This window comes from Pecten maximus, chromosome 1 (assembly GCF_902652985.1).
Source record: "Pecten maximus chromosome 1, xPecMax1.1, whole genome shotgun sequence".
Lineage (NCBI taxonomy): Eukaryota > Metazoa > Mollusca > Bivalvia > Pectinida > Pectinidae > Pecten > Pecten maximus.
Genome location: NC_047015.1, coordinates 14,278,895 through 14,418,625, shown reverse-complemented (window position 1 = coordinate 14,418,625; position 139,731 = coordinate 14,278,895). Strand labels below are relative to the sequence as shown.

The 139,731-nt window shown below is 36.4% G+C and overlaps 2 protein-coding genes across 3 annotated transcripts in view; one reads left to right on the top strand and one right to left on the bottom strand.

Moving 5' to 3' along the window:
- Positions 1-13,648, bottom strand: part of LOC117325689 (cytokine receptor-like factor 3) — a 14,479-nt gene extending 831 nt beyond the window's left edge. The window contains exons 1-8 of one of the 2 annotated variants that reach the window (XM_033882118.1): positions 13,537-13,648; positions 10,837-10,964; positions 10,152-10,359; positions 8,092-8,179; positions 5,921-6,098; positions 5,431-5,677; positions 4,381-4,623; positions 1-2,432 (exon numbers count right to left, since the gene is read on the bottom strand). The exon at positions 1-2,432 is cut by the window's left edge and continues 831 nt beyond it. In XM_033882118.1, coding sequence (XP_033738009.1) covers positions 2,149-2,432; positions 4,381-4,623; positions 5,431-5,677; positions 5,921-6,098; positions 8,092-8,179; positions 10,152-10,359; positions 10,837-10,944 — 1,356 coding nt within the window. In that variant the 5' untranslated portion in view covers positions 10,945-10,964; positions 13,537-13,648 and the 3' untranslated portion in view covers positions 1-2,148. Of the gene's footprint in view, positions 2,433-4,380; positions 4,624-5,430; positions 5,678-5,920; positions 6,099-8,091; positions 8,180-10,151; positions 10,360-10,836; positions 10,977-13,536 lie in introns of both variants that reach the window. The other variant, XM_033882110.1, reaches the window with a different exon arrangement.
- A 23,486-nt stretch (positions 13,649-37,134) lies between these two features.
- On the top strand, positions 37,135-123,665 carry LOC117325680 (fibrillin-1-like). The gene is given in 37 exon segments (XM_033882098.1): positions 37,135-37,285; positions 75,612-77,586; positions 81,106-81,405; positions 83,076-83,162; positions 83,626-83,733; positions 86,995-87,108; positions 88,461-88,568; positions 90,344-92,327; positions 92,329-96,938; positions 97,351-97,488; positions 98,506-98,624; positions 99,456-99,514; positions 101,315-101,463; positions 101,929-102,180; positions 102,573-102,785; positions 103,231-103,377; positions 104,042-104,143; positions 104,411-104,514; positions 104,855-105,049; positions 106,046-106,117; positions 109,603-109,714; positions 110,061-110,192; positions 110,449-110,533; positions 110,847-110,952; positions 111,227-111,273; positions 111,673-111,790; positions 112,330-112,436; positions 112,969-113,071; positions 114,613-114,763; positions 114,979-115,048; positions 115,343-115,409; positions 115,685-115,770; positions 117,562-117,688; positions 118,103-118,144; positions 118,750-118,854; positions 121,862-121,925; positions 122,288-123,665. Coding segments are annotated over 36 exon segments (12,633 nt in total). The 5' UTR covers positions 37,135-37,285; positions 75,612-75,719; the 3' UTR covers positions 122,671-123,665.
- The last annotated feature ends 16,066 nt before the right edge of the window (positions 123,666-139,731 follow it).

The window sequence follows — 139,731 nt, the reverse complement described above, 5'->3', positions numbered from 1 at the left end:
AGAGAAATTTGGTCTGCATGAAGGTTATATTGGGAAATAAACTAGTAATACAAGGAAATATGGAATAAGTTCCTTAGCTTGTCTCAAGTATATAATATTATTTCATAACACTGACTATATCAATCAAGATCCAAGGTACAAAATAATCATATACTATGTCATTTAAATAAGTTTTCTTTATACAGAAAAAGTATAACACAATATTGAATTTTACAAGTATTGCATTGCACATAGGTAAGTAATGCCATTGTGATTGGAAAAAACAAACATAGACATACAAGACATTCATCATGAATATCATAATTTATCATTAAAACTTACCTACATAACTTTTAAGATGAGCAGTAAGATAATTGGCCATGATTTAAATCCATTTCATTAACAATACCAAAAAATGTAAAAACAGAATACATTTTTTTTTTGTCCAGAACTTTTTAAGTAAAACTGTTTTGGTTGATGTTTTTAATGAATTAAACTGAAATATCACAGTTAATCACATACAGGCAATTATATTGATGTGTAAAAAATCATTTTTATAGCCACAAACTATTGGACAGCAAACCTATATATATTCAATCGTATGATTTATTATGGCAGGAGTGTGGTAACCATTCAGGGTATAAAATTACAATTTAACTTTTTAACAATATATAAGTAGCAATATTATAGAAACAACACTAAACTCTTTTGTATGATAACATAGATTCTGTCTATATATTTTTCATATATGCCAACAAGAGTATTTTATAACAGACTGGCTGGATTCTTCAGTATAGGGACATTTGTTATAATTTATATACCGCAACACAATTCAACAATTATGTAATCTACATGTTGTGTATAGTTGTTAGCTATAAACGAGTATGTAGAGATAAAAATTACAAAATACTTAGAATTAATGAATTTTTAAAAAGTATGTGATGTGAAGCCATTTAAAAACTAGTGTTTAAAGCACGTTAGAAAATCCTGATCACAAAATTACAATGTATTAATAATAATGATGCTTGACAGGATGAAATAAAAATGCCCTGCCATCCAGCTACAAGGCATCGATTGCACACACTATATTTAATTGGTGATAAGCCCATGCCAAGTGCAAAAACACATTCCCTTTGTCAAATACAGTTGATCTTTACAGGTTGTAAGAGTACATCTGCTGTGTCTATTGACCTTTTATCCCCCCTCTAAGTCTTTGTTCCCTGTTCCCTAAATTAAATCTTACAAGACTGAGTGTAAATTTTTCTCCTCGGTAAGCATTGCTTCAGTTATGGTAGTTATACATTTTCTTGAATACAGGGTAGGACCACAAATAAATCTCCAACCAAAACACTTAACAGTAGTTGACTTATTACATGAAAATGATAGTAGTTTGGGGCTTTTACTGATCTTACAGTAACGGGCCCTGCTGTGCTGTACCAGGCATGGACTTATTTCTGGAACTACAATGTGTATATGATCTTAGCTTTAATATTCAGGAACATTATAAGCAATGCTTTTATGACTTATGAAGCGAAGGCATGATAAGAGCAGGAATGTTCATAGTTCTCAGGTCTAAGACCCTGTCTTTATATCGATACAACAACACACACTTTCTATTCAATTGTAAGCCACACAATATTAATGTCAGTTATAAAATGAATATTGCTATTATTGTTGTTGACAAAATTAAGTGAAAAGCAGATCCCCTTAATAGTCAGTTTCCTTCCAATCTTTTTATGGACTTTATATTTAAATCATATTATCAATCTGTAAATAAGAAATTTGTCAATGCTACATGCCATGGGGACATAACTTTTACATCCTGCATGATTGTCAAGTGTATCTCATGATCCAGATCAAATGAATAATCTTTCATTTAATTATAAGTTCTTGTACTGTGGAAATATTTCTGATTTAAGAAAACAGAAATACATCATTGTTCCAAACTTCTGAATAAAAACCTTAAATTTCATTTTAATTGATATGACATATCTCTTTCAGGAAATAATAATGGCACAAATATATTTGGAAGTTGTGTTTGTATCAACTTTCCCAGTATCAATATGGAAAGATTAATTTTCCAAACTACTTTTAGAAAGTTTTCATATAAAAAAATAATTTGAGATTTACAGGCTTTCTATAAGGTTATTCAATACCTTATTTTCATTTCTATTCAACCAAAATTTTCCAAAGTTCATGACTTATTTTCATTCCAAAATAAAATTTGTGTCTACTTTCTGCTAGTATGCCTCCAAGTCCAAAGCCTCCTGAAAGTCCCATCATCCCTGGTGGTTGTGGAACTTTCCAATCAAATGTGACAACCTTCTCCTCTAATTCTACATTGACACGCACTTTACCATTGGGTAGTTCTTCTAGGTCAAAGGTCAGCAATGATCCCTTCTTCATCTCTGGCAGTTTGATCTTCATTTCCTGCCCATCAACGAAGACAGACCCTATTGATAAACACAGAAAAAAATTTTGTACAAAAAATATATACTAAAAAAGTTGAAATATTCATGGCATGTTGATTTTAGCTTATTTCCAGATCATTTAATTTGCGCGAAAATATCATACTAACAAGTGAAAATTATGACACACAAATATTTCTACTAAATAAACTAAATACAGCAAAATCCAAGAGGCAGGTTCCTGGTGGTAAACCATGTCAGCTTTAAATGTCATGTTGTCTGTGTTGTGTAATGTTGCCATGGTCAGTTAAGTTTTGAAAAGTGATCTGTAATGATATTCAGGACTATAGATCTAATGACTGCTATATATACACCAGCGATATGTACTCATCGGTACCACTCTTAACTTAACCATGGCGTCTGTTACAGACAACTTCATTGTAACATTTCAACAGATTATAAAGACACTATATACATGTATATAATGGAGTACTAGTATTATACACAATTTAATTGTTGTGTTTATAGACATACTTTTTTTTAAATGTATTTCATTCAAAACTCTTCAGTATTAAATACACAGTTATACTATAAACTGAAAAATAATTTTAGTAAAGTTAACAGAGACATCGCAGCGCAAAAATATATTTTCAGTGTGACTGACAGTGTAAAAATATCCACAAAGTGCACAGTTTGGAAGCTGACGAGGCGAAAATTTCAATGTGCGAAAATATTCACTTATACATACAACATACAGTCACTAGAGAATTTCAAGGACAGCTGTTCCAGGGAGGAAGGTGGTCCATCGACAGACCAACAGTGTGTTAAACATGTCCATTTATTGGTAGTTGACAGAGGAATCACTACGAGTTGCTGAATTTAAATGTCAACAATGTCATACAACACTTGAAATTAGAGATTCAATGGGCCTGCCTCACCAAGTATTCACATTTTTGATGATTCTGTGCCTTCATTTAGTTGAAAGAACTTCATTTTAGACTTGACAGGTAATCAGAGGAAGTTCTTCATATGTTTGAACAATTTGAAATCTGTGACCTTGAATCATGGCTCAAGGTTATTTCTTTTTCCAAAATTTGTGGCGCTCCATCATATAAACCTACCAGTAAAATATCATGATTCTTGGCTTTTTGGTTATCAATAAACCAGAAGTTATTTTAAGGAATTTGACACATGTGCTCTTGTATATGGGTCAATGTCATTCGTTTTCACAAACTTTATTGGCCCTGAATCAAGGAATCCTTCAGCCAAATATCATGACTCTGGAAGTCTTGGTTAGTGAGAAGTCATTAAAAAGGTTTTGAGGAAGTTGACCCTTGTAACCTTGAATATGGGGTCAAGGTTAATCATTTTCACCATTTTGTCAGGCCTCATCCAAGGAACCTATCATCAAAATATCATAAATCTAGGTCTCTTGTTTAGGGAGAAGAGATCAGTTAAAGTTTTTTTTTTTTACAGATTTGACCCTTGTGACTTGGAATATGGGTTGAGGTCTTTTTTTGAAAATTTGCCAAGCCTCATTCAAGGGATCTATTGGCTGAATACCAAAACACTTCATCTCTTGGTTAGTGAGAAGAAGTCATTGAAATGTTTAACTAAATTGACCCTGTGACCTTTAATATAGATAAAGTAATTTTCTTTTTGCGAACTTTGTTGGGCCTCATTCATTTGAATATTGGTCAAGGTCATATCTGTTCACATGACTCTGGTAGTCTTGGATAGTGATGAAGTCATTTAAAGGTTTTAAGGAATTATATCAAGGTCATTTAATTTCACAAACTTAGTTTGGCCTCATCCAAAGAACCTATCAGCTAAAGATCATGACTCTGGGAATCTTGGTTAGTGAGAAGAAGTCATTTAAAAAGAAAAGTTGATGCCAGTTGGACACTGCACCATGACATAAGCTTACTTGGCCCTTAGGACTAGCTGAGCTAATAATTAAATTTTAATACCATATGAAGTATACATCAAATACCTGATTTAGTGACTAATATGGCATCGTCACGTTGTAGTGTCTCAGTGTTATTGTTGTCCAGACTGAGACCAACACTATCAAACGGCGAGGTCTCACCCATGGTGATGACCTTGAAGGTTATGGGATGACCTGGTACACATGAGCTGGTACTGGAGTACAGGACCATGGTGTCCCCACTCTTGTTCCTAGTGCCAATCTTGTTGTCATAACTCACTGTGTAGCTAGGACTATCAGTAGACCATTCTGAAGCACAGAAAACAGGAAAAATCAAAACAAGTCCTACAAAGTAAATATACCATATCAGATAAGTCTATAATTGGAATGTTTCCAAACTTAACATATACATATGTATATTAACACAGGAATATAGTATTTAATAATGATATTAATAGAAAATATTTCTTGATTGTAAATACAAAAGGCCTAATGGACCTGCATCGCTCATCAGCTTCTTATGCAACTTTGAAGTTGATCTAGCTATAGGTTATTCAAGAAGTGGATGCTTTTAAAGATGATTACCACTTTATTCCAATAAAAAGTAGCCTAGGTTTATACATTTAAATACATTTTGAAGCACTTCATCTCAGCATGCTACAGGTCCAAGATGAGTTTATTGAGCCTCTTAAGAAGTTATTTGAAAATATTAGCTCATTTGACTCCTGTGACCTTGAACAAAATCTGTAGCCCTTCATCCCAGCATGCTACCTGACCAATATCATGACCCTAAGCCTCTTGGATATCGAAAAGATGTTGTTTGAAGGAAAAAATTCATAAACAACAGACAACGCATCATTGATAAAGAATGTCAGTGTGATTATTGAAAACCAATAAAATTATGTATATATATATATACAGTTAAATATATTGCATGTGTTTTTGAGCTGATGTGTGGTACTTAATTTTACGTCTTTTCCTCATTCTCTTAAAATTCTGATTCCCTTGGACATCTTTGTAAATGATTGAAATGAAGGAATTGTGAAAGACACTAAATATTTCATTTTTCTATAAGCTATTTTTTGTTGAAGAGGGAGTGGTTGAGGGATGGCATACCATAGTGTGGCATTGTTGTTTGTGCAATACAAGGCACACTTGATACACTCCAAGGCAAACTGCTGTTGTTGTTGCTGCTGCGACAACTGACACGGAATGAGTAGGGGGTGTTGGTGCCAAGGCCTTTGACGGTGTAGGCAGTATTTGGACCGGTGTACGCTGTGTGGAATGTTGGACTGGATATAGTTTTGGCATTGCCACAGCAATACTGTAAACAAAACTCAGACACTTCCAGTTCATCATCGACCTGCAGCAGACAAGATAATTGTCAGAAGCCCATCATTCAACATATAAAATGATATAAAGAATTTTTCTAACAATATATTTTTACTTAATATTAATAATTGATGTACGATATACTGTGGAGCCTGTCTGATCCTCATTTTGTCATCTTCATTCATGCCATAATACCATTTCTTTTGAAAGTTACACAACACAACCCGCCCCCAAGGACAAGACTGCTCCAAGGACTTGAGTCCCTGATTCTAACCTCTATCCACTTGACGAGAATACCTCCGGGGCATTCTATTGTGTCGGTAATCTGTATGGGACTCCGTTCTAAGACTTTTCCCTCCTGGGCAATCAACTTGGACAGTCTATCCTGAAAACCATGATCTAGCTCCACACTGATGCAGGGTACATCACTCAAGTGGGGTACAGCTGGTACACTACAATTAGATTTCATCATTTCTAAAAGTTCTGTATGCATACAATGAATTGTTCTGGAGAAATATTTATAACACAATGAAAAAATTCCTGAAAGCCAACCTTATTTCTTTAAAGTACAAATTATTTTGGGATATTCAAATTTAAGCACAAGGTTAAAGGACTATGTATGGTTTGGGTACCTATGTACCCCCAATATTTCACTTAGAAAAGCAGTCTCAGAAAATCAAAAGAACACTAATTCAACAAGCATTCTGTGAGTATTGCTAAACCAATACATGTCTCCTACTGGTCCTACTTAGCCAAATTTGAGTAAAAAAGTTTCGCCACAACTATAACATGATCACTTTATGAAAATAAGTTCATTCCAAACAATGTGTAAATTCAACTCTATCTGAGGTGAATAAACAATGTTTCCTGCCCATAAAAGATATCCAGGTATTCTTTTGGTATGTCTACTGTACAGAGTAAAAGAATCTAAAGTGAATTTATAGTGAAATGTGTAATAACAGCCTTGGATTGAAATATAAACATAATTCTGCATAGCACAGCATAGTAATACACTGATTTAAACCAAAACTTTAACCTCAATACAGCAATAACAGTTAAGTTCATAATATGGCAAAAAATTAAAAAAAAAAAAAAAAAAACTTTTTTCCTTTTTAACTGTAGAAAAGTAATGCCACACACCAAAAGAACCTCTATGCAAAGAATCAGCATCCTTATACCATTATTAAGTGACTGGTGTGCCATTATAAAACTTTAACCAAAACTTTAACCTGAAGAATACAGAGAAAAAAGTTAAGTTCATAATATGGCAAAAATTTCAAAAAATGAAAATTATTTTTTCACTTTTAACCATACAAAAGTTATGCCACACATCCAAAGAACCTCTATGCAAAGAATCAGCATCTTTATACCATTGTTAGTGAATGGTGTGCCATTATAAAACTTTAACCAAAACTTTAACCGGACGGACTGACAGACGGACGCAGGCAAAACCTATCGTCCCCCCCAGCTTCACCAGTAGGGGACTAATCAACAAGGTGTTTCTGTTGTGAAAACCATTCTTGATATTAAAAAAAAAATTTTTTTTTTAATACAACCATTTTTAAATCGACAAAAACTACGAAAATTAGTATTTTCCCCATTTTTGTGGTACACTTTACTGAAGTTTACTATGAGTGCAAGCTTGAACAAGTTTACTTTTACTTTTAATACAACAAATTAAAATCTGGAATATTATCATTATTTTAAAAGGAAAAACTTGTTCAAGACTGCGCTCAAGTTAAAAAATGTTTTTTTGCATCGATTTTATCGGCATTTTGGTACGTCACGTTTAATGAATGGTTCGGGACACGGAAAACGGACTTTGCAGCTGTCGTGATTTAGTTCCGGTACTCGAGAAGCACTCCAAAAATGAAGATAAAACCAACATTTCCTTAAATTTCTAATGACAAAAAAGGTAAGAATTTTTGTTGTTAAATTGATGTCATCAAAATAATGAATAGATAAAATTATCGGCATTTCAAGAACTGCACATTTGGATTGCATCATTAGTTTACGTCTCTCGTTGACAGATGCCCCATAACAGACAGTAGACCTACTGGACTGTAAAATATCCAAAACATATGCAGGGTCATGAAATTCACTGTTTTGGTATAAAGTACCTTACACTTTCATCTATGAAGAGTATTTGTTTCTTCTGTATCTCGGACAAGATTTGATCAATTTCCCCCATCCCTTATGTCCTATGAAGTTGAGATCATATATTAAAAAATTCACAATTTTGGTTGACATCTGACCATGAAAAAATTCCGCAAAATTTCATTACAATTCGTTCGGGTGTTACTGAGAAGAAGTCAAAAATATCAATTGTTTACCAATTGATGACAACAGACAAAAGGCAACTGAAATAGATCACTTGAGACTTTGTCTCTGGTGACCAATTCATACGGTTGAACCGATATCATGTATGAAATATGTCGTCAGTACCTGTTGAGTGCTCTAGTGTCGGGATTGTCTTTTAACTGCACCATACGTTCAACCTTCTGTGCAGGGTCACCCGACAAAATGGAACCACCTATAAATAAGAAAAGAAAGGCTTACCTATCGTTTCAGTTCTTGAACGGTTTACTTTTAATCACAAAACACTCACATAATCCAGATAACTCCACACATTTACAGCATAATTTTAAGAAACAAGAGGCCCAATTGCAATGTGTCTGTATCCTCACTTGGCATTAATCTGACAAGTATGTTAAGGTCATTCATTTGAATATCACCCCAGGATATCACTGGTGAAATGTCATCATTCCAATTTTCAGAAGAACTTGTTTAACTGTTTTAAAACAAATTTGAACCAAGTGACCCTGGATAAAGGTTGAATTGATTCATTTACACAAATCAGGTAGCCCTTCATCCCAGCATGAAACAAGGCCAACATAAGGCATCTGGGCCTCATGGTTATTGTGAAGAACTTGTTTGAATATCTAATAACATTTGATCCCTGTGACCTTGAATGTAGATCGAAGTCATTCATTTGAACAAACTTGTTAGCCCTTCACCCAGGTCAAACTACAGTATGACCTTCGAGCAGGTGAGCTGAAAATTCAATGATTCTGTAGCTTATTACTTAGATGTTTGAGCGTAGATACTCAGGAGTTATGTCCCTTGATAAAAACCAATACATCAGTGTCACTTGTCAGGGCATCCATTAACCCGAGACCTCGGGTCAATGACGCAGCAAAATTTTAATTTGACGCACGACTTTTGCATGCCGTGCGTCAATCTGACGCTTCACATTTTGACCACCACTGTCATTAGTCTATGTGTTGTCCAATACCCAGGCTCAACAAAGGGTATATTTGCTATGGTCGGTGACATTAATTAGTAGAATACCCCTAGGAGTCAATTAAAAGAGCCACTCAACTGTGACTTATCCAACAGTCGCTGCCGATTGCCAAATTGGGGCACAGGTGAAGTATCCACTGTACCTACCTGTAGTGGCCGATCTGCACTTTGTTCTAAGCAATAACATTTAAATAATTGAAATCAGTAAGCTATAGAAGATTCCCATCCCAACAAATAAATGTAACATATGTTTTTGATAACTTTCAAGTATGTACACAACAAGAATGAGATCGCAAGCAGGCCTAGTTTGCAGCATGCCAACACAGGCGGCAGCCATTTTGTTGTTAACCTGAATAACCTTACATGACCTATATCTGCAGTGCATTTGACAAGGGTAGGAAGCGTAAATCATTCATGTTACATTTTGGCGGCAAATATGATAACAGGATTAGCCAGATTAAAAAAAAAGATAAAAAAAGATGGTTTTACAAATTATGCTTAACCAATGTAACACATTTGACATAATTTCAGCAAGAAAACTGTGATACAATTTTTTTGTTAAAAGGTTTATAAGAAATTTATTTCAGTTATTCAAATTAAATAAAAAAAATAATTATGTTTTAATTGTACTTAATTCAAACAAAAAATATACATTGTATAATTAAAAGAAAAGTGTAAATTTTAAAAATACTTTTATTTATTTAATAAAAACAAATATTAGATAATAAATTAAGATGAACTAAATTCTTTTGAATATTAATCAATTAATTATAATTTTTGAAAAAAAGACATTTTTATCAGTTTACATTTGGAAACGATTAACAGTCAAGTTTGAGAATTTCATATTTTGACTCTCAGGATTTTGATTTGACTCTCAGGATTTCAGAGCTAAGGGTCACTGACTCTTGAGATTTAAATCCTACTGGATGCCCTGCTTGTGTATATTGGTTTTTGAGGTGCAACAGAAAAATGTTTCTCTTACAACAAATTGCATGAGGAATGTCCCAACGGTTCCATCCTGAAGGCACTGGGACTTATCATAGAAATAAGCGATATTTTGATTCCCCCGTAATATTTTGAATTCCCAAAAGTTACATTAAAATTGGATGTGTATTGTTCATTGACTTAGCTAACACACCAATGAATGTAAAAAATGTGTCAACCATCCATAATCACATAACCAACATGTATAAGAAGCTGACCTTCATCCATCACTCGTGTAGCAGCTTCCATCCCTTGGTTGATCATATCCTTACACTGACCAAGAGGAATGGATGCTGTCTGCTCTATCTTGTCCACTTCCTTTATGAGAGTGGTCAGTCGGTTATCCAGTGCTTGGTCAATGGCTTCCTTCAATGTTTTGAAATGGGCCTCTAACTCTGACCTTGATTTGTCAGCACTCTGATGGACCTGAAGATCAATACCATATCTCATTATTATGGTTAGACAATATCCACCTATTAAACATTGGAACATTTCAAAACACATCACAATACTCTCTACTTAGATGTCTTTAAGCTCCATGTAATGAATGCAGTAAATGCTAGTACACCGATTTCTATTCATGGGTGATCAAATTCAGGTATAACAATGTAACATTTTGCATTCCAAGAATTTTTGTGTGCTTTGTTTTTTGTGTAATTTTTAAAAAGTGCTTTTGTTGATGCTAAATGCAAATACCCAACTACTAATTTAAATTTTAATGTAATGATTTTACTATTATATAGTGCCTGCCAAAATGGAGTTGACATTGAGGGAGAAAAAACATATTTTTGATGAATCGGGAAAATGGAAAGAGGATCTGAGGATTGGTGTGCGCATAAGTTCTACTGACTAAAGAACAATGCCTCATGATCAAATGATTTTAATTGTATACAGTGTACCCACCTGATCTGATGCCTCGTCCAGTGAGTGGAGCAGTTCTGACAACTGCATTTTCTGTGTGTGGGCACTCTCCATAATGTCCACAACATTCCTTATCAGTTCTTCAGCCATGTTCTTTTCAGATCAGGTAACTGAAACAAACACTATACAGGTGTTTAAAAAAAAATTAGAAATCAGGTCTAGTAGATCCTAATAGATCCTCAAACTATATGTATATCCTGTAGTAGATTTCGGCAACTGTGATCACAATGATACTTTATCATAATCATTTGAATTCTTGGGTGCATTCAGATGTTCCATACAGCTCAACATCATTTTTAATGTTGACCGGCATGCTATGATTTTCAAGCAAATTCTCTGTGAAATAATTAAAATAGTTAATTTACATTTACATACTAGTCAGGTAACAATGAAAAAAATATATATATATAACAAGAGGCCTAGAGGGTCTGCATTGCTCAACTGGATATTTTAGTAATTATGTCAAAATAGTTTTAGCGATTTAAAGGAAATGTTGAATTGACAGACCATGGACTAATGCACCATGGCATAATTAACTCACCAGACCTTTGGTCCAGGTGAGCTAAAAATTGGTGCATGTTTTCAAACAACACCCATTATCAATTTTAAACCCTAAATACTATTATCTTCCTGTTTCCACCAATTACAAACGTATTCCAGGTATCGTGCAATTTCTAAAATGTGTTGAGTAATGGCTTCTGTTGCTCGAATTAGACCCATGGATCACACCAATTCGGATAATCTGGAGTAATAATAAATTTAAGCTGTGACGATTTGTAATTTAAACAAACATGTACTATATCTATGTTATTCAACCCATAAAAGATATGAATGATGTGCTATCCTTAGTGATAACATATTCTGGTGCGATTTGGTGGAGATTCCTCCCACTGACTGATGATGAGTTCAGGTTATATAATTATATGCACACAGTTTTGTATAAATGATATTTATATTGTTAAAGATACAGTGACCAAGTAAGTTTAGGTATGTATTAGTATTAATGCTTACATCATATTTATTTATACAAATTATCAATCTTTTAAACTTATTTGTAGTTCTTGGTCTTACATTATCTTATATAATTATAAAGTAAATTTTTAAAGTTACGAAATCAAGGCTATAGACAACAAGTGGCAGATCTGGAGCAATCCTCATTGAAACAGCTTGCTCCATACAACATACATACACTCATTAACATTATGGTTGATACTCCAGCACCAGAAGACCAAATAACCTATGGTGCTTTTCATCAGGTTCAGAACATTATTGGATTTGTGAGGATATGTTGGAACTCCAATGCATTCTCTTGTTATATTACAGAGGAGAAAAATCCTCTGAACATATTGGCATACAGGTAAGTGATAAAGTGTTTTGAAACAACAAACTGACAAAATGGCATTTTTCTACCTTAATGCTTATATGCATAAACAAATTTTCAAACAAAAAGTTCAAAAAGAGATCGTCTAGATTTTACAGATTGATAAACCATACACTGCAATGTGATCCAATGGGCAAACACAGTAAAAGCATGCACATGTTAAATATAAGTGAATCTATTTTTGAAATGTGTTTTTGTTACAAATGTGTAAAAGAAATGTATGTGTTTCTATTTCAAATCATTCTGCATTTGAATAACTTAGTTATTACCCAAAGTGAGACTATTACTCAAATGCATGACTAAAATATTACCCATAATGATATGTGCCCAAACTGTTCATAGGGTATCATAAATCTCTAAGGGATGGTACCCCTTTTTGGTGCCCTCTTTGGACATTTTCTATCATAATTATACAGTAATCAGAAGTAGCTTAACAAAACAATAAAACACATGGTTATTCAAAATTTTGAAACCTGTATCTCGTTGAGAGAAGATTTTATGTCAAATGTCTCTGCGACGTTAGCTATTGACATTGTAACAATGTTGTAATAAGGTTTTAATGCAAACTTTGTGTATTAGTTATTTTTGATGGATCACAACAAGTGTACCAAAATCCCAAAGACATATATATTATACCAAACAGAAACATCAAATTTTACTATGAATTTAATTACCTAATTGTGCTTGAAATCATATCTATCAATAATGAATCTGTTTACGTTAATCAGTATAAAAGCCTCCAAAATCGCCCAATAATGTGTTTGAATGATATTAGATTAATCTTTGATCATTTTTCTAATCCAATTTTGTTGTTACACCTCCTTTTATACCAATAAGTGTGATTAAACTTGAATCTAAGACTAATTATATATAAGAGCCTAAGAGGCTACGATAACAAAAATGTAAATATCAGATAATAAACATAAAAAATCACTATATGAACCTTCGGAGTCTTGTATTATAGGACTACAGATGTTGTGTGCCTATTGGGTTAATTTACAGTCTTAGCAAAAAATAAGCCTACGGCTTCTCTTCATAACCCATCCCAACTTTAGCTCCTTTGCACAACAATTCATGTTCAGATGCTTTTTTCTTCTTATCATTATTGTTATGTCTGTTATCAAGTAAACATTGGAACTGGTTATAAAATCTTTCTAAGTTGGCCTACAGTGTGCATGTGGTGATATGGCAGTCAGTGATGCATGCAAAATCACATCAGCAGCCAAAAAGATTTCAATCGGCTCTAAACGGTATCGTGAAGATCTGCAATTGGTGATTATTGTGTTTAAATCAAAGCTTACAATTTGTTTCAATAGCGTTATAGCCTAGTCCTCTGAAAACATCAACAAACTCTTATCTGCATCTCTTCTATGTAACAAGACTTTCATGCAGGAAGCTGCCATTCGGTCTCGCCGAATCCCGTTTTTAAGTGGGGCACGCCTACTGTCAGGATTTATTTGATCATGGCGACGAATTAGTGGGGATGCTTTTATAAAACGACTACATCATCTTCATCTTAGTTCAAATTGCGTTCAGAAGCACCGATATCACGTATTTTGATATTTACTTACATTGATACAGATATAAGAACAAAATCAAATAAATCCACAAGTAGAATATGGCCCGGAAGGGTATGAAGCGGCCATCAATCAATCCACGAGAGCGTGCTAGACACAAAAAATAATATACTACAAATATAACACATATTATCTAATTGGAGATCACGATTAAATATCCAATAAAAAAATCACAAATACTGAATCACCAGATGGCGCCATTTTGAATGGACTGGTCAACGCATTTGAGGATGGTTTCGGGGTTTCAGTACTTGTGATTTTTTTAGGGAAAAGGAGAAAGATTTAAAGGTTTTCGTTTGATTTGATTTGTTATTTTGTGGTAGACAGGAGAGATAATGTGCCGTTTAACGCAGGTCCAGCGTTACCACTAGACCATCCCGCGATGGACTTGTAGTTCTCCCGCCTCAGTTATGCATTATTGCAAGTCGGCAAGAGGACACGTACATATGTTTCCTGGGTAGCTGGTTTAAGATGCGCAGGTCTTTTTAGCCCACCATCATCAGATGGTGGGCTATTCAAATCGCCCTGCGTCCGTGGTCCGTCGTCCGTCCGTCCGTCCCTCCGTCCGTAAACAATTCTTGTTATCGCTATTTCTCAGAAAGTACTGAAGGGATCTTTCTCAAATTTCATATGTAGGTTCCCCTTGGTGCCTTGTTATGCATATTGCATTTTGAGACCAATCAGAAAACAACATGGCCGACAGGCAGCCATCTTGGATTTTGACAATTGAAGTTTGTTATCGCTATTTCTGAGAAAGTACTGAAGGGACCTTTCTCAAATTTCATATGTAGGTTTCCCTTGGTGCCTAGTTATGCATATTGCGATTTGAGACCAATCGGAAAACAACATGGCCGACAGGCAGCCATCTTGGATTTTGACCATTGAAGTTTTTTATCGCTATTTCTGAGAAAGTACTGAAGGGATCTTTCTCAAATTTCATATGACGGTTCCCCTTGGTGCCTAGTTATGCATATTGCGTTTTGAGACCAATCGGATAACAACATGGCCGACAGGCAGCCATCTTGGATTTTGACAATTGAAGTTTGTTATCGCTATTTCTGAGAATGTACTGAAGGGATCTTTCTGAAATTTCATATGTAAGTTTCCCTTGGTGCCTAGTTATGCATATTGCGTTTTGAGACCGATCTGAAAACAACATGGCCGACAGACAGCCATCTTGGATTTTGACAATTGAAGTTTGTTATCACTATTTCTGAGAAAGTATTTAAGGGATCTTTCTCAAATTTCATATGTAAGTTTCCCTTGGTGCCTAGTTATGCATATTGCATTTTGAGACCAATCTGAAAATAACATGGCTGACAGGCAGCCATCTTTGATTTTGACAATTGAAGTTTGTTATAGCTATTTCTGAGAAAGTACTGAAGGGATCTTTCTCAAATTTCGTATGGAGGTTCCCCTTGGTTCCTCTTTATGCTTATTGCATTTTGAGATCAATTGGAAAACAATATGGCCGACAGACGCCATCTTGGATTTAGACAATTGTAGTTTGTTTTCTCTATTTCTCAAAGTACTGAATGGATCTTTCTCAAATTTCATAAGTAGGTTCCCCTTGGTCCCTTGTATTGCATTTTTGGACCAGTCTGTCCTGAAAACAACCTGGCAAACAAACAGCCATTACCGTTAAATCTCAGATTTCTTATATAGCTAGGATTCCCTTATTTGAAAAGTACTGGAGGGATGTCTCAATTTGCACAGATTAGTAAAATGAAGGGAAAAGTAGAGAAAAGATCAATCTGACATGGAACTTATGAAGATCATTCAATGGTGGGCGCCAAGATCCCTCTGGGATCTCTTGTTTTATAACGGAGAGTTTTTGTTGGAGCACAGGTTTGTTTGGGGCGATATATTTTTGTCAATTGTATTTATATACCGGGTATATTGCACGCCTAGATTTTTAGCCCACCATCATCAGATGGTGGGCTATTCAAATCGCCTTGCGTCCGTGGTCCGTCGTCCGTCCGTCCCTCCCTCCGTCCGTCCGTAAACAATTCTTGTTATCGCTATTTCTGAGAAAGTACTGAAGGGATCTTTCTCAAATTTTATATGTAGGTTCCCCTTGGTGCCTAGTTATGCATATTGCATTTTGGGACCGATCGGAAAACAACATGGCCGACAGGCAGCCATCTTGGATTTTGACCATTGAAGTTTGTTATCGCTATTTCTGAGAAAGTATTGAAGGGATCTTTCTCAAATTTCATATGTAGGTTCCCCTTAGTGCCTAGTTATGCATATTGCATTTAGGGACCGATCGGAAAACAATATGGGCGACAGGCAGCCATCTTGGATTTTGACAATTGAAGATTGTTATCGCTATTTCTAAGAAAGCACTCAAGGGATCTTTCTCAAATTTCATATGTAAGTTTCCCTTGGTGCCTAGTTATGCATATTGCGTTTTGAGACCGATCTGAAAACAACATGGCCGACAGACAGCCATCTTGGATTTTGACAATTGAAGTTTGTTATCACTATTTCTGAGAAAGTATTTAAGGGATCTTTCTCAAATTTCATATGTAAGTTTCCCTTGGTGCCTAGTTATGCATATTGCATTTTGAGACCAATCGGAAAACAACATGGCCGACAGGCAGCCATCTTGGATTTTGACCATTGAAGTTTTTTATCGCTATTTCTGAGAAAGTACTGAAGGGATCTTTCTCAAATTTCATATGACGGTTCCCCTTGGTGCCTAGTTATGCATATTGCGTTTTGAGACCAATCGGATAACAACATGGCCGACAGGCAGCCATCTTGGATTTTGACAATTGAAGTTTGTTATCGCTATTTCTGAGAATGTACTGAAGGGATCTTTCTGAAATTTCATATGTAAGTTTCCCTTGGTGCCTAGTTATGCATATTGCGTTTTGAGACCGATCTGAAAACAACATGGCCGACAGACAGCCATCTTGGATTTTGACAATTGAAGTTTGTTATCACTATTTCTGAGAAAGTATTTAAGGGATCTTTCTCAAATTTCATATGTAAGTTTCCCTTGGTGCCTAGTTATGCATATTGCATTTTGAGACCAATCTGAAAATAACATGGCTGACAGGCAGCCATCTTGGATTTTGACAATTGAAGTTTGTTATAGCTATTTCTGAGAAAGTACTGAAGGGATCTTTCTCAAATTTCATATGGAGGTTCCCCTTGGTTCCTCTTTATGCTTATTGCATTTTGAGATCAATTGGAAAACAATATGGCCGACAGACGCCATCTTGGATTTAGACAATTGTAGTTTGTTTTCTCTATTTCTCAAAGTACTGAATGGATCTTTCTCAAATTTCATAAGTAGGTTCCCCTTGGTCCCTTGTATTGCATTTTTGGACCAGTCTGTCCTGAAAACAACCTGGCAAACAAACAGCCATTACCGTTAAATCTCAGATTTCTTATATAGCTAGGATTCCCTTATTTGAAAAGTACTGGAGGGATGTCTCAATTTGCACAGATTAGTAAAATGAAGGGAAAAGTAGAGAAAAGATCAATCTGACATGGAACTTATGAAGATCATTCAATGGTGGGCGCCAAGATCCCTCTGGGATCTCTTGTTTTATAACGGAGAGTTTTTGTTGGAGCACAGGTTTGTTTGGGGCGATATATTTTTGTCAATTGTATTTATATACCGGGTATATTGCACGCCTAGATTTCTAGCCCACCATCATCAGATGGTGGGCTATTCAAATCGCCTTGCGTCCGTGGTCCGTCGTCCGTCCCTCCCTCCGTCCGTCCGTAAACAATTCTTGTTATCGCTATTTCTGAGAAAGTACTGAAGGGATCTTTCTCAAATTTTATATGTAGGTTTCCCTTGGTGCCTAGTTATGCATATTGCATTTTGGGACCGATCGGAAAACAACATGGCCGACAGGCAGCCATCTTGGATTTTGACCATTGAAGTTTGTTATCGCTATTTCTGAGAAAGTATTGAATGGATCTTTCTCAAATTTCATATGTAGGTTCCCCTTAGTGCCTAGTTATGCATATTGCATTTAGGGACCGATCGGAAAACAATATGGGCGACAGGCAGCCATCTTGGATTTTGACAATTGAAGATTGTTATCGCTATTTCTAAGAAAGCACTCAAGGGATCTTTCTCAAATTTCATATGTAAGTTTCCCTTGGTGCCTAGTTATGCATATTGCGTTTTGAGACCGATCTGAAAACAACATGGCCGACAGACAGCCATCTTGGATTTTGACAATTGAAGTTTGTTATCACTATTTCTGAGAAAGTATTTAAGGGATCTTTCTCAAATTTCATATGTAAGTTTCCCTTGGTGCCTAGTTATGCATATTGCATTTTGAGACCAATCTGAGAATAACATGGCTGACAGGCAGCCATCTTGGATTTTGACAATTGAAGTTTGTTATCGCTATTTCTGAGAAAGTACTGAAGGGATCTTTCTCAAATTTCATATGGAGGTTCCCCTTGGTTCCTCTTTATGCTTATTGCATTTTGAGATCAATTGGAAAACAATATGGCCGACAGACGCCATCTTGGATTTAGACAATTGTAGTTTGTTTTCTCTATTTCTCAAAGTACTGAATGGATCTTTCTCAAATTTCATAAGTAGGTTCCCCTTGGTCCCTTGTATTGCATTTTTGGACCAGTCTGTCCTGAAAACAACCTGGCAAACAAACAGCCATTACCGTTAAATCTCAGATTTCTTATATAGCTAGGATTCCCTTGTTTGAAAAGTACTGGAGGGATGTCTCAATTTGCACAGATTAGTAAAATGAAGGGAAAAGTAGAGAAAAGATCAATCTGACATGGAACTTATGAAGATCATTCAATGGTGGGCGCCAAGATCCCTCTGGGATCTCTTGTTTTATAACGGAGAGTTTTTGTTGGAGCACAGGTTTGTTTGGGGCGATATATTTTTGTCAATTGTATTTATATATCGGGTATATTGCACGCCTAGATTTTTAGCCCACCATCATCAGATGGTGGGCTATTCAAATCGCCTTGCGTCCGTGGTCCGTCGTCCGTCCGTCCCTCCCTCCGTCCGTCCGTAAACAATTCTTGTTATCGCTATTTCTGAGAAAGTACTGAAGGGATCTTTCTCAAATTTTATATGTAGGTTCCCCTTGGTGCCTAGTTATGCATATTGCATTTTGGGACCGATCAGAAAACAACATGGCCGACAGGCAGCCATCTTGGATTTTGACCATTGAAGTTTGTTATCGCTATTTCTGAGAAAGTATTGAAGGGATCTTATTCAAATTTCATATGTAGGTTTCCCTTAGTGCCTAGTTATGCATATTGCATTTAGGGACCGATCGGAAAACAACATGGCCGACAGGCAGCCATCTTGGATTTTGACAATTGAAGATTGTTATCGCTATTTCTGAGAAAGTACTCAAGGGATCTTCCTCAAATTTCATATGTAGGTTCCCCTTGGTGTCTAGTTATGCATATTGCATTTTGGGACCGATCTGAAAACAACATGGCCGACAGGCAGCCATCTTGGATTTTGATAATTGAAGTTTGTTATCGCTATTTCTAAGAAAGTACTGAAATGATCCTTCTCAAATTTCATATGTAGGTTCTCCTTGGTCTGTAGTTACGCACATTGCATTTAGGGACCGATCGGAAAACAACATGGCCGACAGGCAGCCATCTTGGATTTTGATAATTGAAGTTTGTTATCGCTATTTCTAAGAAAGTACTGAAATGATCCTTCTTAAATTTCATATGTAGGTTCTCCTTGGTCTGTAGTTACGCATATTGCATTTTGGGACCGATCGGAAAACAACATGGCCGACAGGCAGCCATCTTGGATTTTGGCAATTGAAGTTTGTTATCGCTATTTCTAAGAAAGTACTCAAGGGATCCTTCTCAAATTTCATATTTAGGTTGCCCTTGGTCCCTAGTTATGCATATTGCATTTTGGGACCGATCGGAAATCAACATGGCCGACAGGCAGCCATCTTGGATTTTGACCATTGAAGTTTGTTATCGCTATTTCTGAGAAAGTGAGGAAGAGATCTTTCTCAAATATCATATGTAGGTTCCCCTTGGTCCATTGTTATGTATATTGCATTCTGGGACCGATCGTAAACAACATGGCCGACAGGCAGCCATCTTGGATTTTGGCAATTGAAGTTTGTTATCGCTATTTCTGAGAAAGTACTCAAGGGATCTTCCTCAAATTTCATATGTAGGTTCCCCTTGGTGTCTAGTTATGCATATTGCATTTTGGGACCGATCTGAAAACAACATGGCCGACAGGCAGCCATCTTGGATTTTGACCATTGAAGTTTGTTATCGCTATTTCTGAGAAAGTATTGAAGAGATCTTTCTCAAATTTCATATGTAGGTTCTCCTTGGTCTGTAGTTACGCACATTGCATTTTGGGACCGATCGTAAACAACATGGCCGACAGGCAGCCATCTTGGATTTTGATAACTGAAGTTTGTTATCGATATTTCTCAGAAAGAACTCAAGGGATCTTTCTCAATTTTCATATGTACGTTCTCCTTGGTCCGTCGTATTGCTTTTTAGGACCAATCTGAAAACATTGTCGACAGACAACCATTATCGCTAAATCTCAAATTTCATATTTAAGTTTCCCTTGTTTAAAAAGCACTGGGGGGATGTTTCTCAATTTATACAGATTATTAAGAGGAAGGAAAAAAAAAGAGAAAAGATCAATCTGACACGGAACCTATGAAGATCATTCAATGGTGGGCGCCAATATCCCTCTGGGATGTCTTGTTTGTATGTGTCGTGTCTATTGATTTGTGAAATATTTAATGCCGACTGCTCTCGATCGGTGCCTAGGGCTAGACGGCAAATGGATATTTGTTGATGGTTTGTGAATGGAGAAAAGATCTACATTTTCTACCATCGCTTGGATTGGAAATAGCCCATCTCTACACAGAGTTGTCGCTCCTTAAACTAACATCTTGATCATTTGGCTATTTTTTTGCGATGCGTTGAATAAGGAGTGAAGTTAATGTCGCGTTGTCATACTACAGAAGCAGTTGTTGACATGATAGTATTAAAATTGACATCCGATCAGATGTATTATAATGCAATGATTATCTGTATTTGCCGGAATAAATAGATTTTTGTGCAAATTCTTTATCTATGAAAGTTTCCTCTGACATTGAATGTAATAAACTAATTACCGATCTTTAAAAATAAGGGTTAGAAAAAAAAAATAAAGTAACGATTTCGGGTTATGCTGACATAGAACTGCTTATCAACATTACTCTACAACATGTACATTGTATTAGTATTAACCTATTTTCGGACTATCGGACCTTCGGACTATTGGGTCTTCGGACTTAAAGGCATTCGGAATATAAGGGTGTCAAGATATATGTAGAAAGTTTACCAAGATCACTGATATTATTAACACTTTGGTACTGTACAAGTTTATACACGGGAAGTATGTCTCTCAGCCGACCAGGATAGTATTTTACACCACTTACCATTTTTATGGACCGTACTGGAGAGGCATACTCTATGTAAGGCCTTATTATAATGATATAGGAGCGTTGTGTTGCCCATACAGAACTGAATGTGCGCGCCTACTTGCACCTAGGATACAGCTTTTGGCTCATTGTTGATACGTGAACGAAATTACAGTTTGTAGTCGACAGTTACATGTACACATAGCACCACACCTGCTTTTGTGATGTCACTCGAAAATATGTTACCATCGCCACTTTCCGAGTTCTCACCGGTTTCACTGGGTTAACTGTTTAAGGCATTTCCAAAATGATTTGTTGTCTTGCTTGGTATTCCCCGCAAACTCCCTCTTAATACTTTTTTTTAACTTGATTGACTGAAAGACTGGCTGTTCTGTTAGTCTGATTATGGCAGTGTTAATTGTTATCATTTTCACAGCTCTGGTTGAAAATTGCAGGTTACTCCTGATAAATCGTGTTATAAATGTTTTGAAGGAGGGTGTAAGAATGGAAAAGAAAAGAAAAGATCCGTTTTTCATTTGAATGATATGGATCATTCAGTGGTGGGCGCCAAGATCCCTCTGTGATCTCGTGTTTCATATTTTGCGTTTATTCCAGATAACGCGTATAGCTTTACCGTCATCCACGGAATACCAAACCGCGTTGCTCTCTGGTACATTTTATCTAACTTGATAAGGGTGATATCTGAAAAGGTCATCCAGGAATCCGGCGTATTGGACTTAGAGAGGACCAGGAACCGGCGTGTTGGAATTAGAGAGGACCAGGAACCGGCGTGTTGGAATTAGAGAGGACCAGGAACCGGCGTGTTGGAATTAGAGAGGACCAGGGACCGGCGTGTTGGAATTAGAGAGGACCAGGGACCGGCGTGTTGGAATTAGAGAGGACCAGGAACCCGGCGTATTGGAATTAGAGAGGACCAGGAACCGGCGTGTTGGAATTAGAGAGGACCAGGAACCGGCGTGTTGGAATTAGAGAGGACCAGGGACCGGCGTGTTGGAATTAGAGAGGACCAGGGACCGGCGTGCTGGAATTAGAGAGGACCAGGAACCGGCGTGTTGAGAGGACCAGGAACCGGCGTGTTGGAATTAGAGAGGACCAGGAACCGGCGTGTTGGAATTAGAGAGGACCAGGAACCGGCGTGTTGAGAGGACCAGGAACCGGAGTGTTGGAATTAGAGAGGACCAGGAACCGGCGTGTTGGAATTAGAGAGGACCAGGAACCGGCGTGTTGGACTTAGAGAGGACCAGTAACCGGCGTGTTGGAATTAGAGAGGACCAGGAACCGGCGTGTTAGAATTAGAGAGGACCAGGGACCGGCGTGTTGGAATTAGAGAGGACCAGGAACCGGCGTGTTGGAATTAGAGAGGACCAGGGACCGGCGTGTTGGAATTAGAGAGGACCAGGAACCGGCGTGTTGGAATTAGAGAGGACCAGGAACCGGCGTGTTGGAATTAGAGAGGACCAGGAACCGGCGTGTTGGAATTAGAGAGGACCAGGAACCGGCGTGTTGGACTTAGAGAGGACCAGGGACCGGCGTGTTGGAATTAGAGAGGACCAGGGACCGGCGTGTTGGAATTAGAGAGGACCAGGAACCGGCGTGTTAGAATTAGAGAGGACCAGGGACCGGCGTGTTGGAATTAGAGAGGACCAGGAACCGCCGTGTTGGAATTAGAGAGGACCAGGGACCGGCGTGTTGGAATTAGAGAGGACCAGGGACCGGCGTGTTGGAATTAGAGAGGACCAGGAACCGGCGTGTTGGACTTAGAGAGGACCAGGGACCGGCGTGTTGGAATTAGAGAGGACCAGGGACCGGCGTGTTGGAATTAGAGAGGACCAGGAACCGGCGTGTTGGACTTAGAGAGGACCAGGGACCGGCGTGTTGGAATTAGAGAGGACCAGGGACCGGCGTGTTGGAATTAGAGAGGACCAGGGACCGGCGTGTTGGAATTAGAGAGGACCAGGAACCGGCGTGATGGAATGAGAGAGGACCAGGAACCGGCGTGTTGGAATTAGAGAGGACCAGGGACCGGCGTGTTGGAATTAGAGAGGACCAGGAACCGGCGTGTTGGAATTAGAGAGGACCAGGAACCGGCGTGTTGGAATTAGAGAGGACCAGGGACCGGCGTGTTGGAATTAGAGAGGACCAGGAACCGGCGTGATGGAATGAGAGAGGACCAGGAACCGGCGTGTTGGAATTAGAGAGGACCAGGGACCGGCGTGTTGGAATTAGAGAGGACCAGGGACCGGCGTGTTGGAATTAGAGAGGACCAGGGACCGGCGTGTTAGAATTAGAGAGGACCAGGAACCGGCATGATGGAATGAGAGAGGACCAGGAACCGGCGTGTTGGACTTAGAGAGGACCAGGAACCGGCGTGTTGGAATTAGAGAGGACCAGGGACCGGCGTGTTAGAATTAGAGAGGACCAGGAACCGGCGTGTTGAGAGGACCAGGGACTGGCGTGTTAGAATTAGAGAGGAACAGGAACCGGCGTGTTGGAATTAGAGAGGACCAGGAACCGGCGTGTTGGAATTAGAGAGGACCAGGGACCGGCGTGTTGGACTTAGAGAGGACCAGGGACCGGCGTGTTAGAATTAGAGAGGACCAGGGACCGGCGTGTTAGAATTAGAGAGGACCAGGGACCGGCGTGTTGGACTTAGAGAGGACCAGGAACCGGCGTGTTGGAATTAGAGAGGACCAGGGACCGGCGTGTTGGAATTAGAGAGGACCAGGGACCGGCGTGTTAGAATTAGAGAGGACCAGGGACCGGCGTGTTGGACTTAGAGAGGACCAGGGACCGGCGTGTTGGACTTAGAGAGGACCAGGAACCGGCGTGTTGGAATTAGAGAGGACCAGGGACCGGCGTGTTGGAATTAGAGAGGACCAGGGACCGGCGTGTTAGAATTAGAGAGGACCAGGGACCGGCGTGTTGGACTTAGAGAGGACCAGGAACCGGCGTGTTGGAATTAGAGAGGACCAGGGACCGGCGTGTTGGAATTAGAGAGGACCAGGGACCGGCGTGTTGGACTTAGAGAGGACCAGGAACCGGCGTGTTGGAATTAGAGAGGACCAGGAACCGGCGTGTTGGAATTAGAGAGGACCAGTAACCGGCGTGTTGGAATTAGAGAGGACCAGGAACCGGCGTGTTGGACTTAGAGAGGACGTGATTGTAACATCTGAGGCTTTCTCGTGTTTTATCAAAGTCTACCTTTCGAAATTACTTTGTCACTGTCCGAATATATTGATGGAGATTATCATCCTTGACAATCTTCAGAAATAGGTCAGCCTGATACAATTAATGGGTATTTAAAGTTTAAGAATCCAAGTCGATTTCTATGAAGCTGCAATCCCATCACGATTCTTGTTTTGTATGAATGATTCACGATGGGGAATCTACGTCACAAACGTTACTTAGAGAACAATAAGATTTCAAGTGTGCTTTCGACCATATCGATAAATGGCAAGTCGCGGGATATGAGTACATATCGAGAAACGTGAAATGCATCCGCCATCTTAGTTGTTCTCTTAGTAATGTTTGTGACATAGTTACCCCATCGTGTGATTGATATGCTTAGCATATTATTGAAAACAGCGATTATATTTTTCTAGCTCGTTGCAAAGCTATGCCAGTAGAAAAGTTCAGATTAGCGGGAATGTCTGCTCGAACAGAGATCGCCAGTTCCAGGCCGAGCTCTGTCAGGATTTTTTTTTTTATTTATTTATTTATCTTATTATTTGTAATTATCATTATTCCTCGATCTTATTACACTAGTATAAAACAAAGACTTCATTATAGGTTTATGTGGGCATTAACTGATATAAAACTTACATAAACGGCGGGGAAAGTTTACCTGTAGTGGTCGCCGTGGCGTGGTGAATTTTTGCTGTTGTACACAAAATGGCTCGAACTCGAACTTGCGTTCTTCGTCTCACTCGGTTTACATCCTACCATTACACTAGATAAATCGCCACCTGACGGCAGTTAATTGTGTTCATACGTTTACGAGTGGTACAGGTGAAATGAACATAGACCTTTTCCCAATATCAACATGAATTAAAAACAAAAAACAAAAACAAACAAAAACAAAACAAAAAAACAATCGGACTGTGCTGTATATTTCTAACCGGTATTTTACTATAGGATTTCACAAGCTACAGTTTACATTTGTGATATCACAATCTCTATTTCTACGGTAAGATTTCACAAGCTACTACAAGCTAATATATGCTGTCATTGTTTTGTATGGTACAATAAATGACGTCATCTCTCAATGATGTTTAAATTAATCTGGCGTCACATATGAAAATATCAAGTCATGATTATCTCATAACAATGGGCCAGAGCATGCCGGCCGGAAATGTATCGCCTTTACAATACATTTGTATGTTCTACTTTTATTTAACATCAATCTGCAGAGAAGAAATTGTGCGCCAAGCCAACAGGTCTGTTTGAAATTTTATTATATCATCTTTGAATACAAAGAATGCTTTTCTATAACATGTATTGATCACTTTGAAATGGGATTTTATGTAATGTACTAGAATGTAGCATGCAAATGCCGTTACTTTAGATACAATGGGAATAGTGGAGAGTTCCTCAGAACACACATACTGAAACAATATTCAAGAGCGAGGAAATGGAAAAGTTTTACAATGGTAGAAAGAAAAGGATTCTTGACATTGGTTTCTAAAATGGGGCTTTTGGAGAAAGGACATCATAGTTCTGAGAGATCATTATGTATTTAAGGAAGCCATTTCAATTGATTAAGATTTAGATTTTATATTTTGTGGACAAAAGCAAAGATCTACCACGCCATAGCAACAACCACAGTTACACTTTCCCCATTGTTTATACAGAGTTCTATCTCAGATAATACCCACATAAACCTATAATGAAGTCTATGGTTTATACAAGTCTGATAGGAAGGAATAATAATAATAAAAATCCCTGTCCGAGCTAGGGTCTCGAAGTGGCGACCTCTCTTCCAGCAGATATTCCCGCTAATCTATAGTAAGCTAGGCTAACCTATACTTCCAACTTCTACACTTTTCGTTGTAAACTTTATTTATTATACAACAATTGCAAAACAAATTTTATTGCATTTTTGCCAGTAAAACTTATAGAGGATATTGAATGGTTTCCCGTTTAATATAACATATATTTCACGAGTATGACAGAATATCGATATTTTCACGAGTGCGAAGCACGAGTGAAAAATATTGAAATATTCTGTTATACGAGTGAAATATATATTATATTTAACGGAAACCATTAATTTTTTGTATTGCATTTCATAAACTTAAATTAAAAACATCGAAAAATTAATAGCGTCAAAAAGTGCGGGAATAAGTAATGACGCCATCTCTTTGTGACGTTACACCACGTAAACTTGACGGCGCCATTTTGAAAGGACTGATCAACGCAATTTAAGCGTTTTCTGCTGTTATAGGAGAATCTGTGTACGAATAGCTAACGTCAAGTGAGTATTTTGTCAAAAACTAGTCTGAAAATTTCAGAAATTCAGAAAAATAACCAATTCATCTATCTCCACTGCGGTTGGAAAAATCGGCAAGTTTCAACGAGGTGAATACAAAGGTCCGCTCTGATTGGTCAAAAACGGAAAAGTTATATTTTCACTGCAAAATCTTATATTTCACAGCAGAATCTAATATTTTCACTGCAAAATCTTATATTTTCACTGCTCATCGCTGCAGTGAAAATATAAGTTTTATTAGTTTGATAAATTTCTATACATTTTGTATTTCACTGGCAAAAATGCAATAAAAAATTTATCAAACTAATAAAACTTATATTTTCACTGCAGCGATGAGCAGTGAAAATATAAGATTTTGCAGTGAAAATATAAGATTATATTTCTTTGGCAAAAATGCAATAAAGAAATTTATGAAACTTATAAGACTTGTATTTTTACTGCAGCGATCGGCAGTGAAAATATAAGATTTTCGCTTTAGACCAATAAGAGCGAACCTTTGAATTCACCTCATTGAAACTTGTCGATTATTCCTATCGAAGCGAAGATTCAGATTAGTTTTCACAAAATATCACTTGACGTTAGCTATTCATGCACAGATTCTCCGATAACAGCAGAATACGCTTAAAGTGCGCTGATCAGTCCATTCACAGTTAAAACGTCACAAAGAGACGACGTCATGCATTATGTTAGTGATGACAGAATATTTGCACTCGTGAAAATATCGATATTCTGTCATACTCTTAAAATATATGTTATTTTCAACGGGAAACCATTCAATATCCTCTATATATCAACTCTATAATCACGCTTGTTCGCCCGGATGGAAGTGTGCGAGGGGTCTTACTGTGAGAGGAAACCGGAATATCCGGGGAAAACCCACATGGTCAAGCAGGTAACCATACCTTTTCACGTCTGATCGGGGACTCAATCCCCGGCCGTTTAGGTGAAAGGCAAGTGTGTTACTATTAGGCGCACCGGACCACCCACTTTAGTACCAACATGGCTTTGCAGCCGAGATAGAAACATATAATTGCCAGTCAAAGATGTCGACATTGATAGAAAAAGTTAGCGCCAAAAGATATGTTGATGATTTTATTAACTCTGGATACACGCACACGCGCAGCACACGCACACGCGCACGCCTATACGTTTGTCGTGTGGGAGAAACATGTTCCCGGGACAAAATGGGATGGGATATTTTGACTGAAGTCTATCACGTTATAATCCATCTTCTGCTCTATTGACTTTGCAGATTTTCTGTTTGAGAAAGGACCATATTCAACAGGGACACTTCGAGCTATTCGAGTTACCAGCAAACTAACAATAAATTGGAAAATTTTCAATGGAAATCGTGATTTTGGGAACAAGCCCTTGAATACCGCATTAACTATGTTTAATTAACAATCTTCCGAAGCTTAACATGTCTGTGTAAAACGGTTCGGTTCGTTTAACACTTGGACAGGTTTGACCAGAGTTGTTCGTTTATGAAATAATGTGTTTGTTTTATCAAAGACTTAAGGTTTTCAAGGCCTGTATCGATATCATGATACAATGTATATGAGGTGTACTGTAGTCAGAAATGTCTTGACATGTTTAGCCTGTACTGTGTCACCAATTATTCCCTTAAGTCACAGTAAGGCAGTATTCAAAAGAACAACTCGCCCGTCTTATTTCAGAGGTATCGTTCTTCAATTTATACAAATGTGAAAATTCTTGCTGTGAGCTTCAGCCCGTCCACGTGTAACTAACAGTGAGGAGTCACTGTTGATAAAGGTGCTAATTAGATATGTACACTGGTTTGAATCAAAGCTGACATTGTCGATAGAACCTTAATATATCATTGTAACAACCCGGTATGTGTTGCGATTGTGTCGGTATACCCCGTGGTAAAGACGCTTTGTGGGCATTTTATAAAGTGTCAAAATCGTGACAGGTTTTAAGCATGGTGTGAAAAGTTAGAAATTGAGTTAGATAAGTTACCCTTTAAGATATCCGACTTAAAAATGTCATCGAGTTAACACAAGAAGGATAAGCTATATGGTGTCAACTGTAAAGTGGTAAATTAAATTGTATCTATGTTATTAAACTGGGCATTCACCGTGAAATGGTGTAAGACTATTTCAGGTTATTTCAAGTCTTGGAGCAATACATTAAAAATATGATACGTTATCTTATTTGAATATGTCTGTTTATTACATTACTAGATGTTCAAACTCCCGTATACGATTAGAATTATTGTTAAATTATTCTGATCGACCAAATATTTGCCTGGAACTGGTTATGGTTGATTAATTCTCTTTCGAATTGCGTACTTGATGTGTTCAGTGTGTTTTAAGGATTAAACAACTTGTATCCTGTAGTAGTATATCGTATATATCGATCGTTATTGGTGGTCAGGTAGCAGTGTACTATAAAAATACCCAATTCTTAAAAATAAGGCACATGTTTTATATATGTAAACATAGCCAGTTACCCTTCATATTACCTATAATAAAGTATATATATTTGTAATACATGTATATACAACATTTGCAATTCTAATACAGCTCTGAAGGATACGTAAACTTATTTTTGCTGTTTTTCAGACTTGTGAATACCGTGATAACAACTTTTTAAAAAAAAAACTTAAAAATTGCAAAATATCACGATATTTGACCCAAAATGACACACTTCTCTACAATTATTTTTCTGAAACCTATTTGAAATCATACATCTCTATCTCAATGACCCGAAGATAAATATTTCAATTTCCTGTCGTAGTTCAAGTACTCGATGAATATTTGTAATATGTGTACAATTCGCACCCATGTATGTGAATACATTGCGATCCAGGTAATGAATTTGTTTATTGACCTTCATATCATCGAATAGACGACTTCCACAATGATCATGTCAGGGTATCGGACCGACTATCACTGCGCTATTGCAGCGGTATAGGCTGCGGGTATTTCTGTCTAGGTGATTGGGTGCTGTAGGTCGTGAGTTCGAGGCCCGGTCAGGGCACGAGTCATTAAGTTGTCTTCCTTCGCCAATTGTGTTACTATGTTATATATCAAATATTCAGCACCATTTATCATATGCAATATGTTTTGGTGATCCGAAGATAAAGATTTGAATTCCCTGTCGTAGTTGTACTCGATGAATATTTGTAATATGTGTACATTTCGCATCCGTGTATGTAAATACATTGCGATCCAGGTATTCATATCATCTGATAGACGACTTCCACAATGATCATGTCAGAATGTCGGGCCGACTATCACTGCGCCATTGATGTGGCGCAGCGGTATACGCTGTGGGTATTTCTAACTAGGCGATTGGGTGACATAGATCGTGAGTTCGAGGCCCGGTCAGGGCACGAGTCATAAAGTTGTCTTCCTTCGTCAATTGTGTTGATGTGTTATACATATATAGAACGACCAATTTAGAAGAGGCTGTTAGACTTGTTAGTGACTCACTACCATGGCGTTCATAAGACAAATTATCAGTGAGAGTACATAGAGGGGACAACAATTAAATCGACAGTTCGATTTGGGTACACGAACTTTAAATGTCAATCGATAAACTGGCTTTTCGTTCTGTAAACTTTACTCATCGGCCGTTATGTTTTCCCCGAACAGTAGTCAAGTCAAGCCTAATGATGATATATAACATATCGTTTCTGTACCATAGTATTTTTTAATGAAACCTAAATCTAGAATTTGTATTCTTCACAGTTCATTAAACATTTCACAGTGTGTAGCAGTGTCTATATAGAAATTTAACTGTCGGTTTATTGTGATCATGGTGATAAATGTTCAGATATTGTATGTAGTGCGTTCGCTTAGGTTGTATAAGCTGGACAACACGCATTCGACCTCTCCTACAATGTACATATATCATACTGTGGGTAACCACTTTTACTTACTGACTCTATATGTTCATTATTTCACAATGATATAGTTACTGGTTACTTATATAAATCTCGATCTGGTTAAATAAAGATCTCTGATTACATCTGGTTAGATAAAGATTTCTGGTTAGATATAGATATCTGGTTAGATATAGATATCTGGCTAAATAAATATATCTGGCTATATATAAATATCTGGTTAGATAAAGATTTCTGGTTAGATATAGATATCTGGTTAGATATAAATATCTGGTTAAATAAAGATTTCTGGTTATATAGGGTTACATAGTTGTCTCTGGTTACATATACAATGTAGGTCAAATATAAGTCAATGGCTGGATATAATTTATGTCTGAATTGAGTGTAGGCCTAATCGGCAACAATTAATCTAGCCGTGCCTGGTCGAATCTGGGTCAGAATTTAGAAAAAAATGTGAGTATTTATCTTGGATAACATTTCTATAAATCAAAATATTATCGGTTACGCTCTGTGAAGCATAAGGAAAGGTTGAGCCTAACTGATTGGTATGGTTGTATTGTATAGTATAGTATTTAACGCCTAAATGATGAACGAGAGCGGTGTAGCCTATTGTAGTCTTTGAACAAGGTTCTTTGAGTCTACTCACAGAACAGTGACGAATACACCCCAGTTGTCACAATTTACAGACATATGATCTGATAAAATTCCGATATCATACGAATGTATATTGATGTTTGACGTTCGTGTTTATAGACCCATATCAGGAATTTCAATATTGTTTGGGACAAATTGATTAAAATGTATATATTTAGAACTTAACTCTCCCAAGGGAAAACAGTCAGGTTATATTAACGTGATCTTGTATTAAACTTTATGATTATCACACGACATTCGGTAACTACGACAATCTGTAAGGTCGGTTAAAAAGTACAATGTAGTCAACCTATCAGGTCAGCCAAGGAAACATTAACACCATATGGTAAGTCAACTAAACATTTACACCATATGGTAAGTCAACTAAACATTAACACCATATGATAAGTCAACTAAACATTAACACCATAGGGTAAGTCAGGTAAACATTAACACCATATGGCAAGTCAACTAAACATTTACACCATATGGTAAGTCAACTAAACATTAACACCATATGATAAGTCAATTAAACATTAACACCATAGGGTAAGTACAGCTAAACATTAACACCATATGGCAAGTCAACTAAACATTAACACCATATGGTAAGTCAACTAAACATTAACACCATATGATAAGTCAACTAAACATTAACACCATATGGTAAGTCAGGTAAACATTAACACCATATGGTAAGTCAGGTAAACATTAACACCATATGGTAAGTACAACTAAACATTTACACCATATGGTAAGTCAGGTAAACATTAACACCATATGGTAAGTCAACTAAACATTAACACCATATGGTAAGTCAACTAAACATTAACACCATCTGGTAAGTCAGCTAAACATTAACACCATATGGTAAGTCAGGTAAACATTAACACCATATGGTAAGTCAACTAAACATTAACACCATATGGTAAGTACAGCTAAACATTAACACCATATGGTAAGTCAGGTAAACATTAACACCATATGGTAAGTACAGCTAAACATTAACACCATATGGTAAGTCAACTAAACATTAACACCATATGGTAAGTCAACTAAACATTAACACCATCTGGTAAGTCAGCTAAACATTAACACCATATGGTAAGTCAGCTAAACATTAACACCATATGGTAAGTCAACTAAACATTAACACCATATGGTAAGTACAGCTAAACATTAACACCATATGGTAAGTCAACTAAACATTAACACCATATGGTAAGTACAACTAAACATTTACACCATATGGTAAGTCAGGTAAACATTAACACCATATGGTAAGTCAACTAAACATCAACACCATATGGTAAGTCAACTAAACATTAACACCATTTGGTAAGTCAACTAAACATTAACACCATATGGTAAGTCAACTAAACATTAACACCATATGGTAAGTCAGCTAAACATTAACACCATATGGTAAGTCAGCTAAACATAAACACCATATGGTAAGTACAGCTAAACATTAACACCATATGGTAAGTCAACTAAACATTAACACCATATGGTAAGTACAGCTAAACATTAACACCATATGGTAAGTCAGGTAAACATTAACACCATATGGTAAGTCAGGTAAACATTAACACCATATGGTAAGTACAGCTAAACATTAACACCATATGGTAAGTCAACTAAACATTAACACCATATGGTAAGTCAGGTAAACATTGACACCATATGGTAAGTCAACTAAACATTAACACCATATGGTAAGTCAACTAAACATTTACACCATATGGTAAGTCAGGTAAACATTAACACCATATGGTAAGTCAACTAAACATTAACACCATATGGTAAGTACAGCTAAACATTGACACCATATGGTAAGTCAGGTAAACATTAACACCATATGGTAAGTCAGGTAAACATTAACACCATATGGTAAGTCAACTAAACATTAACACCATATGGTAGGCCAGCTAAACATTAACACCATATGGTAAGTCAGGTAAACATTAACACCATATGGTAAGTCAGCTAAACATTACCACCATATGGTAAGTACAACTAAACATTAACACCATATGGTAAGTCAACTAAACATTAACACCATATGGTAAGTACAACTAAACATTGACACCATATGGTAAGTCAGGTAAACATTAACACCATATGGTAAGTCAGGTAAACATTAACACCATATGGTAAGTCAACTAAACATTAACACCATATGGTAGGCCAGCTAAACATTAACACCATATGGTAAGTCAGCTAAACATTAACACCATATGGTAAGTCAGCTAAACATTACCACCATATGGTAAGTCAACTAAACATTAACACCATATGGTAAGTCAACTAAACATTAACACCATATGGTAAGTACAATGTGACGTCACGGCTACATTTGTACATTTGAACAGGTAAGCGTCAAAATAAAGTAATTAAATCAGATTTGGTTATCTCCCTTTACACCCACGTCATAAATCTTGTCTGGCCGATTTCAATAGAACACGGACGGAGATCACAATCTCAAGTGGCCGCTTTTTATGTCGGAACACTGGAAAAACGAAGACAATTTTATTTTCGCTGCTGTATTTAATTATGTATCATCAAAGAGTGACTACTTTATAGAGTAGAACTGTGCAAAATAATTGTAAGTCTCTGTTGATAGCTATTAGAAGTCTGATGCTTGATGTGTTGTAATGGTTTTAACAATTAGTACTTGCGAAGACGCTAATCCACATACCAAAATATGTGTCAATATACAATGTATTAATATTTTTGCTAAAAGTTTGTAAATTATGTAGTTTTACTTAGTCGAATCTAACGGGGAGTTACATCAACTCTAAACTTTGAATCTGTTATTCTACTTATGACGTATGAGACATAAATATTTGTTTATATATGTGAGGTGAGTGACAGTATGATATGCTATCTTTGATGAGTAAACTACGTTGACACGGGTGAGGTAACTAAATGCCCCAAGTGACAGTTGTCACTGTGAATCTCTGTCAATTACATGTAGCTGGTCTCTGTGTCTAACCTGGAAACACGGGTACCACTCTGCTTCAACCCAATCACGTAACTCTGTATTGTATTGTATTGTTAAGAGAATCGCCAGAAGGCTTACAGAAAGCAATAGATGTCTGGTGATTACTGTAAAGAATGGAGATTAGAAGTTGATATAAATCAGTCTAAGATAGTTATCTTTTCGAAAATGAAATTCATAATAGTCGTAGATATACATTGTATATGCTGTAACTGACAAGAAATTTAAATTGTAAATTCGTATCCATACGTCGGATTAACATTCCACTATAATGGAAACTGGCAAGGCCGAAACGAAATTAGCGGACCAGGCTAAAAAACGTAATATACCCGTTGCTCTACAGTTTAAACTATTAGATACATTAATATCGCCTATATTGTTATACACATACTTTAACATCGCCTATATTGTTATACACATACATTAACATCGCCTATATTGTTATACACATACATTAATATCGCCTATATTGTTATACACATACATTAATATCGCCTATATTGTTATACACACACATTAACATCGCCTATATTGTTATACACATACATTAATATCGCCTATATTGTTATACACATACATTAACATCGCCTATATTGTTATACACATACATTAATATCGCCTATATTGTTATACACATATATTAATATCGCCTATATTGTTATACACATACATTAATATCGCCTATATTGTTATACACATACATTAATATCGCCTGTATTGTTACACACATACATTAATATCGCCTGTATTGTTATACACATACATTAATATCGCCTATATTGTTATACACATACATTAATATCGCCTGTATTGTTACACACATACATTAATATCGCCTGTATTGTTACACACATACATTAATATCGCCTATATTGTTACACACATACATTAACATCGCCTATATTGTTATACACACACATTAATATCGCCTGTATTGTTATACACATACATTAATATCGCCTATATTGTTACACACATACATTAATATCGCCTATATTGTTATACACATACATTAATATTGCCTATATTGTTATACACATACATTAATATCGCCTATATTGTTATACACATACATTAACATCGCCTATATTGTTATACACATGGGATTTGGAGATTCCAAAATATTACCTGTCTAGAGACAAAACATGTACGGTTTTAAAAAATAATCTTAATTTGATTAAAAGTACCCCTAATTATGTGGTATACGGTGAATAAGGACGCTTCCTATTAGGAAATATAATTAAAAGTAGAATTATTTTATTCTTGCACACATTAATTACAGGAGATGATATATTATCAAGTAAATTATATAACATTATATATGCAACTCATGAATGGATATATGTCATTCAAAGTGGTTACAATTTTTCAAAGTGGCTATTATTTGTCAAAAAAGTTCTAACTGTCGTCATATATATTTATCCGTCTTAAAGAACAATAAAAATTCATATACATATATCATTGATTTAATAAGTTGGACAAATCTTTCCTACGTTTATTTGCTAGTGATATATATTTTTCTAAATTGTTAAGCTCTTTTATATTTTCTACTTTGAGTAAATGAATAACTTTAAACATACTAGGAATTTAAAAATAACATGGTTTACGCATTTCTGCGTAACACTTACCCGGTACATTTAAATATAAAATGGTATTCTTCTTCTATATAATTTCCATCACATAAAATTTACTTTCTTTCTTGCCTCGGAATATCTCTTTTTATCTTCCACGTTCAATAGCTAGATCATGTGCAGATAAACAATTTTTTGAAAGAAGTTTTTATTTTATTATATATAATTAAGATTATTGGTTTATAAAAATAAGAACTGAAGTTTACTATTATCAGCCGGATTCTGGTATAAAATTACTTTAGACGATAAATTAACCTTCAGAACACTTTCTGGCTGGAAAATGTCAAAAAGACGTTGTTTAAATATATCACTATAAAATTGATCAGAACAGATCCGTTTTCTTCAAGGATATACCCAAGACCGTCAGTTGAATGTTCCTGTTTTAAATCAGGAGTCCAAGGGTCTTTATACCTATATAAATTGTAAAATGATTAACCAGTGTTGTGATATTTGACCACTATGCTACATAAAATTATGCTGACCTTTTGAGGGAGATGGATTGATATAAGCTTTAAGCTTGTTTCTTATCCTTAGTTTTAGCAAATTTTGAACTGATATTTTGTTTTTTTTATGCAATGTTTATGAATTAAATAAATTACTGTTTAAACTAAGGGTCTTTATTTTCCAACATGTCATCATAACACGCTTTAAGTGCACAATTATCTGAACGCTTTGACTTCGGCCAATATTTTAAAAATCTTACTTTTCTTAATATATACATGTACGAAGGAAATCTTCCAAGTTCAATGTACGAAAAAAACATTATTCGTTGATTTTCTGAGTCCAAATGATGACTTGAGAAATAAAAAAGATATAGTAAACAAAAGTTCAAAGATCAGTTTATTCAAAGTGGTTTGCGGATATCGAGAAAAATAGTTAACATGTACATAATGTAATGAAGACGAAGTAGGAGAAGAATATCATTATTTGTTTAAAGCAAAATTGCGATCGAACCATTGACAACTTCCCGAAACAAGACTAAAAAAAGAAAGGAAAATACAAAGAGTGCAGTTTTTACGTATACAGTATATATATATTCTGTGTATTTGTAAGTAGATGACAGTTTTTACCTATATTATATCTATAGTAAATGACCAACATTTCTCTGCACAGTGTATGCACGCCTCACAAGTTTTTTTTCGCCAATCAATGATATGTATACGCGAGGAGTCAGTCACGCGTGACCCATGAACGTACACAAGGAGAGTTCCTATTTTTGACTATAACCTATCGGCAATGGAGTAACAACTTCGGATGGGACCGATAGTCTTGTGGTGTATACAACCTTCTGTCGTGTCGTAACACTGGATATTTTAATGATTTAACCGACTGTTATGTCAGACCTACCTGTTGTGTGATGAACTGATGGATCGGTGAGAATAACGGGTACACAAGGTAAGTTATTGTTTATCCAAATTCACCTTTGTAACCTACTTACCTACCTGTCTGTTATCCCGAGACTTGTTATTTGTACCGATTTTCACCTGAAAGGTGTATTATTTACAATCCTTCATCACTAAAATATCTAATCTTACAAGTAATTAACGCCGATAATGATTACGCCATAACAACATCACTGTGATCTGTGTGAATATCTATTGATAGGATTTCTGAAATTGTCAATCACATCAACCCCCATATATTACACATATACCGGGGTATTGAGGTTTCTGTCAATGACAATGCGTATTAGGCGACCAAGTACAGAGAGTAAGTGACATTTGGTGAGTTCTACAAGGAGCTGCCTTGTATCCTGACTTGTCATTCTCCTTCGATTATTACCGAACGTATAATACCGTCCAACTCTACCGTGGCGGATATAAATGTGCTATGTATAAGACAATTTTGACGGGGATATGACTGCTGTATCAGATGTATCTATAAAACAGTCCGGCGAGTCAAGAAACTTAACGTCGTAATATGTTAGCCATTGCATGTAAAAACTGGGGTTTCGTATTCACAAAATAATAAACGAGTTGAAAGTTATTTCTGCACCCTAAGTTTGGATTTGAATCTGTATAATTGAATAATTTTAAAGGAAACACTCCGAGTGTTTGAAAATAAAACGGATGCTGTTACCCGGATCTCGATCTCATTGGCTACTGCTGGGTGTGTCCCTTCAGGAATCGAAGAGATAGTAACATTGACGTCTACCTCAAATACAAGACACAAATAGTACAGTGTGTGGACATCTCGTCCATTATTACGGTCTGGTACGAGTGGTATCGGTAGGCTATAACGACTTACACTATAATAGGGTAATATTCTACAGTTTATCATATTAAATAAGACAGATTATCGTACAACTTGTGGTTACCTACAATACAACGTAAAACAATGGCAGGCTTGACATACGAGGTAATAATGACGTAATATTTGCATAATGTTTTCTAAGATTTGTACACTGCACCTTAAAAATTACAATATTGTTTCCTATGGAGAATTTGTTAAAGTCGGTATACCTACACTTGATGGTAAATCATGACACCACTAAACCAACTTTAATACAATACAAGATATATGCTACTTTTAAACTACGTGTTGAAAGGGAACTGATGACTAACGGGGCTATTTCACGATGAAGAGTTTTTAATCAAGGGACTTCAAAGAGCGATCGTGATACGATTGTCAGTGATAGGTACAGGGTACCTCCAACACACGTCGGTACCCAACATTACTCCCCCCTTATCGACCGTAGATAGTGAGGAGGACCGTAACAAGACTACCGGTGGTTTACCGATGATCTTCCAAAGGAGCTTGCAAAGCTCTATGGGCACAAATTTGACATAATCTTTCCTGAATTTCCGAGACAAAAATAATTAAAAGCATACAGGTTATCTTTTAATCTTGAATAATTTCACTTAATGTTTCGGTCTACTTTTGTTGACCAATTGGGTTTAGTTCGGATGATTAGGATGCACCCGTTCGTCGTGACATGGTAATAAAACAATTATTCGGCGGATTTAATTTATTTAACTAGTAATTAATTCCACACCATATCCATGAAATGGAGCTTAGCGTAGAGTAACCCTTGGTTAGCGAAGATGCACCATATCATGCACGTTCTAGCTCAGAGCTATATTGTCATTAATACATTCACGGGTCTCTATAAGTCTGAATGGGTAACATAACTAAACCCCCTGTCTGTTGGTAACAATGGGTAACATAACTAAACCCTCTGTCTGTTGGTGACAATGGGTAACATAACTAAACCCTCTGTCTGTTGGTAACAATGGGTAACATAGCTAAATCCTCTGTCTGTTGGTGACAATGGGTAACATAACTAAACCCTCTGTCTGTTGGTAACAATGGGTAACATAGCTAAACCCTCTGTCTGTTGGTGACAATGGGTAACATAACTAAACCCTCTGTCTGTTGGTGACAATGGGTAACATAACTAAACCCTCTGTCTGTTAGGACAATGGGTAACATAGCTAAACCCTCTGTCTGTTGGTGACAATGGGTAACATAGCTAAACCCTCTGTCTGTTGGTGACAATGTTATGGGTAACATAACTAAACCCTCTGTCTGTTGGTGACAATGGGTAACATAACTAAACCCTCTGTCTGTTGGTGACAATGTTATGGGTAACATAACTAAACCCTCTGTCTGTTGGTGACAATGTTATGGGTAACATAACTAAACCCTCTGTCTGTTAGTGACAATGTTATGGGTAACATAGCTAAACCCTCTGTCTGTTCGTGACAATGGGTAACATAGCTAAACCCTCTGTCTGTTGGTGACAATGTTATGGGTAACATAGCTAAACCCTCTGTCTGTTAGGACAATGGGTAACATAACTAAACCCTCTGTCTGTTGGTGACAATGTTATGGGTAACATAGCTAAACCCTCTGTCTGTTGGTGACAATGTTATGGGTAACATAACTAAACCCTCTGTCTGTTAGTGACAATGTTATGGGTAACATAACTAAACCCTCTGTCTGTTGGTGACAATGGGTAACATAACTAAACCCTCTGTCTGTTAGGACAATGGGTAACATAGCTAAACCCTCTGTCTGTTGGTGACAATGTTATGGGTAACATAGCTAAACCCTCTGTCTGTTGGTGACAATGTTATGGGTAACATAACTAAACCCTCTGTCTGTTGGTGACAATGTTATGGGTAACATAACTAAACCCTCTGTCTGTTGGTGACAATGTTATGGGTAACATAGCTAAACCCTCTGTCTGTTGGTGACAATGTTATGGGTAACATAGCTAAACCCTCTGTCTGTTGGTGACAATGGGTAACATAACTAAACCCTCTGTCTGTTGGTGACAATGTTATGGGTAACATAACTAAACCCTCTGTCTGTTGGTGACAATGTTATGGGTAACATAGCTAAACCCTCTGTCTGTTTGTGACAATGGGTAACATAGCTAAACCCTCTGTCTGTTGGTGACAATGTTATGGGTAACATAACTAAACCCTCTGTCTGTTGGTGACAATGTTATGGGTAACATAGCTAAACCCTCTGTCTGATGGTGACAATGTTATGGGTAACATAACTAAACCCTCTGTCTGTTGGTGACAATGTTATGGGTAACATAACTAAACCCTCTGTCTGTTGGTGACAATGTTATGGGTAACATAGCTAAACCCTCTGTCTGTTAGTGACAATGTTATGGGTAACATAGCTAAACCCTCTGTCTGTTAGTGACAATGTTATGGGTAACATAACTAAACCCTCTGTCTGTTGGTGACAATGTTATGGGTAACATAACTAAACCCTCTGTCTGTTGGTGACAATGTTATGGGTAACATAACTAAACCCTCTGTCTGTTGGTGACAATGTTATGGGTAACATAACTAAACCCTCTGTCTGTTAGTGACAATGTTATGGGTAACATAGCTAAACCCTCTGTCTGTTCGTGACAATGGGTAACATAACTAAACCCTCTGTCTGTTAGGACAATGGGTAACATAACTAAACCCTCTGTCTGTTGATGACAATGTTATGGGTAACATAGCTAAACCCTCTGTCTGTTGGTGACAATGTTATGGGTAACATAGCTAAACCCTCTGTCTGTTGGTGACAATGGGTAACATAGCTAAACCCTCTGTCTGTTGGTGACAATGTTATGGGTAACATAACTAAACCCTCTGTCTGTTGTTGCATGGATTGTGACATTGAATCAAGTCCAATGTACATACAATTTGAACCCACCTACCTCACATGGTTTGTTAATATTTGTGTAGGTGTGACCTGAATGTCGGTATTTATGTACTATTAATCACAGACCAATCGTAGAAAACTATGTAAACACATGTAGACATGTACTTGTCAGAGCCAGAGGCATACATACATTGTCCGAAGATCATGCTGACCATTTCACAAATACATGCAATTAGGATTTACAAAATAGTTCAATACGGTGTGATTACGATACCATCCTAATTACCAGTTTGTTTATATACAGTCTGATTACGATACCATCCTAATTACCAGTTTGTATAATACAGTGTGATTACGATACCATCCTAATTACCAGTTTGTTTATATACAGTGTGATTACGATACTATCCTAATTACCAGTTTGTATGATACAGTGTGATTACGATACCATCCTAATTACCAGTTTGTATAATACAGTGTGATTACGATACCATCCTAATTACCAGCTTGTCTAATACAGTGTGATAACGATACCATCCTAATTACCAGTTTGTATAATACAGTGTGATTACGATACCATCCTAATTACCAGTTTGTATAATACAGTCTGATAACGATACCATCCTAATTACCAGTTTGTATAATACAGTGTGATTACGATACCATCCTAATTACCAGTTTGTTTATATACAGTGTGATTACGATACCATCCTAATTACCAGTTTGTATAATACAGTGTGATTACGATACCATCCTAATTACCAGTTTGTATAATACAGTGTGATTACGATACCATCCTAATTACCAGTTTGTTTATATACAGTGTGATTACGATACCATCCTAATTACCAGTTTGTTTATATACAGTGTGATTACGATACCATCCTAATTACCAGTTTGTATAATACAGTGTGATTACGATACCATCCTAATTACCAATTTGTTTATATACAGTGTGATTACGATACCATCCTAATTACCAGTTTGTATAATACAGTGTGATTACGATACCATCCTAATTACCAGTTTGTATAATACAGTGTGATTACGATACCATCCTAATTACCAGTTTGTTTATATACAGTGTGATTACGATACCATCCTAATTACCAGTTTGTTTATATACAGTGTGATTACGATACCATCCTAATTACCAGTTTGTATAATACAGTGTGATTACGATACCATCCTAATTACCAGTTTGTTTATATACAGTGTGATTACGATACTATCATCATCATCATCATCATACTTTATGATGATGATGATGATGATGATGATGATGTTAATTGATTATTTGGACCAGAAGTCAAAACTAACAGTGTCATCATCCTATGAACTTCATGAATGTGTACAACGTAGTAGTGTGTATTACAGGGTACCTTACCCAGGTCTGTAGTACAGGGTACCTTACCCAGGTCTGTATTACAGGGTACCTTACCCAGGTCTGTATTACAGGGTACCTTACCCAGGTCTGTATTACAGGGTACCTTACCCAGGTCTGTATTACAGGGTTCCTTACCCAGGTCTGTATTACAGGGTACCTTACCCAGGTCTGTATTACAGGGTACCTTACCCAGGTCTGTATTACAGGGTACCTTACCTAGGTGTGTATTACAGGGTACCTTACCAAGGTCTGTATTACAGGGTACCTTACCCAGGTCTGTATTACAGGGTACCTTACCCAGGTCTGTATTACAGGGTACCTTACCCAGGTCTGTATTACAGGGTACCTTACCCAGGTCTGTATTACAGGGTACCTTACCAAGGTGTGTATTACAGGGTACCTTACCCAGGTCTGTATTACAGGGTACCTTACCCAGGTCTGTATTACAGGGTACCTTACCAAGGTCTGTATTACAGGGTACCTTACCCAGGTCTGTATTACAGGGTACCTTACCCAGGTCTGTATTACAGGGTACCTTACCAAGGTCTGTATTACAGGGTACCTTACCCAGGTCTGTATTACAGGGTACCTTACCCAGGTCTGTAGTACAGGGTACCTTACCCAGGTCTGTATTACATGGTACCTTACCCAGGTCTGTATTACAGGGTACCTTACCTAGGTCTGTATTACAGGGTACCTTACCCAGGTCTGTATTACAGGGTACCTTACCCAGGTCTGTATTACAGGGTACCTTACCAAGGTCTGTATTACAGGGTACCTTACCCGGGTCTGTATTACAGGGTACCTTACCCAGGTCTGTATTACAGGGTACCTTACCCAGGTCTGTATTACAGGGTACCTTACCCAGGTCTGTATTACAGGGTACCTTACCCAGGTCTGTATTACAGGGTACCTTACCCAGGTCTGTATTACAGGGTACCTTACCCAGGTCTGTATTACAGGGTACCTTACCTAGGTCTGTATTACAGGGTACCTTACCAAGGTCTGTATTTAGGGTACCTTACCCAGGTCTGTATTACAGAGTACCTTACCCAGGTCTGTATTACAGGGTACCTTACCAAGGTCTGTATTACAGGGTACCTTACCTGGGTCTGTATTACAGGGTACCTTACCAAGGTCTGTATTACAGGGTACCTTACCCAGGTCTGTATTACAGGGTACCTTACCCAGGTCTGTAGTACAGGGTACCTTACCCAGGTCTGTATTACAGGGTACCTTACCCAGGTTTGTATTACAGGGTACCTTACCTAGGTCTGTATTAAAGGGTACCTTACCCAGGTGTGTATTACAGGGTACCTTACCCAGGTCTGTATTACAGGGTACCTTACCCAGGTCTGTATTACAGGGTACCTTACCTAGGTCTGTATTACAGGGTACCTTACCCGGGTTTGTATTACAGGGTACCTTACCTAGGTCTGTATTACAGAGTACCTTACCCAGGTTTGTATTACAGGGTACCTTACCCAGGTCTGTATTACAGGGTACCTTACCCGGGTTTGTATTACAGGGTACCTTACCTAGGTCTGTATTAAAGGGTACCTTACCCAGGTCTGTATTACAGGGTACCTTACCCAGGTGTGTATTACAGGGTACCTTACCCAGGTGTGTATTACAGGGTACCTTACCCAGATCTGTATTACAGGGTACCTTACCCAGGTCTGTATTACAGGGTACCTTACCCAGGTCTGTATTACAGGGTACCTTACCTAGGTCTGTATTACAGGGTACCTTACCTAGGTCTGTATTACAGGGTACCTTACCTAGGTCTGTATTACAGGGTACCTTACCCAGGTCTGTATTACAGGGTACCTTACCCAGGTCTGTATTACAGGGTACCTTACCCAGGTCTGTATTACAGGGTACCTTACCTAGGTCTCTATTACAGGGTACCTTACCAAGGTCTGTATTACAGGGTACCTTACCAAGGTCTGTATTACAGGGTACCTTACCCAGGTCTGTATTTAGGGTACCTTACCCAGGTCTGTATTACAGGGTACCTTACCCAGGTCTGTATTACAGGGTACCTTACCAAGGTCTGTATTACAGGGTACCTTACCCAGGTCTGTATTACAGGGTACCTTACCCAGGTCTGTATTACAGGGTACCTTACCCAGGTCTGTCAGGCAACCATGCGCCGGTCGATGTGTGCGTCATGTGCATCGAAAAACTACATTAAAGAAATTTAATATATTTCACAATCATTTTCAGTATCTTTAGGTCCCCTACTGGCAGTTACTTGGGAATGAGGGCAATATATCCGTGACACGGTTTAAGTCTTGTCTATAAATGATAACTGGAGCGGATCGCGGGTATTGTTCATATTTTATAAAGATACACATTCGGTTTTAAGACCACGATTGTATCACGATCCTTAAATCGTAAACCACTGGATATAAATAAGTGATACCTATTCTTGTGTGACGTTCAATGCAAGGAGATACCAACTCCCAAACAATATCGGGTTGTATGTGATAAGAGAGTAAATTGTCTGTCAAAAGCATGCTATTATTAGTATTTAAGTCTATACTAAGTTATCGCGAGTGACGTCCTTCTTCACCGTCCCTAACTTGACTGTATTCTCCAATAGTCATTCACATCAATCAATAAATAATCCAAATTCTGTAAATCTTTAAATTTCCAATTCCTTATAGTCAAAGCAATATTCTATAATCTCCCACCGCGGAATAAAGAAACTTCAGTCTTGTAAATAATTGTATAAGCTCACACAGCAGAGGAAACAAACATCATGTTTATAATGATTTTCTACTGTAATAGATAGTGTGTCCGGTCTAACGATATTCCACTGTAATAGATAGTGTGTCCGGTCTAACGATACCCCACTGTAACAGATAGTGTGTCCGGTCTAACGATATTCTGGTGTAATAGATAGTGTGTCCGGTCTAACGATATTCCACTGTAATAGATAGTGTGTCCGGTCTAACGATATTCTGGTGTAATAGATAGTGTGTCCGGTCTAACGATATTCCACTGTAATAGATAGTGTGTCCGGTCTAACGATATTCCACTGTAACAGATAGTGTGTCCGGTCTAACGATATTCTGGTGTAATAGATAGTGTGTCCGGTCTAACGATATTCCACTGTAACATATAATGTGTCCGGTCTAACGATATTCTGGTGTAATAGATAGTGTGTCCGGTCTAACGATATTCTGGTGTAATAGATAGTGTGTCCGGTCTAACGATATTCCACTGTAATAGATAGTGTGTCCGGTCTAACGATATTCCACTGTAACAGATAGTGTGTCCGGTCTAACGATATTCTGGTGTAATAGATAGTGTGTCCGGTCTAACGATATTCCACTGTAACATATAATGTGTCCGGTCTAACGATATTCTGGTGTAATAGATAGTGTGTCCGGTCTAACGATATTCTGGTGTAATAGATAGTGTGTCCGGTCTAACGATATTCCACTGTAATAGATAGTGTGTCCGGTCTAACGATATTCTGGTGTAATAGATAGTGTGTCCGGTCTAACGATATTCCACTGTAATAGATAGTGTGTCCGGTCTAACGATATTCCACTGTAACAGATAGTGTGTCCGGTCTAACGATATTCTGGTGTAATAGATAGTGTGTCCGGTCTAACGATATTCCACTGTAACATATAATGTGTCCGGTCTAACGATATTCTGGTGTAATAGATAGTGTGTCCGGTCTAACGATATCCCACTGTAATAGATAGTGTGTCCGGTCTAACGATATTCTGGTGTAATAGATAGTGTGTCCGGTCTAACGATACCCCACTGTAACAGATAGTGTGTCTGGTCTAACGATATTCCACTGTAACAGATAGTGTGTCTGGTCTAACGATATTCCACTGTAACAGATAGTGTGTCTGGTCTAACGATATTCCACTGTAACATATAGTGTGTCCGGTCTAACGATACCCCACTGTAACAGATGTGTCCGGTGTAACGGTATTCTGGTGTAATAGATAGTGTGTCCGGTCTAACGATACCCCACTGTAAAAGATAATGTGTCCGGTCAAACGATATTCCACTGTAATAGATAGTGTGTCCGGTCTAACGATAATCCACTGTAATAGATAGTGTGTCCGGTCTAACGATACCCCACTGTAACAGATGTGTCCGGTGTAACGGTATTCTAGTGTAATAGATAGTGTGTCCGGTCTAACGATACCCCACTGTAAAAGATAATGTGTCCGGTCTAACGATATTCTGGTGTAATATATAGTGTGTCCGGTCTAACGATATCCCACTGTAACAGATAGTGTGTCCGGTCTAACGCTATTCTGGTGTAATAGATAGTGTGTCCGGTCTAACGATACCCCTCTGTAATAGATAGTGTGTCCGGTCTAACGATATTCTGGTGTAATAGATAGTGTGTCCGGTCTAACGATATTCTGGTGTAATAGATAGTGTGTCCGGTCTAACGATACCCCTCTGTAATAGATAGTGTGTCCGGTCTAACGATATTCTGGTGTAATATATAGTGTGTCCGGTCTAACGATATCCCTCTGTAATAGATAGTGTGTCCGGTCTAACGATATTCTGGTGTAATAGATAGTGTGTCCGGTCTAACGATATTCTGGTGTAATAGATAGTGTGTCCGGTCTAACGATACCCCACTGTAATAGATAGTGTGTCCGGTCTAACGATACCCCTCTGTAATAGATAGTGTGTCCGGTCTAACGATACCCCACTGTAAAAGATAATGTGTCCGGTCTAACGATATTCTGGTGTAATATATAGTGTGTCCGGTCTAACGATATCCCACTGTAACAGATAGTGTGTCCGGTCTAACGCTATTCTGGTGTAATAGATAGTGTGTCCGGTCTAACGATACCCCTCTGTAATAGATAGTGTGTCCGGTCTAACGATATTCTGGTGTAATAGATAGTGTGTCCGGTCTAACGATATTCTGGTGTAATAGATAGTGTGTCCGGTCTAACGATACCCCTCTGTAATAGATAGTGTGTCCGGTCTAACGATACCCCTCTGTAATAGATAGTGTGTCCGGTCTAACGATATTCCAATGTAATAGAAAGTGTGTCCAGTCTAACGATATTCTGGTGTAATAGATAGTGTGTCCGGTCTAACGATACCCCTCTGTAATAGATAGTGTGTCCGGTCTAACGATATTCCACTGTGACAGATAGTGTGTCCGGTCTAACGATACCCCTCTGTAATAGATAGTGTGTCCGGTCTAACGATATTCCACTGTGACAGATAGTGTGTCCGGTCTAACGATACCCCACTGTAACAGAGATCCGTATATTTTACTGTAAGGACGTCCTCGATCTACCGACTTACACGTCGATCACAGCCATCAGCTGTTTTACGAGTTCGCCTTTTAACTACATGGTGTCAAAATCGGGGTCACGGTTATCAATAAATTTTCAATGTCCTCGTTCTACATACTTCATTCATCATTTCAGCCGTCAGCTTCTATACGACCAACTGGGGTCAACATTGAGTTCAATCTGAATATAGATAAATTATTGAAGTATGCTCTACCGATTTCTTTAATTAATATTCTGATTGGAAACTTCACGGGATCAAAGTTGAGGTCATCGTTACTATAAATAAATTTACATTTATCATTATGATTTGCGATTAGTTCTTGATGAGGGGCATTTGTATCTTCTCGGATGACTGGTGACCTCAGGTCACGTGTTCTGTCTAAAGAAATTTGGCTGTGTGAACTTGTCTCTCAGGTCACCTGTTCTGTCTTAAGAGGTTCTGTTTAATTTTATTTACAAACGTGAAAACCTTTTTACTTCATACTAACCTCGAAATCTTTGTTAAATAGTCGAACAAAACTTTTCCATTTACAACGTAACGCCAAACCAAGCCTACCCTATAGCTATCGATACCCGAATGACACAACAAAGGTCGCGGTTAAATTGGCCGAGGTTGATTACACCCTTTCACTGGTAATGGAGCAGATTGTTGACGTCTTTATGGGTGGCTGATTTCAATTTAGAAAAGACTTTCGTCATAGTCAAATGCATTGCCCATATTTCACATATTTGAGCCAGATTAATAGTACACGCAGAGACCTTTACACTGTACATCCGTCACTGATGCAGTGACGTCATTTCAAAGTACATAGAGAATACATGGTCAGTGTCTTAAAATATAAGCTGTATTTTGGCGAGGGTAAAGAAAGACAAAAGTGGCGAGCCTTGGCGAGCCACTTTTGTCTTTCTGTCCCGAGCCAAAAATACAGCTTATATTTCAAGACACTGACCATGTATTCTTTTTATCCTGCAACAATAAAAAAAACATAATCATAAAAAATAATCATTTTGAAGTGAAACGGTGTCAAAAATGACAGAAATATGTTTGCCTTTTAAACGTTGTTTCACTTGAAGTAGGTCAGTCGAATTGACGCACGTGCTAAGATTCCAAAATACAGCTGTTTTCCGTCACTGCCGTATACAGCAAAAATATATACGGTGGGTGTATTCCGACAATGTGGTGGCAGTTGCAGGATAAAGTGTATTATATGTCTGTTGCATTCACTCCCAGAATGCAATGCTACTGATTCGCGGTCCCATACAATTGTAGTTCATTGGTCAGGTTCATGATTTTTCGGATTTTTCCGCCTGGCACCGATTGTCACCTGATGTAAGATGTAATGGTGACAAATACTACACAATAGAGAAAACAAAATGACGTAGTTTAACGATTATGTGGTAATACTACACGTGTTTAACGATAATGTGGTAATACTACACGTGTTTAACGATAAGGTGGTAATACTACACGTGTTTAACGATAAAGTGGTAATACTACACGTGTTTAACGATAAAGTGGTAATACTACACGTGTTTGACGATGAGATGGTAATACTACACGTGTTTAACGATCAGGTGGTAATACTACACGTGTTTAACGATAAGATGGTAATACTACACGTGTTTAACGATAAAGTGGTAATACTACACGTGTTTAACGATAAGATGGTAATACTGCACGTGTTTGACGATAAAGTGGTAATACTACACGTGTTTAACGATAAAGTGGTAATACTACACGTGTTTGACGATAAGATGGTAATACTACAAGTGTTTAACGATCAGGTGGTAATACTACACGTGTTTAACGATAAGATGGTAATACTACACGTGTTTAACGATAAAGTGGTAATACTACACGTGTTTAACGATAAGGTGGTAATACTACACGTGTTTAACGACAAGGTGGTAATACTACACGTGTTTAACGATAAGATGGTAATACTACACGTGTTTGACGATAAGATGGTAATACTACACGTGTTTAACGATCAGGTGGTAATACTACACGTGTTTAACGATAAGATGGTAATACTACACGTGTTTAACGACAAGGTGGTAATACTACACGTGTTTAACGATAAGATGGTAATACTGCACGTGTTTAACGATAAAGTGGTAATGCTACACGTGCTTAACGATCAGGTGGTACTACTACACGTGTTTAATGATCAGGTGGTACTACTACACGTGTTTAACGATCAGGTGGTAATACTACACGTGTTTAACGACCAGGTGGTATACTATATAGAGGATATCTAACAGTGTTTTCAGTAATACCAAATATATTTCACGAGTGGGGCTAATATTTTGATATTTTTCATGAGTGCGCAGCACGAGTGAAACATATCAAAATATTAGCCACACGAGTGAAATATATTTGGTATTACTGAAGACACTGTTAGATATTCTGTTTATTACATTTTTTTATCAACGAAAAACCTACCCCGTATGCTAACTAGGCCTACAGCGAAAGTTTGCATACAAAAAAAAATGTAGTTCCCCCTGTCCAGGTGCTGACATATATGTCGGGCTTTCTGATTGGTCAATTATTGTGGTATTTTCTAATCATTAATTTGATTGGTCAAATCAGCAAAAGTGACATTTTTTATGATATTCTTCACTAGTGAAAAATATCACTTTTTTAGAATGAATAATTTTGATATTTCACTGGTAAAAATGTAATAAACATGTTTACCGGCAGTAATACTACATATACGTTACGCAAACCGATAATGTGATATAACTGACTTATTTTATCGTTGTAAACTAGTTCCGGTTAACGGAATTTTCCCTTTAGTCTACTGGTAGGATGTTTTCCTTTAGTACGAAAGGTCTTTACTTTAAAGCCCGGTACGGGTCGTGCATTATCCCTCTCCTGTTACATTCGGCGTCAAACTAAATACCCACAGATTGGATATAGGGTCTCTTCTGTGTCTCCGGGTTGAAAACTTTTGTTGAAAGATGGAGGAATGTAGCAGAACTGGACTTGGCTGAAAGCCGATGGCCAGGGTCCGCTTGTATAAAAATACTTAGATCTAAGTGTTGAGATTTCCTCAAATCTGAGGATTTCCTCAAATTACATGAGATTCCTCAAAATGGCTTGCAAAATCCTCCCTCAACCTCAACTTAGGCCTACCTCAAATTTTGAGTTTTTCCTCAAATCCTGAGATTTTCCTCAAATCCACTTGTTCAAAAGTAAAATATGCAGTTTTCCTCAAATAAATTTGAGATTTTCCTCAAATATTTGAGGTAGCTACAGAGCAACCTCAAATATGGCTAATTTAGGTCGATTGAGACACAGAAGAGGACAATGAAGGAGAAATCGTGTGTTTTTACCCAGAGTGAGTCTCGGAGGTATGTCAAGCGAAGAAACTGTTAGTCGCTTCAGATTTTCGCTAGATACATTGATATATATCACTAGTCTGATAGACACAGGTATTGCAAGGCCAACAAGGAGGAATTCAGTCCCCATCACAGCTGCAGCAAGTGCTTCTTGACTTAAGTTCTTACCCTCCGATTTCTCGCTACGGGAGCTTTCTTTAAATTGATCGATGATTCAATTGGTATATCCGAAAGCCAAGTTTCCAGAACAGTATATTCTATGTGCTTAGTAATCGTAAGTTAGGCAAGAAGATACGTAAGTATGCCATCCGGGGCCGAAGCATCAAGGGTGAATACAGATTTCTCCAGGATAGACTAGCAGGTAAACTTTCATTCGCAATTTTGGTGACGACAACATCCGGCTAATATTTAATGTAAAAGTGAACCCGAAGCCCGGTTATCATTATGCGGCGTGCAATAAAAAGCAAGCAAAATCACATACTATCACGTCCAAAACAATGCCACCAAGGTAATAAAATTCCTTTGAAACATTGGTTTACACAGAAACTATTTGACGTGCATTGCAATACACAATGAATGCAATATTGGTGACGATGTCTCCGATCCGGGAGTGTATAAAATTAGCCTCAAAGTCCGGTATTCGGACCGTTTTTTTTCCTAAAGTAATATGATCACATTGGTATATAATACAAATAACTACCGACGAAATCAAAGAAAAACAAATACTGTATCATATTAAATTCATAACAAAAAATATGTTTTTATTAAGCATAGCATGTTAACATACAGTATTCAAATTCAATAGAAGTAATTATTTTGATTTACATATATTTGCCTCTGAATTTATCTATAAATCATTCAAATAAGTTAAATAAATTATCAACAAGTTAAAATAAGTAAAGACATATTATGATTTCGGAATTTGAACTTAGAACTTAACATTTTGATTTCATTTAAATAAAATACATAATCAAATTTATGATTTGCATATATATATATAAGCCTGCAGGTATCAATCCCACTACTTCAATTATATTGATAATAATTTGAAATCAATATTTTTGTTTCGTGCTTGACCTAGGCCTCTGTTCCTTGAAATATGAGACAAAAGAAATATATATTACTCATGCAAAAAAAAATTATAGTCTAGCTTTTCCCAAAACATGCTTAAATATATATGCTCAAAATAATTTTAGTGACAAATTGAAACAAATAGGCAAGTTAAAATGTGATATTGGCCTGCAGATATATTTTGGCTAGGTCATGACAGCTAATATAAGATTACATGAAAGTGGATAAAGGATAATTTATGATTTCTGTTCATGCATATACAATTATGTATATACTTGACACAAAAATGTACACAGATAGTATACACAAAAAGTGTCAACAAAAGACATAAAACTCAAAGAATTACAAGTATACTTGGTATGTTCACAGTAAAGCATTATAATCATGATATGCACATGAACTATTATGTTCTATAGAAGTACATACGTAAACATATATACTTTTCAATTATGGTTATGTAGTCCATATACATAATACAAAATGCACATCAATGATGATCTATGATACAAGAATTGTGATGTACATGTGTATACTATAAATACTGTGATGCCAATACTTTAACTATTTAAACATTTTACTTTATAAATTAAATTGTCATACATTTCAGGATTTGAATTTGAAAATGGCAAATAACATGGACATTTTGAAATGCCCTATAATAAAACTGTATTATTACATTCTTGTAAATTCCTGTGTACAGGAGTACATTCCTATCATACAATATGACATCATATATGTATGAACAAGTAAAACCAATTCTTATGAACTGCATTGTAGGTAATTTCTTAGTGCATGAGACTGATATCATTATCATTTTTTTCTTTCATTCCACAATTTACACTCTTGTCATTATTTTGATAAAGCTTTATAATTATGTAATTGCACTACTCAACCATTTGTTATATATTATAACAAGTAATTGATAAACTGCTAATTATAATAATGATTTCCTGTGTGAAATCAATACACAAATAAGTATAAATTCATTCTGACCTGAAACAATTATGCATATTTATATTACAGGTAGCCATAACTGAATGTTGCTAGGTGACTCTGGATATCCATGCATGACTTTTCTGATGACACCATACAACCTTCCATCTACCCAATCAGAAATCAAATATAACGATGGTTTGTGTAAGACCAGAGTTAAGTTTGAGCAGACATTTGGAATACTGAAAAGGATATTTCCTTGTCTATCACTTGGACTACCTGTTGAGCCTATGAAGGCTGCTATCATGACGCTAGCCTGTGCTGTTCTTCTAATCTTTTAATATTTTTTTTTCCATAAAAATTACTAAGAACTTGTGGTAAAACAAAATGTTATGCAACTAGAATGACACGGTAAAGAGTAATTTACATAAAGATGAAAAAGTATATTCTGTTATAAAGAAATGTGTTGTATTCAACCAAGCAAATGGTACACACATTGCAATAAATGATTAATTATTACTACACAGAAATGATATTAGACATGATCAGTTTCACTAGACAGGATTTTGTACAGGCCCAATGTATTGTACTTTTTTTTTCCAAGACAAAAAAAAAATAAAGATTTCACAGTGAAATGATCATTGTCTCGTTTTCTTATTTCATAAACTCAAAATAAGCAATCTAGTTATATTCCTTGTTACCTTCTTTAATTAAAGATACCCCTAACCCCACAATATTTGGCCTGCCATTATGACCCTCTTTAAATATTTTTCGGCATAGCCATATAATTTTCCTTTTTGCCCCGGATAGGACGCGACAGGTGGCGTTACTGGTCAAGATGAAGTATGTGATTGGTCAATGTAGCGGTAAATGCAAATTGCAGATATGCAGTTAAAAACGAAACAAAGTTAAGATTGAATGTAAGCTGAATAAGCAGATGAATCTTTTCAAATGATACATTGATAAAATTAAATTCCTGATTAAAAATGATTCAAACAGATATAATTCTGTTATCCGTGCTGAAACGCATTATATCATTAATTTATTTCACCAGCAGTTTTACATTATAACCATGGCCACCAGCATTTAACCTATGCCGTTTATCTTTTTTAAAGATATTTCTTGTTTCCAATGGTGTTTGTATCTTGCACAGCATGACCACCTCCGGTTTTAGGTCTTTTTGACTTGTCTGTGAAAAATTAGAAAACAAATTGAAGTGTTTGAATGATCTCTGATTTGTTTTCTAATTGGAGTTTAAAAAAGAAAGTTGAATATATGTATATAGATGTATAAATTATACTTTTTAATTATATAATCAATATGATCATTTCCAAAAATGTAATTGTTTCTTCTCTATAAGTAATTTACTCAATACAGCAGTTCTTTGCATGTAGGCTGTAATATATACTGTTGTTTATTAGTTATACAGGTGAAAATATGTACCTTGCTGCTTGATATTATCAAACTGCTTCCGAATCTGAAGCATGGATCTGATTTCAACCCCAACACTGAAAACAAAACAATACTGGTATATATATATATAAGCATGCACTGATCAATTAAGCAATGAATGTTTTAGCAAATGTTATTATGATCCTATAACACACATTATTGCTGACAAACTTAAATCAAGCCTTTTAGAACCATGCTAAAATATTCATTAATCATATTTACATTTTAACAGAGAATTTTTTCATTTAATTATTTCAAACTATTTCGGAGCTGCAAATCAAGTGCTGACACGCTGAAATTGATGACATCACAGTGGAGATTGATGACCGAATAAAAACACTTGGTGTTGTAGGCAATTGGTAGCTTGCTGCCTTTGTTTATCATTTCAATAGGACAATGCAAAGAAAAAGTTCTGTAAATATTCTACAATTAATTTCCAAGAGTGAATCCTTTTCAATTGTATTGTTAAAACAATTTGTCCAACAATTTTAATTTCAACTGTTTCCAGAAGTTATACGAGTCCTATCAAAATTCTAGATATATTCTATAAGTACAAGACTCAGTATATGCATGTAGATTTATCAATGTATAACTACCTGTATGTGCTTACAATTAAATTGCTTAATACATTTTGTTTTAATATTTTGTCATGCCAAAAGTATTTGGCCACATCATTTGATAATTTACTAAAAGAATTCATGCATTTAGACAAATTTGTAACTGTTATGACTGTTTTATTTTAGCAAATTTTCTTTAAATTTCATATGCATGAACTTAGATAATTCAAAGCTACTGCTTATTAACTTTCACATCTTGAAATTCTCTTCTGTCACCTATAAATGTCATTTACAACATGACATTGACCCAGGCATCATTAACATCAATATGCCATTATGAGTCAAACCGAAAATTTCAGTCAGCACATACAATTTGTATGATAAAGTTCTAATGTAATGCTTATCCGATAAATGAAATAATTGTAATAAGAAACTAAAGACGTGTTTTGAAATATGTGTGATAATTAATGCTCATACAAATTAATATGTAATATTTTTGCATAGATGTTTCAATATTTTTTTATTTTTAAAATTAATTGAGCAACATTTTCATTTACAGTATTTATTTTGAGATAATTTTTTTAGCAAGGATTAAATTTATATTGTTCTTTAAAAAAAAATCCTGCCTTCTAGATCTAGCCTACATTATTTATTTATTGATTTTTTTTTTATAAATCCCCTGTAAATTGAATATTTTAGCATGGTTTAAAAGGCTTGATTTAAGTTTGTCAGCAATAACAATGTGGGTTATAAGATCATTTGCTTAAACATTCATTGCTTAATTGATCAGTGCATGCTTATATATATATATATATACCAGTATTGTTTTGTTTTCAGTGTTGGGGTTGATATCAGATCCGTGCTTAAGATTCGGAAGCAGTTTGATAATATCAAGCAGCAAGGTACATATTTTCACCTGTATAACTAAATAACAACAGTATATATTACAGCCTACATGCCAAGAACTGCTGTATTGAGTAAATTACTTACAGAGAAGAAACAATTAAATTTTTGGAAATGATCATGTTAATTAAAAAGTATAATTTATACATATATATACATATATTCAACTTTTTTTTTATACTCCAATTAGAAAACAAATCAGAGATCATTCAAACACTTCAATTTGTTTTCTAATTTTTCAGACAAGTAAAAAAGACCTAAAACCGGAGGTGGTCATGCTGTCCAAGATACAAACACCATTAGAAACAAGAAATATCTTTAAAAAAGATAAACGGCATAGTTTAAATGCTGGTGGCTATAATGTAAAACTGCTGGTGAAATAAATTAACGATACAATGCGTTTCAGCATCGATAACAGAATTATATCAGTTTGAATCATTTTTAATCAGGAATTAAATTTTATCTATGTATCATTTGAAAAGATTCATCTGCTTATTCAGCTTACATTCAATCTTAACTTTGTTTCGTTTTTAACTGCATATCTGCAATTTGCATTTACCGCTACATTGACCAATCACATACTTCATCTTGACCAGTAACGCCACCTGTCGTTTCATATCCGGGGCAAAAAGAAAAGTATATGGCTATGCCGAAAACTCTTTATAGAGGGTCATAATGGCAGGCCAAATATTGTGGGGTTAGGGGTATCTTTAAATAAAGAAGGTAACAAGGAAGATAACTAGATTGCTTGTTTTGAGTTTATGAAATAAGAAAACGAGACAATGATCATTTCACTGTGAAATCTTTATTTTTTTTGTCTTATAAAAAAAAAGTACAATACATTGGGTCTGTACAAAATCCTGTCTAGTGAAACTGATCATGTCTAATATCATTTCTGTATAGTAATAATTAATCATTTGTTGCAATGTGTGTACCATAAACTTTATCTCTCACACACATACATGCTCACATTTGTACATATGGTTGAATACAACACATTTCTTTATATAACAGAATATACTTTTTCATCTTTATGTAAATTACTCTTTACCGTGTCACTCTAGTTGCATAAAATTTTGTTTTACCACAAGTTCTTAGGCTCAGGCTAGCGTCATGATAGCAGCCTTCATAGGCTCAACACATAGTCCAAGTGATAGACAAGGAAATATCATTTTCAGTATTCCAAATGTCTGCTCAAACTTAACTCTGGTCTTACACAAACCATCCTTATATTTGATTTCTGATTGGGTAGATGGATGGTGGTATGGTGTCATCAGAAAAGTCGTGCATGGATATCCAGAGTCACCTAGCAACATTCAGTTATGGCTACCTGTAATATAAATATGCATAATTGTTTCGGGTCAGAATGAATTTATACTTATTTGTGTATTGATTTCACACAGGAAATCATTATTATAATTAGCAGTTTATCAATTACTAGTTATAATATACCCGGTATAACAAATGGTTGAGTAGTGCAATTACATAATTATATAGCTTTATCAAAATAATGACAAGAGTGTAAATTGTGGAATGAAAGAAAAAAATGATATTGATATCAGTCACATGCACTAAGAAATTACCTACAATGCAGTTCATAAGAATTGGTTTTACTTGTTCATACATATATGATGTCATATTGTATGATAGGAATGTACTCCTGTACACAGGAATTTACAAGAATGTAATAATACAGTTTTATTATAGGGCATTTCAAAATGTCCATGTTATTTGCCATTTTCAAATTTAAATCCTGAAATGTATGACAATTTAATTTATAAAGTAAAATGTTTAAATAGTTAAAGTATTGGCATCACAGTATTTATAGTATACACATGTACATGCACAATTCTTGTATCATAGATCATCATTGATGTGCATTTTGTATTATGTATATGGATTACATAACCATAATTGAAAAGTATATATGTTTACGTATGTACTTCTATAGAATATACTAGTTCATGTGCATATCATGATTATAATGCTTTACTGTGAACATACCAAGTATACTAGTAATTCTTTATGAGTTTGTTATGTTTTTTGTTGACACTTTTTGTGTATACTATCTGTGTACATTTTTGTGTCAAGTATATATATGCATAAACTGAAATCATAAATTATCCTTTGTCCACTTTCATGTAATCTTATATTAGCTGTCATGACCTAGCCAAAATATATCTGCAGGCCCAATATCACATTTTAACATGCCTATTTGTATCAATTTGTCACTAAAATTATTTTGAGCATATATTTAAGCATGTTTTGGGAATAGCTAGACTATAATTTTTTTTTCGCATGAATAATATGTATTGACTCATATTTCAAGGAACAGAGGCCTAGGTCAAGCACGAAACAAAAATATTGATTTCAAATTATTTTCAATATAATTGGAGTTGTAATATCCATGCTCTTATATATGTAATTGACTGTAGTCTACAATAGTGGGATTGATATCAGGCTTATATTTGTAAATCATAAAATTTGATTATGTATTTTATTTAAATGAAATCAAAATGTTAAGTTCTAAGTTCAAATTCCAAAATCATAATATGTCTTTTCTTATTTTAACTTGTTGATAATTTATTTAACTTATTTGAATGATTTATAGATAAATTCAGAGGCAAATATATGTAAATCAAAATAATTACTTCTATTGAATTTGAATACTGTATGTTAACATGCTATGCTTAATAAAAACATATTTTTTGTTATGAATTTAATATGATGCAGTATTTGTTTTTCTTTTCTTTGATTGTGACATTTATTCTATTCTGAGTAAACACAAGATTGAAGGGAAATGTTTATTAGAATAAAATGCGTTTTCACTTCAAATCCAAGTGTATTTAGAAACCATTAACTTTTCGTGTATTGAACAGTTTCATGAAATTACTTTGTCCATGCATATTAGCAAATGGGCAGTGCAGAACTTGATATAATATCATACACTTTAAACAGTCTTTACTGTACATTTCCTGTTTTGTGCCAACTAGTTCTACCATTTGGGCATATATATACATGAAGATCTAAGACATTAATTACAAGGAGCGATTTTCTTTTTTACGACGGTAGTTATTTGTATTATATACCAATGTGATCATATTACTTTCCGAAAAACAACGGTCCGAATACCGGACTTTGAGGCTAATTTTATACACTCCCGGATCAGAGACATCGTCACCAATATTGCATTCATTGTGTAATGCAATGCACGTCAAATAGTTTCTGTGTAAACCAATGTTTCAAAGGAATTGTATTACCTTGGTGACATTGTTTTGGACGTGATAGTATGTGATTTTGCTTGCTTTTTATTGCACGCCGCATAATGATAACCGGGCTTCGGGTTCACTTTTACATTAAATATTAGCCGGATGTTGTCTTAACCAAAATTGCGAATGAAAGTTTACCTGCTATCCTGGAGAAATCTGCCTTCACCCTTGATGTTTCGGCCCTGGCATACTTACGTATCTTCTTGCCTAACTTACGATTACTAAGCACATAGAATATACTGTTCTGGAAACTTGGCTTTCGGATATACCAACTGAATCACCGATCAATTTAAAGAAAGCTCCCGTAGCGAAAAATCGGAGGGTAAGACTAGAAGAACTTTTAAGTCAAGAGCACTTGCTGCAGCTGTGATGGAGACTGAATTCCTCCTTGTTGGCCTTGCAATAGCTGTGTCTATCAGACTAGTGATATATATCAATGTATCTAGCGAAAATCTGAAGCGACTAAAAGTTTCTTCACTTGACATCCCTCCGAGACTCACTCTGGGTAAAAACACACGATTTCTCCTTCCCTGTCCTCTTCTGCGTCTCAATCGACCTAAATTAGCCATATTTGAGGTTGCTCTGTAGCTACCTCAAATATTTGAGGAAAATCTCAAATTTATTTGAGGAAAACTGCATATTTTACTTTTGAACAAGTGGAATTTGAGGAAAATCTCAGGATTTGAGGAAAAATCAAAATTTGAGGTAAAGTTGAGGTTGAGGGAGGATTTTGCAAGCCTTTTTGAGGAATCTCATGTAATTTGAGGAAATCCTCAGATTTGAGGAAATCTCAACACTTAAGTATATTTATACAAGCGGACCCTGGTAACTCAACTTGTTTAGAGGTGGGAGGTCCAGGGTTCGAATACCGGTCTGGTCGTTGTATTTTCTCTTTCCTATTACGCAGATATCATCTACATGTATTCATTATAGTGATATCACCTTCTCATGTTGATGGCCATTATTCATTTATATCACCAATTCGGTTTTTGTTTATTTGTTTGTTTTCTGTGTTTATGTCCCGTGAGCTGTCAGTGTTATATGTAAATTCGATCGACATTTTACTGTTACTTTGATGTTTTAAAAGCTAAGCATGTATTCAAATATGTTAGAATATATTTACACACGGTCGACTTTGAGATACAGACTGTGTGGATATCTTTGTCCTGGTGGTATGACACATTTTTGTAGCCAATAAACGGATTTCAAATACATTGTACTTTGGTCAGCTCGATGGCGAAAGTATGATCATGTCTATGGTTTTCGGGAATCCAATTATCCGGCTAATCTCAGATTCCGGATTAATGATGTACGTGTAATCGAGAGTGTTCCTTTTCGTTGGAAATACCTTTTATCACGTCTCGGGATTGGCGGGACTTTAGCGCACGCGGTGGCGTCTCCAACAATAAAGCAATTGTTCGGTGTTTTTATTTGTAGCTGTTTGCCCGTTTGTTATGGTTTTAAATCTTTAGTGTAATTAATTTTCTCGTCCAGCTCTCCACGTGGCGATTGTCGCATCTTGAATACCTAAAGACCAAGCTATTTGTAATGCTGATTCTCAGTTGCAGCACGAATTCGAAAGGAAATATTTTTAAAATGTACCAAATCCACCAAACGACCATCAACCTACTGGTATGATTATCTAGAAAAAGTAACTATTCAAAACGTGAATGACTCTAAAAGACTATCAATTGTAGTAGACTAGTGTTTAGTATATTTTCACAACTCAGTGACATGTAGGTGTATACTACACAGCGGTTATACGTGAACGTGTCTGATAAAGTAATAAAGACATATTTCGGTTCGGCTGTATTAAGACATACCTCGGGGTTCTTATGTATACCGAGAAAACTGGACACGCCTCGGTGATTCTGTAAAATGTACAAGCGAAAGTAAAATAAATCCAGGTGTTGTGAAGTCCCACGCGGTGATTTGTATCAGGCACCGACTATTTCTTACCCCGGGGACTCCACGCTAATTCCCGAGTCCTACTGTACATGTCAAGTATAGGATATACCATGGACCACTGATTGAATTCTTTATATGTTTTCACAAGTTCAAGTTCTTTATTACTCTAAACCAATTGGCCATGGTTCATCAATAAACAAATGCCATATTTAACACCCCCCCCCCCCCCCCCCCCCCCCCCCCCCCCCTCCGTGAACATACATACATACATTTCCCGGGAAGCATCATTGGATTGACAAAAACATAAGTTAAGGAACTTTCTATAAGTCCAATAATGCTTTCCTATGGATGATTTAAGTTGAGAAATCTTGAGAATTGTTATAAAAGTGGTGCCTGATTCAATCATATTTCGATTTTGTTTGAAGAAGCTCAGTGTAATTTACGAAACGGGGTCACAGCTGACAATATGATGTTAACCAGGTTAGATGTTTGTCATACGATTTGTGATATACATACAACTTATGTAACGGGCCCAACTACAATTATCACATGTAACACAAGCAATTTAAAGGAAGAGTTGTGACGCTCTGTGTAAACCAATATATATTTATGTCGTGTTTCGCTTCTTTTTCGTATGCCTGTATCTCATAAAAATGTTGAAGTTGTTTAGAATAAGGAAGCCGTCATTTCATCTTTATCATTTAGAGATGCTGTATATCTGTAAAGAACTACATTTATTTCAAAATGGCAAAACGATGATTTATAATCTTGGTTACAATTTATAGCTACGTACTGGTTATGATGTTTGATTAAGTATCCCAATGACAGGGTAACATCACACACATTATACCCACGACACAGGGTAACATCACACACATTATACCCACGACACAGGGTAACATCACACACATTATACCCACGACACAGGGTAACATCACACACATTATACCCATGACACAGGGTAACATTACATACATTATACCCATGACACAGAGTAACATCACACACATTATACCCATGACACAGGGTAACATTACATACATTATACCCATGACACAGGGTAACATTACATACATTATACCCATGACACAGAGTAACATCACACACATTATACCCATGACACAGGGTAACATCACACACATTATACCCATGACACAGGGTAACATTACATACATTATACCCATGACACAGAGTGACATCACACACATTATACCCATGACACAGGGTAACATTACATACATTATACCCATGACACAGAGTAACATCACACACAATATACCCATGACACAGAGTAACATCACACACAATATACCCACGACACAGGGTAACATTACATACATTATACCCATGACACAGGGTAACATTACATATATTATACCCACGACACAGGGTAACATTACATACATTATACCCAAGACACAGGGTAACATTACACACATTATACCCACGACACTGGCTAACATCACACATTACACCCATGGCAAAGGGTAACATCACACGTTATATTCATGGCACAGGGAAACATAATAAACATAGATATCGGCTACTCTCTCTACCCAGGACACGGGATAAGATCACACATATAGACACTGGTTACTCAACGATCGCTCTGGATGACATGCGATAGGCATACCATAATGTTCTGTAAGGTGGTCAACAGCTGCTACAAATACTGTATAATCAACCAAAAAATACAAACAAACAAAACAATTTAATCATTTTGCGATTTCAGTGACATCTGATAATTTGGAAAGGTGAACATAAATGCTATATGGGCGATGTTATTGGGATTGAGCTATATGATATCTCGATCGTCGAATTTTGGTCGTCAAGGATACCAGTACTCCCGTATATGTTGTAAATAGATGTCTTTCAATGACCAAGTAAAAAACACCGTGGCAAAATTGAGACATTAAATTCAAATAATTTTAAATTGGCGATAAACTGCTAACATAAAATCAGCATAATAACGACCTATAGCCACTCTGTTTGGCTGACTAGGTCCTCTCTGTAACAGTAGGTAGAGTATATGTGGGATATTTTTGGGAAATCACCCACTTTTGTGTAACAAACTAACGTTCTATTGATGTGTCCCACCCTACTTTACAGGAGAGAGCCGTGATGTGGCGCTTATTAAATAAAGGCAAACTATTTTAATAGGGCCTACCAAGAACAGTGTCTTTATTTTGAGTTTAAAAATCTGTTTCTGGTAGTAAAGGAAGATTGCTTTTTTAGCTTTTGATGGAAATGCACTTGTACAATTGGGTTGCGGAATATGTATAAAAAGGGCCTTATCTTCGTTTATGTAACCAGTCTTGTAATGAATCAATATCACGTTGGGATTATACATTCTGTACATAATTCGTTCACATGATGGTTGTACTTAAATGACCCTGAATTATTTACAAATTTTAATTAAGATACTATCAAATCAACATACTGAGGGATTACATGGTGTGACGTACATACCGGATGATTTTGAATCTTAAACACTTAAATGAGGATATTGAATATTAAAACAGTTTATGCAGCACTCGTCAACTTTGGCATTTGGATATTCCTTACATAGATGACAGTTTGTTAAAAGATGATTGTTTGGGAAATGTCAATAGGACAGTTAAAGTTACTAGATCAGCTTGGCTTTACAATTCATGCAGAGAAGGCAGTGATGCTCCCAGTTCAAAGGATTCCCTTTCTGTATCGTGTGTCTTTACTACCTGAAAAAGCTTTGGATTTGAAAAAAAACATGTGCGAGAAACCGAACGGGAAATGAGTGTACGCGAGTTTTCACAGCTGATAGGGAAAATGGTCGCTTCGGAATGATGAGTGTTATCTGCCCCATTACATCATAAATCTCCTGAAATAGAGAAGACAATGTGTTAGAGTATAATGTTGGTAATTATGACGCAGGGTTTATGATATCAAATGAAACTTTATTTGAGCTGCAGTGGTGGATTACACATGTAGAGTTAAGTAGCAGACATATATCGGTACCCAAACCACACGTTTATCTTGAAACTGACAGTTCTACTAAAGCATGGGGTGGTCTTCAAAAGTATTCAGATAGAAAAACTGGTGGACATTGGGGCATATGAAGAACTAAAGTACCATATAAATTACCTTGAACTGAAAGTCAGTGTTACTGACATTGCAATGCATGTGTAATGACAAGACTGACAAGGCAGGCGCGTGATGTTAAATAAACTGACACAACAAATATGGATATGGGCTGAACATCGCAATGTTTGACTTGGTGCATCACACATACCTAGGAAAGACAAACTTTCTCTCCAACTTAATGACGGTTTGGAATGGATGTTAACTGCAACAGTTTTGAACATAATAGTAAGCAATATGGTTCGGTCATTTCCATGGAACCAGCTAACCTGGTCGACATTTACATAGTTTATCTTTGCCAGTTTATTCAGATCCTGCTCTATGTATTGTGAGACTTTAGAATCAAACATATCAGCTGATATACGGGTAGACTCGAGACTTTTTATTAGTACGATGAAACTACACGAGGCCGTTAGCAGGGATACTGTTAGTAGATGGATTAAAAACAGTATCAGTTTGGCTGGAGTGAATTCTTAAATAAATGGCAGCCCATCAACTAGGGCTGCTGTATCTAGTACGGCTCTCCGAGCTGGTGTGTCAATGGACACATTCGTTCTAAGACAGCTGGACGGTCCAATGGACACATTAATTCTAAGACAGCTGGTGTGTCAATGGACACATTAAGTCTAAGGCAGCTGGACGGTCCAATGGACACATTAATTGTAAGACAGCCAGGTGGTCCAATGGACATATTAATTCTAAGACAGCTGGATGGTCCAATGGACACATTAATTCTAAGACAGCTGGATGGTCCAATGGACACATTAATTCTAAGACAGCTGGGTGGTCCAATGGACACATTAATTCTAAGACAGCTGGTGTGTCAATGGACAAATTAATTCTAAGACAGCTGGACGGTCCAATGGACACATTAATTCTAAGACAGCTGGATGGTCCAATGGACACATTAATTCTAAGACAGCTGGTGTGTCAATGGACACATTAATTCTAAGACAGCTGGACGGTCCAATGGACACATTAATTCTAAGACAGCTGGATGGTCCAATGGACACATTAATTCTAAGACAGCTGGGTGGTCCAATGGACACATTAATTCTAAGAGAGCTGGTGTGTCAATGGACACATTAATTCTAAGACAGCTGGATGGTCCAATGGACACATTAATTCTAAGACAGCTGGATGGTCCAATGGACACATTAATTCTAAGACAGCTGGGTGGTCCAATGCCGCTACAGTCCTTCTCTAGGAAGGATGTGATACATTCACAGGATCATGGTACATATGTACATCAGTGAGGACCTGTTGATTAACGTTTGATGCTTTTTATACTTTGTGATAGCCAAACAGTTGAAGACATATATATATTAAAAAGGACTATGCTATGATATATCACACATATATGATAAGTATCGCGGAACTATTTCGGATATCTTTGTTAACAATAATGATTTGAAGTGTCAACTATTTGTTTGGTTCGTTTACATGATCTTATACAAATATATGTATATAATGATAAAAGGAATGTTCTAATTTGGAAAATCCGTGTTCATTTCCGTTTCTGTATTCATATTATCGATGAATACATTATCTCTAAAATCTCTCTCTTTGATAGAATTTACAAATTAAACGAGTATTACATGGTGATATGAAGTTTGATTATAATTCTATGAAATCAACTTAATACTAATGGATTAGATGACCCTATTTTTCTAGCCCTACTGACTTTGACTAGTCAGAATATATGTATCATGACAATAATGTATTCGTCGGTACTTTCAACCTGGCCACGTGACCACCTACGTCATCTCATCTAATCGCACAGTTGATTTGGAAAAAAATATAATCAAAGTTCATATTACTATTATATATATGTAATACTGGTTTAATTTGTAAACCAGAGAGTGTTATCTCCCACAGAATTGTCGTTATGACGTGTTAAGTAACACATATCATTACGCCCGAATTAAGTTGATCTAGGGCGACACAATTAACCTACCACGTTATCGCCACGCTTTTCTCCTGTTGTACCTGTACAATCACATTGTTTGTCACCAATCATCACGTACGAATGTATCATGGTGGTAAACATATACACGTCAAAAACGTCCAATAATGCTGGTATCACCGGCCATCGGCGACAGGTTATTTTGACAGCTCTTGCTGACCGGAAGTCAAGATACATAACAATACATTATGATAATTGCATTGGTAGTATTATCTCCATACGTATATTTGTATATTGTATGACATCATTGGTTTCTACTTCCTTTGAGATTTTTCATAAATGTTTCAAAATACGACAGCAGAGTCAAAATACCACTAAACTGTGACGGTGCAGAAGACAGCTAAAACTGATATCCTCTTTGATTTATAATAAAACTAATTGGACGCTATAGACGGCAGCTGACCTTTTTGACTCACGGGTATCCGGGTAACGCAGCAGACGACCCCTGTCAACTGACGTCAGGATGGACCCTATCACTACAACAGAAACACAGTAACACTCACCTATGACAACTGGAATGATAGATACCCCCATATATCCGGGTCTGATTTACATGAGGATGGCCTTGTTAAAAAAAGATACTTATCCTTCTCGAACGCCTGGTCTTATTGTCCTTGTACTATTTTAACGGGTTTCTTGTTAATCTCCATTTTGTATCTCGCGTGGTCGACTTTGAAATCACTGTTTTGTAAACACGCTAGCTGGTATCATCATATTTAGATTTCGACACATTGCTTGAAAAGAGAACTCCCACAACGAATGTTTTATCCCCTTAAACCGATATTAGTTCAGATGTACAGAGATATACGGGGGAAAGCGGATGGTTGAAAAATATCATCTCTCAAAAGCTCATGAAGTTATATGTTTGGGTGTATGTTTACTCTTATATGGGTAAATTTTTCATTACAAACACGTGTCATAGTATGTCTCAGAAGATATTTGACTCTCAAATAAGAAAAAAAATTGCGAAAATAGATTTTGCTTTGGATTAACTTTCTCTCAAATACCCGTCCACGTATAGACACGTTAATATATATATATACGGGTACTGTGTTAGTTCCTATGGTATCTTTTTAGAAAACAAATTCTCATGTATAGATCGAGAATGCTTTAGGACATTTTTGATTGTTACACAGTTCGAGGGTGAGGTTATTTCCCCAGATGTGAACAGGTAATTGTAGAATACTATGGCGTAAGTCAAACGAGACCTTCGACGTCTACCTCCCGATAACGAAGTTATCTAAATTGTCTATTATTGCCCAATTTATGTCGCGTGTATGTAGTGGTTGATAACCAGCTATTGACAGGACATTTTAATAAATCATTACCGAAATGTGCTAACAGTGGATACATTGATTCTGAAAACTGTAACATGAAGATAATTTTAGTATACTTAAAAAAAGCTTTTTATTGTTCTCAAGCGCATTTATTTTGTCAACTTTCGTTGCATTGTAATGTGTTTCACAAATTTTGATAATTGGCCTTTAAGTGACGTTGACGTCACAGTTGAATGTGTATGTACACTTGTATTTGACATTTGCATTCACAGAAAAGTGAAAATATTTGAGGTCAGTAGTAGGCGTGACGAAATCGTCAAGGATGTCATTTTTTTTCTGACGTATGCATGACGCCACTAGATGTTCTAAATTTATACGATTTGAATGACATTATGATTTATACGACATGATTTTAAGTATTTGACAAAGAAATGTATCTTAAAATAGTTTCGTATTTCTTCAATACAGACACTCAAATGATTGGTAGATTAAGTATTAAGGATATTTTACAATTATCTTAAAAACGATTATAACATATATCCCATTCCTTCACTCACCAAAAACGATTATAACATATATCCCATTCCTTCACTCACCATACATGTACATCCATTTTAAAGTGGTACAGTGTATAGACTGTGCGTTGAAACGGGAGCCGATATAAATCGTGACTTATAAGGTCATGATATTTGGACAAAGAAGCGGGTAGTCTGAAGTATTGTTTGTTAAAATACATAAAAACATAAAAACATACAATGTACATGTACATGTACCTGTGTGAAATAAGGGATGGTTGTAGGATCCTAGAATCGGGCGTACCAGGAAAGGTGTTAATAGCCATACGTATAGATACTGATTTTTAATATGTTAAGAATTCTATTTTAACCAATAAAACTGGAAAACTGCTAAATTTATACAAGCTGCATGAATAACTCTCTGTACATATCGTTCACCACCAAGCTTGGTATTTAACAGCCTTACCAAATTAGATAGAGATTGTATTGACTCCAAGGATTTTACCCAGCACATGCATATCGCTTTGTTAAACATACATTTTCTCTGATCAGCTTAGACTATGATGGAAGATCTTCAATTTCCGTTTAATCCACATTCTTTATAAGTTTAGGAGAACGAAGCTCAATATTTTATTCTACATGTAGAGTTCAGGTGCGTAGTCCTTTGAATCATGACCTTTTTACAGTATAAAGTTTGCTAATAATTCTTATTGTAGGTGAGGAATTCGTGTGAGAACGTCTGTTACGAGTGCTGATTGATAATCGTAATATTATCGCTATTGTTGTATCAAACCTGTATGTCGACCGTGACACTTATTTACAACTCTGTAGAAATAATCAAATCGCGTAAAACTGTTTGTTTATGGAACTGTCTACAACAATGTAGACTTGTTTGTCTATATAAACTGATATAGTAGATATAACTTCGGGCGAATCGATACGATCTTACTATCGCTGATTCCATGAGCTGATGAGTTGGTCTTTAGACGAATCAATATGAACAGCGAAAACGCTCGTTTAAAGCTGGATAGTTGATGATTTTGATTGATGTCAGAACATGCTCAGGTGTATACAAAACATATTCTGTCAGTAATCTACATTTTGTATAAATGATCATTTTCGTAGAACTTAATACAAATATTATTACACAGACATCAGTTAGGTAATACTATATTATATACATGTATAGTCTTTATTTTTGACATAAACTTGGAACGTCATAATCTTGTATTCATAAAGATGCTTTATTTTAGTCTTTGAGTCCTATAAAACTTAAGGCTGCAAAGGAAAGTCCTTTATATTGAAACCGATAGAGACCGGGCCATGTTTGTAGCCTACGCAGGCTGATCACCACCAAGTGAAGTTTTCAGTCTTATAAACTAAAATATGGTTTCCTAACGACATGAAGGTAAAGGCCACACTGAACGTAAATACTGTGTATTGAACGTCTGCTCCCCATATCTACTACAACATCACCACCAATACTTAATCGTTGTCTGATATTATTTTGTTTTGTCAACTATTTAAACTAGTTTTTCCTGTCTGGTACGATATCGATACCACGTTAGAACTGGACTACTGTTGATAGACCGATAAACAATACTAAAGATAAACCTAAATACTACGAACAGTGATAGTTGTGTGTCCCTGGAGACATTGAACAGACGAGATGGAGTATCTAGGGCTATGTGTTGTTTGGTAAATGTGTATACTTCTTTATATGTACCTAGCGTGTCATTGTTGATGTAAATGTTCTGACTAGAGCTTACACAAGTGTAAGTTTACAAGTAAAACCAAACAGTGGTACTGAAATCATTTTTTTACTACGAGTGTCAGAATCTGTACCAGAGAGTATTTATTTTCCCTAGTTTTCATTTTATGCATAGGCTGTTATTTTGGGGGCATATTCTAGACTAATACTTTGATGATACGAAAAAGGAATTGTGATTTGTTTGTTTGTTTGTTTTTTTTTCAATTCTTTTTTTTTTTGTTTTATTTTTTTCCCGATTTGATTTTACAGGCTCAGCATAACAGCATAGCAACTGAAAATGAAAATTTTGAAAATTATTTTAATCATTCATTAAACAATTTTATGATATTTTAAGTTTTTGAAAATAGAAGTATTTAAGGGTTTTCATTGAACATTTATGTGTTTCACAAGTAAGATAGAGTAGTTTCCAGTATTTTCACTCATACTGGCATAGTGATCTATCTAAAACTCATAAAATATCAGTTGAAAGACACCAAATACCCGCTTTAAATGTTCAAATAGTAATAATGACAATTAAAAAAAGACCCCGGTAAATATATTAATATTTTGATAGATAGAAGTGTTTTACTTTTTTCGCTCCAGAGCACCATGATATGATATAATGAAAGGTTCCAGGCAATGTAAATGTCGATAGCGATTTATGACATTGTTATACACGAGTGACCAGTTATTTACTGTTACCTGTCACCTGTAGATGACCAATTGAGTGACCACACCTCATCACTGACAAATACATATAAAATAGTGTCATGTTTGTCCCTTTGTTTTTCCGTTCGAAAGTCCTATCTATACCATGATGTTTTATACTTCCAGTGTCGATTGTGTTGAAGCCATGGTTTAACACCTGTCCGTTGGTTTTGTTGTAGCCATGGTTTAACACTTGCCTGTTGGTTTTCCTATCTATACCATGATGTGTTATACTCCCGGTGTCGATTGTGTTGAAGCCATGGTTTAACACCTGTCCGTTGGTTTTGTTGTAGCCATGGTTTAACACTTGCCTGTTGGTTTTCCTATCTATACCATGATGTGTTATACTCCCGGTGTCGATTGTGTTGAAGCCATGGTTTAACACTTGCCTGTTGGTTTTCAATGTCTATGTTACACTTACTTGTTGACGATATTAATGCATAGCATCAATGTCCTTTGTCGTCCTGTTATTGACCCAAAAACCTGAAATCACAAACAAATTATTTTATCCTAATTACATTGAATTGTAAAATAAAATGTATTATGACATAGAATGGCCCAGTGGAAATACACCGAGGTGAAAATTGTGCCGATGATTAAATTTCTGTTTGACACGACCCTTGTTGAGTTTGACACATTGGTGGTGTACCCTTGGGGACAAACTGTGCCCCTCTCTTTACCTACTTGTGTTTGTTTTCATACAAGGCTGACTACATTGAAGAGTTTTCGGAACAGGCACCAGAGACAGCGCGAATTTCTTCAATATTACATAGGGAGATATTAATGAAAGGTCTTTAAAAGACCATAACTTTATGGACCCGATAGGACGTACCATAAAGGAAGTGAAGAACCTATTGACTCAACATCAGCCATTTAACTTGATCTTTACTTACACATTAAGCATCAGGGACAGCTTACAACTAAGCTGTATAATACATAGCCATGTTCATTCTGTATCGAATAACTTGCTTCCATTATCACAACTTCTTGACAGAAAGTCAATCGCGTACAGAAATAAAATAACAAAATGGGGTTTCGAGAGATGCAGGTTGATGAAAAGACCATGGGGAGACATCATGAGTTCAATGTGAAATATTTTATTTGCTTATGCGATATGAAATAAGACATTTTCGATGTTCGTTGGCCCTAGTACAATGTAGTTCCGTTGTTACCACCCTGGCTCTCAGTTTGAGTATACCATAACGCGTGTTTGACCTAGGTTTGTATGACGGGGGTCGTCGTGACCTAGATTTGTATGGCGGGTGTCGTCGTGACCTAGATTTGTATGACGGATGTCGTTGATTTGACCTAGCTTTGTATGACGGGTGTCGTTGATTTGACCTAGCTTTGTATGGCGGGTGTCGTTGATTTGACCTAGGTTTGTATGGCAGGTGTCGTTGATTTGACCTAGGTTTGTATGGTGGGTGTCGTTGATTTGACCTAGCTTTGTATGACGGGTGTTGTTGATCTGACCTAGGTTTGTATGACGGGTGTCGTCGATTTGACCTAGCTTTGTATGACGGGTGTCGTTGATTTGACCTAGGTTTGTATGGCGGGTGTCGTTGATTTGACCTAGCTTTGTATGATGGGTGTCGTTGATTTGACCTAGGTTAGTATGACGGGTATCGTTGATTTGACCTAGGTTTGTATGACGTGTGTCGTTGATTTGACCTAGGTTTTTAGGGTGAAACAGAAGACGTTTACTATTCTGGAACACCTGGTCCTATTTTCGTATTTCTACAGGGTTCTGTTTCGGTATCATTATATCGATTTTAAGCTAGAACGTTTATTTCGTTTGAATGTATATATTCTTTATTTTTGTAATGCATGCTTAACTGCAATATTAGGATTTTCTCTCTAAGTCGATTATCAGATCAATATGTTTACTTTTCAATATTTCATAACACGAGTATCATCACCTTTTTCCATTTCTTTCATTTAAAGAGTTCATTCGGTATTTTATGTCAAACCAACTATTTGCGTACACGATTTTTCCTGAATACCAAGCGGTGTATCGGGGGAAAAAAAGAAAGAAAAAAAAGGCAAATTCACAGTAACTAGATCTACGACGTCAACGACGATACCTACTCAATAATTATCATGCAAAAAGAACACTGGAAGAGAAAATCAAAACCGCAAATTGATCTAAAATGACTTGTATTTTCACATTGGGATAATACTGGATATGGTCCTAAAACCAGTTTACAAGGGTGTTCTACTTTAAAGAAAACGCCCGTCGTTTTAAATCTAGATCTAATTAATGACAAGCGCCGAACTGTCTTCTGTATCAATACTGTTTGTTTCCCATAACCGTTAAAACCGCAAAGTATTTCCCACTGGAGTAGACAAATCAGCAATAGTTCCTGGTCTACACACGTTTTATGGACCTGTCCGTATTCCCGGCTTTACCTGTCGATATCATGGAAGTGCAATGAAATGTTTAATGAGACAGTTTATACGAGATTAAGTGTCTTTCTGTCAGTCTGCAATGAGTGGGTGTTGTTTTTCTAGACATGGATGTCAGCATGGTAATATGGCGAGGGCCTGTAATAACGTAGTCTGTCATAACCCTACATACATTATTACATATAAATTATCTGAAACCATATCTGTTACCATAGAATAATCATACATCTACAACCTAGACAGTATGAAGGACAAGACGAGAGGAGAGGGAGTTTGGAGTCGTAAGGGGTCATAGAGTGCACAAATCGTTCATGTTAACTAATGGATGTCAGTTGGAATTCCTTAAATTAATCCCCGAAGTATTGCTCTATTCAGACTGTTAGTATGAAATTGTTTCTCGTCTACTAACGTAAACATTCTGGCTCCTTCTAAATTTTATGCGTATTGATCTACACTATCCGCTCTATATTTACTCAAGTATTTAAGTGTCCTATTACAGAAAACATCCATGGAGTCTTTGTCCAATCTACTTATGTCCTCTGCAGTTGTGTACCTAATTAACATCAACATTCATTTTATAGGTATTGAAAAAATGCCATCTTGTATCCCTATACACTACATTTGAAATAAGTTTTTTACGAAATTATTTTGTATCTAAAACATAATGCTATATATCACATGACACAAATTTGACTTTTAAAAGCGAATGTAATTGACAGTAATTAGTTATGTGAGGTGTCTATTAACACCTGCTTGGTACAGTAACTAATTACTGTAACTTGTATAGCTAAGATCATGACAGTAATTAGCTCTGTGATGGGTCTATAAACACATGTTTGGTAACTAATTACTGTAACTTGTATAGCTAAGATCATGACAGTAATTAGCTCTGTGATGGGTCTATAAACACATGTTTGGTAACTAATTACTGTGAATTGTATAGCTAAGATCACGAGTATCTGGTATCGTTTATCTAATTTCAAATGACCAGAACAATTCATCATCTTGTATGTGTTAATTGGCATGAATCAAACTCTGTTCGAGTGTTCTGTTGTTAAAATCTGCCGATGTTCATGTTAGGTAATTTTTCAGGAAATATAATACCCCGTCAGTTCATTTCATTATGTCGATTTTGTAGAAGATATTTGGTAATCTTCAAGTCTGACATTTGTTCTGTAAGTATCAATGTCTTATCCCAGTCGGTGTTGTCTTACGGGTGACGTACCGGCTGTTGATACACACCTGTTTAGTGTATGTACCGGCTGTTGATACACACCTGTTTAGTGTATGTACCGGCTGTTGATACACACCTGTTTAGTGTATGTACCGGCTGTTGATACACACCTGTTTAGTGTATGTACCGGCTGTTGATACACACCTGTTTAGTGTATTTAGTGTAAGTACAGATTGTTTACAAACACCTGTTTAGTGTTTGTACCGATTATTGATAAACACCTGTTAAGTGTTTGTACCGGTTATTGATAAGCACTTGTTAAGTGTTTGTACCGGTTGTTGATAAGCACTTGTTTAGTGTTTGTAACGGTTATTGATAAACACAAATGTTTAGTGTTTGTACCGGTTATTGATAAACACATGTTTAGTGTTTGTACCGGTTATTGATAAGCACTTGTTTAGTGTTTGTACTGGCTGTTGATAAACACATGTTTAGTGTTTGTACCGGTTTATTGATAAGCACTTGTTAAGTGTATGTACCGGTTGTTGATCAATACATGTTAAATGTTTGTACCGGTTTATTGATAAACCCCTGTTTAGTGTATGTACCGGTTATTGATAAACACCTGTTAAGTGTATGTACCGGTTGTTGATAAACACATGTTTAGTGTTTGTACCGGTTTATTGATAAGCACTTGTTAAGTGTATGTACCGGTTATTGATAAACACCTGTTAAGTGTATGTACCGGTTGTTGATCAATACATGTTAAATGTTTGTACCGGTTTATTGATCAACCCCTGTAAAGTGTTTGCACCGGTTGATGATAAACATCTGTTTAGTGTTTGTACTGGTTATTGATAAACACATGTTTAGTGTTTGTACCGGTTGTTGATAAACACATATTTAGTGTTTGTACTGGCTGTTGATAAACACATGTTTAGTGTTTGTACCGGTTGATGATAAACATCTATTTAGTGTTTGTAGCGGTTGTTGACATCTGTTTCGTTTTTGTACCGGATGTTGATAAACATCTGTTTAGTTTATGTACCCGTTGTTGACATCTGTTTAGTGTTTGTACCGGTTGTTGATAAACCCCTGTTAAGTGTATGTACCGGTTGTTGATCAATACATGTTAAATGTTTGTACCGGTTTATTGATAAACCCCTGTTAAGTGTTTGTACCGGTTGTTGATAAACCCCTGTTAAGTGTATGGTACATACACTGCATCAATGTCTGCATACATTTATCTCCATACCTGATGTATGCAGATGTTGATTTTGTGAATAGCCATTGTAATTATTTTTTTCTGTTGGATTTCAGCGTGAAAAATAATGCTAATATACGTTTGGTTAATGGGAAATTGGTAAACAATACTTTTTCTGAAACTTGTCATGTAAGAGAACGTCAAGTTTGTGAGCTCGTTTCAGATTCAGAAATGGACAATTGCATTAATGAAGCACTACCCAGTGACCCCACCATTCCTAGGTATTGTTTTATATAGAGCTGTAAGGTTATGCCACTGAGCCAATTGATCCTGATATCTAATTTTGATGTTTCAGGTGTAAAATATGGCAGTGTGCTGAGCAGGACTCTAGATGGCAGAATTGAGAAGTGATTGGGCACGTACCGCGCCATGGAGAGGGTGCGTCGTTCTGGTTTTATTGCTCATGTCTGGCGCACAACTGATGCTTCTGACATCAGCGTCTTCCACCACAGCAGTGCCGACCAGCACCTACGAGTCGGCTACTACGGACGCTGGTACTTTATCGACACCTGGCTTTATATATAACACATCGACAGAAAGAAATCAAGCTAGTACCGCTTCATTAACTAACACGGCATCAGTGTTCAATACACCGTCATTTGACACATTATATGACACAACAACACCGTCATTTGACACATCATCAGACACAACACCGCCATTTGACACATTATATGACACAACAACACCGTCATTTGAAACATCATCAGACACAATACCGCCATTTGACACATTATATGACACAACACCGTCATTTGACACATCATCTGATACAACACCGTCATTTGACACATCATATGACACAACACCGTCATTTGCCACATCATATGACACAACAACACCGTCATTGGACACATCAACTGAAGCAATAGCACCGTCATTATACACATCAATTGAAACAACACCGTCATCGGACACATCAATTGAAACATCAACACCGTCATTTGACACATCATCTGAAACAATAACACCTTCATTTGACACATCAACTGACAAAACACCGTCATTGGGCACATCAATCGAAACAACAACTCCGTCATTGGACACATCAATCGAAACATCAACACCGTCATTTGACACATCAATCGAAACAACAACTCCGTCATTGGACACATCAACTGACACGACATCGTTACTTGACACATCAACTGACACGACATCGTTACTTGACACATCAACTGACACGACATCGTTACTTGACACATCAACTGACACGACATCGTTACTTGACACATCAACTGAAACAAAAACACCGGCATTTGACGTATCTACCGAAACAAAAACAACTTCATTTGACACATCCATGGAAACAACAACACCGTCATTTGACACATCATCTGAAGCAACACCACCATTTGACACATCAACTGACACAACACCACCATTTGACACATCAACTGACACAACACCACCATTTGACACATCAACTGACACAACACCACCATTTGACACATCAACTGACACAACAACACCATTTGACACATCATCTGACACAACACCACCATTTGACACATCATCTGACACAACACCACCATTTGACACATCAACTGACACAACAACACCATTTGACACATCATCAGACACAACACCACCATTTGACACATCATCTGACACAACACCACCATTTGACACATCATCTGACACAACACCACCATTTGACACATCAACTGACACAACACCACCATTTGACACATCAACTGACACAACACCACCATTTGACACATCAACTGACACAACACCACCATTTGACACATCAACTGACACAACACCACCATTTGACACATCAACTGACACAACACCACCATTTGACACATCATCTGACACAACACCACCATTTGACACATCATCTGACACAACACCACCATTTGACACATCAACTGACACAACACCACCATTTGACACATCATCTGACACAACACCACCATTTGACACATCAACTGACACAACACCACCATTTGACACATCATCTGACACAACACCACCATTTGACACATCAACTGACACAACACCACCATTTGACACATCAACTGACACAACACCACCATTTGACACATCAACTGATACAACACCACCATTTGACACATCCACGGAGACAACACCGTTATTTGTCTCATCAACTGAAGCAACAACACCGTCATTTTATACTCCTAAATCTACACCATATTATTCTACCCGAAATGAACGTAATCCATCTATTACGCTAACACCATTGTTCACAACCTCAGAATCGACAATACCAGATAACAACACCGACTCTTTAACAAGCGATGGTAAGCACTAATCCTTCCTATTCTGATATATTCACGTGTAAGATAAAGGATACGACATATAATTTTGATGAAAAGGTCCCCGTACTCCCTGTTTTTTATCGACTGTAGTCCAACTGTAAATGTAAGGACCCTGTATCGCCTCCTCAAAAGTAAACCAAACTTTCTGAAATTTCCCATGAGGATAAACTGATATGCAGATGTGCAACAGGGGTTTAAAAGTAATTAATGTCAATGTTAGTTTAAGCTCGTCTCTTCGAAGAAGAGGCATAGCTAATGTTGTCACCCCGACGTGGGGTTGGTTTTCTAATATTAATATTTTTGGTTTTAGGGTCGCTGATGATTATACTATCCCCTCCTTGGAGTCGAACTCAAAGATTGTTTTGGATTTTGTTTTTTGTTTGTTTTTAAAGGGGGTGTTGGGGGGGGGGGGGGGGGGGGGGGGAGGGATGGGTTTCTTTTTGACATGATTTGGAGTCAGACTTTTTATGTTGACAAAAACTTTAAGTTTTGTGGTGAAAGTGTTGAAAGGCATTAATACGTTGAACTAAATGATTTTTGGAACAAAACCTGCTTTTAGACATGTTTTGGACTTGTATGTGAACAAAACACTTCCAATATGCAAAACAATACTAATTCATGTAACTTAATCATTTACTGACCAACATTTACGAGACGAGCTATGCTGTTCTACAACATCTCTTGTTTGTATAAAATTGCGAAGGCGAGTCAGTTTGTAAACACCCTCAACAATCCCTCAATCATTTTCCTCAACCACAGTTTCATTACATCAAATTACTGCAAAAGTTGCAATCAAATATGATAAAACACTGGGGTTAAGTTTAGGTTTAGAGACACATTCTGGAGCCCTCACTGACGAGTCGGTAATCGTTTGTTTAGAGACCAGACACATTGTGTCACTGACGAGTCGGTAATTTGTTTACAGACCAGACGCATCGTGTCACTGACGAGTCGGTAATCGTTTGTTTACAGACCAGACACATCGTGTCACTGACGAGTCGGTAATTTGTTTACAGACCAGACACATCGTGTCACTGACGAGTCGGTAATCGTTTGTTTACAGACCAGACACATCGTGTCACTGACGAGTCGGTAATCCTTTGTTTACAGACCAGACACATCGTGTCACTGACGAGTCGGTAATCGTTTGTTTACAGACCAGACACATCGTGTCACTGACGAGTCGGTAATTTGTTTACAGACCAGACACATTGTGTCACTTACGAGTCGGTAATTTGTTTGTTTACAGACCAGACACATCGTGTCACTGACGAGTCGGTAATTTGTTTACAGACCAGACACATTGTGTCACTGACGAGTCGGTAATCGTTTGTTTACAGACCAGACACATCGTGTCACTGACGAGTCGGTAATTTGTTTACAGACCAGACACTTTGTGTCACTGACGAGTCGGTAATCGTTTGTTTACAGACCAGACACATCGTGTCACTGACGAGTCGGTAATTTGTTTACAGACCAGACACATCGTGTCACTGACGTGTCGGTAATCGTTTGTTTACAGACCAGACACATCGTGTCACTGACGTGTCGGTAATCGTTTGTTTACAGACCAGACACATCGTGTCACTGACGAGTCGGTAATCGTTTGTTTACAGACCAGACACATCGTGTCACTGACGAGTCGGTGATCGTTTGTTTACAGACCAGACACATCGTGTCACTGACGTGTCGGTAATCGTTTGTTTACAGACCAGACACATCGTGTCACTGACGAGTCGGTAATCGTTTGTTTACAGACCAGACACATCGTGTCACTGACGAGTCGGTAATCGTTTGTTTACAGACCAGACACATCGTGTCACTGACGAGTCGGTAATCGTTTGTTTACAGACCAGACACATCGTGTCACTGACGTGTCGGTAATCGTTTGTTTACAGACCAGACACATCGTGTCACTGACGAGTCGGTAATCGTTTGTTTACAGACCAGACACATCGTGTCACTGACGTGTCGGTAATCGTTTGTTTACAGACCAGACACATCGTGTCACTGACGAGTCGGTAATCGTTTGTTTACAGACCAGACACATCGTGTCACTGACGAGTCGGTAATCGTTTGTTTACAGACCAGACACATCGTGTCACTGACGAGTCGGTAATCGTTTGTTTACAGACCAGACACATTGTGTCACTGACGTGTCGGTAATCGTTTGTTTACAGACCAGACGCATCGTGTCACTGACGAGTCGGTAATTTGTTTACAGACCAGACACATCGTGTCACTGACGTGTCGGTAATCGTTTGTTTACAGACCAGACACATCGTGTCACTGACGTGTCGGTAATCGTTTGTTTACAGACCAGACACATTGTGTCACTGACGAGTCGGTAATCGTTTGTTTAGAGACCAGACACATTGTGTCACTGACGAGTCGATAATCGTTTGTTAGCAATATATGCACCTCGTTTTTTAATCTATGTAGCTGGAAAGCGACGCCCCAGCGTAAGTAATAACCTAATAACACAATAATAACAGAGCCTGTCATTTAGTTTCTGATTGAGTACAAAAAAATACAGAGCATATCACTTAGGCTCTGATTGAGTACAAATAATTACAGAGCCTATCACTTAGGTTCTGATTGAGTACTTACCCCTATAGCGGACTGAGAACAGACATCAATTAATACTGTAGAGTCAATCTATGGATATATTACATAGGGAAACTGTTATATAATGTAATATAATAGCCATGTTACAATTCTGTAAATAAATTGTCCACACTCTTCCTTCTTATAATAGCTGATCGATTTACTATGTAACATTACAAAATATTTATGGTTTTTGTGTAAGTAGTAATATCGTGTCATGTTTTAGTATATCTTTACTCCTTTAAAACAAAACTTAATACTTTAATATATGTACATTATCATTTATATCATTTTCATTGTGCTAAACTAATTATTTTGCCTGAACACGCTCAATACACACGCTTGCTTCCTGAAAATCACCTCGATGTTGATTTTATCAATTATCTTAATATGTCTTATATATATATAAACATATATGTACAAATTTATATATCTAATATTAGTACATACCCCGGTGCTTTTAATTTCTATGTATTTTGTGCGTCATATTTCTCCGTTTTCTCATTTCTCTATTATTGTATTGATGTTAAAAATAGTGTGTTAGAATGGAATGAGTTGAATTCTATATAAATATATTGTTTTAAAACTTCATTGCTGACATAAATGTATACCGAAGAGTTAATTCTACTGCGATTCATGCTAGTCCTACATTTGAACTTCTTAATGGATAACTCACTTAGACAATGAATGTCCTATTGGCTACAACTGTATGTTACACTTAGTGGTCAAATTAGAAAACTTTTAATGAGATAATGGTTTTCTTTTTGTTTGATTATCCGCTACATTCTGTCGAATTTCGTTCTTTTGTTGAAAAACCAATTTGTTTCTTTCTTTTGTTTGTTATTATTTGTAATTTCCTGTTACAAGACCTGCATTTGTACTTATCTATTTCAGCAAATCTTCAAGTGCTTGTAAATCGTACGTCCTATTTCGTCACATCCGGTACCAAAGTAACGCTGTCCTGTTATGTTTCGCCGGCCTCACCGGATACATACGTGTTTTGGCAGCAGCAGTTCTCTGACATAACTGTAAACATTACCATCGATGGCATTAAGTACACGGGTTCTACCTTGGCCAATGCGTCTCTAACCATCCACAACACCTTCTTCAGCGACTCCGGTAGTTATGTATGCAACGCAGTCAACACCATTGATGCTGCTTCAAGCACTCCCATACAGCTCTCAGTCACTGAAGGTAAGTCTAATACAGCTATCGGTCACTGAAGGTAAGCCTAATACAGCTATCATTCACTGAAGGTAAGCCTAATACAGCTATCGGTCACTGAAGGTAAGTCAAATACAGCTATCGGTCACTGAAGGTAAGTCTAATACAGCTATCGGTCACTGAATGTAAGTCAAATACAGCTATCGGTCACTGAAGGTAAGTCTAATACAGCTATCGGTCACTGAAGGTAAGTCTAATACAGCTATCGGTCACTGAAGGTAAGTCTAATACAGCTATCGGTCACTGAAGGTAAGTCAAATACAGCTATCGGTCACTGAAGGTAAGTCTAATACAGCTATCGGTCACTGAAGGTAAGTCAAATACAGCTATCGGTCACTGAAGGTAAGTCTAATACAGCTATCAGTCACTGAATGTAAGCCTAATACAGCTATCGGTCACTGAAGATAAGTCTAATACAGCTATCGGTCACTGAAGGTAAGTCTAATACAGCTATCGGTCACTGAAGGTAAGTCTAATACAGCTATCGGTCACTGAAGGTAAGTCTAATACAGCTATCGGTCACTGAAGGTAAGTCTAATACAGCTATCGGTCACTGAAGGTAAGCCTAATACAGCTATCGGTCACTGAAGGTAAGCCTAATACAGCTATCGGTCACTGAAGGTAAGTCTAATACAGCTATCGGTCACTGAAGGTAAGCCTAATACAGCTATCGGTCACTGAAGGTAAGCCTAATGAAGTATGAACTACTTATATCTCCTACGTCTCGTTCTCTCGTACGTCTCGTACGTCTCGTAATGGGCAAAGTCAGGTAAACTTCCATTCTCTGCTGATTAAACTTCTCGCATACATGTAAACTCGATTGGAAATATTGCAAAATAGTTTTGATTTCCTGCCCTTAAAGTTCTGACAATGCTTCACTTAACAGACCCTAAATTTCTATTGCTTCGACCCCCTCATTTGTGTGTTGGCTGTGTTAATTAGCCCGCCAATAGTCAAGGAGTCGAGGACTTCTGAATACCACACGGAAAGTCCGTTGCATTGTATTGTCCATGGACACGGCCACGACAACACAGGAGACATGAATATGATAATCAAACGAAGTGATGCAGTTCCACGTGTGAATTGAGAGGCGGTTAGGCCATGTCAAGAGATAGTTGAGAAAGACCATGTGAAATGAGAGACGGGAATGCCATACCAAGAGATAGTCGAGAAAGACGGAAAGGTCATATAATGAGTCATTTAAAGTAATCGTCGGGAAGGCCCTGTACAGAGAAATTTGGAAGGCAATGTGAAGTGAGAGACGGGATGGCCATGTGAGGAGAAAGGGAAAAGTCATACCAAGAGATAGTCGAGAAGGCCATGTGAAGTTAGAGACAGGAAGGACGATCATGTCAGGCGAAAGGGAGGCCATGCTATTTGAAAGGCGGGAAGACCTTGTCAAGCCCGGTCAGCGAAATTCGGGAAGGCCATGTCAAGCGAGGGAGGTCATGTTAAGAAAGAGGCAGGGTGAACTATATCGTATACTTTATCAATGTTTAGATTTGCATGATATTATTGTTTAAGTGATCGACCACCCTGAACTGGAAAACTGCTATTAAAACGGTCATTTACTATAATTTACGACTACGTTTTTATTTTATGTGCTTTAATATACATATCTTTATACGTTTGGTTTTCAGATGGAATGTGCGGCCTCTGTAGCTATAATGGATACTGTGTAAATGGGTCGAACGGAACAGAGTGTAACTGTACCAGTTCATATACAGGTAGACAAAGTTTAACGTCACGGTGAACTATTTTTGAGTTTTCCTAAATACTTCATTTATTCTTTATCTAAAACGGATAAAATCAGAAGTACGATATGTCAATTTTGTCGACACGTAGGATACATGTACAATGTATATATCAACAAAAAAATAATAAAAATCACTAATGATAACTATTGAGTTGTAATAATAAGTATTAAAATGTATTATTTTATTAGAATAGCTGAATATATACATAAACAGCACGCATTAAAACATAAAAAAGACATGATAATAGTAGGCAATTAAATACTTATACCTTATATACAATGTACCCTGTCAATATAATATACACATTATATCAAAATGCTAAGTAGTCAAATTCATTGATTCATGACTATTTTGGAATAATTGTAAATCAAATTTAATTCTGTTGAACGATGTAACTGTTATTTGCTTTTACTAAAGTGTTTCGATTCAACAGGGGAATTCTGTCGATACTACAACGCTTGTGCGGAGATCGGAACATGTAATTCAAACGAATCCTGTATGGTAATAGACGGAACCGACGACGGATACAAGTGTTCTAATGGTACGTCTACTCGCATTTTACCATTTTGTGGTTTTAATGTTTTTGGCACCAACACCTACTTTAACGTTTTGGGGTAAGGTTTTGGAAAGCTTGTAAGTCCAAAAGTATACACCCCACACCCTTCTAATTTGTTTTTATACTTCTCTGCCACACCCAACCCCCCGGTGGCAATAACAAACAATCAATGATTGTCCACAACGCACTAACGATGATTTCTCTGCCACACCCAACCCCCCGGTGGCAATAACAAACAATCAATGATTGTCCACAACGCACTAACGATGCCATTTAATAACAATTTGTTATCAACATTACAATTCAATATACATACCATTAATATCCATACATCTATAATACATATATATGCATTAACTTTCATATTGTAGTTATATAGTTCACAAAATGATTTTTATAAAAAAGAATTTTAGCTCTACCTGGACCACCGAGTGCGTTGCCTGAACTGACCTGGCACTGCACGTGCCACAGGTACCTCAAGTACCGCCACCTGGCGGTCAGACTGGCAGAGAAAGTAATTTCCCGCTAATTCCAGTGTCAACCGCGGGAAATATGATATCCATTAGAGGTCTAGGAGTTATGTTATGTGACGTACAATTTCAAAATGACATGCTTATACGAACATAACAAATAATTGCATAGAGTGATTGCTGCTTCGTGAGCTTCGCAACCATTGATTGTACTTATTTAGATACTGCTGGTGTTCTATCACCTCAGCTGCCTCGATAGGACGTTGAAGTGTAACAGATACTCCGGGCCCATACCTAGCGGTGTACAGAAGCGTTCTTCAAGGAACATGTTTTTGACTACATTTGCTCGGAGATATGGTCCAAATGAAGTGTCCTTTTGAAGTTAAACTAATCCATCTTAATGGAGTATGAAATAATCATAAAATGTTATCACCTTTGGAAAAGATTTCCCATCGGAAGTTTGAGTGGGGGCAACTTACACAAAACAGCATTAGAAGCTATTTTTTTGACCACTAATTATAATAGAACACATTTGTTATTAATTACTTTTTGTGAAATGAGTTTAATCTTGTACATATTTCCTTTCGGCCTACATGTAATTTGATGTCTTTTTGCAAAAACCTTTTTTCTTTTTAAACTTTTAATTTTGAAATCTGATACCACAAAGAAATCAAAGGAGTTTTTTTTCAAAATTTTCGGATAAAATCATTTATGGATAATCATATTTTGTAAATTACTTAATATGCCACCATTTTTTATGGACACTTTACCACCAAAACGTTTTAGGAAAGGCTGGGTTATGCTTCAATTCATCTGTTCTCGAAATATGTTTTGTGTCTAGATGTACTGGTACTGGTAATTTGTTTTTCTAGACATTCAGCAGCAGGGTGAAAAATTCTATAAATTGTGGCATGATGAACACCAAACTGAAGAAAGTTATATGAAGAATATATCTGTTTTCAGCTTAATCTAAAATTCCCACGGCATTTTTGTGGTCAATAGAATACAATGGAAAAACTTTAAGGCTTATCAAACAAACATACATCTTGTCACACTGGTCAATCTTAAGTAAGTCATTGATGATATCCTTATACTTATCTCAAGTAAGTCATTGATGATATCCTTATACTTACCTACTAAATGACCAGTTAGCTTATCTCAATTAGACAAATCAACATTAGTGTCAGGATTGATATTCTTTCCAATTTGATGCTCTGGATGTTTTCGAACACCACAGCTTATGTTAAAATATCAGCTGCTGCCTGACCGGCTTTGGAACAATAGACGTGTCTCCATATACACTGTACGTATGGTATATGTTACACTTCCGGTGACATGATGCAGTACAATACAGCTCTTCAACAGTTAGGCTGTCTTGAACAGTAGAATGTATATGAATGTTGCCCGTGAAATCCTGAATTTCATCTTCACTTCTAGCAGGATCTGGTCTTTGACGTTTTTCAAGTATTACGGAAAAGTCTTTCATCCATTCTTGTGGACGTCGTGGCTTCCTTCTACTGCTTTTTTTTGATTATACTTAAACCTAATTCCACAGCCCAAATCTACGAAAGTGTTTTCCACTTTAGATCACTTTCATATAGATAATATCGAGGAACAGCTTATGACAGTATATTTACATTCTGTGTAACAGTCTCCCATTACTCCTGTGTTAAACCAGATGGTATTGATCAACGTCTAAATGCAGCCCAGATCACATGACGTCACTTCCATCAGCGTCAAACAAATGTTTGGCAATGCGTTGTGGGTGAATCAAACCTAGTAGCAAGGATTTTGACTTAGAAAAATCGCGTAAATATAACGCCATTTTGGTGCTTTGTTGATCATAGTCACGCCGAGGCTTTGTATTGCACATCAATTTGAATGCAAACCAAGTACTACAATGAAATCGATTTCACATGTGCCGTTCTTTCAATTGAACAAACAGGAGATTAGCTGAACATAAAGCCAAGATTTAGCAAAGAGAAAGTGAAGTTTAACGTATCTTAATGTAAATATAACAATTATACGCTTGTTAGATTGTATATATTGTCAAGTAATTTCAAATTAATTTCAAAAGATTAATACGTCAGCAAAGTTTGGAAAAAAAAATGATTGTACCCCGACCGACTATTTTGCTTTGTCCAGTTAACGCAAAAACAAGTTTTCTTTTGAGAAGCTTAATTTTTTGACGGTAACTTTTTGAGAAAAGCTGCATTTACAGTTTTAATTGTACGCATTCATAATAAACACATATTTTTATAAAATATAACATCAGAGAAGATATTAACACAATTTGTAATTTATAAAATACTAGTTTACGAAAATTATACTGAATCTAACATTTATAGTGCACATTTTTTTTTCAGGAATCATGTTAGGTTGCGCTGCTTTTAAAGTGTTTGCCATTTTTCATTTAAGTGTCCAAAATGTGATGTATTTGATGTTAATTATCTGTCATAAAATCATACATAAAATTTGAATCGACTGTAGGCCACCATGCACCACCTCCTTTAAAGTAGTCTTTGATTAGATCGTATAACAAGGGAGACGGCAATTCCAAGTGATGTTCACAAAATGCTTTGATATATTTTGATATGTTCCAGCAGTGTGTATATTTTCACTAGGTACCGATTTGTTTGGTAGATATTAGCGAGTGCAAAACAGATAATCGTTGACAAGGAAAGGCCATTCTACTTGATATGTGTAATACTTGAGATATTTTGTCATTAGGATCTCATTATGTAAATGTTAACGTTTACAATTTTCCTCATTAAAGGTACCCATATAACATTTGGCTACGAACCCTTCTGTAAATACTGTACTTATCGAGGAGATTGTCTAACGGTGAACGACCAGACCACATGCAGCTGTTCAGATTTTGGTTTCACAGGTATGTACAGTATTTGTCAAACTGATATATAACAATGGATGAGAGAAATTATTAGAACTTTTTTACTTGACTAACATTTCAGCACTTGGCATTTCTGATACGTTACTTATGATTGTGATGTTGTACGTCAATTACCGTGATTATGTTGTACGTTAATTACCGTGATTATGTTGTACGTTAATTACCGTGATTATGTTGTACGTTAATTACCGTGATTATGATGTTGTACGTTAATTACCGTGATTATGATGTTGTACGTTAATTACCGTGATTATGTTGTACGTTAATTACCGTGATTATGAAGTTGTATGGTAATTACCGTAATTGTAATGTTATACATTATTTACAGTAATTGTAATATTGTACCCAAATACCGTGATTATGATGTTGTACGTTAATTACCGTAATTGTGATGTTGTACGTTAACTACCACCATTGGAATATTGTACTTTAATAATCGTTATTATAATGTTCCAACGTTGATTACAGTTACTGTGATGATGTACGTTAATTAGCGTAAGTGTAATTTTGTTCGTTAATTGCTGTACATGTGATTTCGTACGTTTATTACTGCTGTTATTGTGATGTTGTTCATTCATCACAGTAATCTGATGTCGTTAATTAATTACCGGAATTGTGATGTTGTACGTTCATAACCGTTATTGTTATGTAATACGTTAATTACCGTAATGTAATGTAGTACGTTAATTACCGTAATGTAATGTAGTACGTTAATGACCGTAATGTAATGTAGTACGTTAATTACCGTAATGTAATGTAGTACGTTAATTACCGTAATGTAATGTAGTACGTTAATTACCGCAATGTAATGTAGTACGTTAATTACCGTAATGTAATGTAGTACGTTAATTACCGTAATGTAATGTAGTACGTTAATTACCGTAATGTAATGTAGTACGTTAATTACCGTAATAGCGATGTAGTACGTTAATTACCGTAGTTGTTATATTGTACGTTTATAACCGTTATTATTATATTGTATGTTAATTACCGTAATGTTATGTTCAACGTAAATTACCGTAATTTTGATGTTGTACGTTAATTACCGTACTAGCGATGTTGTACGTTAATTACCGTAATTGTGATGTTGTACGTTAATTACCGTACTGCGATGTTGTACGTTAATTACCGTACTGCGATGTTGTACGTTAATTACCGTAATTGTGATGTACTTTATAAAAGTAGCAACATTGGTACATTGATTTAGTCATTGTTTTTACATTTAATTCAACTTATAGCATCCCCGAAAAAAAATCTTAGTTTTGGTACTGAGCATGTATTGGCAGTTACAGTTTGTTTACATTCATGTTTAAAAAATTCATGTGTTGTAGGAGCTCAGTGTGAATTCTTCATTCCTTGTGCTTATGACTGTCCGGGAAACTCTACTTGTGTGTCAACAAACACTATGGGTGACTTTTTCTGCCTGGAAAATAACGAGTGTAAGTAGATGAGTGTATCTTTAACCTTTGCTAAATCGGATAAAATGATAATCCCGCTGTCAATAACAAGGCAAACTTATAGTGCTAACTAACTCGACATAATATTACATTTTAAACACGCCATTACAAAATATAGTACACTGTTATCACACTAGAACAAATATATATATAGAGTATCTAAGTGTCTTTAGTGATACCAAATATACTTCACGAGTGTAGATACTATTTTGATATCTAAATATCACATATATTAGCCACAAGAGTGAAATATATTTGGTATTACTAGGGCAACACTGTTAGCACACTAGGGCAGCACTGTTGGCACACTAGGGCAACACTGTTAGCACACTAGGGCAACAATGTTAGCACACTTGGGCAACACTGTTTGCACATTAGGGCAACACGGTAAGCATACTAGGGCAACACTGTTAGCACACTAGGGAAGCACTGTTAGCACACTAGGGCAACACGGTTATCACACTTGGGCAACACTGTTAGCACACTAGGGCAACAATGTTAGTACACTAGGGCAACACTGTTAGCACACTAGGACAACACTGTAAGCACACTAGGGAAGCACTGTTAGCACACTAGGACAACACTGTTATCACACTTGGGCAACACTGTTAGCAAACTAGGAAAACACTGTAAGCACACTTGGACAACACTGTTAGCACACTAGGGCAACATTATTAGCACACTAGAGCAACATTATAAGCACACTAGGGCAACACTGAGCACACTAGGTCAACACTGTTAGCACACTAGGGCAAAACTGTTAGCACACTAAGACAACACTGTTAGCACACTGGGGCAACACTGTTGGCACACTAGGGCAACACTGTAAGCACACTAGGACAACAATGTTAGCACACTAGGAAAACACTGTTAGCACACTAGGGCAACACTGTTAGCATAATAGGGAAATACTGAGCACACTAGGTCAACACTGTTGGCACACTAGGGCAACACTGTTAGCACACTAGGCAACACTGTTAGTACACCCGGAGAAAAAATGTATAAGTTTAAAACACCAAAGATAATGTATACGCGTCAATACACAAACAAGATATCGAAACGACAAAATAAATATAAAAAATTACTCGACCATCTTCCAACTAAAATCCTTAGTACATTATTTCATTTGTTGGTACATATATTGACAGTACTCTTCTATTTTCTCTTCGTAGATGAAGAGTATTTTGAAATTCTGTTGTACATTTATTACGGTATATATTATCGTTTTAGTAGTTCATTCATATGTTGACCATTTGTAATATTAGATAGGGTGCCCGATTTGCCCGACTAAATCATGTTTTTAATACCTTGATCTGAAGCTTCTGTTTGTCTGTGTTTACACTGTCGTTGAAGGACATTTCTCAAATTTCACATGTAGGTTTTGCCAATTCAATTTCGAGTCTTATCAGGGGAAAATGGCCGTTTGGCCGAATTTGAACAGTGGGGTTAGATGTCGCTGTACTGAAAGAGAATACAACCGGGCTCAGTAAAACAAGTAAAAATTAGTAATTATTGTTGAGTAGTTTCAGCTTCATTTGAAATTTGCTTTTAATCGTCATTGGAACCAGGAAGCTTAATGGTATTTAAAGGAAAGTGTTGACTGCAACGCATAAATGGCAGACCTTCAAGTGGATGAAAAGTCATATAATCTAAATGGGTGCTTTGCCATACTTTCTGAGAAATCAGATGAGTGTTACAGGCCCTTTGGGCATCTTATGTCGCAGATTGAACTGACCAAATGTATCTTTATCTTTCAGACCTAACTGAGTGTGGATTTGAATACGGCTGTGAGGATCAACCATGTATTTTTAACGATAGCAACATCCACTGTCAGTGTGGGGATGGTTTCACTTTAGGTGTCGGCAAGTGTAACAACATAAACGAATGTAAAGATCCAGCCTTAAACAACTGTACACAGGAATGTACCGACACACCTGGAAGTTACGAGTGTGCATGTTTTAGTGGATTCATAATGACCTCATTAGGATGTAACGATATCAATGAATGTGCAAACGGTAGTCTAAATAATTGCAGTGACGAGTGCCATAATTTCCCAGGTGGCTTCAACTGCAGTTGTTTTTCTGGATACAATTGGAACGGAACAATCTGTGTTGACATCGACGAATGTTCAAACAGTTCATTTAATAACTGCACACATGATTGTTTCAATTTTGATGGAGGATTCGAATGCAAATGTTTTTCGGGATTTTATGGGAATGACACGTATTGTCTTGACACAAACGAGTGCTCAAGCAGCTCTTTAAACAACTGTACTCAGAAATGTAACAATTTTCCAGGAGGATACAATTGCTCATGTTTTGAAGGATTTTCATGGACTGAAACGAATTGTCAAGATGTCAACGAATGCTCTAATAGCTCTTTGAACAACTGTACTCAGAAATGTAACAATTTTCCAGGAGGATACAATTGCTCATGTTTCGAAGGATTTGTTTGGAATGAAACGAATTGTGAAGATGTCAACGAATGCTCAAACAGCTCTTTAAACAACTGTAGTCAGAAATGTAGCAATTTTCCTGGAGGATACAATTGTTCATGTTTTGAAGGATTCTTTTCAAATGAAACAAATTGTCAAGATGTTAACGAGTGCTCAAATAGCTCTTTGAACAACTGTAGCCAGAAATGTTACAATTTTGAAGGAGGGTATAATTGTTCATGTTTTGAAGGATTTTCATGGAATGAAACGAATTGTCAAGATGTCAACGAATGCTCAAACAGCTCTTTAAACAACTGTACTCAGAAATGTAACAATTTTCCAGGAGGATACAATTGTTCATGTTTTGAAGGATTTTCATGGAATGAAACGAATTGTCAAGATGTCAACGAATGCTCTAATAGCTCTTTGAACAACTGTACTCAGAAATGTAACAATTTTCTTGGAGGATACAATTGTTCATGTTTTGAAGGATTTTCATGGAATGAAACGATTTGTCAAGATGTTAACGAGTGCTCAAATAGCTCTTTGAACAACTGTAGCCAGAAATGTTACAATTTTGAAGGAGGATACAATTGTTCATGTTTTGAAGGATTTTCATGGAATGAAACGAATTGTCAAGATGTCAACGAATGCTCAAACAGCTCTTTAAACAACTGTACTCAGAAATGTAACAATTTTCCAGGAGGATACAATTGTTCATGTTTTGAAGGATTTTCATGGAATGAAACGAATTGTCAAGATGTCAACGAATGCTCTAATAGCTCTTTGAACAACTGTAATCAGAAATGTAACAATTTTCTTGGAGGATACAATTGTTCATGTTTTGAAGGATTTTCATGGAATGAAACGAATTGTCAAGATGTCAACGAATGCTCAAACAGCTCTTTAAACAACTGTAGTCAGAAATGTAACAATTTTCTTGGAGGATACAATTGTTCATGTTTTGAAGGATTTTCATGGAATGAAACGATTTGTCAAGATGTTAACGAGTGCTCAAATAGCTCTTTGAACAACTGTAGCCAGAAATGTTACAATTTTGAAGGAGGATACAATTGTTCATGTTTTGAAGGATTTTCATGGAATGAAACGAATTGTCAAGATGTCAACGAATGCTCTAATAGCTCTTTGAACAACTGTACTCAGAAATGTAACAATTTTCCAGGAGGATACAATTGCTCATGTTTTGAAGGATTTGTTTGGAATGAAACGAATTGTCAAGATGTCAACGAATGCTCAAACAGCTCTTTAAACAACTGTAGTCAGAAATGTAACAATTTTCCCGGAGGACACAAGTTGTTCGTGTTACTATGGATACATTTGGAACGGAACAGAGTGTGAAGACATCAACGAATGTGCGAACAGTTCATTTAATAAATGCACACATGATTGTTTCAATTTTGATGGAGGATTCGAATGCAAATGTTTTTCGGGATTTTATGGGAATGACACGTATTGTCTTGACACAAACGAGTGCTCAAACAGCTCTTTAAACAACTGTACTCAGAAATGTAACAATTTTCCAGGAGGATACAATTGTTCATGTTTTGAAGGATTTGTTTGGAATGAAACGAATTGTCAAGATGTCAACGAATGCTCAAACAGCTCTTTAAACAACTGTAGTCAGAAATGTAACAATTTTCCCGGAGGACACAATTGTTCGTGTTACTATGGATATATTTGGAACGGAACAGAGTGTGAAGACATCAACGAATGTGCGAACAGTACTCTGAACAACTGTAGCCAAGATTGTTTTAATTTGCCTGGAAGTTTTGACTGTAACTGTCATGTTGGCTTCACGTGGAATGGAACTACGTGCAATGACGTCAACGAATGTTCCAACACAACACACAGTCCTTGTCAACAAGATTGTGAGAATTCCATCGGGAGCTATCAGTGCGTGTGTTTTGAAGGATATACCGAGAATGGGACAAACTGTTACGATATCAACGAATGTTTGAATGCACGTTTACACAACTGCAGCCAAAAATGTGACAATTCACCTGGCGGTTTTGACTGTTCATGTTTTGACGGATACGTTTGGAATGGAATAAATTGTCTTGATATCAATGAGTGCTCAAGTAACACTTTGAACAACTGTAGTCAGAAATGTAACAATTTTCCAGGAGGATATAATTGTTCATGTTTTGAAGGATTTTCATGGAATGAAACGAATTGTCAAGATGTCAACGAATGCTCAAACAGCTCTTTAAACAACTGTACTCAGAAATGTAACAATTTTCCAGGAGGATACAATTGTTCATGTTTTGAAGGATTTTCATGGAATGAAACGAATTGTCAAGATGTCAACGAATGCTCTAATAGCTCTTTGAACAACTGTAATCAGAAATGTAACAATTTTCTTGGAGGATACAATTGTTCATGTTTTGAAGGATTTTCATGGAATGAAACGAATTGTCAAGATGTCAACGAATGCTCTAATAGCTCTTTGAACAACTGTACTCAGAAATGTAACAATTTTCTTGGAGGATACAATTGTTCATGTTTTGAAGGATTTTCATGGAATGAAACGATTTGTCAAGATGTTAACGAGTGCTCAAATAGCTCTTTGAACAACTGTAGCCAGAAATGTTACAATTTTGAAGGAGGATACAATTGTTCATGTTTTGAAGGATTTTCATGGAATGAAACGAATTGTCAAGATGTCAACGAATGCTCTAATAGCTCTTTGAACAACTGTACTCAGAAATGTAACAATTTTCCAGGAGGATACAATTGCTCATGTTTTGAAGGATTTGTTTGGAATGAAACGAATTGTCAAGATGTCAACGAATGCTCAAACAGCTCTTTAAACAACTGTACTCAGAAATGTAACAATTTTCTTGGAGGATACAATTGTTCGTGTTACTATGGATACATTTGGAACGGAACAGAGTGTGAAGACATCAACGAATGTGCGAACAGTACTCTGAACAACTGTAGCCAAGATTGTTTTAATTTGCCTGGAAGTTTTGACTGTAACTGTCAAGTTGGCTTCACGTGGAATGGAACTACGTGCAATGACGTCAACGAATGTTCCAACACAACACACAGTCCTTGTCAACAAGATTGTGAGAATTCCATCGGGAGCTATCAGTGCGTGTGTTTTGAAGGATATACCGAGAATGGGACAAACTGTTACGATGTTAACGAATGTTTGAATGCACGTTTACACAACTGCAGCCAAAAATGTGACAATTCACCTGGCGGTTTTAACTGTTCATGTTTTGACGGATACGTTTGGAATGGGATAAATTGTCTTGATATCAATGAGTGCTCAAGTAACACTTTGAACAACTGTAGTCAAAAATGCAACAATTTTCCAGGCGGATATAATTGTTCATGTTTTGAAGGATTTTCATGGAATGAAACGAATTGTCAAGATGTCATCGAATGCTCAAACAGCTCTTTAAACAACTGTAGTCAAAAATGCAACAATTTTCCAGGCGGATATAATTGTTCATGTTTTGAAGGATTTTCATGGAATGAAACGATTTGTCAAGATGTCAACGAATGCTCTAATAGCTCTTTGAACAACTGTACTCAGAAATGTAACAATTTTCTTGGAGGATACAATTGTTCATGTTTTGAAGGATTTTCATGGAATGAAACGAATTGTCAAGATGTCAACGAATGCTCTAATAGCTCTTTGAACAACTGTAGTCAGAAATGTAATAATTTTCCCGGAGGACACAATTGTTCGTGTTACTATGGATACATTTGGAATGGAACAGAGTGTGAAGACATCAACGAATGTGCGAACAGTACTCTGAACAACTGTAGCCAAGATTGTTTTAATTTGCCTGGAAGTTTTGACTGTAACTGTCAAGTTGGCTTCACGTGGAATGAAACTACGTGCAATGACGTCAACGAATGTTCCAACATAGCACACAGTCCTTGTCAACAAGATTGTGAGAATTCCATCGGGAGTTATCAGTGCGTGTGTTTTGAAGGATACACCGAGAATGGTACAAACTGTTACGATGTTAACGAATGTTTGAATACAAATTTAAACAACTGCACTCAAAACTGTGAGAACTACCCTGGTGGGTTTCTTTGTTCCTGTTTCGAGGGTTACGAGTTTAACGACACTACTTGTATTGATGTCAACGAATGTTCCAACAGCTCCAACAACAACTGTAGTCAGGAATGTAATAATTTTGCAGGAGGATATAATTGTTCGTGTTTCGAAGGATTTGTTTGGAATGAAACGAATTGTGAAGATACCAACGAATGCTCAAACAGTACTTTAAACAACTGTAGTCAGAAATGTACCAATTTACCAGGAGGATACAATTGTTCATGTTTTGAAGGATTCTTTTCAAATGAAACAAATTGTCAAGATATTAACGAGTGCTCAAGCAGCTCTTTAAACAACTGTAGTCAGAAATGTAACAATTTTCCTGGAGGATATCATTGTTCGTGTTTCGAAGGATTCCTTTGGAATGATACGATTTGTCAAGACGTTAACGAATGCACAAACATCTCTTTAAACAACTGCAGTCAGAAATGTAACAATTTTCCTGGAGGATACAATTGTTCGTGTTTTGCAGGATTTGTTTTGAATGAAACAAATTGTGAAGATATCAATGAATGCTCAAATAGCTCTTCGAACAACTGCAGTCAGAAATGTAACAATTTTCCTGGGGGATATAATTGTTCATGTTTCGAAGGATTTGTTTGGAATGGAACCTATTGTCTTGATATCAATGAATGTGCGGATATCCTTTTGAACAGCTGTAGTCAGAAATGTAACAATTTTCCCGGAGGACACAATTGCTCGTGTTCCTATGGATACATTTGGAATGGAACAGAGTGTGAAGACATCAACGAATGTGCGAACAGTACTCTTAACAACTGTAGCCAAGATTGTTTTAATTTGCCTGGAAGTTTTGACTGTAACTGTCAAGTTGGCTTCACGTGGAATGGAACTACGTGCAATGACGTCAACGAATGTTCCAACACTACACACAGTCCTTGTCAACAAGATTGTGAGAATTCCATCGGGAGTTATCAGTGCGTGTGTTTTGAAGGATATATCGCGAATGGGACAAACTGTTACGATATCAACGAGTGTTTGAATGCACGTTTACACAACTGCAGCCAAAAATGTGACAATTCACCTGGCGGTTTTAACTGTTCATGTTTTGAAGGATACGTTTGGAATGGAACAAATTGTCTTGATATCAATGAGTGCTCAACTAACACTTTGAACAACTGTAGTCAAAAATGTAACAATTTTCCAGGAGGATATAATTGTTCATGTTTTGAAGGATTTGCTTCGAATGAAACAATTTGTCAAGATATCAACGAATGCTCAAATAGCTCTTTGAACAACTGTAGTCAAAATTGTAACAATTTTCCTGGAGGATATACTTGTTCGTGCTTTGAAGGCTTTGTTTGGAATGGAACCAATTGTGTTGATATCAATGAATGTATGAACACGTCTTTGCATAATTGCAGTCAAAATTGTGACAACTACCCGGGCGGATTTAGTTGTTCCTGTTTCGACGGCTACGAGTTTAACGACACTATTTGTATTGATGTCAACGAATGCTCCAACAGCTCTTTACATAACTGTAGTCAGGATTGTAATAACTTACCTGGTTCTTTCAGGTGTAGTTGTTTCGAAGGATTTGTTTCGGATGGCATATCTTGCGCTGACATTAATGAGTGTCTTAACAACTCATTGCACAACTGTATACAGAATTGTAACAACCATCAAGGTGGCTTTAACTGTAGCTGTTCAGATGGATTTAAAGGGGATGGAATCCAGTGTGATGACATAGATGAGTGTAAAAATGACGTAACGCTCTGCAACGGAACATGTATCAATATCGAAGGAGGATTTCGATGTAATTGCTCTGCAGGGTATACTGCAATATCCAACTATTGTTTTGGTATGTACTAATGTACGTTTTGAAATTAATTCTTCAAATAAACTTGACTTAATATATATAAACAAGACTGTTTTTCGGATTTGCTAAAGTCTTCGGACATTATGTTAGGAATTGTTTTTGATGAATGCTATTAAAACTTGTGAATTAAGTAGATATTTCTTCAGAAAATCATATATAAGACTTCTATTGTATGTCCTCTGAAAACAATTTACTTGCCTGCGTTCGAATTCATTTAATCTTAAACATTGTTAACTGTATTTTAGAATATGAGTTTATTATAATAGTTCACCTGTAAGCTAGTTAACTATCTGGCATTGACACAATTATGCACCCTCGGAATTAATTAAGTTGCTGTCATCAAAATCTGTTATCATTTTTGTAGACAATAATTTCTTGTATATGTTTTTTGTAGATATAAACGAGTGCTTGAATGAAACGGAACATGGATGTGAACAGGATTGTGTGAACGGAAATGGCAGCTACACATGCGCATGCTGGGATGGCTATGTTGCTGTTGAGGGGAAATGCACACTGTCTGTAAACGAAATAGGTAGGTTAGATTCTTGTTATTGTGTTAAGCAACTTTTGTGACTATAAAGGAAAATGTGTATCAAGATATAACTGTCTGGATGTTTTTGCAGTGCAAGTTAAATATCAAGCAAAGAATGTGATGATGTTGCAATCCGTCTGTTGTGGGAAGGATTTTAAAAACAGCTTTAAGGTTTATTTTTGAGGAATGGGATTCATCGATTTTTGATATGTTTGAAGAAGATATCAAACTAGTAATTAACCATCAGGGAGTGACTGGTATTTTTTTGTATGTTGACTTTTCGCCTTATATTGTATAATATTTGCCGAAATAGTGATTCAAGATTTTTGATAAAAGTTAAAGTTTACAAAACGCAATATGTTATGTATAATGATTCTTTTATTTTTTTCAATTTAAGTTTCATGTGTTGATTTAAATTTGTAAGCATACATTTTGACAATCCAATGCCATTGACACGATGACAGATTGTCCATTAAAGTTTGCTGACTATAATTCAATTCCATAGACAAAATGGCAGGTTATGGATGAAGCTTGCTGAATACAATCCAATTACATAGACATAGTGACAGATTATAGATCAAAGCTCGCTGACGACAATCCCATTCCGTAGACACAGGGATAGGTTGTCAATCAAAGGATGCTGATGGCAATTCCATTCCGGAGACACAGGGGCATATCAGTGGCATCTTGCTGATGGCAGTCCAGTGTCATTGAAACAATGACAGATTGTGCATCACAACTTGCTGATGACAATCCAATGTCATTGACACAATGGCAGATTGTGCATCACAACTTGCTGATGACAATCCAATGTCATTGACACAATGACAGATTGTGGATCAAAGCTTGCTGATGACAATCCTTTTCCTTAGACATACTGACAGATTGTGGATCAAAGCTTGCTGATTACAACCCTTTTACTTAGACACACTGACAGATTGTGCATCAAAGCTTGCTGATGACAACCCTTTTCCAGGTGCACTTTGTTTCATACATATTGGATGTTATTTGCTGTAGGTGTCAGTACGGGATCTTTGTTGTTTTCCGTACGAGATCTTGACCATCAATGGGATTCCAGTCTGCTAGACCGGACATCTATCTACTTCGGAGACATCACACGGGATTACCTATCAAATGTAAGTACGAAAGTTTCAGTTTGCACTCTCTTTACTCTCTTGTGTAGTGTATTTGAAGACTGCATTTTCGGAAATCTACCTGCATTTGAAATGTTATTGAAGATCATTGTTCACGTAAGTTTTTTTTTCAGTTGTTTTATCGTTATCACCCTGGTTTGCGCTTAGAGAATTTGTTTTATTATTACTTTGATTTTAACAAGATTGTGGCAGTCATTGATATGTAATTATATCCTTGGTCATTTGTCTTTCTCTGTTTATTTAATGTCGTATTTTTGTTTTGTTCATATTTGTCCTAACTTCATCGGATGCCTACTTCGAATTATAGTTTGGGCTTCACTTTGGTCTGAATTAGTTGAATGTCTCGTTAAAGTGAATATTGAATTGTAGCATACATCCTTAATATCACGCTTTGGTATTTGATTTACTTTACATGTTTACTCGCCTTTCGAAGAGGAGGTAACTAATGATTTTACACTAGTATCAGTTTCGACATCGGCGTCAGCCTTGGTTTATAAACGTTAATCTATTCTGCTAGTGTTGAAAGGTGCCCTTAAACTCATCAATAAGTGTTCTAAGGTACCGATATTTGGTTTGAGGGTTTCTTTGTGTTCACAGTCATGCCGTATCTAATATTAAGTACTAATACTGGTAGGGACAGACATAAGCCATCAAATAGTAAATACATGCGATTTGAATATAGGCATCATTGCATGTACCAATACCTGGTATTGATGCTTCAGTTCGGGCTTACAATTAATTACCCAAGTAGCACTGGAGAATATCGTGACAAAATTTTGGAAGTAAATATTTTACCATTGGTCACATTTTCAGATATCGCTATTGATGGTAAATGAACCAGAGTTCCGGAGTGTCTACATCGTGATGGCAAGGTATGTTTGGGGGGGTCCTCAAACCTCACTACCGCTTTGTATTACCGGTGACTCACTTGTATGAAACTCGTTTTTTTACTGAACAGGATGAAATGGAAGCGTTTCTTTCTCTTACCTATTCAAGAATTGGTGGCAGTATTGCGCAGTTACAGCAGAAATTCTTTTTCATAAAAAGGCAATACGTCGTGTTGCTTCAGTTCATATATAATGGCATTCGCGTATTCGTCAGTTATGCATATCAAATTAATGAATGAATTGTAAACTGTATACGTTTGTAATTCGATATAGAGAAATTTGAGACATTGTAATTAAGTAGACTATAGGTCTTAAGACTGAATCTCTATATCCGATGCTGCCAATAGCACAAGGCCTGGAGTACAAAGTACAATTTTCTTTCTCTCTTTGAATTGATTTTCCCAGCAAGTCATGCTACTGCTATTCTTATCATATACATGCCCTCTTTATTCCGTCTTCAGTGTCCTCAAGCTTATTTATGGGGAAGACATAAACTAATCAAGAAAAACATCAACATCAGCCAGGAATGTAATTTTATTAATTGTAGTCTCATTTTTTTGCTGTTTTAGGGCTTACTTGTTTTTGTAATTTCCGTTCCTGATATTTGGGGTCGGGAAAGAATTTGTAATTTTGGTTCCTGATTATTTTGGGCCGGGAGTGTAATTGTTATTTGGGTTTTTGATTATTTGGGACCGAGAGTGTAATTGTGATTTCGGTTCCTGTTTTTTGGGGGCCGGGAGTGTAATTGTGATTTCGGTTCCTGATTTTTTGGGGACGGGAGTGTAACTGTGATTTCGGTTCCTGTTTTTTGGGGGCCGGGAGTGTAATTGTGATTTCGGTTCCTGATTTTTTGGGGCCGGGAGTGTAATTGTAATTCGTTTCCTTATGTTTTAGGGTCGAGAGTGTACTTGTAATAATTGCAGTTTCATTTAAACCTATATTAAGGCCGGGATGTAATTTTAATTTCATTTCCTGTTGTATTAGGATTTCGTTTTCTACCATTTAAGGACCGGCATTTTAATCGCAATTTCAATTATTGCTGTTTGATGGCCGGAAATGTAATTTTGATTTCATTTCCTGATGTTTTGGGGCCGGTTGTGAACTTTTGGTTGTCATTTAATTTAATGATATCTTAGAACCGGAAGTGAAATTGGAATTCAATTCCTTATGTTTTACGGCCCGGGTATAGATGTAATTTCCTTATATTTCATAGTCGAGTTATAATGGTAATTTCGTTTCTTAGTGTAATTCTAATTACTTTTTCTTATGTTTTAGTTTCGGGAGTGTATATTAATTCGTTTACTTCTGTTTTAGGTAGGGAGTGTAATTTTTATTTCGTTTACTTATTTTTAAGCGTAGGGAGTGTAATTTTTATTTCGTTTACTTATGTTTTAGAGCCGGGAGTGTAATTGTAATTCATTTCGGTATATTTTATGACCGGGTTGTAATAGTGTTTTCGTTTCCTAATGTTTTAGGGTCTAAAGTGTAATTGTTACTTCGTTTACTTATGTTTTAGGGTGTGGAGTGTAATTGTTATTCCGTTTCCTTATACTTTACAACTGGTGTATACAATGAAGTAATTATTTCGTTTTTCATGTTTCGCTGCTTGGTTGTAATTGCTATTCCATGTCCTGATGTTTTACGATTGTTATATAGTTATTTCCTTTCTTATGTTTTACGGCCGGTGTATAAGTGTAATATTACAGCCGATGTAAAATTGTGATTTCGTTTTCTTATGTTTAATGGCCGAGAGTGTAATTGTAATTAAGTTTTCTCGTGTTTTAGGGCTGGGAGTGTTATTGTTGACGGAGCTATTGTAGCTTCGAATGCTGCAAATCTTACTCATTTCGAAGGAATTATCCAAACAGCGGTCCAAACCTCGTCTCTCGGTAACATCAATGTGGATCCAACTTATCTGATGTTATCACAGGAAGGTATGTCATTAAGTGAACTCCTGACACACGTTCAGGGAAGTGCATGTACATATTGCTCTGAGTTGTAATAACTGTGACCCTGCTAAATATAAATCACCGTTGTACTAAAGGAGACACATTATACCGTTATTCTTTATATATGTAATGTTTTATTTAGTGTCATTTTATTGGTATTATTATTACGTCATCACTGTATTGGTAGATCAAAATATTGTGACGACAGAGTATTGTCACTCAATCGTCACGCATCAATTGAAATACCCGTTGTAACATACGTAAATTTACTCACGTTACGAGGAAAATGTCCTTTGAAAAATGTTTTATTAGATTTCCACATAGAAACTAGTATAACAAAAGTGAAACGAATATGATTTCTTTCCATTTGACTTATATCATTGTTTTTCGTGCATACATCACTATATAGATATTATTTGTTGACAGCTGGTTACATTCATTTGTTTACAGTGGGTTATATCAGCCGTGTTACTGTCGCAAGCCCAACACACACCATTCTCAGTGGTAACCACACTGAAGTCCTATGTGAAATCGAGGCTGTTGCGTTGCCATCGAGACTGGAGGTAAAATGGAAGCTAAATGGTATTGATGTCGTTCCTCTAGCAAATTCCCGTGTGCAGTCTGAATTAAATGCCGATCCGGAAAACCCCGCCAGATTTATCAACAAGCTGACGTTCAATCCTATCATCTTTCAGGATGCAGGTGAGTATATATCACATACTGTCAAAACGGAAATCAATTCTCTTATATCCTTTCGTCCTTTTAGGAATGGGCAAATTGAACACATTATATATGACATTGCTGATAATTGTATAAGAGAAATACGTGACTGTAGAATTTACACAATGGAATGGCACGTATAGATAGTAATATATACTATACCAATCACATAATAAACATAACACTTGAAGTATAGTGATCTTGTTCTATTTGATATTATTTTATTGTCTATATTGATTATAACTGAATTCTTTCACTTTGTGTTAATCATTTGTATGCTTTTATATAATTTTAGATATGTATTTAGCCTACTATACGGCTGCTTTTTATCACTTTTTAAGAACTTGACAGTAAAAATGTTTATTTTGTTCCAGGTAAAGCCGAATGTTTTGTCAAGATTGGATCACTTTACGGCAATGCCTCGGCGACGTTGGCAGTATATGACGTTGATATTCGACCTAAATACGTGTCTGCAGAGCGAGGGAAATCCGTCAACATCACATGCACTGTCCTAGGGACACACATCAATGGAAGTCTACCTGATATCACATGGTGCAAGAATGACATCCTATTGCCGTCATCTTCGGGTTTGTTATTTTGCTTTGTTTTACATCTTCCCAATGTTCGGCGTATACCAGAGGAGCTAATAGTAGCTTAGAAAAGACACGAGAGAATACTTACCTTTGCATGAAACTGTAATTCTTAATACGATTAAACGCGGGCATGATTCTTAACTCGATAAAGCGAGGGCATGATACCCAAAATATAAATCTGCCCACCTTCTTGTACGATCATTATGTCACATAACACAATTCTTTTTTTTTATGTCGAAATGCCATTCTAACTAGTTGAGATATCCGATAATATTTAGAGCATTTAGGAGCGTTCTGTGCTGTGCTGTCTTTAAACGCAAATATGATATCTGAACCAAACATATCATATTTTTCCTATGTTCTTTAATTTGTTTCTGAAAAAGATGCTCAATTAACATTTACTAATAATCGTACTTGCTTTATTATTTTAAACTTTCAGATGTAACCAGAACCTCGTCAGCAGATAATAGAACACACGTGTTGACAATCGCGTCTTCCCAAGACTCGTCCGCTGTATACGGCTGTGGACTTGCTAATAGTGGGACACTTTGTCAAATAGACATGACACTGTTTGTATACACACCAAGTGAGTATGGTTGATTTATTGACTGTTTGATGTGATTAATTAACGCTCATCAAGGCTGCATCCGCTGTCGATTTAACGTCCTCACCAGCAATACGGTCTTAACGACAGGCTGAGCAGGTTATCGACAGGAGATAAAAGGAGTTAAACTGTTTTAGACATAGAAGGAATTTGACAAGATGACACAAAGGGGATGATGATATATAACGATAACTTACGATATAGACTTACTTATATATCATGTTTACAAAAGTGTTTACTTACCTCTGTCGCCTTGTTCCATTTAAAGTGTGGCGAGGTTTTAAAGAGCTTCATTCATTGCGTAAAATTTGGCCATAACAGCAGAAAGTGCTGCGTCTCCTTTATGTTAATCAACGCTTCTTATGTTTCTCCTATATAATCATGTGAAAATAATATTTGCAAAAATAATTCAGATATGATATATTTAACTTTAATGTACGAAAGAGTCTTTCTTACAGAATATGATAATCACATTTAGTGTGTAGTGAACCAGTGTACTACTCTTGCCTTTTTTGTCTACTTTTGTTTGTTGTTTTTCGAGTTTTGTGTTGATACTTCATGAAACGTTTATGAAATGCTGGTATTTGACCTTTATTCTTGTTCCTGAACATGTGATCCTGATAATTGAATCTCATTGACTCTCCAGGTGACAAGCCATGCGAGATTAACACAGATGACACAGGTACTACCTGGAACAAAACGTTTCCGGGTCTTACTGCATTTGGCGCATGTCCAGCAGGACAAACAGGTACTCTTCAAATTTTAGTTTTTACCATCCGTTGTTCTTTTGGACATCTTAGATGTATTTTAAAATGTGTAGGAAGCCATTTTCATAAAACCATAATGGCTGACGAATAAAAAAGCTCTCACTTCAATACTAATGCATCGCCTATTAGGAGCAATTGCTGGAATTTCAAGGCTACGTAAGTTTAAACAAGATTTCAAATCAGAAACATTACCATTATGTGAAGTGAAGTACAAACCCCAATGATTAACTAGACATTCCATTACACAGGCATTGCATCACGAGAATGTGTCCGGAATGGCAATAATGGAAATTGGGGGCCTCCAAATTACTTACAATGTGTCAAACAACAGCTAAGAAACATATCCGATCAGGTAATGTAGCGTTGCATCTACTTTCATTTACTCTCTATAATTGTTAGATATCGCTGCAAGAAAAATACATTGAAGACACATTTCATGCCAAATATGAACTCAATTGCATCGTGCTGTGGATTCTTTATTGTAGCACTCATCAGTAAAGCAAGGAACAGAAACACTTTCAAATATGGAAAAGATGTTAGAAAAATCAAATTATAGAACTTAATAAGAGAGGGAGGTGCGCTTTCCCTGTAGACAAACTAAAACTGTTTTCCTTTTTCTTTGTGTACGTGATATATTTTTTGGCTCATTCACTTCCTCAAAATTGAAGCAACTCTATGGACTTTATTTACAGGTAACTCAGATACAGGCAGGTCTGGCTGTAATTCCTCTGGCCGATCTCCTGTATGATATGTCCAATGCGATCGCTACCATAGTTACGGGCGATCAGCTGACTGTCGGTGACCTTGGATCAAGCGTTAACATTTTAGCTGGAATCGCCAACATTTCCGAGAAACAGCAGGCAAACATCAGTGCTTCAGAAACAGAGGTACCAAAATCAATATTGTAAGATTAAATCAACATTGGAGATAAGCGATAGATAATGCGTTCAAGATTGTGTTTTTTGTCCTGAAATAATCATTTGTCTTTGTACAGGTAAACGCATAGCATGACCCGCATAAGACTATGAGCAAGAGGTATAACATTGATTGTCTTTTTACATGAACGGATAGCAAATGTTAGGATAGCTTTCATGGGGTCGGAGTATCTTACTGAATGTGTACACAATGTACCAAATAATTAAAGGCGCTCTTATTTAACATTATAGCGCATAGCTATTGATCAGGGTTGCATTTTGTCACAGAGTGATCCGACTTTTTTGTCACTATATGCGGGTCTTCGCATCTTTTTCTCTCTTCTTATCATCCCCCGCCGAGGCCGGGATATGCGAATAGATTCTTCGCATCCATTTTTCTGTGTATTTGGTCAACACCGTTTCCACAGCATATGCAAAAACCGTCAGTTCAATTTCATGAAACATCGTGTGCAAAGCAACCTTGAGTCCATCATGGGGTTTGTGGTATTATAAAATATCTCATAATTTAATTGTTTATGTTTTCATATTACTATACATTGAATCACATTACCAAAATCACACATAATCAAGTGTCCAAAAGACATGCCCTAGTAGTATTTTGCGTTTGAATTTGATCAGTAGTACTAAAGTGAATGTATTTTTATAGAGTATTATTCTTTGCTATATTAAAAAGGGAAGCAACTTCAATTACAAAATGCATTGTTTCGTAGGAGAAACAGCATAGGGCAGGATCACACTGCCTTGAAAATACACTTATGTATTTAACGGACTGTGAAAATATGTATGAAGAACTATAGATCCCAATGTGAATTTGATCTGTACATCAATGGATCACAGCATATCTTTGGTGGTAAGGGTGACAAAGATTGATCCAACACCTTTTGATCAATATGTTTTATCAATGTTATATATATAATTCTAAAATGCCATTTACTTCGTCATTAACAGGAATTCGTTACAACAGTGGACTTGTTGTTGAATGTCGGCTCTAGTGACACATGGGCGTCTTTACAAACTAGTGTATGTATTAAACCTCTGTAATTTTGCTTGTGAAAAAATAGTAATACCGAAATATAGATTCCTAAAATATCTTTGAAAATATCAAATTATATCGATATGGGTCGATATTGTATTTTTACAAATCAATAATGCGATTGGATAAATGGGACGTGTCCCTAACTTTAATTGTAGACACGAAGACAGATCATATTGATTGTAGACATCACGACAGATCAGATCTTATTGTAGACATCATAACAGATCAGATTTGATTGTAGACAACACGACAGATCAGATCTTATTGTAGACACCACGACTGATCAGATTGATTGTAGAGACCACAACAGATCAGATTTGATTGTAGACATCACGACATATCATATTGATTGTAGACATCACGACCGATCAGATTTGATTGTAGACATCATAACAGAACAGATTGATTGTAGACATCATAACAGATCAGATTGATTGTAGACATCACACCAGATCGTATTGATTGTAGACATCACAACAGATCATATTGATTGTAGACATCACGACAGATCAGATCTTATTGTATACATCATAACAGATCAAATTTGATTGTAGACAACACGACAGATCAGATCTTATTGTAGACATCACGACAGATCCGATTTGACTGTAGACATCACGACAGATCAGATTCGATTGTAGACACCACAACAGATCAGATTCGATTGTAGACACCACGACAGATCGGATTTGATGGTAGACAATATGACAGATCAGATCTTATTGTAGACACCACGACAGATCAGATTGGATTGTAGACACCACGACAGATCAGATTTGATTGTAGACAACACGACAGATCAGATCTTATTGTAGACATCACGACAGATCATATCTTATTGTAGACACCAAGACAGATCAGATATTATTGTAGACACCACGACAGATCAGATTGGATTGTAGACACCACGGCAGATTAGATCTTATTATAGACACCACGACAGATCAGATTTGACTGTAGACACCAGGACAGATCAGATTCGATTGTAGACACCACGACAGATCATATTTGACTGTAGACACCAAGACAGATCAGATCTTATTGTAGACACCACGACAAATCAGATTTGACTGTAGACACCACAACAGATCAGATTTGACTGTAGACACCACCACAGATTATTTTATTGTAGACACCACGACAGATCAGATCTTATTGTAGACACCACGACAGATAAGATCTTATTGTAGACACCACGACAGATCAGATTGATTTTAGACACCACGACAGATCAGATTCGATTGTAGACACCACGACAGATCAGATCTTATTATAGACACAACGACAGATCAGATTTGACTGTAGACACCAGGACAGATCAGATCTTATTGTAGACACCACGACAGATCAGATTTGACTGTAGACACCAAGACAGATAAGATTTGACTGTAGACACCAAGACAGATCAGATCTTATTGTAGACACCAAGACAGATCAGATTGACTGTAGACACCACGACAGATCAGATTTGACTGTAGACACCAAGACAGATCAGATATTATTGTAGACACCAAGACAGATCATATTTGACCGTAGACACCACGACAGATCAAATTTGACTATAGACACCACGACAGATCAGATTTGATGGTAAACAATATGACAGATCAGATTTGATGGTAGACACCACGACAGATCAGATCTTATTATAGACACAACGACAGATCAGATTTGACTGTAGACACCACGACAGATCAGATCTTATTGTAGACACCACGACAGATCAGATTTGACTGTAGACACCAAGACAGATCAGATCTTATTGTAGACACCACGACAGATAAGATCTTATTGTAGACACCACGACAGATCAGATCTTATTGTAGACACCACGACAGATCAGATTTGACTGTAGACACCAAGACAGATAAGATATTATTGTAGACACCAAGACAGATCATATTTGACCGTAGACAACATGACAGATCATATTTGACTATAGACACCACGACAGATCAAATTTGACTATAGACACCACGACAGATCAGATTTGATGGTAAACAATATGACAGATCAGATTTGATGGTAGACACCACGACAGATCAGATCTTATGATAGACACCACGACAGATCAGATCTTATGGTAGGCACCACGACAGATTAGATTTGATGGTAGACAATATGACAGATCAGATTTGATGGTAGACAACATGACAGATCAGATTTGATTGTAGACAACATGACAGATCAGATTTGATTGCAGACAACATAACAGATCAGATTTGATGGTAGACAACATGACAGGTCAGATTTGATTGAAGACATTATGACAGATCAGAATTGTTCTTGCAATCCAAGGATTCCACGCTGTATATACAGACAAATCGTTTACACAATTGGAGTATGTGATGACTTCTCATAGGTTCCTACGCGTCAACGTGACAGATATTGCGGAAAAGCATATATGCGATATTGCTATGAAAACGAGTTACCACGATATAAAGGTCAAGCGGCTGGGTTAATCTATTGGTGTGATGTCACTAATCCCTGGCATTTTAAATTTGGTATGATACATGCAAAGGATTCATAGAAGACTGTGATACATGCAAAGGATTCATAGAAGACTGCATCTGTTGAGAGCGTACTCCTTGGAATTCGACCGATAATGTAACACGTAGAATGGAATTTGACCGATGACGTGACACATAGAATGGAATGAAACTGACGATGTTACATGTAGAATGGAATTTGACTGACGATATAACACGTAGAATGGAATTTGACTGACGACGTGACACGTAGAATGGAATTTGACTGACGACGTGACATGTAGAATGGAATTTGACTGACGACGTGACACGTAGAATGGAATTTAACTGACAATGTTACACGTAGAATGGAATTTGACTGACGATGTTACACGTAGAATGGAATTTGACTGACGATGTTACACGTAGAATGGAATTTGACTGACGACGTGACATGTAGAATGGAATTTGATAGACGATGTAATACGTAGAATTGAATTTGACTGACGACGTAACACGTAGAATGGAATTTGACTGACGACGTGACATGTAGAATGGAATTTGACTGACGATGTAACATGTAGAATGGAATTTGACTGACGACGTAACACGTAGAATGGAATTTGACTGACGACGTGACATGTAGAATGGAATTTGACTGACGATGTGACACGTAAAATGGAATTTGACTGACGACGTGACATGTTGAATAGAATTTGACTTGACGATGTTACACGTAGATTGGAATTTGACTGACGACGTGACACGTAGAATGGAATTTGACTGACGACGTGACATGTAGAATTGAATTTGACTTGACGATGTTACACGTAGAATGGAATTTGATTGACGACGTGACATGTAGAAAAGGATGTTTTTCTCGGTTTGATTAATATATTCGTATTCCTAGATTTGATTTTTTTATCTGTTCGTTGAGTAATGCCCTGCACTTCAGGTTAACATATTTATTATTATTATTATTTTACTCTACGCAAACGTAGCAAGAAGATGTGCCAGCAGCATCCGTCATGGAAGCAGTCAGTACATTTGGAAAAACAGCGGTTAAATCTTTACAGGAAGGAGAATTGCAAAGCATAAGGAAAAATAACATCGGTAAGTGTGTTTCACTTGGTGAGCAGAATTAACGTATGTATGGGGACATGGCGACAACTTTTGTTAAGAAACAGAATGGGTATCAGATTTCCATTAAATGTTTATTTTGCGTTCACCCTTTACTTATCCTCTTTACAAACAAAATCCACACACTAGGAAACATATTAAGTAAACATATCCGTGGTGATTGGAGTAGTAATATCTATATAATAGACGTCATTTGTAAACATTTCTCCTGACATTAACTTGAATATTGATTATAAACACATCAACCAGCATTAATCATTTGGATGATCCCGGAACCATGTAAATATACTAGTGATATAATTAATCTGATTTGCTTCAGTGGCCGACTTTAGAAGGTCTACTGCGGAAACTATTAATTTCCCGTTCAACTCAACCGGAAGTGGATCGCAGAATGATGTTGGAGGATCCCTTGTCATGCGCAAGGAAACTATCACAAATAGCCAATTAGATGGTGAGATAAAACATTATGTTACCCTACATGTTGGGTACGGTCATTTGAAACTAATTTTAAAACATAAACAGTCAAAATTTGAAAATGCCTTATACCCATGACAAAAATGTTTTACTTATTTTCCGATGGATTATTAAAACATTATCAACCATTAAATATTCATATTTCTTTGTTAATTTTATATAAATGCTTAAGTAAGTTTTAAGGTATAACTGATTATTATTGCGCATACATTCAAAAATATTGGGATGTTCAGGAGGGAATGGCACAGTAGACTACGTAGCTACATTTTACAAGACACTGTCTGACTTCATACCTGTTGGTACTCAAGAGACTGGGCAGTAAGTATAATTTCATAATCAACATGGGGTGACAAAAAGTCAAAGTAACATAATATTTGTAAGCATGTTTTTTCACAAAACTTTATTTGCATTGTCTGTATGTTTAACATTCGTATGATGTTTTTTGTCATCCATTTGTCAACAACAGTTTGAGATGTTTTAATAAAATTGTCTCGTCTGGTCATGATGTATAATAGGTAAATAGATGACACTTAAATGTGTTGATTATTGAACTCTCGTTTGATTCGATAATATAGAATTTTAAAATAAATGTGTTAAAGGAAACAATACAATATAATTTCTTCAAATTCAGGGTTGATGGACAAAGATTAGTGAGTGGTATTTTAGCCCTAACACTGACATCTGGTCCCCAGGATAGACTGGACCCTCCATTGGAACTCCAATATCATCACACCGAGGTAGGTACAGGATGCGGAAGCTATTACATTAATGTTCACTACTCTGCATAGTGATTGGCGGATTTGAAAATTTCATTTCAATATTCAAGGTTATTACGATCTTCTTACACCACAGGCAAGTTACTTTCGTATCATGCACAATGCTCCCTGTGTTCGGTTTAAATGCCTATATAAAGAAAATACTGAGTAGATCTAAATCGTTATCTGAAATATCTGTCCTTATTATGTGTTGTATTATTGTTGATGTTCTATTTAGAAGTAACTTCCTTTTTAGGAATTTATTGGTGAACGAGCCTGTGTGTTTTGGAACTTCAGTTTACCGTAAGTACTCACGCTACTATTTATGACAATACTTCTTATTATACTTGTAGGAAATATTGCATTCAAATATCGCTATACGATGAAGGCATCTTTCATCTGAATACAACATCCATGTAGGTTTCTGTAAAGCTTATTCTCAAGGTCTCATTCCATGGATATAATTGCGAGAGTTAATTACATTGGAATTGATACCAGAGAGAATACTGGCAGGGTAAATAAACCCGTGTAGAACAATTTTCTATCTTTTAATGAAAGTCAACCTCATTGAAACTATGGGGAAAGCTCATATTTTTTCCTTTGGAAGGACAGGATGATCGAAGACGTGTCAGAGAATAGTCTTATTGGAAAATATATCAACACACATTAAGTTAACTAGAGTATTGTTTGATGTGTTTACAGTAACGGAGGAGGATGGTCCACAAAAGGTTGTGTGGTTGTCTTCTCAGACGCCAACAATACCAAATGTCAATGTGATCATCTGACAAACTTTGCAGTTATGATGAGCCCCTATACAAATGTATGTATTTGATGAACGTTTAATGTGTTTTTATCCCCTTCGGGTATAGAAAATTGTTTCTTGGAATTGGTACTTTCTATTTACAGAAAGAAGATTCATATCAGACATCATTTCAATGTTAAAATAAGGAAGTTTTCATACATTATTATCTAAAATCACAATAGTAAAATGTCATAGACTTAAACATTACAAACCATGCAGTAAAAAATAAATTGTCATGCAGTGAAAATTACAAGGTTATGAACTTAACAATAAAAAGTCATAGACTGAAAAATAAAAGATCATACACTGAAAAATAAAGGTCATGCAGTGAAAACTACAGGGTCATACACTGAAAATTAAAATGGTCGTGCAATGAATGATAAAAGATCATGCAGTGAAAAATAACGAAAGGAAAACATGGCATTAATAAACAAGTGTTATTGATGAAAACATCATTATAAACAAAAATAGACCTGGTACTAAAGGACAAACTGCGCTTCGGACATCAATAAAAATTATTTGATTTTATGTAGATAAGATTTTTTTCTTGTTTCCAGAAAGAGAGTATTCATCACAATATATTGGGGATGATGTCCATAGTCGGGTGTGCTATATCCCTTGCTGGTATGGCTGTGACTATTCTTTGCCATTTACTCTGCTGGAGGTAAATTGAAAAAAATACAACTTAGCGTTATTTTCTTTGAAAAGATATAAACTAGCAAGGTGCATATAGATAAGACAAAAATCATACTCAACGGGAAGAGAGACTGTTTTGTTATCTAGAATTAACGTATACATATTTTGTGAAATTGTTAATATATGCTGAAATGGAGTGACAATGTCGTTTACTAAAGATATGACCCAGGATCTTGACCTGATGGATCAAATATGGGAAACGGTTAAGTTCCGCACTTTAAGTATATGCACATATACAAATTGGAATTGCCATGACTGTGAAGTTTCTATGATACATAAAGGGTTGTCTAGCGCCTAACCATTGAGGAATGGAGCAAAATGTGAATATTTAATTTTGTATTTGTATAAGAATAGTTTCAATGTTTGCTGAAAAATTATAACAAAAAATGATTCTGTCTTGGTCTTTTGAGTATTTTTTGTTGATTTCGCTCCTTGTATACCTATTGTACTTTTAATGGCTTTCTAGAGCTTCTGTTGATATAACGCCTATTATTTTCCAGATATGTGAAATCGGATAAGTCAGCAATCCTTGTGAACATGTGTGTGGCACTCATGCTTGCACTGATCCTGTTCTTGGTCGGCGTAGAACAAACTGCAAACAAGGTTTTGTTTTCCCTTTAATGTAAACGTTCCTCTATCATTTTGACGCTTTTCCAGATAGGTGTAGAACGCACTTTCTGTAATGAAACTGTCCCATCACTCTGCTTTTTTAGCCCACCATCATCAGATGGGGGGCTATTCAAATCGCCCTGCGTCCGTGGTCCATCCGTCCGTCCGTCCGTCCGTCCCTCCGTCCGTAAACAATTCTTGTTATCGCTATTTCTGAGAATGTACTGAAGGATCTTTCTCGAATTTCATATGTAGGTTCCCTTTGGTGCCTAGTTATGCATATTGCATTTTGGGACCGATCGGAAAACAAGATGGCCGACAGGCAGCCATCTTGGATTTTGACAATTGAAGTTTGTTGTCGCTATTTCTGAGAAAGTACTGAAGTGATCTTTCTCAAATGTCATATGTAGGTTCCCTTTGGTGCCTAGTTATGCATATTGCATTTTGGGACAGATCGGAAAACAACATGGCCGACAGGCAGCCATCTTGGATTTTGACAATTGAAGTTTGTTATTGCTATTTCTGAGAAAGTACTGAAGGGATCTTTCTCAAATTTCATGTGTTGGTTTCCTTTGGTGCCTAGTTATGCATATTGTATTTTGGGACCGATCGGAAAACAACATGGCCGACAGGCAGCCATCTTGGATTTTGACCATTGAAGTTTGTTATCGCTATTTCTGAGGAAGTACTGAAGGGATCTTTCTCAAATTTCATATGTAGGTTCCCTTTGGTGCCTAGTTATGCATATTGCATTTTGGGACCGATCGAAAAACAAGATGGCCGACAGGCAGCCATCTTGGATTTTGGCCATTAAAGTTTGTTATCGCTATTTCTGAGAAAGCACTGAAGGGATCTTTCTCAAATTTCATATGTAGGTTTCCCTTGGTGCCCAGTTATGCATATTGCATTTTGTGACCGATCGGAAAACAACATGGCCGACAGGCAGCCATCTTGGATTTTGTCAATTGAAGATTGTTGTCGCTATTTCTGAGAACGTACTGAAGGGATCTTTCTCAAATTTAATATGTAGGTTCTCCTTGGTCCGTAGTATTGCATTTTTGGACCAATCTGAAAACATTGTCGACAGACAACCATTATCGCCAAATCTCAAATTTCATATACAAGTTTCCCTTGTTTAAAAAGCACTGGAGGGATGTTTCTCAATTTATACAGATTAGTAAGAGGAAGGGGAAAAAAAGAGAAAAGATCAATCTGACATGGAACCTATGAAGATCATTCAATGGTGGGCGCCAAGATCCCTCTGGGATCTCTTGTTTACCATGTCTCTCCCTATCTGCCTTGTCTTTCCAGTTCTTTGTTGTTTTGATGATCCTAGGTCTACGATTAGCTTCGAACACTATTTCATTTATACAGTATGTATTATAAACATGGATCCTTGATATGAAGCCTTTTCAAAAATAGTTTTTGTGCACATTAAACAATATAAATTCAAACCTTATTGCAATAGCATACACTGTAATACATCAGAAAACCATTCGTGACATTAATGACGTTAATGTATATTATATTTGCAGACTATATGCACCATCATAGCAGTATCATTACATTACATTTTCCTTGCCGCGTTCTTCCTGATGCTTACCGAGGGGATCGCCGTGGCCATGTCCGTTTTATTTGTGTTCTCGTCATCCTCTAAACTGCGGTATCTGCTTCCATTAGGCTGGGGTAAGATGGTCTTCTGGTTGATTATAATCATTATACATACATGTGATATTTGGAATTGATTAGAAAAAAAAATAAGTATAGAAAGGTCATGATAAGAAGATGTCATTTGCCAAAATTTAATACATTTTTATATGTATCCAATATCGTTAATTATCCAAAACCACAACAGCAATAGCAACAGCGATAATATGTCTTCGGTTTATATTGAATTGCAGGAACGCCTGCAATAATAGTAGCTGTGTCTACAGGAGCCACACAATTAAAAGGATATGGCAATGAAAACTTGTAAGTAAAATGGTAGTCATATATGATATGTTGTTTCCTCCAAGTTCTGAAAATATAATGATGTTAATTATTTTTCATTGTTTTAACTTCATCTTATCTACAGAGTATTATAATGTTATCTTGAAGGAATCGGATAAACCCAATGTCTGGAATATCCCTTGTACTTCATAACCTAAATAAGCAAGTACAATACACCATGTATTATAACGAGGGCAGTATATAAGCCGAAATATCACGAATAAAGGTCATTGCTTAATAGAAGTAAATACTGTAAAACCAATATTTATGTTACAGCTGCTGGTTGTCTATGAGCAACAGTGTTTTGCTCGCTTTCATTGTCCCTGCTCTTGTCATTATTGTGGTATGTATTGTATGACATGGATTCAAATTTATAAAGTTAAATCGACTTTCTAAACACAATGAATTACCTCTACACTTGGAAAAACATACTTGCAACTTTGTGTTAATGTTGTACAATAAAGAACATGTTCTAGTGTAATGATTAGTTTTTTTTAAACTACCATCTCCTGTAAACATTGTGTCTTTTTTCACTGTCCCTATCATGTAAACAGAGTTTACTTTAATCTTATTGGAATTAATGTGGTGAAATATCTTATTTTATTGATGTTATTTCAGGCCAATTTTGTCATAGCCATCTTAGTATTCAGAGCCTTATTTTCAACTCGAGTGGTGATGAATAAAACGAAAAAGGGTAAAATGATGTAAGTATTCAGCTACTAGGGAACCATTCGAGCATGCTATAAATTAAATTTTGAAATTATTTCAGATTATAACGGGTTCCTTTTATGTTTATATCGTTCACTCATTATTATTCATTAAGTTGTTTTTACAACTGTTTATTTTAATTTTAAAGATGGGTTATCGTATATTTGCGCTCAATCTTTTGTTCCCATAAATATATAATTATATTATTCATTTTCCTGTTTTATTTACACCGTCTACTTTGCATGTCAGGTGAGGAAAGCAGCATATTTGGAAATAAACAATCACGATATACTCAAACGCATATTGCATTTTTCCGATTAAAGAAAGTATGAACATCTACACAGGGATACTACATGTTTACACTAACACGTGATTTGTGTTACTCGGGAGTTCGGTTGTTCCATACAGTTTTGGACAGTTCATTAGAAAGTATCAATAGGAAACGTCATTCTACGGGATTTTGACATTGATTATGATGACCTGTGGAGGTCTCAAAATTAGTGTTGCTCAGAAACATCGTTAATGAATCCACAGCATTGAAGGTGTACGTGTATGCTTCCATTTGTGCGACTAGATGGACAGGGAAATGCCTCTAATGCATTATAGGATGTCATATTGTGACGTGATCATCTAGTAATTTTCAACTGTAGTATTAAATATTGGATGAATGAATACACTTCCAGTAACGTTTCAAAGCTATCCCAATATTCACATCGTTTCCAAAGTCCAGCATGACTAGTCAATTTAGTCGGGAAACCTTTCTCAAATTTAGCGTTGATAGCATCACGTGACTGTTTTTAAAACGAGGCAGTCATTTGTAATCATGAAAACATTATGCATCCAGAGACACAGTGGGTGAACACGTATTTTTTTTTTACATAGGATTTAGTAAGAGTTGTGGCAACTTTATTTTGGTAGCTCAAAGTCAATTCCGAATTATGCAAAAAGTAATATCTGCTATACATGTTGCTTCCCTAGCGAAATTTAAGGGTTTCTTATGCCTTTTTTTTTTACTGTCTTTTGTTTTGTAACTGTGGCAGTAACTCTTATTTAGACTATTAAACCGCGGCTGATTCACATGGAAAGTTTACAGATGGCTAGTGCGTATGCTTTATCATATTTGACGCAAGGAGTTTATATATACTGAATGCTGATCAACTGCGAGAAACAATCATGAATTCACTTAATTTACACATTTCGATGAAATCAAGTTACCATTTGCTATAAGGTGATAGACTTGATATATATATGTAAAATGAAAACAAAAACAAAAACAAAAAACAAATGCACGAAATACCGTTTTACGGTGATGTCGCTTGAACGCAAAATTTATAACTAGTATAAATAGGAATTGTTGACAACTTTCATGGGAACAAAAATTGAGCGTAAATACGCGGGAGCCGTATCTAAACATTACACATGTGATGTTTTCTTGAATTAAAGAAAAAATCTGTAAATCAAATCGAATGAATATATTAACGCTCAATTGAATGTTACACGTCACACATTCATGGTGTATATGATGTGAGACAAAAATTAATAACTAAATACATCTTTGAATCGAAAAACAAAGCTTTGAATAATGCTTGTTGTCCAACCAAATCTACTTGGTATGATACATGTACATGTATATCATGGTTACAGCGGTACTCTCAACGCAAATTTGGTAAATGCGTTTTGGTTTAAAATCATGGACATTGAAATCGATGAGATAATGACTAAAATACTGGTAGAGAAACCTGTGAAAATGAAACTAGTTTTCTCATTTTTCAATACAAATTATACAGGACTGCCGTAAGAAGCGTTGCTGTGTTAGCACCCCTTCTAGGACTCACCTGGATCTTTGGAGTCCTTTCTGTTAATGAGGATACGGTTATATTCCAGTATCTGTTTGTCATCTTTAATTCATTACAGGTGAATATCATATTATGGTATCAAAGTGTTATACACTAGCTTATTTAAACCTGTCGATCGCAATCTATATAATTGTGCTAAAATAATAAATAATCAATATAGAAATGATCAGAGCACATTAAACGTAATGAATCGTAAACGCTTGTTAATTTGAACGGAATAATTGGCGATAGACTTGTTCAGTTAAGTGTCTTGAACCAGAATAACATGCTATCACGTGGCCTTTGTTAAGGTTCATTATATAACGTGAGTCAATATCCCAATCAACACCAGTGACTTCTTGGAACCTTTCAGAATGCATATGTATGTGGTGATATCCTTACAGCAAACTGCATTAGAAGTATTGTAACCGACATTTAGACAATCTACGGTTTATGAGAAATATCTATAATGGAACCTATTTTTTCATTTCAGGGATTGTTTATTTTCCTTTTTCACTGCTTGCTAAGCAAAGTGGTAAGTATTTACATTAGCAAAAGTTTCACAATTATACTAATGGAAAATTATGTTTACCTGCTTAAATGCATGTGCGCCTTTTGTTAAAGGCAGACCAAAGAATGTGTCGGTTGCCTCTGTAAATGGTAACGCATTATTGTAATATTCATACATCACAGGTTATTTGTCGTATCTTTTATATGTAAATCTCAGTTTTGACCTTTTTATGTGTAAATCTATGTCTAGGCCCCTTTTACGTGTAAATCTCAGTTAAGAACCATTTAACACGTAAATCTCAGTTTTCACATTTTTATGTGTAAATATATACATGTAATACGTATTAGATATTAAGGTTTTATGGAGAGCCGTGTGATGTTGAAGGTGTGTATTACTGGAATAATATAATCGATGTAAGGTTATAAAAAACAAGTTGGCTTTTATACCGGTAATGTTTCTAGCAAAGCACGCTAAAATAAAATCGTGCGGACGGCTTCCTGGGTTTTAATGTGAACATGAAATGCAGGACATTTTTCTATAGTTGCAAATATACCCATGATTTCCATGTATTTGCTTTGTATTTGATATCACTTCTGTTCCTGTTATATGGTTACGTTATGGTATTACAGATGCGTGATGCGGTTAGGAGAAAGTTCCCTTGTCTTAGATTACCTTCACGTGACAGTAGTAAACTCGGCAAATCATCCAGCAGCGGCAACCGATACAAGACAAACGTAAGTGTCCTCAATAGAAACATCATTATTTCATATGTCTGTCAGACAGTAAAGGAACTATTCCTGGTGATTGTTGTCTAGGAAGACACTTAATGGGCTAAAAGTCTTTGATAATTAAATATTATAACCAGGTTAAAATGTTTAAACATCATAACCAATCGCCTAAGTGTACCTTATATTGTATGGTAACCGCCATGCATTGAATCTAGTAAAGTTCTATTGGAAAGTCACAGGCATGTATATAACCAGCAGAAATGTTTCATAATACATGTAATACAATATAAAAAACAATTAGTATCGCACTACGTTATTATAGCAAAATCTAAATATTTATTACAAACTAAAAACATATTCAAATCAAATTGAATATATTAATCTGTACAGTATGAATGAAAGACTCACTTTCAATTGAAGACAGTATGTTAAGTAAGGCTCCATACACCCACATATCACCCATCAATCTGATATCTATGTAAAATGTTTTGCATAGAGTTTTGAAACTCACAAAGGTGACAGCAGGAAAAGCAAAGAAGGTAAGATTTCGCGCGGTTTCTACAGAGTGACCGCAATATGATTGTCTTTAGTATCAAACTGAATAGTTAGATAGAAAGGTGGCAGTAGATGGTGATATACATGTGGCGTTTATATACAAGTAACACGTGGGTTGGTAAGTATATCAGGTAGATGTAAAACATGGTGATGGTGTGGAATATTAAAGTACGACGTATATGCTGGACATTTAGAGGTCCTATTTCACATGAGTTGGTGGAATCAATTATACAATGTATGTCGCTGTAATTGTTGAATTCGATCATACAATGTATGTCGCTGTAATTGTTGGAATCAATCATACATTGTATGTCGCTGTAATTGGGGGAATCAATCATACATTGTATGTCGCTGTATTTGTTGAATTCGATCATAAAGTGTATATCACTTAGGTAATATATATTGGGATCAAATACAGTTTCTATATTTAAATCACTGAACTTTATCTGATGAGGTAATGTTAGCATAAATAGGAAATATATCGTGATTATACTGTGCCCATTGAGTCCCACTGACATACTAGTCATTGATGTCATTTACCATCGCCTCCCTGGCTTTGTATGCAAAAAGTATTTTGTTGGTGTTATATCCTAAAAGGTTTGATATATTGCCTCAAATAATTTTATTGACCAGCCTAATGTCGTGTTACATCTCGAATGTTTAGTTATTAAATCACATTTTGGTTCTTATTGCATTGATCAAAACCAGAATACTTAAAACAGTCACCACCTTAGGACCTTGTACAGAGAAGTCGCAACAATACTAGCAAACAATTCAGAAGTAATCCAGTCATCCGCTGTTCCTGTATGTGTTTTATGTGAAAAACCTGTAAAAGTGGATAAACAAAATGGTACTAAACCTAGGTGTGGTGTTTGGAGGGAGAAAGTTTTAAGTTTACACGAGACGTGATTCACTTTTATCATCCTTTGTCCGCTGTGCGTTGTCCCTCTGGAAAAAAAGTTTACATTTTTAGCTCGCCGGTTACGAGTAACCGAGAGCTAATGCTGTCACCCCGGCGTCCGCGTCGGCGTCGGCGTCCCACCCCAAAACTTTAAAGTTTTTGGAGTAAGTTTTTTGAAAGCTTGTAAGTCCAAAAGTATACACCTCATGCCCTTCTTATATGGTTTATACATTCATTAGAGGTCTAGGATGTGATGTTATGGCAAAATTATGCAGAAAAAAAATTGTGATTTTTTCGCATTTTACAATTTTGTGGACTTAACTTTCTTTGCACCAAAACTCACTTTAAAGTTTTGGAGATAAGTCCAAAAGTATACACCTATCACCCTTCTAATTTGGTTTATACATTCATTAGAGATCCAGGAGTGATGCTGTGGCAAATCATGCAGAAAAAATGGCATTTTGGCATTTTACTATTTAGTAGACTTACTTTTTTTGACACAAAAACTCACTTTAAAGATTTTGGGGGTTAGTTTTGAAAAACTTGTAAGTCCACACCCTTCTTATTTGGTTTATACATCCATTAGAAGTCTAGGAGTGATATTATGTGACATACAATTTCAAAATGACATGCTTATACATACATAAAAAATGAATGCATAGTGTGATTGCTGCCGCCGGTGAGCTTTCGCAATCGTCTACTCTCCCCCTCCCATTCAGCCAATAACAATAAGATTTGCATAAACCTTCCAATGTTGTGAACTATATGGTCCCCACCATAAGGGGTTGAAGGTTTGGGCTCAAATCGTTCAAAATAACTGAAATTTTAACCATCCTCTTTTCAATACCCAAATATGATCAAATCCAATTTCTTCTAATAAATGAAAAGGTCTTAAGGTTTGTGAATTCCATAACCCCAAGATTTCAAGTTTCCTTCGGGAGAAGGTAACCTTTACCAAAAATGTGCGTCCCAAGTTATAAGGTATTTGCTTAACTTTCTTGCTTAGACTAAGGCTTACTAGAATCAATTAAGTCTTTAATTTATAATCCAGATATTGGATAAGGCGGTGTTTTTTTTGTTTTTTTTTTTACACTTTAGATATATTCATTCGTTCTTTATTCATCGATAAGAACTTAAATGACCGTTAAGGCCCTTGGGTCTCCTGTTTTGTTCTGTACTGGGATGGATTGAAGGTAGAGAGAGTAAGGAGTAGTTAGTCTTTAAATTTAACGGGCTAGGTATTTAATGGAAGAAACATAAATGATATTTAATAGTTGTTTAGTGGGTAAACAAGCATGGACGCACGTGTCTGTTTCAATAATCCATAATCATATTAAAGAATAAAAGTATAATTGCATCGCAGAGTTGCTCTAATATACTATGTCGTAATAATGATGAAAACTGTGCATATTGCGGCAAATAATGTTATATTTAAAGATAATTCCGAAAATAAGACCTACATCAAAAATAATGAATTTCTTCTAAAATGAGACACCCAACAAATAATAACTTTATAAAAGTCTCACAACATTTTAAAAAAGTAATTTACATTTTTAGCCAACATCAGAATCTGAAGTTTCTGGAAAAAGGAAAAGTTTGGCTGGTCCACTGATTGATTCTGGTAAGTATAACATTACACGAGAAATAAGCTACGACGTGACACATGTTTCTTTTGTTTTTAGATTTTAGGTTTGTTCAAGTTTTCTATGTCCTCGCAAAAACAAGAGTAATGTAATCACCAGTGTGTAGGGTACAGAAACAGAATCTGACGAAAGTAAAGAAAGAAAAAGTAGAAACGACAGAAAAGAATTAAGAAAATTTAGACACCAGTTATGCAGAGGCGATCGTTTACGAATAAAACACTGGTTCTGCCGTAACCGCACTTGGCTAGATTCCACAGTGCTATGTAAATATTGTAACGTTTACGTGACTTATCTTTAAGTATTTACTTACTCAACAATTAATATTTCATTTTATTTGCAGTGAATGCTTTTGGAAATCGTGGTTATGAACCAGATGAAAACGGTAAAACTTCATTTTCAAATGGTAATGGTGTTTACAACCAAGACACAAAAAGAAATAATTCATATAAAAATGGCATCGGTGACTTGAAAACAAATAAAAAAGACTCCTACGAAAGTAGACAGAGCAAAACACCATACTTAACAGTAAATAAGGATGCCGACTCGGGATCACAAGCAAGTGATTCTCAACGAAATTCTTCTTTGTCGGATAGAAGTGACCGCTTCAAATATGTCCAGTGGTCAGACGATGGACGAACTTCAGTGACCTTCAGACCATCGCCATTCGGTGGAATACGGAAATCTCCGTCAAATTCCGGTGGATATGACCCTGCTCGTTTGTGAGATACAGTTATGTGTTATTGTGACGTCATACAATTATAATAACATGACGTAAAATAATAGAAATAATAGAGATAACAGATAAAGAACAAAAATTACTTGATGAAAAATTACAAAATTCCTTGCCAAATATGTTGTTCAGACTTTTTCATGCGAGAAATGTTTAAGCTACTGTCGATATGATGTGATCTTTCTTTCTATATCATCTGTCGAATAATTTACCATTTTTGTCACGTGAATGGTTACTGGTGCTTTGCCGAGTCAGAATATAAAAGAACATTGTGTAAACCTGATGCCTTTACCTGAAATATTTGCCTGATTTCGTTCACAATAAATACTCAACAGACTTGCTCAAGTCCCGTTCCTGTCGATAATATGCTCATTGAAAACTATAAGTTGTTGTGAAATATGCAAACAATAGCATCATGTATCATGTGATCTGAGTGTTTAAATGTGTTTCAGTATTTCTGAGATTTTTCATGTCCCGTTTCTGAGAAGCATTGCCTGAAATTCTCTTGTTATTTCATTGTCTTATTTTAAACCCATTTTCATTTAAACATTTAAAATTAGTAACCGTGTGACTTAGATAAATGAAAGCGTTTACAAGTGTATGGTTTGCATGTTCTCACGTTTATATGTACATAATCAATGAATGCGCTTAATTTTGTCCTTGTGTATCAATAATTATGTGGGCTGGATCCCGTTCATGATAAGACTTGTAAAAATATTTCTTATGTATTCATGTAATATGTCGTTGTATAAAATGATATGACCTGAACGCCATGATATGATCTGGGCTAATATGAAAACTTTTGTCATCGTTTATATATTTTATAGAACTTAGTAAAGGTATATACATGTATTACATGTTAACCTTTTGACCACGTGTTATGTATATGATATGGACGCGTTAAATATGCTCACTTGAATTATTTTATTAATATGTTTGCATGTATATCAAGCAATAACTTTTAACTATTAAAATCGTTCGTTTTAAATGTTTTTTCTCTGATTTGTTTCAATTGTTTCTGTTTAAATCATGCTTCAATCTTTTCAAGAAGTTTAAATATATATATATATATATCAACACGCAAGTGTTTTTCTGTGGACATCGCAGAAAGTTATGCCTTTAATTTATCAATATTACGTACAAAAGGCATATTATCTTTTTTTTTCACACGTCAGCAACAGATTATATTTTTAATTTTACAATTACAATTTCAGTAGTATAATTCCATCATATGGAAAAAATGTTAACAAAAAACACAACTCAATACATGATGTTCAAATGATAATGAACAGACGGTAACACTGTTTGTCTATCCTTTCCTGGTGGCCGCTAACGTGACCATGTTGAGTCCTAATCGACCTAATATGATAGCCTTTCATTTGGCGTCGTCACATGGAAATAACTTAAATGATACGGAATAGTATGATGATTTCGATCTTTTTCGAACCCGAGAGTCTGAGGGGAAGGACTTGAACGGGTCATGTCGGCTAATATTAAACAATGTTTTCATACCTAGATATCCTGAAATGGAAAAACTCTTCATAGATTGGAGAGTATTAGGATATCTTATAGCGATATGAATGTCATTACCTCCATTACGTCACATTCCACTCGTATATGACATTATTTTATGTGATATATTGTTGATTTTTTCAGCAAACATTCCAAACGTGTTTGAAGCCACATGTATGAAATTGCAGTTTAATGGAATGAACATTTGGATCCTGACCCAACATAGGCCTCAATCGGCAAATATTCTAAACACCCTGATAAAATCAAATACTTTTCTACTTTAATCGTATCTAGTATCTGGAAGTATTGTTGATTTTTTTCAGCAAACATTCAAAACGTGTTTGAAGCCATATGTATGAAATTGCAGTTTAATGGAATGAACATTTGGATCCTGACCCAACATAGGCCTAAATCGGCAAATATTCTAAACACCCTGATCAAATCAAATACTTTTCTACCTTAATCGTATCTAGTATCTGGAAGTATATTTATCAGAAACAGTATAGATAAACACAAGAACAGTATTAGAATAGTTTGCCAAATAGTCGGAAACTCTGTTGTTGGTCAATCACTTGTCTCTCTCCTACGTAGTAAACGAGTACTAATATATATTTAACAATGATTTGTAAAATATCAAAAGAAAAGAAAATACATAAGATTACCATTATATATTATTCACAAATACTCTTTCTATATATATACTATACTTTCCATTCTTGACTAACAACAGGATACTAATTATTTGAAATAAATGTAATATTGTCACCCTATCATTCAATAGAGTTAACAAGAAGGATCCCAGGTTCAATGTCTTTTAATGTATAGTAGAGGTCAGGTACACAACTCCAAAGGCACGCCCAGCTCCGTGAAGTCTGATGTTGTAGCGGCGGAAGTTGTACGTTGGTTCAGCCCCCAAAACCAAGTGCGGTGAGCAGAGAACCTGCTCCTGAATTTATAGGGCCAACCAAACATTGGGCAACTACGCAGCTACAAACACCACAAGAACAATGGTTGATCTTAGCGACCTAAGCACATCAAGATTCTGTCAAAATGATACATTTTTGGATTCAAACTGCAGAATCTTGGCGCCATCTGTTATTCTACATGGCGACAGTGCTGACAGATTGGGGATGCACATTTAGTGCGACAACCGTTGATTGGTCAATTCCCCAATCCTAAGCCGCATTGACGCAAGTGACATCCAGGTGTTCCAGCAAGAAAGACCACCGGGATACCAGTCACTATTTATATAACATTTTACTTATTTTAATTTTAATTAACTATCTGCTGTTTAACTATAAACATACTGTAGTAAACATTACATGATACATGTACTATTTCATGATACGTACATGTATCATCACTTGCTTCAATAGTATGCACTGACCTTTAAGGTCGGCCACCATAAACATTGTTCATACAAATATGCCGATTCTGAAACCACTGTTTACACACCGGTCTCCAGTGCCTATACAGTACTGGTTTGCAAAGGTCATTCATGTTTAGTGCACCTATTGTATAAACATTTACAACACCTAAATCCACTACAACTGTACACTTTATAAAATCGTATACTCCAATGTTTATATTATCTCTCTACGTATATTTAACACTAAACATTCAATAATAAAACTTTTTAACACTTATTTACATCTCCCTATTTGCAATAAAGCATTATGTACAACAAATACGGTCTATCTGTTTCCGGTTTAGCCAGTGACACCTTTAATAGTGTCACATCCGTCCCATACAACAAAGAAATATAGGCTGTATAATACTGACTATATTTCTTAGCAAGATCAAGATAGATCCTTGGCGCAGTTCTTTATCACGGAGCTTTAACTCTCATTCAAACTTTCATACACCAATCTTTCGCATGCTACATGCAAAATTAATTTTAGTTTTATTTAACAGTTCATTTTCTTCTATATATGTATTAACCGAGTCCATTTTTTTTTTTAACCGAGTCCATTTCATATCTAAACCATCGGATTGGCATGCTGCAGTTTATCATTTTGTCAATGGAATCAAAATGATTTTTTTACAGTCACTCTGTCTTTATAAACTAACTTTAACTGCATCACAACATCAATAATCCATTTTATATAATAGTCACTTTGTCAATATAATCCAGGCTTCATGGAATCGTCACATCGATAATCCATTGTATATAATAGTCACTCCAAATTTCACTGCATCACAACATCAATAATCCATTGTATATAATAGTCACTTTGTCAATATAATCCAGGCTTCATGGAATCGTCACATCGATAGTCCATGATTTACATATACAGTTTGTACTAATTAACGCCGCTTTCACAATAACAATTGTTTCTTACAGTATACTCATGAGGGACACTTAGTCAACAGACTAGTTTGTCATCAGTTCTCTCTTTATATTTGGATACAGTCCCTTCACGATATTCTTCTTGGCAGATACCAGAGAGTCACCTTTAATGGCTTTCATCTCCTCTGATATCTCACCTGGTGATGAGGGGTATACATCGTCCTCAACGTTGTCGTCGTTGTCAGGTTCACCTGACATCACCTTTAATGTCTCCATATTTATCATTTCAAGTGGTTGAGATTGATAATTACGAAGTTCCTGGAGGTAAAGATTCGTCAGTCTTCGGTCAAAGCTGGAGTCAGGGCGTAGGTCGTCTATGTCAGTGCTGTGTCGATGTTGATGTGGAACTCTGATGACCTCTGGTTGTCTTGATTGTGCTACTGTTGTATCAGGCTCTCGAAGAGGCATGGAAGGTGTTGGTGAAGAACTCGACTCCAAATTTCCCTTATCAACTGACCCTTTACTACATACACTAGTTTCATATTGTTTACATTTCTTTTTAATTTTATGGCGACAGCAGTAAACTAACACTAAACAAGAAACGAGTATAACTCCAACTATTAAACAGATTTTCAAAGAAAATTCAGATTCCATTGATTCTATATCTTGCATTTTGTCTACTTCAGAGATCAAATGATCAATAGGAATTTCTTTTATCGGTTTTAGTTTAGAAGGAATTTTGATTGATTTCAGATTTGGAAATTTCTGAGAAAATGGTTTCCATAGTTCCATTGAACCTACGTAGTAATTATCCAAGAAAATTTGGAAATCATTTGTAAGATTATATTCACTTTCATAATGATGAAAAGATGGTAGGGTCATGTACTCATTGGATGCTGAACAGCCTTCTTTTAAGCTTAATATATCAATAGGGCTTTTTGTTACAAGACTACCTGCAGGGGATTTACATTTTATATTAAAGGTCAACGATACTTCCGAAATAATAATCCAGTTCCCATTAGCCAGATACTCAGCTCTAGGAGTTCTACTTCCGGCCTGTACCACTGTGGTACAATATCTACCAATATCTTCCATCCAGCCCATAAAGAGGTATATAATGCACATGTCATTTGACATTAAGGTATAAATAGGGCTACGAAATCTGCAGTAGTGCTTGACGCTGCCTCCGCACTGTTTTACTTCATCAAGACTTAAGGTTACAAATTGTGTCTTGGCTTCATTTACTGCCAAAGCATCTGCTTCTAACTGATACCCAGCCAAAAGGTTTGTTTGATTAGTTCCCATATAAGGTAAAGGAAGGTTATGCGCTTTAAAAACAGTAAATTTGTCAGCTACATCTATCAAAGGTATGGCCATGACTACCACTAATTCGTCCTGTCCAATCAGGGTAGTACAAGTCACTGTCTTATAAAATGTCCAAAGGTCTACGTCAGGGTCAAACGGGATTTGCATATTTGCACTTAGTTTATTTCTTATGTCCATTAACAATTTCCTCAGATCAGGGGGCGATATAACAGTTGGTGAGAGATGTCCCAGAGACAACATATTGATTTGTAATTTCAGGTGATTAAGATAATCCCTAGCTAATCCAACTAATTCCTTAGCTTCGCTTAGGGCCCTATCTATCTTCGTATAACTATTTAGATACATATCAAATTCCTGAATAGATTTGGTAAGGTTCCTTCCTAATTCCGTCAAAGTAAGCAAGGTATCTATCACCTCATTGATATTTTTCCTATTACTCGCTATTTGGCCTTGTGCCATACTCAAAACAGTTAAACTTTCTTTAACCACATGTTGAAGACGAACTTGATTATTCCTTAAAGTCTTAACATTACTTTTAATTCTTCCTATGTCATCTAAGGGCAACTCTTCATCTACATCTGAATCGGGTCTTATGTCGGCCTTCTTTTGCATTGAATCTCTTTCAGCCATAACTGCCTGTAAGAAAATCAAGGACAGGTTTACCTTTTGTTTCATATGCGTGTCGTTCATAGGTCTAAACATACTTTTAACAACTTCTTCATTATTGATTTAGAAGAATTATTTCTCTTAGAAGCATTCGGTCTTTTGTGAGCAACTCCTTGTACTCTACGTGATTCTGTGAGGGGTAGATTACATTCTACTTTCTTTACGATATCAACCTCCATATCATCATCAACAACACCATTTTCAGAGTCACTGGTGTCATTATCTGTCATGTCTTTGGCAGTCTCTTGATTGTCAGAAGATGTGTTTCTCTTTAATTTCTGTTTCAGCTGAACCAGGGGAATGTCTTCATCATCTGATTCCATGTCTTGAGTTTTCTCTGCTAGTTTTTGAGTCATCAGACGCTGTCTCATCTCTGTAAGAGGAATGTCATCCTCCTCATCAGAGTCCAATCTTTCCTTTCGCGTCCTTTTGATAACTCTCTTAAGTGGCACGTCATCTTCTGATTCCTCAGAACTAGATTCTACTGGGGGTACTACATACGTAGATTTTCGTAGTGGTCGTCCTATATTATCTTTAGGTAAACTCCATTCATTTATATTAGCCAAACGCAAATGTCTTGCATGTGTCTTAGTGACTTCTCCTGTAAGCTGATTCCTTACTTTAAAACTCACAGGTCCTGTTTGTTCCGTTATCCTGTAATAAGGAGTCCATTTGTTGTCTAGCTTTGATGTCCTTCTGTGATTCCGTACATATACAGGGTCTCCTACTTTAAAATCCTCTTCTCTGCTGTTTTTGTCTGCAAGTTTCTTCTGTTTCTTCTTAGCCTGTTTTAAGTGTCGGTGAACCAGAATGAAGGATTTATGCTGTTGTTCCAATGCGATTTTGTGTAAGTCTTCTCCAGCATATCTCCGTTATTGTCTACTACTAAGAACCGTTCCTCCTCATTCTTTGTCGCCTTGCCATTGCTTAGTCTTGATCGCAATTTGACAATGTCTTGGTCGTTTTCTTGAGCGTCTTTGATGTTCATGTCTTTTGGTAAATCCATATGTGGTTTAATGATGTCATCAGGGGGGTCTATTTCACAACTGACATAGTCTTTAGGGTGAAAGTGATTTGAATTCAGTGCACCAATCTCCAAAGCTCGGTCATCCACGTCTAAGATGTCATGTGCTTCTTCCTGACTGCTTTGAGTTTCTTGAGACTCCTCGGGTGTATCAGAAGGTCGTCTAGACAACAGATCAGCGCAGCAATTGAATCTGCCTTCCATATATTCCACCTTACAATTATATGCAGCCACACTTAAGGCCCACATGGAAAGTTTCTTATTTACAGTCTTCTTTTCTGAGAAAATGCAACAAAGTGGACGGTGATCAGTTCTTACAACAAATCTGCTGTTGTGTAGGTAGTTGTCAAGTTTCTGTAATGCATAAACTACGGCATAAGCTTCTTTCTCAATTACAGACCATCTTCTTTGAGTTTGACTGAGTTTATGTGACAAGTAATATAAAGGCATTTCTTCTCCATCTTTCCTTTGGGTAAGACATGCGCCTATGCATGAATCTGAAGCATCTGTATACAGTATATAGTCTTGGCTAGGATCTGGGTAGGCCAGTAAGGGTACTATCGTCAGACTATCTTTTAAGAAATCAAAGGCCTTTTGACAATCTTCCGACCATTTGAATCTTGCATATTTTCTTGTTAAGTCTATAAGAGGTTCGGCTATCTTGGAGAAATTGGGTATAAATCTCCTGTAATAGCTGCACATCCCAATAAATCCTCGCACTTCTCTAACACAGGTTGGGGATGGCAAAGTTCGAATAGCTTCCACTTTCTTAGAATCAGGTTTCACTCCTTCATCTGTTATGATAAATCCTAGATATTCAGTTTCTGTCTGGAAGAAACTACATTTCTTCAGCTTCAACTTGAGCCCGTGTTCTCGTAACTTCCTGAATACTATCTGTATATGCCTCAGGTGATCTTCTGGTGTCTTACTGTATATTAAGACATCATCAAGATAGGCGGTAGCAAACTGCTCTCATTCTTGCAACACAATGTTCATTAACTCCTGAAACACAGCGGGAGCGTTGCTAAGGCCAAAGGGCATCCTGTTGAACTGGAATAGGCCTCGATGACAGGCGAACGCTGTCTTTGGTTTACTTTCTTCGTCTTATTGTACTTGCCAGTGACCGCTTTTCAAATCAAGGGTGGTGAAGTGTTTTGACTGACCAAGAAGATTCAAGATATCGTCAATTAGGGGTAAGGGAACTGACATTGGTGTCACAATCTTATTGAGACTTCTGAAGTCGACGCACATTCTTTTGCTTCCGTCCTTTTTGTCAACAACTACTAGACCAAAGGACCAATGGCTTCTTGACCTTTCTATGACCTTTGCTTCCATCATTTCATCTATTGCATCATCTACAATCTTACGCTTATTCAGTGGAGTGCGGTATGCACGGTTTCTTATTGGTTTGTGGTCTCCAGTGTCAATGTTCATCTTGACTGTGTCAGTGTGACCTAAGTCAGAATCTTTTCTTGCAAAAAGATCGCTATTTCTTCTCAAAAGTTTCATAGTCTCCTGTCGATACTTATCTGGTACTTGTACATCTCGGAAGTCTTCTTTTTCTTTGTTCTTACCTTCAACTATATGAGCACTTGAAATGTCTTGAAGTTCTAGAGCCGTTGCCTTTCCTACTACACTACCACGTCTTAAGTTCATAGTTCTATTAGTTTCATTGACTATCAAGACAGGTATCTTGAGAGGATTCCTTACTTGTGCAACGCTTTCTTGCAAGATTACTCCTGGGTCATTGTTGATACAAGGTGTTTCATTACTTGATAATTATGGTGAAATGCTCAACAATCGTGACTCAGGTATTTCAAAGCCTCTGTTGAGTCGGACGTTACATACCGTCGCTGTCTGTGGTCTTATAGTGATCTTCTGAGACGTTCTCAGTATAGATGCTATATGTACATCTTCTTCAAGGGGTACGTACGTTTTGCCTATGCGCATGCATGCCAGATCAAAATACATTCGTACGCCATTCTTTCTTAACCAATCAAGTCCAAGAATACAGTTTCTATTCATTCCTTCCACGACATAAAACTTGTGACTTAAGGTCAGGTTTCTCATTTGAAAAGGAAGTTCAACAGAACCTATGACTCTGAGTGGTGTGCTATTGACTGATTGGAGGGTCATGGTTTCTTTTCTTAACCTAAGTTTCTTGAAAACAGTCCTAAAAATCTTATGTGTTATAAGGGAAACCTCTGCTCCTGTATCCATCAGAACTCTAATTCTTTGTTTACCTAATTTGATCACAGTGGTACTTGGATTACCCGATATGTTTATTTTCTTAGATACAGGTTTCCTTGACCTAATCCCTCTCTCACCATCGGTTTCCTTATGATGAGAGGTTTTTAGTTTAACTGACTGTTCCTAGGGTTAACTCCATTTAATTGGGGACAGTTTCGTCTTAAGTGGCCTGACTTGTTACAATGCCAACAAATTAAGGTTTGGACATAAGATTGGGTATTATTTCTTGTGTCCTGTCTTAGGGCCTGAACTTGATGTTGTTTAGGGTTCTGGAAATTTATTGGAGCATGCTGACTAGTTCTTTGATTAGCTACGTAAGGAGACCTATTTGACATGGTAGAATTGTACTGTCTGAACCTATCTCCGTCTTGACATTGCCTATTCATAATCCTAATTTCTTTTACATCTGAAGCAATGTTTTTGTCTTGAGTGGTCAACTTCCATGGGAACAATTTGTCTCGTGTCAGACTTAGTCTGTGTCAAGGGCATAGCTAGGTCAAGTCTTTGACTATCTTGTTTCTTACATTGTTCAGTGCTATCTTTTCTTAAGTTGAATCTTTTCCTTAAATTTTGCTCACGCATTGCTACACCTACGGCGTCTTCTAAGGTCTGGGGATTGCCCCTCATGACTTTCATTTTCAGGTAGTCATAAGCCAACCCATCGATAAAGGTATTCACTAACTGTTGTTGAACAATTACCCTATCATTATCTTGGGCATTCGGATAGGCTTCTTCAGCTATCTGCAGAAGACGTTCAGCATAATTCTGAACACTTTCCATATCCGTTTGTCTTGTCTTTCTTAACAAGGCCATTGCTTGTTGTTCATCCGTTATTTCTGCGAATCTTTGTTTTAACAGTTTCTTTAAATCACCCCAACTAAGAGCCTCTTCTCCATCCATAGAATCGATATAACGTTTAATAAAGTCACTTACAGACCCTGTGCTTGTTTGATAAGCAATGTTTGGTATGGCTTCATCTGCCAACCCTACAAGTTTTCCATATTTCTCGATTTCTTTTACCCATGTTTTGAACTTTGTCGGTTCACCCTCAAAGGTTTTAACGACCTGACCGACACCTTGTGCCGTCATTGCCGCTGACAGACTTTTGAACTGCTGGGCCATGCCCCTAATTAGTTTATCCCCTTCATCATGAGGAGTCCCACCCACAGGGGCACTTGGAAGATCTTGATTAACCTGTGAGGGAAGTCCCTGTCCTGATTGGGGGGTACCTAGGGTAGCCAGCCGCTCCAGAACCTCCTGCATGTCTACATCATTAGTTGCCATTTTAACTTTCTACTCTAATAGCGTCTTACAAACAGCAAATGTAAACAAGGTCAGTTGTAAGGTACTTAAAGAAGCAAGAGTCTCACCTACCTTAATAACTGCCTCTTCTTGATCCAGGGTATGATGTTGTTTCCTGGATCCTGGTCACACGGCACCAAAATCACTCCCTCATGTCACCCTATCATTCAATAGAGTTAACAAGAAGGATCCCAGGTTCAATGTCTTTTAATGTATAGTAGAGGTCAGGTACACAACTCCAAAGGCACGCCCAGCTCCGTGAAGTCTGATGTTGTAGCGGCGGAAGTTGTACGTTGGTTCAGCCCCCAAAACCAAGTGCGGTGAGCAGAGAACCTGCTCCTGAATTTATAGGGCCAACCAAACATTGGGCAACTACGCAGCTACAAACACCACAAGAACAATGGTTGATCTTAGCGACCTAAGCACATCAAGATTCTGTCAAAATGATACATTTTTGGATTCAAACTGCAGAATCTTGGCGCCATCTGTTATTCTACATGGCGACAGTGCTGACAGATTGGGGATGCACATTTAGAGCGACAACCGTTGATTGGTCAATTCCCCAATCCTAAGCCGCATTGACGCAAGTGATATCCAGGTGTTCCAGCAAGAAAGACCACCGGGATACCAGTCACTATTTATATAACATTTTACTTATTTTAATTTTAATTGCGCAGATAAAACTATCTGCTGTTTAACTATAAACATACTGTAGTAAACATTACATGATACATGTACTATTTCATGATACGTACATGTATCATCACTTGCTTCAATAGTATGCACTGACCTTTAAGGTCGGCCACCATAAACATTGTTCATACAAATATGCCGATTCTGAAACCACTGTTTACACACCGGTCTCCAGTGCCTATACAGTACTGGTTTGCAAAGGTCATTCATGTTTAGTGCACCTATTGTATAAACATTTACAACACCTAAATCCACTACAACTGTACACTTCATAAAATCGTATACTCCAATGTTTATATTATCTCTCTACGTATATTTAACACAAAACATTCAATAATAAAACTTTTTAACACTTATTTACATCTCCCTATTTGCAATAAAGCATTATATACAACAAATACGGTCTATCTGTTTCCGGTTTAGCCAGTGACACCTTTAATAGTGTCACAATATGTTATGGAGAGAACTTTAATATAGGCTTAGCCTGATGTTCAATCCATTTGATTTCCAATAAAATAATGTTGAAATGAAATAGTTTGCCAAACTGACAATGAGCTTTCGCATTCTTATCATTTTACTTGGAGTAATTCACTAATTTGATTATTAATTATTTTGGAGTTATCAACCGTGGTACCTGGGTCTTTTAGCAACCAGTTAATGTCTTTCTCGACTACCCGAGAAACATTCAGTCGGAGGTGCCGATTCAGCACTAAAAGCTTGCACACTAATTTTTACAATACCTTATCATGTACTCATTCACAGCTGAATTGACTGGAACGTAGCGAAGTATAATATCTAGTTCAAGGATTCAATACTTCCCGTGCCAGGACTTGAACTAGGGACCATTCGGTCACGTATTGTCTTGTTCAACGATGCATCACATTTCCCCGGCCGGTACTCGAGCTAGGGACACTTCGGTCAAGTAGGCTTGCGTCCTACCACTAGACCACCGTACCTCCATATACAAATATGTTTATAGATAAGTTTACATGGACGTTTCATTATAAAATTTAGTAATTATGAAGTCACAATTCTCAACCCCGGGACATCTATGCCAATCCAAACAATACCCCATTTTCAATATCAACCACAAACGATGTTTTTATGTACAACCAAAACGTTGCATGTTTATTACTCTTGCTTAGTAACAAAACAAAAGAAGAAGAAAAGAGAGAAACGTCTAGACAGGTGTTGACACTCCCGAACTCCAGGGAAGCCACTTGACTCTTTAACTAATTTATGGAGATGAAAAAAAAACTTGACTGCTGAACTGCAAAGGAAAATCTTGAAATATTCCCGTAGAAGATGAATAGTAATTTTAAATTACTAAAATATAGGGGGTAAAATTCCCCTGGAATTTCAGGTCGAAATGGAGCGAAATACGCAATAAATATACAATAATTACTTTTAGGTGGGAACCCCCAATATGGATAATAAAAAAAACCAAGACTATACAGTACAAAACTTAAATTGGTTAATAAGGGACCCAAAAGTGTACGAGAGTAACTGATGTACAATGTATGGTGATAAAAACGTGACACAAGCAACCAAGCAGAGCCACTACAGATCAAGTTAACTGGTTAGAAATGGACATATTCTTCTATGCAGAAGTTGATTGACGGGTCGGTAGGGTATACCGGATATAACAGAGGACCATCTACCAAGAGTTTGTATGATATGTTGTTCAACGCCTGCTGTAGCAGTTGAGGCTACAGCACTGATACGAAAAGAATACTCATTGAAAACATGCTGGTCAGATGTACTACGTATTAGTATATTAAGTGATGAAAGCGGCTTGATGACCGACACATTGTCTACAAACAATTGGGAAGTAGGATAGTCTCTTGTAAATACCACACCTTTGAATAGTCGTGCCCAGTTAACACTGGAGTAAATACACTGAGTTGGACAAATTTGTTGACAACACCCTTGCCAAACGGGTTTATCACTGAAGAACGCTCGTACAACTAAAACTACACTTGTCAGTTGTTATGTCACATAAACATAATTAATATACCGGAAATGTATCGTAAGTAAATTCACCACATTACAGAACACCATAAGGTGTTGTTTCGTTGTTATCAGTATTTTCCATGTCATTTTGTGGATATCAGGTGGAATTTTATTTTGTTTCCGCAGAATATTGACTCTTATCTTGAATCTTATAACATGATGTAAGAGAGGTAACCAGCATTATTTACTTGTGGCATCTGTTAGTTCGTGTTGCTGTGAAAATTTGGTTACTGTCTTGTTTAACCTTTCTGATAATATTATACTATCCATGTATACAGTATATTATACCACTTCAGGGCTTGTATAGGTAGTAGCCTGGTGCTCAATACCAATTGAAATAATGAAATGAGGACAGATACCTGCACAAAACGTTATTAAACTAGGTTATTTCTCGGATTTGTTCGTTTGTTAATTCAATTGTAATTATGTATAAACACCATTTATATCAGTATATTTACCTGAGCCAAGCATTGGACCCGCCGGTATGTTCCTGAGCTTGAATGTTCCCAGACGCTGATGTTGACTAAACAGAATTACATATGGTATACAATAAGTTAGCTATACATCGGATAACACTGTGGGACCCGAAGACTTATTACACGAGGTAAACCGCGACAAGGAGATAAACGGGAACCGAGGCGGATCAGGACAGCAGTTTAAGTAAAAGCAAGTCATATACATGCAATGGAAGGTAGTGCAAGGAAGGCTACATAGTATAAAAAAAACATGCTAATGCACGGTTAAGTAGAAACAGTTTATGATATATAAGGCTTTATTTTAGATTAAAATGTCCTAATCGTATGTATCATGAGTATAACATCAGATTTCATACAGAAATTATAGATAATCAACACAAGTTATCTCCCTTACGATTCGAGATACGTTTCTAGTTTGCTATAAAACATTGTTAGCCGTTTGAACAATCTATATCAGAAAAAGAATCCTGAGAAGACAATATAACATGTTAGGCATAATATTTTGTTCGGACATTATGATAAACATTTTAATTTTACAGAAAGAGTAGGACATTTAGGATTATCCAAAAGAAAAAGGTTATTCATCTGTTTGATTTTTACTGTATACCAAAACAAAAATGATACTATTTTATCTAGAATGCATATCATGCTAAAACATTCATATATATTCGTTACGTTGTTTAGAAGCAACAGGGAAATCATTGATCCAAATTCAAATTATTTTAAATGATTTTACTTCTTGTGTAAATATTACAGGTTAACCTGTGTAAACTGACACATTGTCAAAAAATTATGATCTCAGACATTGGAAAGTTGATTAAAGCGTTTACTTATTGGTTGAATGTTGTTGGGAAATGCTGTCAGATCAGGTTATACAAAATGGAAAAAAAGTCGTGTGTGTGTGTGTGTCCTAAATGGCGCGAAACAGCAACGCTTCTCGCTGCAGTCCTAGAAGGGTGCTAACACATCAACGCTTCTTACCGCCGTCCTAAACGGGTCCTAACACAGCAATGCTTCTCACTGTAATCCTAAACGGGTGCATTGAGAAGATTTTACTTTGACGATAATTATTACATTACGGACATGAATAACTTTAACGATATGCTGTGCTTTCTATACAATCTTATAGTGACATTTATATACCCATGATGTACTCATTACAAGGAAACATATGGTATCACACCCGTACGAATGTTTACATCTGTTCAAATAAAGCTGTTCGGTTTTCGCATTTTACATTTTACATGAAACACGAGAAAATCCGATGAAATGATTCATTGACCAATAAAGAAACACATGTAATTACATTATTTTTCCTTCCTTTGATTTAATCATTACACATCGGGTTGAAAACAAGGCTCTTAATGCTAATATGGGAAAACTTCAAATCTAATTAATCAAAAAGTTGATTTCTATATTTTAACTATTTCATATGTTTCATATTGTGTAGAAGCAAAGTAAAAGAACACCCATCAGACAAATGATAGCGTTGGTTTTAGATAACAATGCCCATTCACTGATCCCTTAGTTCAAGTATGAGGCATACAAAACGGACCGGCCCATTCGTATAAGTATGTAAGTTATAAAAGAGCAGAACAGTTTGTAGTTAGCCTGCCTTTGTGAGTGAAGATACAACAAGGGATCGTACAGGAGTGGAGGAGGCAGGGTTTGTTTCCCATTTGACTCCCGTTCAGTGAATATTTTCATATAATATAAAACTTAAACAGACATACATGTATATACATGTATGTGTTTACGTACTACAATAATGACCAGAGCAGGGACAATGAAAGTGAACAAAACACTGTTGCTCATAGACAACCAGCAGCTGTAATAAATTTCTCAACTTTATTCTTTGATTTTACTGTAAATCAAATGAAAAATTTAATAGTTTTCTGGTTATTTTATTTCATCCCATTAAGGACCTTTTCTGATCATAAGATTATATCTAAATTGGATAGAGCGAGTTTGGTCTTTACTATGGAAATATCGAGGTTTTATTTTCAAACACGGAAAACTAATTAAATTGGATTTCTTACGTTCTAACCTATGTAAATTACACTTACAAGTTACTGTTACCATATCCGCTTAACTGTGTGGCTCCTGTAGAAATAGCTACAATAATGGCAGGTATCCATACAATGTAGTAGCATATGTATATAATTGTGACAATGACTGTATCTCTATAAGATTCATGTTTTTGACATTTGAAGTTTTTAAACATTTTGATCAAAAGTGTATTTTATATAGAAAATTAAACAGAAAGAAAAGTAAACAAGTTTTGAGCATAATGGGATGAATAAACACGGGATTTAACAATGTCTCCTTGAGCCTGGCTTCCGAACTAAAACGGTTTTTTTCATTTAAACCTGAAAACGTTTTTAAAATGTTGTCAGAGTAATTTTTACAATTGTTTCAGATTCAATTGATAGCACACAAACTGGTAATAAAAGTTTGCAAAGTGTCTATAATAAATATTTCGATTGTTTTTGTACGGTGAATCTCCATATCAATTCATACATACGAACGAAATCGTCTTATAAACATATTAAAAGTGATATCTTACCCCAGCCCATTGGAAGTACATCATGTAATATGCGCAGTTTCGATGAAGAGAAGAATATAAATAAAAGTGACATGGTGACGGCTACTCCCTCTGCCACCATCAGGAATAATGCGGCCAGAAAAAAGGTAATGTAACTGCTACAACAGTTTAAAATGTCTGTAAAAAATATACTGACAATATGTCACACTTCATTCATGTATTACCTATTATAATTGAAAGCTTGAAAAAGTCTAGCTGTGGGATAGAGAAAAGGAACTTGATAAATATTTGTGTTTGATACCTCGTTATAAGCCTGTTCCACGCCCCCCCCCCCCCCCAGGAAAACAATCGGGGCAAGAATAAGCGCCACACACATGTTCACAAGGATTGCTGACTTACCCGATTTTACACCTGAAATATACAAAATACTCGGGACAGTAAGAAATCAAAACCATTAAACATCCCATGTATAAAGATTATTAACATGATGGAAAGATCAAAGAAACAATATTTGAGTAGAACCCAAATAAAAAATCATAAAAGATCAAGTATATCTCATCAGAATATTGGCAATTACCAAATTGGTATTAAAATTCTTTTATTAAACACTTTGAACAATATATGTCCATATTATATTTGACACTCATATGATTGGTTGTTCCAGAGAAAAGTTCAGACGTGAATACAAATTACGTAACAGGTACCGTTTATACGAAATAATGAATATAAAACTGAATTATATTCCCTTTTCTTTTTTCAAGCACTCGTCAGTGATGCTGAAGGCACAATTGTGTGAATCCAGAAGGGAGTTAGCAAAGTCATGCTAGACATATATAAATATAAATATATATATGGGCGGTACACTTAGCTAATGATTTAATCAGTTTGTAATATCTGAATTTTTGAGTGTAGCGAAGATTACATGAAATGCGTGCATACTTTTTAACCGGTGTCATT